Below are 107,758 nucleotides of genomic sequence, written 5' to 3'. Positions count from 1 at the left end.
AGATTGCATTGGCTTCCAATCAAGAGTCGTATTAAGCTCAAGGCCTTAAGTATCACATATAAGGCATTGCACTGTACCGTGCCTCAGTTTCTGGGGCGCTTACTGCATTGCTTTCCTCCAAATAGAAGCCTCCGGTCATAAGGGGAGAAACTGATACTCTCTCAGAGATTTTGTAAGGCTAAATAGGGTGGCAGAAGCTTCACAGTGGGGGCTACAAAGCTCGGAAATAACCTCCCCATTTCCATCAGAAGTCTCCCTTCTTTGACATCTTTCAGGAAAGCCATTAAGAAATTATTATTCAAAGAATAGTGCTCCAGCTCGCTTCAGGACTGTTAGCGCAAAGACACTGTTTGGTATTCGTGCACTGTATACATTTTTATAACACTGAGTCTATAAGGAGCTCAGAGGAGCACTGAGGCTGCAAGAAGTTTAAAGAAGCACTAAGGTTGCAAGAAGCTCAGAGGAGCACTGGGGATGCAGGGAGCTCAGAGGAGCACTGAGGCTACAGGGAGCTCAGAGCAGCTATAAAGAGCTCAGGCGAGCATGGAGGCTGAAGAGAGCTCAGAGCGGAAACAGAGCCTGCAGTTAGCTAAGGGGAGCACTGAGGATGCAGAGGGCCTACCCAAATACTGAGGCCTCAGGGAGCTATGGGGAGCAGTGAGGATGCAAGGAGATTAGGGGAGCACTGAGGCTGCAGAGAGCTCAGAGAATCACTGAGGCTGCAGGGTGTTCAGAGCAGCACTGAGGCTGCAGGGCACTCACAGGAGCTCTGAGGCTGCAGGGTGCTCAGAAGAGCACGGAGGCTACAGAGGGCTCAGAGATTAACTGAGGTTGCAAGGAGCTCAGAGGCATTCTGTGGCTGCAGAATGCTCAGAGGAGCAGTGAGGCTGCAAGGGGCTCAGAGGAGCACCGGGGCTGAAAGAAACTCTGAGGGGTAATGAGGCTGCATAGAGCGCAGACGAACACTGAGCCTGTTTGCAGTTGCAGTTTGCTGTCTGCCTAGCGGAGCCAGAGGAGCGCAGCTGGCATGAGGATGTGTCCAGAGTTGTGATCGGAGCAGAGTTGCAAACTGAGCCGATCGGATTGAGTGAGGTCAGCGGAGTGAGCGAGGCAAGGTGGAATTGAGCTGGTATGGCAGAGGCTTGCTCTCCCGCTCCCCCATTTCCTCACGCCACAGCCAAGGCAGGCATCATCTGTGCTGGTTGAGGGAGCGGAGAGGAGGCGCAAGAGGAACTGGAGTCGGAGCCAGGTTGCCGGTAATCTGTAAATATTTTACCCCAATTCCTTCTGGACAAAGAATACTGGGGAAAGGAGAGTCTTATAACAATGCAGTTAAGCAGGCGAACCAACAAGCTAAAGATGGTTAGAGCCAGGAAACAAAAATACAATGCACATAGAAACCGGCTGACAGGATCTACTCCTCCCCTCGGAATAACAGAGTAGATCCTTGTATGCCCCCGGAAAGGAGGCAAGACGCATTAGGGCAAGGAAATGATTAGTTACTTACCTGTAATCCTAGTTCTCATCCAGGGGTATACTCATCAGTCATAATATATGAATAATCCCCGCCTATGTGCGGGATCCCGGAGCATATAGAAAATACATATCAATATATATGTATATACATGTGAAAACATATATTTGCAGCCTAAAACATTTCCCAACTGGCAAAATTGCTGCAAAATTACATAAAATTAGCATGCACACAGTAGTACTCTCCCAACCCCTAAGGAAGAAAGAGAGAGCAGTAAACATTTGCATACAACAATGCATTATTGCCAAAGGAAAAACCAGTAATTGCAGGCATTTGCCAGTAGGCTGCAGTAGAGTATAAAGCAACAAAGAAAATGGACACCTTGCCTTTAAGGCATTAGAGTAGGGGTACCGTGCTTTTAAGACCTGAAGGCGACCCCCTGCTCCCATGGTGCACCACAGGTGGCAGTTGGGTCAGTTCTTTTTGGAGGTGCATAACACCTGAGTAGATCCACAATAAACATCTCATAACTTTATGAACATGCTCGTCCGGGGAGTTGGACGGGAGCTTATGACTTTGATGAATATACCCCTGGATGAGAACTAGGATTACAGGTAAGTAACTAATCCTTCTCATCCAGGGGATACTCATCAATAGTCATAATCTATGAATAGATTAGCAAACTCATACCCAAAGTCTTGCGGACGAGCAAGAAATAATACCTCAAAGACTGAGTAAAGTACACATTGCACATACATCTTATGCAAATAAGTTCCTTAAAGAGGCCTGCCCTACTCGGGCAACGGCCTGAGTATCTGAGTCCAGGCAATAATGGCGGGTAAAGGTATGCACAGACCGCCAAGTTGCCGCTTTACAAATTTCAGAAATAGGAACATCACGGAAGAAAGCTTTCCCTCTATTAGAGTGTGCATGTGGATTACCCTGTAAGGTATTGTTAGCAAGTTGGTAAGCTAAAGCTATACAGGAGACAATCCAGCGAGAAAGGGACCGTTTTGAGGCTGACAGGCAAGTATTAGTGCTGCCATAATTAACAAAAAGCCGATCAGACTTTAAGTGGAAGGGTTTTAGCCAAGTAGAACTTCAGGACCCTCCGGAGATCTAGAGAGTGTAATGACCCCTCCGGGGGAGTAGAAGGTTGAGGAAAAAAAGTAGGTAAGGTAATAGACTGGTTGATATGAAAGTCTGAGACTACCTTAGGCAGAAAACCCAGGTGCGTTCGTAGGACTACACTGTTGGCATGAAAAACTGTGTAAGGTTCCTCACAACACAAGGCCTGGATTTCGCTGACCCTAGGGAAGACGTAATCGCCACTAAAAAAGCAGCTTTCCAGGTCAAGTGCTGCAAAGAGGCCTTATGTATAGGCTTGAAAGGAGCACTCATCAGTTAGTTCAGGACGATATTAAGCTCTCGGGGAGGGGAGGGGGACCTCACCGGTGGGAAGCCTTTCTTAAGCCCTTTTAAGAAATCTTTAACTACAGGCATAAGGAAGAAAGATGTTTGAGAAGGTGACTTCCTATATGCTGTGATGGCAGCTAAATTAACCCTGATGGAGGGGTATTTTAGGCCTGACCTCGCTAAATGCAACAGATAAGGTAGAATCACCTGCTCTTGGCCATGTACCGGGTCGAGAGAGTGTTCATGACACCATAGGAAAAACCTCTTCCACTTGAAAGCATATGACTTCCTAGTGGAGGGTCGTTTTTTAGGTCGAGCTATTTATAGCTCTGACATATTGTAGGGAAAACAACACTCTTGAACAAGCGGATTCCAAGCGGATTCCTCCCAATGCATATGATCTATTGAAGCGTGACGCTTCGCCAGCGTGCGCTTGGCTTCACTCACACCCCATATGCTTGTTTCCTCCCACTCGCTCACTCCCCTGCTCCCCCGCCCCCCACCCCCATCCGACTTGTTTTGCTCTTATGGTTACCTCTTGCCTGTATCACATCACCTCATTATATATTTTACCTTTCTTTCTCCTGCCCCTGTAACTTCTGCCCTTCATTTCTCTATCTTTGCCTTTCCATGTTTTCCATATTTCCCTTCCTACCAACACTTTCCCCTCTAACTTGGGACTCTCATCTGCCTTTCGCCATTTGTTTCTCGCGGTGTCTCTCCCTTTTGCTTCTCTTACCTGTGTTTTTTGTTTGTTTCATTTTATTGTTCAATCACTCTTTTTTCCTTCTCGTTCTTTTTCCGCTTTGTCTCCCCCGTTCTCTTCTCTCTGTTCCACGCGGTCCCCCTCTCTCTTGCCTTCCTCTCCCTTCACCCCCACCCCAGTGCTCTCTCCACGTCTCTCCCAGCTCGCCGCAGCCTCACTGCCAGTCTCACAAGAAGAACGAGGCGGCCCTGGTGATCCAGAGCTGGTGGCGCCGCGCACAGTTCCACCGGCGTGAATGGCGCTGCGTGTGAGTGCTCTCGCAGTACACCCAGTGCCCCGTACATTAACTCTACAACTGTTAGATGAATATTTCTCACTCTACAGCTTGTTTTCCTTTTGACTCAAATTGTGTTATATAATTTCACTGCTGGGGCTGGATTAAGAGTCTTGCGAACAGGGTATTTATTTAATGCGATTTTATATAGCGCAAACATTACCCTAAGGTGTCAGAGCACTCCAGAGGTACTCCATTCCAATTGCAATGGCATACCCTCTGCCCGTCTCATTTAGAGTTGGGCCGGCAGGTAGTTTTCCACTGGCAGAGCCAGATGTTAGCTCTTGTTACACTCTCCTCCGCTTCAGAGGTACTCCATTCCAATTGCGATGGCATACCCTCTGCCTGCCTCATTTAGAGTTGGGCTGGCAGGTAGTTTTCCACTGGCGGGCCAGATGTTAGCTCTTGTTACACTCTCCCCCTGAACCTCTTTCCACAATGTATCGCCTTCCTTCAGGCCATCATGCCTCAAAGCACAGCGCTCTTCCAAGCGCCTCGCTGCCCCTCCCCACCTCCTCGTCAGCTACCCGGCCCCCCCAACCTTTCCTATCCCTCCTCTCCGCCCCATTCCGTCATAATTTCTCACTCGCCTTTTGTTCTCGCCCCACCCAAGATCCCCTCTCCGCACTGCTGCATCTGTAAATTCAAATCCCCCACCTTCCCTGCAAGGTTCTTCTCCTCTTTCACTTCTGCCCGCTTTTAATTATTTATTTAGTTGCGCACGTTTAATATTTAGCATGGCGCCTGCTTTTAATTATTTATTTAGTTGCACGCATTGCTTGTTTAGTGGAGCCAGCTTTTTACAAAAATGTGTTTGTGTTTGAGCGGCATCCAAGAGGACCTTGCCGCACTGCTACATTTGTAAATTTAAACCACCCTTTCCTGCCAGGTTCTCCTCCCCTCGTGCTTCCCGTTACTGCACCTAGTCCCCACAGCTGTTAGCACTCCTACAATAAGGCCACACAAGGCAAAACCTTCTTCAAACAAGCATTTGCAATGCAATAGGTCTCACATTTACGCAAGTTTAAGCTATTGTCATTGTAAATGCCAATGCCATTTATTTATGTTTTACAAACAAAAACATAAATAAAAGGCATTGTCATTTACAATGCAATAGCTCAAACCCGCATAATTGCGAGACCTACTGCATTGCATCACTCAACGCCACAGCACCACTCAATGCCACAGAATCACTCAGCACCACTGAATGCCACAGCACCCCTCAATGCCACAGCACCCCTCAATGCCACAGCACCACTCAGCCCACAGCATCCCTCAATGCCACAGCATCCCTCAACGCCACAGCATCCCTCAACGCCACAGCATCCCTCAACGCCACAGCATCCCTCAACGCCACAGCATCACTCAACGCCACAGCATCACTCAACGCCACAGCATCACTCAACGCCACAGAATCATTCAGCACCCCTCAACGCGACAGCACCCCTCAAAGCCACACCACCACCCAAAGCGACAGCACTACTCAACGCCACAGCACCACTCAATGCCACAGCACCACTCAATGCCACAGCACCACTCAACGCACAGCAGCCCTCAACGCACAGCAGCCCTCAACGCCACAGCACCACTCAACGCCACAGCACCACTCAATGCCACAGCACCACTCAATGCCACAGCACCACTCAGCGCACAGCAGCCCTCAACGCCGCAGCATCACTCAATGTCACATCATTACTCAACGTCACAGCATTACTCAACGCCACAGCATTACTCAACGCCACAGCATCACTCAACGCCACAGCATCACTCAGCACAACTGAATGCCACAGCATCACTCAGCACCACTGAACGCCACAGCATCACTCAGCACCACTGAAGGCCACAGCATCACTCAGCACCACTGAAGGCCACAGCATCACTCAGCACCACTGAACGCCACAGCATTACTCTGTGCAACCATTCAACAACAACTGGTTCTAATATGTTCTCTCGATGTTTCAAGCTTTAATACAAATGTCACAAAAAGATGTTAATATTTCACTTCTGTTCTTGGATTATCATCACAATAAAATACACTGAACATAATCTTCCCAAAAGTTATTTACAAAAGTTTAAGCTATTGCCATTATAAATTACAATAACTTATTTAAGTAATAACTATTTAAAAAAATAAAAGCCATTGTTATTTGTAAAATTAATACATCTAAGTCATGTAAATACAACACATATTGCATTACAAATGCTATAGGTGTCACGTTTGCGAAAGTTAAAACTATTGGCATTGTAAATGACAAAGCTATTAATTTCGCTATTTTCAAAACCAACACATAAATAAAAAATGTGTCATTTACAATACCAATAGCTCAAACTTTCCTAATGCGAGACCTATTGCATTGCAAATGCTTGTCTTCTTTAAGAATGTTTATGCAGTCTGCTGGGAGGTCTAGGTGTCCATACTGGATGACCTCAGGAGCCATGCAGTCAATCGAAAGGAGGGGAGGTTGGGGTGAAATACCTTCCCCTGGTCCTTGGATAACAAGTCTGGACGGCAAGGAAGTCGCCGGTGCGGGACTTCAGACAGCTGTAGAAGATCGGGGTACCACCACTGGCGTGGCCACTCTGGCGCTATCAGGATCACCCTGGTGTTGGTCCTGTAGAATTTCTGGATCACCGCCGGGATCAGAGGCAGGGGAGGAAAGGCGTAGAGTAATGTCTGCGACCAGCTGATCAAAAGTCCGTTTCCCAGTGATCCCTGTTGGGGGAACCTGGACGCGAAAACGGGGCATTTTGCATTGGCCGCGTCTGCGAACAGGTCTATGTCCCGGTACCCCCCAGCGCAGAAAAACTTCCTCGTTGAGCACCTAATTGTGTGCTTCTACGAAGACTCTGCTTAGGTAGTCTGCTTGGACGTTTTGAAGTCCTGGTAGATGAACTGCCATGATGGAAAGGCCCCTTGCCAGGAGCCAGTGCCAGATGGCTTGTGCTTCCAGAGACAAGACTCTTGACCTCATGCCTCCCTGCTTATTCATATAGAACATAGTTGTCGTGTTGTCCGTCTGAATCTGGAGATAGTTGGTGCGCAGAGAAGGGTAAAGAGACTTGAGAGCCAGATGAACTGCTCGAAGCTCCAGGAAGTTGATATGGCAGCCTTGCTCTGCTTCGGAACAGAGGCCTTGAACTTGGAGCTGGTCCATGTGAGCACCCCAGCCTTGAAGGGAGGCATCCGTGACAAGTGACTGAGATGCAGGAGGACGATGGAATGGAACCCCCTGGAAGAGATTGGTCCGTTTCAACCACCATCTTATCGAGTCCCTGGCTTCTTGAGGAAGCAAGGTACGGTCTTCCCAGTAACCCGATCTATGAGACCATTGGTCCTCGAGGGCTTGCTGCAGAGGCCTCATGTGAAGGCGAGCATTGGGCACAATGTTGATGCACGAGGCCATCGACCCCAGGAGAGAAGACACTTGTCTGGCTGTGGGGGCGTGAGAGTGCAGTAGAAACCGACCCTTCAGGAGCATAGATGACAACCTCTCCTCCGAAGGACACACGCTTGCCTGTACAGAGTACAGCGAAGCGCCCAGGTAGTGAATCCCTTGGGGGGGGTTGAGTAATGACTTCTTTAGATTGACCTGAAGACCCAACGAGTCCATCATTTTGAGGCAGAACGACAGATGGTTCTGAAGCAGAGTCGGAGTGGAGCTTTTCAACAGCCAATCGTCTAGATATGGATAGACAAAGATCTTTCTTTTGCGAAGAAAAGCAGCCACTACCGCCATGCACTTGGAGAATGTCCGAGGTGCAGATTTCAGGCCAAACAGAAGCACTCAATACTGGTAGTGATAGCGTCCGATATGAAACCTTAGACATTTTCGGTGCTTGACTGACACTGGTATGTGGAAGTAAGCGTCCTGCAGGTCGATGGCACACATCCAGTCTCCCTGATGGAGATGCTGGAAAATCTGGTGAAGGGAGAGCATGCAGAACTTTTCTTTTTGGATGAATTTGTTCAGCAGCCGTACATCCAGAATGGGCCTGTATTCTTTGACTGTTCCTCTTTTTTTAACCAAAAAATACCGGGAGTAGACTCCTTGATTTCTTTGCATGGGAGAACCTCCTCTATGGCCATCTTTTTGAGGAGGACGGAGACTTCGTCTTGCAGCAGTTGACTGTGCCTGCCTGAAGGAGGACTTGCGGAGGGGGGAATTTGAACCTCAGCAAATAACCATGCTGCACAATATTCAGCACCCATCTGTCCTTTGTTATGGATCTCCACTCTGCCAGATGATGAGAAACACTCCCTCCCACAGGAGTGGCAAACAGTCGTGGAGGAAGCAACGGCTCAGGGCTTGGGAGGCTGCTTGGAGGCAGACTGTTTGTTATTGTTGCCTCTGCCAGGACGTCACTAGCGGAACTGCGTTTTCTGCTGAGACTGGGATGTCCACTGAGGGGTTTGAACCCTCTGTTAAAAAAACCTCTTGTCTCCTTGGCGAAAGCGCTTCTTGAATTCCTTGCGCTTTTCTAAACCCACAGCCTTGACAGTGTCCATTTCCGCTTTCATTTTGGACATTTCGTCGTCCCCATATGTCCCGAAAAGACAAGTACCATTGAAGGGGAGGTTCAATATCTTTTTCTGGGCATCCGGCTTGAGTCCTGTCAGGCAGAGCCAGACCGAACGACGGGAGCAAATTCCATGTAGGTAGCCATGGGCCGCAAGGTCAGAGGCATCTACTGCAGCGCTGATGACCTGATTGGCTACGAGCCCTCCTTCCTGTATAATTTCAACAAAGTCTTGTCGATCTTCCTTAGGGAGCTTTTCTGTAAAGAGAATCAGGGAGTCCCAGAGGGACCTGTCGTACCTTCCAAGTAAGGCAGAGGCACTAGCTACCTTCATATATGAAGAGGAAGTGTTCCATACCTTTCTGCCAAACGAGTCCATGAGTTTGCAGTCTTTTTCAGGTACCGAGGAGGAGGTAGTGCCCGAATGAGACTTCATGGCAGCCGCCACAATTATAGAGTCCACAGGAGGATCAGATCTGAGGAACAAGGGATCCTCCGCCGGGGCCTTGTACTTCTTGGCTATCCGAGATGGAACAGATCCCACCACCGCCGGTGTGAGGAAAGTAGCCTTAGCCGGTTCTAGGAGGCCGGGAACCAGGGTCAGCAGAGGTCTGGGGGCTGTGCGATGATGAAGGGTATCAAAAATCACAGAAGTGGGTACCATTGGAGTATGCAGCATAATATTAGGCTTTTTTGCTCCCCTGCCCAGAACATCCGGGAAAGTCGCAATGTCATCAACTGGAGAGACTCGTGAAGGAGGCGTCGAGGAGAAGGTCGGAGAGTAATCTCGGAAAGACGACCTAGTGGAAAATGACCACGATGGAGATCTTGTGCGCCGCCTCTTATGGGGCCTGTCACAATGCCTGCTGTGACTGTCCCTAGACCTAGAGCGATGCCTTGACGGAGATCTCGGTCTAGGAGAAGGTCTTGGCCCGATAGGTGTTCTTGGCCGCACTGGAGAATGTGATCTGACCGGAGATCTTGGTTGGGTGAAACCCGGGGCCTCCGAGGAGACGGGGAGTATGTGTGGGAGTAATCAGAGCCCAGACTACTATGACCGCCAGAGATAGCCCCTTGAGGACGATGAGGTACCAAGCTGCGTCATCTGTCAGCAGATCTGGGGGAAGGTTCCGGGGAGATCTCCACGATATTCAATCCGGGAGATGATGATTTGTCTCCTGAAGACCTGGAACCAGGGGACTCCACCACGACCATCACCTGATCCCTCGACGGTGAAAGTTTTGACGTCGAAGACATCTGTGTGACCAATGGCATCGAGCGGGGTCTTGATGCTCTCCACGTCGATCGCCCACGCCGTGAGGTGCTCGACTGCGAACCTCGATGTCGAGCAGGTGACTTCAACGTCGATCTTCCTCGACGTCGGTCAGATGGAGAGTCTCCATGACATCGTATCGACGACGACCATCGACGTCGTGTCGACGATGATCTTCTTCGATGTAGTGTCGAGGGCGACCTTTCCTGGCATCGCCTCGACGTCGACCTCCTTGATGTCGAATGGTGGGATCTTGAAGACCCTCTCGACGGCGGCCCTCCAGCCGGCGATGACCTGGAAGCCGTCTTAGCTCTTGACGCTGACACCCTCGGGGGCGCGGAGAGTGTCTCGACATCGACTGAAGCCTCGATGTCGACGGAGACTTAGAGATGGTAGCAGCCACAGACTTTGAGCCCGAAGCCGACTTACTTGATTGCGGCGGAGATCTTCGACGTCGCGATGGTGATCTGGGCCTCTTCGACGGCGACCTCGACGGAGATCTTCGACCTTCCTTTCCTCTTTCTGGGGGCAGGAGAAGCGGAACAACGCCATTTTTGGCCATGCTTGCTTGCAGAAGAAGACCTGGGGACTGCAGGAGCACCCACCTGGTGACTTTTGTCTTTCTCCAGCATGGCATGAAGTCTAATTCTCTCCCTGTCACGAAGAGTCCGTCTAGAGAATTTATGACAGTGGTGGCACTGGTCAGGGTTGTGTGTAGATGGCAGGCACAAAATACACACTGCGTGTGGGTCAGCCAAAGCCATCTTCTTGTCACAAGGACATTTCCGGAACAAAGCAGGCATTCTGACAGGAAATTCTTGTGGGTTACCACAAAAAAAACAAGCCTTAATAAGCCAGAAGATGTTGAATTTTCTGAGAAACAGCTCTCAAAATCACAATTTCAGTTAAAAACTGAAGAGCTCAAGCTTCAGGATCCTCACAGAAGGAGCCGGAAAAAAGAACTGACCCAACTGACACCTCTGGTGCACCATGGGAGCAGGGGGTCGCCTTCAGGTCTTAAAGGCACAGTAGCCCTACTCTAATGCCTCAAAGGCAAGGTGTCAGTTTTCTTTGTTGCTTTATACACCACTGCAGTCTACTGGCAAATGCCTGCAATTACAGGTTTTTCCTATGGCAATAGAGCATTGTTGTATGCAAATGTTTACTGCACTCTCTTTCTTCCTTAGGGGTTGGGAGAGTACTACTGTGTGTATACTAATTTTATGTAATTTTGCGGCAATTTTGCCAGTTGGGAAATGTTTTAGGCTTCAAATATATGTTTTCACATATATATTTATATGTATTTTCTATATGCTCCGGGATCCCGCACATAGGCGGAGATTATTCATAGATTATGACTTTGATGAGTATCCCCTGGATGAGAACTCAGATGTTTTTTAAATATCCTCAGCACTGGAATCCCAGGAAATAAGGCAGGACGGACTAGGGCAAGGAAACCTGGACGTTTTAGAAATATCTTCAGCATTGGGGTCCCCAAATAAGCGCAGACAACAGAGGCATGGGGAGAGTAAGGTGACTTCGCAGGCAGGAGGCAGAAGCAATCAACGCGACTTGTCCCAGTTACTGTGGGTCAGCGATTAAACTCCTTACTTTTAATCAAAGCTCACCCCTGCTGGGAATGGGGCTGAGAGAGAATAGCCAGTTGGGGGAACAGAACTGTCACATCTAACTGCTGAAACAAAGAGCACAACTCAAAATGGCTTTCACAATCAAAACTCTGTTATACTCTATAAATTCTACACTAACAACAGCAATCAACATACTCACTTGGCAAACACAAAAATTAGAAAAACAAATGGACACAATGCAAGCAACTGCAATAGCCATGATCAATATAGACGGCAAAATAAATACTTTAGCATGAAACTTGGAATTGTTGAAGCTGCAGCCATCTGCTAGATGTTCTTGTCTCTTAATTGTTGAGAAAGCTTAGCTCTCTTCCAGAAGTTTTAACATCAATAATTATAGAACGAAAGCAAAGACAATTAAAGACCATAGAACACCTAAATCAAAGCATAGCTGAAAGTGCATCAAATTACGCAAAATACAATGGAATTAACTCTACAACTGGGGCCGCGATCCCCTCCACCCTGTCAGACCGTTCTATAACGAACAGTACTGAACTCATCCCACAGTACTCATTTCCAGAAGTTAAGACCCCTGCGCAGAACAAGATTGAAGCCAGCAAAACAACTTCAGGGCCGGATACACCTCCAACATCTTCGCAGCTGGCATCAGCGATGTGCCAAAATCCACCTAAACATGAGGAAATTGCAATGGACAAGCCTCTGCCTAGTAACACTAATCAGGCAGATAACCTGGAAAAAGTCATGGAATCTTGCAAAATATTATGTAAAAGAGAAAAAGTGCTTGAAGACACAAGCAAAAAACATCAAATATTGTGGCCGTGCAAAGGCATTACAGCTGGGCCTGGCCGCATTAGACGGCATCCGGAGTCAAAAAACAAATTTAAAGAAGGCGCAAGTACAAAGTTACCAGGAAGCTCAGAAATGTTATCCAATTTTTCAAAAGGATAGACCTAGTGACAGGCCAGTGAACGGCCAGTGAAACGTGGATTCCAAGAGTCACAGACAGAAGTAGGCTAAAGACTCTTTATTAAACCTCACAAACAACCAATTTAACCATCCATTTCATGAAACCATCCTGCTTCCTCTCCCCACAAATTCTTGATTTAGCTTGGTAGTCATAATACCTGAATCATTGCGGTTAACCTCCAGTTTCACTATTCCCTACCGCTTTGCAGTAGGTTGTTAGGCTCACAATATTCCTACTGCCTTTCACAGAGCTGTGGTTTTGCCTTAAGCCCCTCTCCCCTAATAACCCTAGGATTATTATCAGATTTCAGTTTGTGGCCAAATCAGCAGGCCTCGCTTCCCATCTGTAGAAATTACTCAAAGTTCAAAACTTTATTCGGTTATTAGTACAGAATAACCATAAAAGTCCAAATAAAATCACAATTATAAAAGATTCTTCCAATGCACCTAGATCAGTTCATCACAATTCAGGTTACAATTGATTTCCGTGATTTAAAAACACTTTTTAGGAATGAGGAAATAAATACAATGGTTAAAATATTATCGAACTTCTGTACAGCTAAAAAAGCAGGGCGACAGCGATTAACACCCATGGTCTTCAGGAATGGAACAACCCACATTCGCCTAGGCATAGTATAAAATTTACAAAAGAAAAATATATGTATATCTGATTGATCTGACAAATCATCGCAGGGGCATTTAATCAGGTTTTTTGACCAATCGTTCATAACTGGGAAACTGAGCAACATAAACAACAAATTCATTCTAAATCGGGTTAACAAAAACCTTTCATGGTCACTCATTTGCAAGTCAAGATATGGCTGTATTTTCCTTGAGATCACGATTTGTTTATGGGCCACTACCGTTATTTTCATCATTTCAATCGCGGTTCTGTGATCGTGCAGGTAGGTCATACATTTTTCTTTTAAAAGCTTTCTTGAAATGTTACAGAGAGAAGATGGTTCTAAGAAATAGTACCCCATACCCAGTACCGAAAGACATTCCCTCACATAGTGCAGCCATCTTATTCTGCCACTCTTTTCTAGCCCAACCGCATTATTCATGATCAAACGATTCATCCCGCACTCATTAGTTACCAAATCCTATGCCATAATAGAACTGGGGTAGTCTTTATAATATCTTCCAGGTAAGGTTCCCCAAGTACTGCATGACAGACATACGTGTAGACACTTTGCGGGACGGCTAGAAGGTATTTCATAAAACAGTTTTCGACCACCTGTAGAGAAGTAACATTCGTATGGCCCCACAAACCTGCGCCATATGTCACAATTGCTAGACAAGTAGCTTTATATACAATTAACATTTCCTTGATTGGTTTCCTCCCCATTTTATGGCTAACATTTTTTAGAGCCGTGATCGATTTGCAATACAGTAATTTCCTAGTGTTAATAGTGGTGTTCCATAGGCGAGTACAATCAAATAAACCTCCTAGGTAAGAAAATGTCGAAGTAAAATCAACTGGGGTAAAGTCTATAAAGATTACCTTTCTCTTTTTGTGTGCACCAAAACCACAGTTCATGGTGAAAGTCTTTGAACAATTTATTTTTAGATCTAATCTGGTCATAAAATCTGAAAAAGATGTAACCAATTTTTGCATTGCCTGCGGTGTTCTAGCCATCAAGATGGCGCCATCGGCGTACAACAAGGTTGGGATTGGTCTTTCCCCAACCATTGGCATATCCCTACACTCATTCAATAATGTGTTCTCCACATCATTTATATAGAGTGTAAAAAGAAAGTGAGCCAAGACGCAGCCTTGGCGTACACCCCTTCCAATTTCAAAAGATTCTGTGCATTCACCATTTTTCCCAAATCTGACTTTGGCGGATGCTCCTGAATAGAGTTCCATTAGGAAGTTAATAATAGAAGGATCTATCTCCATTTTACCCATAACCAGCCAGAGTTTACTGTGTGATACACAGTCAAAAGCAGAAGTTAAATCTATAAAGGTTAAAAACATATGACCCTCCTTTGTTTTTGTATACTTTGCTATTAAAATGTGCAAATTCAAATATTGTTCGATTGTACCTAGTCCTTTTCTAAAGCCGTACTGTAAATCGCTGATTGTTTTATTTTCCTCCGCCCACAATTGAAGTCTGTTTAAAATTACCCATCCAAAAACCTTGACGGTCGAGTCCAAGAGTGATATTGGGCGATAACATTGGCAACTGGCTCTATCGCCTTTTTTAAATATTGGCACTATCAGGGATTCACACCAGGAAGGAAGAAGGCCCTTTTGAAGTATGGCATTAAATAGTTGTGCAAGAATCGGGGCCCATAAATCTGTTGTTTTTATATAAGTCAACCGGAACCCCATCAGGGCCTGGTGCTTTCCCCCCCAAATTTGCATCAATACTTTCTAGTACCTCTGTAACAGAGATATCAAGAGCCAAACTACTCTTTGAAAGGGTACAATCTACCACTAGATCTTTCTCAGCTACAGGTTCCTTCCCTGCAATTTCAGAGTACATCTCCGAAAAATGTTTAACCCACTCCTTCTCCGGTATTGCTACTTCTATTACATCACTGATGTTATCATTCAAAAAAGGGGTATTGACGATTTTCCAAAAAGATGCAGAATCTTTACTTAATGATGCTGCACATAAGGAGTCTCGCGCATCTTTCTTTACTGCATCTTTTTTCCTTTGAAGGGTATAGTTTTTTCTACAGTCCCTAATTAAGGCAACATTCTTAACTGGGGCATGTAAAACTTGTTTTAATTTTGAATAGGCCTTTGCACATGCTGAATCAAACCACCCCTTTTGTGCCTTGTTACCAGCTTTTGCCTCAACCCATAATAAATTCTTAATCTGCGTGGTAATCATTAAGAAGTTCTTAATTATATCAGAGTCAACAGCATTTGCATCAAGACAGACACAGAATTGAGGCTCCATACTTTTAATCAATTTTTGTAAAAACTCTTCTGGGACAATTTTCGTCCACTTTAAAGAGTAACCATTTTTCCGAACCATGGAAATATCGCCTACTAAATCTTTAGGCATAGCCCTTCCACATAATTCCTTTGGTCTACCTCGTAGAGTTAAACCAAGGGGAAAATGGTCACTTAATGAGTCATTAAGGGTGGTAAATTCCTGTATCATGCCCCCATGTCTAACAGTCATAATTATATAGTCAATTATTATGTTTGCCCCTCTACCATTAAAGGTGGGGAGAAATGGGATCTCAGGGCTGGCCAATCTATTTGCAAAGCCCATATCACACCAAATATAACTTCATTCAAATAATCCCCGGACTTGGTGTGTTCAAAATGGCTTAGACTTGTATCTTTATCCAGTTTTACTCCACACGTCCCTCTCTCCCCCTTCGAACACAAGGAGCAATTAAAGTCTCCTGCCCATATAACACAGACCTCTCTTGGGTTCCCTTCCATGATAGATTTAATATTACATCCTAAGGATTTAAAAATACTGTCCACGTCCTCTCCTGGGACATTATTATAAAAGTTTACCAAAGCTAAAACAAACCCTTTATCAATTGTAATTATGATAATATGATAATACTTGTTATTGAAAGCCATTTCTACTTTGCCACATAATAACATGTTGGACACATAGGTGCATAAGCCCCCTTTAGCCCTGCCATGGGGTATACTGATTGCTGGGGAGAAGTAAGTTCTGTAGCCGTTAACATGATGTGGTTCCGTTGCCCAGGTTTCTTGTAGGCTGACCACTTCGTAGTTATTCAACAACTTTACCCAATTTTCGTTCTCCAATTTGGACCTTAACCCAGCAATATTCCAGCTCATGAACGACCATGTGCTCTTATTAATTTGACCGACCAAGATGTCAGCTGCACAACTAGGCTCGAAGGTAGCCCCTAGGGATGACTTATCAAGTGGGTTACTATGCTTCGCAGGGATCTGCTCTATGCTTTTACACTCCACTATCAGAAATCCAGGAACCCACTTTGAAGGGTTCAGAGACCTAGTTGGTGTGTATGGTTACTGTCAATTATGTCAGTGTGTACCAAGAATGAGAAAGAAAAATTTCTTTCTAGATTCCCCTCACTCACCGGGGTTTCCCCACGGTCACATGCTTCATCATTGGGGCCATCCCAGTTCTCTACGAAAATGGGCGTGCTGCTACCGGCGGACTACGCAGGAGCACTTTTTTGTGAAATGACTATGTGTGGTGTAAAGTGTGGTGATGGTGGAGTGGGTGTGTGATTAAAAATACCGTGCTAGTGGGCCTCAACAATTTATTCTGCTCCTAGTTTGGTATATTAAAATGGGGTAACACTGTATTCTAACCTTAAATTTGGGCTAGATCAGTGTTATGGTCGACATGTTTCAAGCTCCCCAAGCTTTTCATCAGGACCATACAGGGTCCAGCCCTGTATTTTCCACTCCTATATTTCAATAAATAGGTTTTATAAAAATAGTTGCTGTACTATGCGCTGTTAATGATTAAACATGCGTTTTTTTATACATACGATTTGTATCCTACTCGTATTTATATGTAAGTGCTAAGTTACACTTCATGGTCTCAGGCGAGGGCAGGATCGCCTCGTGGAAACATTGTTCCTATCGGCAAACCCGCTGGGTACTACCTGTTCAATCCTCACCCGACCGCATACGCAGGGCAGGATCGCCTCGTGGAAACATTGTTCCTATCGGCAAACCCGCTCGGTACTACCTGTTCAATCCTCACCCGATGCACACAAAAAAGTGCTCCTGCGTAGTCCGCTAGTCGCAGCACGCCCCTTTTCGTAGAGAACTGGGATGGCCCCAATGATGAAGCATGTCACCGTGGGGAAACCCCGGTGAGTGAGGGGACTCTAGAAAGAAATTTTTCTTTCTCATTCTTGGTACACACTGACATAATTGACAGTAACCATACACACCAACTAGGTCTCTGAACCCTTCAAAGTGGGTTCCTGGATTTCTGGTACTGACTGGAGGCCGACCTAGTTTGGTTTAACCTCCTTCTCCCCCCTATTTCTTGTTTACACTCCACTATACATGCCTTACCATTTACATTGATATTATCCATGCCATTGTCCTCAGGGACTGTCCGTCCACAATGAGTATGAATAGCAGGTCTAATATCTAAAGTGAGTCAATCGATATCCTCTAAACCCTGCAGGAGTTGAAATCGATTTGATGTTGGTATATCAAAATTGAAGTCGTCTCTGAACCTAGTCCTGAACTCCCCTTGCTGCCATGTGTTAAAAGTATTCGTCCTGGGTTTCATAGATGGGTAAAAGTTAGTCAAATCCATAGTTTGGATCCCCTGTACCCTTGCTGTTTATTCCAACCACAAATAAATCTTACTGCACGTCTGTCTCTAAAGTTAACAACTATGCAGTCCCCGGGGAGATCTTTTTGTCTATGTCCAATCCAACTTACTCTACGGACATGTATAATTCCTGCTTGTATATACCCCGGTAAAGGTCTATAAGTATTTAACCAAAATATTACCTTATTCTTGAGTTCCAGGTAAGTTTCCCCTCTATCGTTTTTTAACTCTGGCACTCCTGTCAACACAACAGTATAGGGGGTAGATTGTGGAGGAAGGCCAACACTTAGATAAGTAGCCTTCTCATTACCACAGTTAGATTTATTTGGGTCTCTATCAACAGGAACCCTAGTCCCTTGCCTCCTTATTGGACTCTTACCAGTCTCCCTGTCTGTCCCCTTTTGTCCAGAACTTTTGTGAGCCTGTGCTCGAGTCCCTAAGGGCAGACTATCCTGAACCAAGCGTCTATCACCATTTGACTCTAGTGACCAATTTGTCTGGTTGCTTTTGGACATTACCTGCACTAATTTCAGCTAAGTTAGCGCTTGGTATAACTACAGCCCCAACGTGAGTGTCCAGTTGTTTCAATAAATCTGAGTTTGCTAGTCCCAGCCTTTCTAGGTTCCCTACTTTATCTGCTAGAACCCTAGAGAAAGTCTACTTTCCCGCAAGGTGAATTCAATGGGCAGAGTTTGCTGTGACATAGTGGCACAATTAGTGTCTTTCCCTGGAAACTTAGCATACGAGTCCATAAGAATTAAATCCTGAGAATACGCTGTAGTTATAGATGTATTCACGTGTGTGGTTATCTGTTGAGTGGGTTGCGTAGGTAGACACATACTTGGAGGGAGGGAGAGACGCCTCTCCGCGCTCTCAATTGCTGTAACCACTACCCCTATGGTTTTATGAAGCATTCTGTCTATTGCAGTCAAAGTAGGAAGTGGGGTAGTGATTTGTGCTTTTTGCCTTGATGTTGAGCGAGTAGGCATAGGAGTGTTTTTGCCCATGTTACAATTATTGCCTACAGGCACACAGTACGGATCCTTAACAACGAATAACTACAAATAACTAGTTCCAAATTAACTGACCTCCAGCTGAAAAGCCAATAGGGGTGGCCCAGCCCGGCCTCCTCGGCCCCGGACGGCCACAGACTGCCCGCCCTTTGCCCGAGCTTAGCCCGGCGCACGCCCACGCGCGGTCCCGCGACGCGGGGGCTGACCTGTAATTTATGCGCCTCCTGGCGCAGGTATTTGCGGCTTCCGGCCGCTGAGGCCCCTGGATATTGTAGTCCTCCTTTGGTCCCCCCCCCCCCCACTGCGGCCGCGCTCGTCTGTTGGAGAGCTGCGGCGGTGGGAGGAGACCGTGAGCGGGATTGCGGGTGGCCGTTCGGGCACTGGAGCAGCTGGATTTCTTGGCCCCAAGGTTAGTGAGCGTCTATGGCAAACTGCAAGTGTGGCAACAAACAAAGGATTAGTCCCCCGCTCCGCCGGGGCTGACCTGTAATTTATGCACCTCCTGGCACAGTTATTTGTGGCTTCCGGCCGCTGAGGCCCCTGGATATTGTAGTCCTCCTTTGGTCTCCCCCCCACTGCGGCCGCGCTCGTCTGTTGGAGAGCTGCGGCGGCAGGAGGAGACCGTGAGCGGGATTGCGGGCGGCCGTGCGGGCACTGGAACAGCTGGATTTCTTGGCCCCAAGGTCAGTGAGCGTCTATGGCAAGGTGCAAGTGTGGCAACAAAGGATTAGTCCCCCGCTCCGCCGGGGCTGACCTGTAATTTATGCACCTCCTGGCACAGTTATTTGTGGCTTCCGGCCGCTGAGGCCCCTGGATATTGTAGTCCTCCTTTGGTCTCCCCCCCACTGCGGCCGCGCTCGTCTGTTGGAGAGCTGCGGCGGCGGGAGGAGACCGTGAGCGGGATTGCGGGCGGCCGTGCGGGCACTGGAACAGCTGGATTTCTTGGCCCCAAGGTCAGTGAGCGTCTATGGCAAGGTGCAAGTGTGGCAACAAACAAAGGATTAGTCTATACCTCCATAGTGGTGGCTTTCTATTTCAACCCGCAACTGCCCTTTGCACGTTCTACTTTTCCCCCACGATTACGAATCCCCTTGAGGTTTTCCTCCATAACTTGACAGTTGTTCTACTACCATCACTTCCTTCCTCCTCCATGTGCCCCCATTATCCAGATTGTTGTTTTTGCCACTTCAGAAGCCACTAGGTTGTACCACTCCATTTCTCACCAGTAGGCCCGGTTGCTGCTCCTCGGGGAAGGTCTGCTACACATGCACCTCTGGTTCTACGCTTAGAACTGACTCAGAGAGGCACGCAGCTTGTATGGTTGCTACTGGTGTTGCTTAGCTGGCTCTGGTCTGTCCAGGTCATCGGAGCCCTCAAATGAGTGATTCAGAATTGGTGACAGGCACTCGTGTGTTTAAATGTGCACTGGACTACCCACCCGACTAGACATGTACCTCTCCCCCCCACATACAAGACCTGAGGGTAGGGGAGTGTTCTACAAATTGTCTCAAGTAGAGTTAACATCAACAATTATCTAGCAAAAATGATTTAGGGTCTGGGGCAGGGAGGAGTAGCAGATCCCTGTGCTCTCCCTGTCAAAGAAAACATTCTGCCTCACGCGCGATTGACCACCACAAAGTTTACTGCGTGATGGTTTGCCGCCAGCCTGTTTGGGTGGGCGGTGCAGACAGCAGGAAAAACTAGATAGCTCCAACCTAGCCATTCGACTTTGGAAACAATAGAAGGTGCCAGAGATTCTCATCTGCTGGACCCGGCGTTTACTGTTTGTTTATTTTTTAGTGATACTGGACCCACGTGGCTTGGAAAACTCGGGACTGGGAACTCCGCAATTTGTTTTTAAAAGAAAATCGACGCTGTGCAAATGAATAATTACAAAGTATCACTTAGCCATTGTGACCATAGCAAACAAATACAGGCCTGGCTGAGCTCAGAAAATCCTTGAGAAGGCTTTAGTGATAGAGCCCCATCAAATGAATAGTTCCCTTGCTGTGATAAGTTGACATATGTAGGTTTTATTTAATCAAATTAGCCAGAAAAGCAAGCACATCATCCATCGTCCTGTATGTCCTGCAATCCACTTCTAACTGCTGCCACCTGCAGCCTTGGTTCGGAACACAGGAGCACACTAGAAGATGCACTCAAACAACATTCTTCTAACAGGTAAGAACAACTGATAATGTACAATACAGAAATAATATATATAACACATCATAATAACAGGGAAAGTAATTACAATCAGTAAATATCACATACATTAAGTTTACTGAATACAACACAGACAGAAGAGCATAGCAAGCTGAAGTGCGAGGAAGCTGTAATATACGTGACTAATGTATTTTAGTGCCTTGATGTGGATTAAAGTTGATGTGGATACAAGCCCTAAAATGCTTTAGTCTAACCCCGTATGCGTGGTACTTGGCAAGGCGGCCAATACTACTTGTTACAGTGAGCGTAAAGGTTATCTTAACGAGACAGATGAGTATGTTTTGGATCTCCCTTAAGGAGAGGGTTGGAATGACAGCTTGGAGCGAAATTTCACTATAAACAAAGAGAATAAATGTGACATTAGAAACTCTTTAGTTGAGTTGATATTTAATCTTCTTGATAGTCGTCATCCACGAAGCACAGAGCGGTGGCCTTTGGCACATGTTAGTGAGTTCATAGCCTTTTTGATGAGAAAGCCCATGGAGAGAGAAGCTAGGAATGTTTTGACGGTGAAGTGTCTGAGGCTAGTGGTAGAAAAAAAGGTCTGCGTAACTCCAGGCCTACAGCCAGATTTAATTATGTTTTTCTTTACACCGGGTAGCTATCCAAGGAAAAGATTATAAAGCACTAAAGCAGTGCAAGGACCGTGTTCCTGAAGTGGTAGAACCTTTAGCTAGGATTTTCCAGGAGTTTCCAGGGGATAGTAGCGGCTGCTGGGGGGATATCCCAGCCCACCATGTCACGCTGCCTCCACACTTTTGTTGACGCCATGCTCACCCAGCTACACCGTCACATCAAATTCCCCGCCAGCCAACAGGAATTGGACATGACCAAGCTACAATTCTACAATGTAGCCCATTTTCCACATGTGCTCGGATGCATAGACTGTACCCACGTCGCCATCTGCCCACCAGCTGGCATGGAGTATATGTTCCGCAATAGAAAGTCTTACCACTCCCTCAACATCCAGATGGTCTGCAATGCTAAGACATACATCACTGACATTGTCGCACAGTACCCAGGGAGTACCCATGACTCCTTCATTTTCCGGCACAGCGGCCTCCACACACGACTGGTCAGGGGAGAGTTTGGGGAAGGACACCTACTTGGTAAGTACACTTTGTTGGAAATGTCACATTGCTAAGATGTAACAGCGCAGCACAGGCAATCACCATCTGCTCCTCTCATTCAGGTGACAGTGGCTACGCCCTCCGTGAATACCTCCTTACCCCATACCTCAACCCTGCTACACCCCAGCAACGGCGCTACAATATTGCACACATACGGACAAGGAATTGCATAGAAAGGACATTTGGCCTGCTCAAGAGCAGGTTCCGCATACTGCACAAGACAGGTGGGGCCATGTATTACAGTCCTGAAAAGTGCTGCCGCATTGTGGCTGTCTGCGCAATACTACATAACATTGCAACCAAGCGCCGGATACCTGTTGACATCTCTGGCAGTGAATCTGAGGGGGACAACCGGCCACCTGCACATGCGCGCCATGCACATGGGGAGAACCCAGCAGAAGGGCACAGACGTCGCAACCACATCACAGTGAACAGTTTCTAGTACAACCACTTCCATCACCCCACAAATCAACAATGCATGCAAAATGTAATGATGACACAACGTTAATGTGTGTAGCAAAATAAATGTATTTGTTCAATTCACAAAAATAAAAATAAGGTTCCAGTCCAAATAACTACAACAAACAGTATTACGCCATACTGCTGTGCATCACTACATGGCAGGCTTAACCTCAGCCTGTGCCATTGATTTACTGCAGTTCTCAGGAGCGCCTAGTGCACGTTCCCCCATAGCGCCTCTGAGGGGCATCCTCCTCCGGGGCTTCACGCAATGGGGTGGGCCTGGTGCTGCGGGTGTGTGGTGGGACCTGTGAGGCAGATTGAGAGCTGACGCTGGACGCCCCCTCACTCGCATCATCACCCCCCACAACAGATGGAATAGCTGGAGGGTGAAGAGCAATGACGGCCGTGGTGAGGGTCTCCAGCACCCTAGTCATGTCCTCGCTGCACTGTATTATTTGGTGCTGCTGGGTCAGGGAGCGCCGCGCCAACAGAGAAGTAGCATTTGCTGCTACATAACTTGCCCTGCTGTAAGTGGCCAGCCGGGTCATTAGTTGGCGGTGGCGCCGGCGTGCTCCACTGCGCTGTCTCGACATGGCAGCGGTGTTGGCCTCCATGGCTGCAGCCATGCGGGCCATTCCCTCACCCACACCGGCCATGACTGCAGTCATGTTGTCCAATCGTTCTCCCACACCTGCCATGGCTGCCCTCATGCCGTCCATGTGGCCTGCAACAGTGGCCACATTGCGCCCTATCATATGCAGCTGCAGCTGTATAGCTCCTTGCTGCTGTGCCTGGCGCTGGTGAATCCGAAGCATGCGTCTCTCGACGATGAGCCGCGCCAGTCCCTGATCATTGGCCCGCCTGCTAGCTGGAGTGGAATGCTGGCGTGACCTGCCACGCCTGCCCTGCTGGCCCGAGTGTGTGGCTGGCCGCAGCGTGGAAAGTGGCGCAGCCCCGGATGTAGAGGCGACAGCTGCTGGGGGTATGACCGCAGGTGTTGCAGGTGCGCCAGATGCAGGGGGTGTGACTGCTGGTGTGGCTGGTGTAGAAGATGCAGGGGGCACAGTGGTGACTGCCCTGGCTGCGGCTCTAGGAGGAGCAGCGGTAGCAGGTGGCACGATGGTGGCTGGCCTGGCAGCGGCTGTGGGTGCTGCACCAGTCGCAGGGGGGACACTGCAGGTGGTTCTTGCTGCTGGTGTTGATGCAGCGGCAGGGGCAGGTGCCTGGGTTGGTGGTGGCACGTCCTCCTGGACCCCCTCATCGATTTCCAGCCTTTCGCTGTCGCTGCTATCGCCACCTGTGGGGGTAAGTGGTGGATCATTAGTTGCATGTATCTGGCAGACGTGCAGTTGCTACATGCATGCTGGGTGACATTCCCTGAATGGCAGTGGCTTTGTGTGCTTTGGGACCTGTCTGGCTGCATTGTGGTACTACAACATTGTGGCCAGACTACATCTCCCACAATGCTTCAGGAGATTCCTTGATGTGCAACTATGGCATGCCTATGGGACATTGGGGGAGCCTATTTGGTCATGGACATCCATAGGGGGCAGGGTCGCAGTCGCATGCCACTTACCTTGGGTGTCTTGGGTGGTGCGGGATGAGTCCAGTCTTGTAAATCCAACGCAGGCCTCCTTCTCCAGGGTGTCCTCCACCTGGTCCTCCATGGCAGTATTGGGTGGTACAGTTGGTCCTCCTCCTCCAGTGCCCGAGGACTCCCCAAGGCGCGCCGCCACCTTCTCCTTGGCACGGCCTCGGAGGTCGTACCAGCGCTTCTTTAATTCCTCGAGGGACCTGTCCGCCACTCCCACGGAGTTCACAGTCGAGGCTATCCCCTACCATATCCGGCGCTTCTCCTGTTCAGGGACCCTCCTAGAATCTGTGCCAAAAAGTCTGTCATGATTTGCCACCACCCCCTCTATGAGGTGTTCAAGCTCCTGCTCCGAGAATTTCAATTTTCTTTTGCGCCCAGACGAGCTGCTGGTGCCAGGTGCAGGTTCCTCAGCCATTGTACCAGGGTTGTGGTTCTGTGGTATTTTTCCTGATTAGCTGCAGCTCTCCAAAATGCTCCCTCTCTCTCAGCCTCACTGTGGAGAATGGTGGTGGGAACTGGCAGCTTCCTGGTTGTGAGGTCATCACTGGGCTCGAAATGCGACTTCCCGTTTTCCCGATCTGGCGAGTTTGCGATCTCGCAAATAGCAATATCGCAAATAGCGATATCGCTATTTGCGAGCTCGCAGTCCAGGCGCGGGTAGCCGGAAATAGCGATTATTCTGCGATTATCGGTCATCGCTAACGGAATTTGCGATCGCGTGCGAATCGCTTTTTTTTATCGCAATTCTTCATGAATTCGGATTTGCGATTTCTGAATAGCGATTCGCTTTTTTTCGCTATTACAGAATCGCAAATGCCGATTTTCATGAATATGGCGGTATATTTGGTGTGTCCCCGGAGTATGATGTAGAATTAGATGAGAGTCAACTTGGTTGCTGTGCAAGATTAGACAGTTTACACATTGGGGGTACATGGATAAACAGAGATTGTACCATATAAATTATTTGGACTTGAAAGCAGGTCTGTTTGCTCTTTGATGTTTTTTAGAACATGTAGACAAATTTGAGATTCTTCTACGGATAAATAATTTGTGTAATGAACATCTAAAATATGGTCTATGAGAGAAGCAGACTGAAGAAGCCGATTGAATTGGCAGTGGAGTTTTAGAATTTTTGTCTAAAGCACCATTCTTTGTGACAACAGAGTTTTTACCAGCTACAGGTAATGTGATAGCTGTGGAATTTCCACGAATTCCAGGATTGCAGTGATTGGAAATGTAATCAATTGCTATTTAGGAGAATACAGAGTTTGGGGTCCTCTGAGGGTAGATCTATTTGCGTTAAGGTTGACCACCCAGCTTTTAATATATTTCAGCTGGAGACCAGATCAGAGTACGGAAGCAGTGGATGCTTTTCTGTAGGACTGCAAATTTCTGAAAGGTATGCTTTTCCACCCATTTCAGGTATTCCGAGGTTATAGTTGAAGGCATGGAAGCACGGGTGTCAATTAGTATTGGTGACTCCTTTTGGGGTAGGTCAACTGTAGCAAAAGAAGGTACTCGGAATGAGTCCACAACAAAAATCAGCAAGTAACTCTCTTTAATGAGCAGCGGAAACAAGTGTACAAATAGCTTACCAGGCGATCAGCAACTGATGCCGATCTCATACTTCAATCCCTTTTCTCGACCTCCCACACGCTATCTCACGGTCCCACCATCTTCAACTGAGACATGAAGTCAATGTGTGATGACTGTGGAGTAACTTATAAGTCTCCACATCCTACAACCCTCAGAATAATGGGCTTCAACAAGACCCTTATATGCATGATTATGGGCCTACCAGGGTCCATGAGGTGGAAGTTGGATGTCCTCTTGCCATACCTTCTTTTCGCTAGGAGGAGCGATAGAAAAGAGCAGGGCTCAGTCCCTTTAAAATTCTGTTTGGCCACCCTGCTAGGATACCTCTCAATCTGGTGAAGGAGGGGGGGAACAAGCTCCCATTTAGTCCCACAGTGTAGTTAGCTACATGTAGGCTCTTAGAAACCAGTTGTAGGCTTCTGGAAAGAGACCTCTGAGAATCCAAAGCCAAGCAGGAGGTGATGAAGCTCTGGCATGACCCGAAGGCCATTCTGGTGGTGTTTTAGCCTGGAAGAAATGTGTTTGTTATGGAGGCAGTTGAGCTCAGGGCCCTCCAAGACCACAATCAGGGCCTTATGAGGTTTAGTAGACACCTACATGGTGGACCTCAAGACCCACAAGAATCCTTTAAGTGTTCTCCATGTTAATTGTCTCAAAGCACACTATGAGAAGCCTGAAGTCACCATACTCCTTTTGACAGATGATGGGGTGGAAGAGGAGAAGGACCGCTCTCTCCCTAACTTCCCATCTTCCAAGGAGTAGGATGGGTGGTGGAAGGTGTCAACCTCTTCCCTATCCTGACCCCAGAACAGTAGAGTGACTGTCACCAGTTGCAAGGACAATTTGCCTGCCTGTTCTCCCCTACGCTTACACATTGGTTTACTCAAGATATACATACTGGGGATAGCGGCCTGTAAAGAAAAAAAATTACAGACTGTCTAACAAGGTGAGGGCTAGCATCAAGAAAGAAGTTCCCAAGATGCTTGAATTGGGGGTGATTGAACTCTTCAATAGTAGCCGGGCCAGCCCAGTGGTGCAGGTACCTAAAGCTACCCTACCAGGCACAGCCAGCGAGAACGCAGGTTCTATGTGGATTATAAGGGTCTCATTTCAGTTACCAACACTGATGCTCATGCCATCTTTGAGCTGATGAGCTCATGAATAGGTTGAGTGCTACTCAGTACTTGAGTACTTGATCCGACTTGCCATAACCTAGGGGGCTAAAGCGAGGTCTGCATTCTCCACTCCAGAGAGCCACTTCTGATTCAGAGTGAAGACCTTTGGGTTACAGAATGCCCCTGCCACCTTTCAAAGGTTGGTCAACTTGGTCCTGGCTGGGACATGTCTTTTTTAGCTCCAGTTGTGAAAATCAACTGCTCCACCTACAGGAGGTGCTTCAGGCACTGCAACAGGCTAGCCTGACTATCAAGGTCAGCAAGTGCTAGATAGGGCAGGGATCTGTGGTGTATCTGGGGCACCTGGTGGACGGGGGCAAGATGCAGCCCATCCAAGACAAGACAGAGTCTGCCCTGACCTGGGACCCACCTAAAACTCAGACTGAGGTGCAGGCTTCCTGGGTCTCACTGGATAATCTGGGAAGTTTATTACAGGCTTTGGCACCACTGTTGCCCATTAACTGAGCTGACTGCTAGGGAGAAGCCCAAAAAGGTGATCTGGACTGAGGCCTGCCACGAAGCTGTTTTTTGTGTGTACAGCACCTGTACTCAATACTCCTGATTTCTCCAAAGAATTCATTGTGCAGACAGATGCTTCAGAACAAGGCTTCCTTTTCCATGATTCCCGCAGCGGTGTCTCTGGCTGAACTACGGAAATGCAAATCCAGGTCGCCCGGAGACTCCTGCCCAGCTCAGGTTACTAGCCAACTGGCCTAACCCGGTCCGTAATCACATCTGGAATACCTCACTTAGGTCTGGCATCTTTCCTTCTGCTTGGAAACATGCCTACCTATTACCTTTCCTGAAGAAGGCCAACGCCGACTCGGAAGTACCCAGCAACGTCAGGCCTATCTCCCTACTATCGGCTCTGGCCAAAATACTAGAGAACCTCGCCCATCTTTAACTAGCTAACTTTGTGGAAGCCACAAGCTGCTTCATGATTCGTAATCTGGCTTTCACACAGATCACAGCACGGAAATTACACTACTCAAAGTTGCAGGTTCCATCTGCCTATATGTGAATGGAGGCTCATCGGCTCTGCTAGTGCTCCTCGAACTTTCAGCAGTGTTCGATACTGTGTCACACTCGCTCTTGCTAGAAAGACTAAAACCAAATCAAATATAAACTTTATTCGGTTTCACAAAGATAAAATCACACAAAAGTTGCAAAAAATCCAAAATACAATAAAAATACCGTAATTCCATAAAACAGCAATCCAAACAAGCACTAGCGTTGCCAATAGGTCTCGCAGTAGTAAAGTTGGAGCTATTACAATTGCAAATAACAATGCCTTTTATTTTTGTTTTCATTTTAAAAACATAAAGGGCTTTGTCATTTACAAAACCAATAGCTCCAACTTTCCTACTGCGAGACCTATTGGCAACGCCAGTGCTTGTTTTTAGGAGCCCCTGCGGGATATTTGGCATGGCAGAACAGACTGTTGAATGACAGGGTCGTATGACAGAACAGGGGGACCTCCTGGGGGATCTGCAAGCAGGCGGGAAAGGGGGGCCATTAGTGAAGGTGTGCTCGCGGAGAGCGCAAAGCATGGAATTGGAGAGCCTCATAGGCATAGAATGCAGTGCAGGAACTCCAGCAAGCCTTGGAATTCAAGGCGTGTCGTGATTTGCAGACGATGGAACCAACAGTACAGCGTAGAGGCCAACCGGCTGTGTAAAGGGTACAGGCTGGAGCCTAGGTTCGGGGTGGTTGTACATATACAGGCCAGGGGTGGACAGGTGTCTTGGAAGGAAGAATGAAGGTACACAGCTAAGCACCATGTTCGGCGGGAGAGGGGTGCCGAGAACGCACAACCGGAGCCCTCACTTGGCCAGGCGGAATGCAGGGGTCTCGGGCTGCGCAAGGTCCGATTTTTAACATGTTATTCCTGCTCTGGAGCGTGGGGGTTGGTTGTCTGAGTGGGATTGCTTTACAGCCGCTCATAGTGAAACCGAGAGTTCGGTTTCGAACCTGTTTAAACATTGCAGTATTTTGTTAAAAATGGCCGTTGGGTGTCTGTGTGCCACCTGCAAAGACCCCGAGCTCTGACTTCGTGCAAAGAATGGTTAGTGCAGATCTTTTAAAGGGAATACACTCTGCTGCTACATATGTCACTACAGTCGCATTTCTGTTTTTCTTATTTTTTTTTTTTTAGAGCTGCTGTCGTTTGTTCTCTTCGCTGCCAAAACCTTTACACGGACGCTCTTTTTCCTGTGTGGATTCGTATACCAGAGAGCGAAGTTTACAGCTTTTAGAAGCTTATATTGATGCTTACATTGAGTATTGGAGACTTACGAATTCAAACAGGATAAATATGCAGGGAGTTGACAGAATTCTTACAATTAGCTTTTGCCAGTAGTGGCAAAAAAATTGCTCAAGTAAATAATTAAAACCTTAAATAAACCACCTTGAATATTTGTGTCCATTTTATGTAGATAGAGATATTGTGCTCAGTGGAGTCTGGTTTGGAGGAGATAGTGGTTTTGTATGAGTAATGAATTGTTTGTTGGTGTTATGTCGTAGATTATTTGTGTATCGCGTGTTCCCCGTTGCAACTTCAAAACGCTGCAATGGGAGCTGGAGAAAGGAAGAACGCATAGAATGGTGGAAGAAAGATGTCATGGACCGCATGCTGCTCTAACGGTGCTTCAAAAAGCTGGTGAGGGAGCGGTAAGCGTCGATTAAGAGAATGGGAGAGAAGTAAGGTGGTGTGTGTTAGTTCATGTTTAGCTTTGTATAGCCCTAAAGGTACTCTTGGGCAGCTTCAGTGTACCAACGAGCACTCACACTTACCCACAGACATAGGCCTAATAATAAATGCAATCCCCACTGGGTCGATTCTCCCTTTACTCAAACCTTCAAATGAAGAAAGAGGGCTATCTAAGGCTATTTTTCAGTCATACTTGGCAAGCACAGCAGAATAGTTAACGATAGGAGAAGCCATCCAATATCTGTCACGAATATCAAGATTCCTGAAGGTCAACGCGTGCTCACACACATGCCAGAACATACAAACAGGCATCTATGTGTGTTTTACAGATTGCCTGTTGTTAGGAAGCAAGCAGTTCTGGTTTTGTCTGGAAAGCAGGACATGCTTTTCATAAATAACAAATTGTAGCTAAAACCTATTTTTAATACGTATATCATGGCAGACAAATGTTATGCTTCATAATGAATGCAACTGCCAAGAAGACAATCAGTGTTGGGGGTCAGCTTGTGTGCCTTTTGATCTGAATCAGAGGAGTTGCCGAGATGTTTCCCGTTTGCTTTCATTCCCTTCTACTTTCCCACAGGCAGCAGCCGCACGGGGTTCAGTTTTACAGCTTGATTGCTTGGGCCATACACGGTAAGATGTTTACAGTCAGTGAGTCGGTGCCCTTTCATCTCGTCCAAAGGCCTCAACAGACCGTTTTTAGTCAGAACGGCTAAGTCATTGGCAGGAGGTTGTGTTTCCTGTACGACAGAATTGTGTTACATGCACCGAATTGGATGGTTTGTGCCAATAAATATAGTTGTTTGGTACTTTCGGCCGTCTGTGCTGCGTGAGAATGCAGCCTGGTTTTGCAGTCTTTGTCATTGGCAGGGCATGCTCTGGAAATGAGGTGTATTTCGCAAGCGCGCACAAAGATGTGAATCCTCACAAATGTTGGACCTTGGTAACAATGAAGGCCTATGCCTCAAGACTGAAATACTTTAGCAAAGCTTATCTATGTTGTGGAGAAACCATGGGTGTGTACTAGACAATGGGTGAGTACTACAACCGTGGTACTCGATTAATACTGTGGGATGTCTGAAAGTCACGAAGTTGATCGGAATATGTCAAATAAGAGAGGTCGCGAGGGACTGCGGCACTTCAATGAGTAGTAAGTGTGCGACGCAACGCCATTTTAAGTTTCTTCATTGCGAGGGTTCAGCTGTTTATCGGGTCCTCGCTTTCTGTAGTATAATAATCAACCTGGCATCGCCTTTCTTGCATGAAAAGTGGAATCAACAAGAGAAGTGACTGTGTCACAATGCTATTTTGACTCTATGTTGAAAACTTCATGAAGATCCTCGTTTGTTGCGATAAAATGGAAGTAGGCTTGAACAAATGGCGGCGTTTCCGAACACCATGGCTGGAGCGCTCTTGAAGGCTTTGGGGTATGCAGCATTATCGCTAGTTTATTTTTTTAATACTGCCCCCTGTTTCAATAATGTACTGAGAGAGCGGGTTAAGTGCGCTGTATGCTATGCAAGGGTAGTCTGCCAACGCACTGCTACCTATGAATGCATTTTATTAATGTTGCCATTCATGGCTGCCCAAGTGTAACCTGTTTGGATTAAGTGAGGCACATACAATCAAAGAACGGCGATCCGAATCCGAGACTGCTGACGCCGTGCAGAGTCCCCGGGAGATTCCAAGATGTTCTGGAGCTGACGGGGAGAGGTGCATGCTGTGCTGAAACAACACAAATAATTAGGGGAGGAGAAGCCGCACAGCACACACTGGGGGAAGCACTTTGATGTGCTGTGCGGCCGTGAAAAAATGCAATTAGGAGGGAGGGAGGCTGATGCGCGTGCTTGTTTGGTCACGTGATCTCAAAGAAAACCGCACGAACGAAACCCTTGGTTTCACGAGCGTTTTGAGCACTTGAATTCTCGCTCCGCTCAATGCGCTTGCGCGCATTGAAAGGTCGCGAGACCTAATAAAATATGAACAAATACCATTGCAAAACCTCCCAAACTAATCTCTAGCAATAAAGTGCACAATGCAAAAAATCAAGCAATTTCCCCCTTGGAATAATTCTGCCCTACATGGGTAATCTAATCCTCATAGACGTTTATCTCCTTGATGGATCCTCAATCAAATAGCTTATTATCCAGACAAGCCCTAGTTATCATAGCAGATTTTAAATAACCAACTATGAAGACTATACAGTCCACCTTCAATAATTGGAGATACAGGTGAGCTGGGCGAGCCCGATTAAAATTCATCCTTTTTAAAATAGGGACTAAAAAGTACCTTTGGGGTACCTCACAAAATTTACAAAAAAACATTAAATGTAACAGATCCTGTAGAGACTGTCCGTCGCAGCCACAGGGTGCTAACTGTCAAGTACCCCACAAGACTCACCTGGGCTTGTGAGGCAATCCCGCAGAGACGACAGTAACCACCGCCCCTGATCCCAACAAACCCTCACGAGGAATAACGCCCGACAAGGATGAGATGGATCCAGGGATGGGGGCCAAAAGGAACCAAGGAAGTGGCTTTGGTGGTAGGGACGTTGGGACGGGTCTTGGCACAGCTGAGGGAACAAGAAACAGATTAGGGCAAGGTACTACGCGCGTGCCGGACAACACCCCACAGGACACATGCAGACAGGAGCCCCTGTTTCTGACACTCACCACTAAGTATTGTTCGGGTTGTCTTAAAGAAGAGGCCCGTGCAGTGTCGTCCAGGAGCCTCACGTCCGTGGCTAGGAAAACGAAGAATGAGGCACTTCTGCGCCAGGACCACCAAGGAACCAATAGTACTAAAGAAAAGCACTTCTGCGCTGACAAGAAGGCAAGAACAAGAACTCCAGGGTAAGCGCTATAGCGGGGCCCAAATGAACAATGCTCCTACGCTTTCTGCGTGTAGGAGCCAAGCAGTAGCGCTCCTGCGCCACCACCAAGGCAAACGTCTGCCCAAAAGAAAAATAGTTAAGCGCTCCTGCGCCTCAGGCAAAATAACCGAGGAACCAGAAGGCAAAGTGCACCTGTACTTCGAACTACAAACAGGCAGTAACGCTCCTGCGCCACTGCCAGCAAAACGAACCAAGGCTGGAAAGTAGCAGCGTGCCTTTGCAGCTGCTTCGTGAGAGTGTAATCAGCTGCGCTCCTGCGCGGCTGACATCAAAGGTACAGACGGAAGCAGTCACGTAACGCGTGAGGAATGGCAGCGTTACCGTGACCTGAAGAAACCCTCGGCGTCTGCTGGGCTTCAGCGCGTCTGTCAGGTAGGATTAGAAGCACCGATCCGGCAGCTTCACGCACCTTTAAATGTGCTGGCCCGGAAGTGCTCATTTCGGTGAAGGACTGGAACGGGACACCACTTCCGGCCGGAAGTGAGTGCCCCGATGTCTGCATGTATCCTGCGGCACCCGGGACCACGGAAAGCCGCCACACGACAGTACCCCCCCCTCAAAACAGAACCCCCACCCGGAGGTCAGAGAAAGGAAGCAGGGCGCGGGCTCAGAGGGTGGCTAAGATGGAAGGCTCGGACCAGAACAGGGGCATGACGAACATGGGACCGAGGTTCCCAGGACCGTTCCTCAGGACCGTAACCCTTCCAGTCAACCAGATAGAACAACCGCCCCCTGGTACGACGGGAACCCAGAATGGCCCTGACCTCATACTCTACATGGTCCTCCACTACCACCGGAGAAGGAGGAGAGGTGATGGTGCAGTCAGGATGGACCGCACGTAGAAGGGATACATGGAAGACCGGGTGCATCTTCATGTGAGCCGGGAGCGACAGTCTCATGGCCACTGGGTTGATCACCTTCTCAATTTCAAAAGGACCCACGAACCGAGGCAGCAACTTCTTGGGACCATGCACGTTGAGATGTCGAATGGAGAGCCACACCTTGTCACCGGTGCGATACTCGGGTTCCCGCTGTCTGTGAGCGTCAGCGTGTGACTTGTAGGTGTCCTTTGCTTTGGCTAGCTCGAACCTGGCCTGTTGCCAGAGTTGACACAGAGTCTTGTGATAAGCCCGAACCGTGGGCAATGTACTCTCTGCTGGACCGTCCCATGCCGAGGTGCGGGGATGTTTCCCTTGTAGGCAGAAAAAGGGGGACATCCCTATGGCAGAGTGGTTGCTGTTGTTGTAGGCGTACTCTGCCATCCATAGCACATCGGACCATTCCCTCTCGACAGTGAGCAACAAACAGCGCAGGTATTGTTCCATGGTGTGGTTGGTTCTTTCCGCCTGCCCGTCTGTCTGTAGATGGTAAGCAGAAGATAGACGAACTTCCATCTCCATGAGTTTGCACACTGCCTTCCAAAAACGGGAGACGAACTGCGATCCCCGATCCGTTATCACCACCTCAGGAACGCCATGGAGGCGAACCACGTTGTTCACGAATACCAATGCCAGTTCCGCCGCAGTGGGGATCTTGAGCAGTGGCACGAAATGAGCCATCTTGGTGAGGTGGTCCACCACGGTCAGTACCGTGGTATGGCCGGTTTTGGTTAGTGGTAGCTCCACCACGAAATCCATAGAAATGGTGTGCCAAGGATAGGGCAGCACAGGGATGGGACGGAGATGGCCCACTGGGGGCTCTGATCTGTTCTTGCCTAGCAGGCATATGGTACAACGGGAGACATGGTTTCTTGTGTCGGTTTCTATTGATGGTCACCAAAACTGTCGTATCAGATCAAGCGTTTTGTGGTAGCCCGGATGGCCAGCGATGACATGGTCATGACACAACCGGATCGCTCGTTGTTGACAGGGTTCCCTAGGTAGGTACAACTTGTTCCCTTTGACCAGGAATCCGTTTTCTCAAACCACGCCTTTGTGTCCCTGCACTAGAGCTGCTGGATCTATTCCATCCGTATCCTTCCGTAACTGGGTCATGAAGTCCGTGGAGGCCACTACTCCCTGGAAGTGGTCCTCCGAAATAACAGGAATCGGTTCCGTGTCTTCAGTGGCATCCTCGGACTCGTCCAATCTCGAGAGAGCATCTGCCTTGACATTGTCCTTTCCGGGTCGGTAGGTGATGGTAAAGTTATATTCATTAAAGAACAGGGTCCATCGTAGCTGTCGGGCGGTCAGGGCGCGTGCTGAGCGTAGAAACTGCAGGTTCCTGTGGTCCGTGTAGATGGTAACCATATGTTTTGCGTCCTTCAGGTAATGACGCCATTCCTCGAATGCCGTCTTGATGGCCAGGAGCTCCCTGACTGACACCGTGTAGTTCTTTTCTGCTGGCTGTAATTTCTTAGAATAAAAGGCCACCGGATGTAGCTGTCCGGTGTTGGCATCCCTTTGTGACAACACGCCTCCCAAGGCCCAAGGCTTCTTTCGAGGCGTCTGCCTCTACCACGAAAGGCTGTTCGGCGTCTGGATGTATCAGCACCGCTGCTGTAGTGAACCGCCTCTTCAGTTCTTGGAACGCGTCGTCTGGTTTCTGGTGCCAACAAAAACGCTGTCCTTTGCGCAACAAGCGCGAGATAGGCGCCACCATCCCGGAGAATCCAGTGATAAAACGGCGGTAGTAGTTGGCAAACCCCAAGAACCGTTGCACCCCTTTCACGGAGTCCGGCGTGGGCCAAAGAAGAATGGCCTCCACTTTCTTGTTATCCATCTGGATACCGGCGGGGGTGATTACATGACCCAGGAATTCCACGGAGGTGACGTGGAATGCGCTTTTCTCCAGTTTCGCGTATAGTCTGTGTTTTCCTAGTTGTCGTAGGACTGAACGTACGTGTTGTACGTGCTCGGTAACGGTCTGGGAGAAGATCAAGATATCGTCTATGTATACGATACAGAAGATGTCGAGGAACTCCCTCAATACCTAATCGATGAAGTACTGGAACGGGGCGGGGGCGTTGCAGAGTCCAAAAGGCATGACCTGGTACTCGAAGAGGCCGAACTTGTTCCGGAAGGCGGTCTTCCATTCGTCGCCCTTCCGGACCCTGACCAGATGGTAGGCACCCCGCAAATCCAGTTTTGTATATAATGAGGCGTTCTTGACTTGGTCCAGTAAGTTGGAGATTAGCGGAAGCGGGTATCGGTTTTTTACCGTAATGGTGTTCATCGCCCTAAAGTCGATGCAGGTCCTCAGGTCCCCTTCCTTCTTCGAAACGAAGAAAAGGGGAGATGACACCGGGGACCTGGAATGGCGGATGAACCCGTTTTCCAAGTACTCATCTAGATAGGAACGTAGATGGGCGTTCTCCTTTTCGGTAAGGGAATAGATCCGGCTACAGGGCAATGTAGAGCCGGGTATCAGATCTATCCGACAATCGAAGGAACGATGCGGTGGTAAGGTATTGGCTCCTTTTTTATCGAACACTTCTGCCAGATCCTGATAGTCCCCCGGTACGTCGGCCTGAGACACCATCCCCATGCCTGGTCCTGGTAACGACCGTGCTTGTATGGAACGGACACCATGCATGTTGTCCTCTTCGTAGCAGGTGCTACAGCAGTGTTCAGAATCCAAAGTGATCACCCGAGTTACCCAGTCAATTCGGGGATTGTGGTTTACTAGCCATGGCAGTCCCAGGATGACCTTGAACTGGGGTGCGTCTATGACGTCAAAGCTGATGGCTTCAGCATGCTTGTTCGTGAAGCACATAGTCAAGGCTTCTGTCTGATGCCTGATGAGGCCGGAGGTCAGATCCGTACCATCAACGGCTTTTACTGTTTCTGGTTGTTTTTTAGACACCATGCTCATTCCCAGGGTTTGTGAATAGGCGGTGTCGATGAAGTTGCCAGTGGCTCCGGAATCAAGCATCGCAACGATAGTCCAAGTGGAGCCTTTTTGGTTCCTCAAGGTTACTTCCATGCCTACGTGATGGTTGCCATCGGAGACTGCAGGGATCGCGGTCGTGCATGAAGAAAAACCCAGAGGACGGACCCCCATGTCTACTGGGTTGTCTCGTTTCCCGCCTTGTTTCCTTTGTCGATGGGCAAGGCGTAAAGCCGTTTGTTCCGTGTGCCGCTGGGTTTCACCGGGCACTCCCTGACGACGTGACCGCTCTTACCACAATAGAGGCACTGGTTCTGTTTCCTCCTTTTCTCTCTCTTGGCTGGTTAGGGCCCCTCTGACGCCGCCTATCTGCATCGGTTCATGGGTGTCGCTAGGCGAGGAGGCATCCTCCTTGCCTTTGTCCGAGGCCTTTTCTGTGATAGGGAGGAAACGGTTGTCGCTGTGTTTCCCTTTTTCGGTTTTCCTCTCTTGCAACCGGAAGTTCATCTTGACCACCATGTCAATGAACGGTCCTATCATGTCTGGTGAGTCGGGGTGTTGGGCGATAAGGTCCTTCAAGTCGTCTTGCAACCCTCGGTAAAACACCGACACCTTTTTGTCCACAGGCAATTGTGCCTCGATAACCAGGCGACTGAAGGTCGTGCTATAGTGAAGTAGGTCACTATTTAATTGCTTTAACCCAAGCAATTGGCTGTCGGGGGCTTGTACAAACGTGTGGCGTGCGAACATCCGTCGCATGGTCTCTTTAAACGTGGGCAAGTGGTTTAGCATGGGATCATCGTTTTCAACCAGCGAGATGGACCATTGCGCTGCGTCCCCACCCATGTAGGACAGTATGAATGCCACCTTTGATGCATCGTCAGGGAAAGCAGCAGTTCTGGCTATGAAATGCAAATGGCATTGGTGGATAAAGACACCATACTTGGTGCTGTCGCCATAGAAGCGTTTGGGTGGGGCCAGTTGCACCGGGTGGGGCGTGATGACCTGGATAGCCGTATCCTGCCCGGTGGCAGAGGAGGATCCTCCAAAGGAGAACGTAGGCGGTCTAAGCAACCCTTCTGTTCGGGTTCTGGGACTAGGAGTGGTTCCCCATGGGTTGGTGAAGCCTGCCGCCACTTGGCCCTGTAGGGCCGTCATATCTTGACGTAAGCTGAGGTTCTCTGCCTGCATGGCAGCCAGCAAGGCTGCTATGTCCTGCAGGGTTACCTCCGGTTCTCCCATGTCGTCTGGGCAGGTTGTATGAACGTGGGCTTCTAATTCTGTCAAGTACCCCACAAGACTCACCTGGGCTTGTGAGGCAATCCTGCAGAGACGACAGTAACCACCGCCCCTGATCCCAACAAACCCTCACGGGGAATAACGCCCGACAAGGATGAGATGGATCCAGGGATGGGGGCCAAAAGGAACCAAGGAAGTGGCTTTGGTGGTAGGGACGTTGGTACGGGTCTTGGCACAGCTGAGGGAACAAGAAACAGATTAGGGCAAGGTACTACGTGCGTGCCGGACAACACCCCACAGGACACATGCAGACAGGAGCCCCTGTTTCTGACACTCACCACTAAGTATTGTTCGGGTTGTCTTAAAGAAGAGGCCCGTGCAGTGTCGTCCAGGAGCCTCACGTCCGTAGCTAGGAAAACGAAGAATGAGGCACTTCTGCGCCAGGACCACCAAGGAACCAATAGTACTAAAGAAAAGCGCTTCTGCGCTGACAAGCAGGCAAGAACAAGAACTCCAGGGTAAGCGCTATAGCGTGGCCCAAATGAACAATGCTCCTACGCTTTCTGCGTGTAGGAGCCAAGCAGTAGCGCTCCTGCGCCACCACCAAGGCAAACGTCTGCCCAAAAGAAAAATAGTTAAGCGCTCCTGCGCCTCAGGCAAAACAACAGAGGAACCAGAAGGCAAAGTGCACCTGCACTTCGAACTACAAACAGGCAGTAACGCTCCTGCGCCACTGCCAGCAAAACGAACCAAAGCTGGAAAGTAGCAGCGTGCCTTTGCAGCTGTTTAGTGAGAGTGTAATCAGCTGCGCTCCTGCGCGGCTGACATCAAAGGTACAGACGGAAGCAGTCACGTAACGCGTGAGGAATGGCAGCGTTACCGTGACCTGAAGAAACCCTCGGCGTCTGCTGGGCTTCAGCGCGTCTGTCAGGTAGGATTAGAAGCACCGATCCGGCGGCTTCACGCACCTTTAAATGTGCTGGCCCGGAAGTGCTCATTTCGGTGAAGGACTGGAACGGGACACCACTTCCGGCCGGAAGCGGGTATCCCAATGTCTGTGGTGGAGAACTAGACCGGGGCACCACTTCCGGCCGGAAGTGAGTGCCCCGATGTCTGCATGTATCCTGCGGCGCCCGGGACCACGGAAAGCCACCACACGACACTAACAATTGTCCTCTACTGCACCCTCTAGGACTTGCAAGCAGGAGGTGAAAAAGATCCAGGCGAAACTTGGTCAATAAAAACCGTTCATAAGTAGATAAAGACCTCAGGAGATAAGGCTCAGCAGAAGGAGTTGTTTAAGCATTAAAAATGTGTGGACACTCAGTTTACGCAATTCCCGCTTATTTCTTTCCAGCTTCCTTAAACTACTGAAGGATTCCCTAATTGTGTCCACGTCCTTTTTTTTACAAACGTTTCGGGGTTGGAATATAGATCAGCGTGGCCTAACTCTTCAAAGCTATTTTTAATATATGTAAGCCACGGTATTTGAAATGCGTTATCAAGGGGCATACATTCTTTTAAAATCAGTTAGTTCTTTATTCATCCAACATTTTAACCAAAACACAAGAATGTCGCTTAAATAGGGCATCCCCAGTTCCTAGTGGACCACCAAATTAGACAGGCCACGTGGGACACACAACAGGCGCTTCAGGAAAGTGTTCTCTACTACTTGTAATAGTAGATTATGCCCCCAGATTTCGCTTCCATAACTAGCTATATCTACACTTTTTGCTTGATAGATTTTTAACATGGCTGTAATTGGTCTCTTACCCAGCTTAGAAGAGAAGTTAAAAATGGCCGTGTTCACCCGGGCCAGGTCCCTTTTCTCCTATGGATTAGTGCCCCCATTTTGAAGACTAAAACAGATAGGCGTCCAAGGGACGGCATTGGAGTGGATTACATCCCATCTTTACGGCAGAGGCCAACAAGTCTTTCTTCGCCCGTACACCTCCTCTGAGAAACCTCTCAGATGTGAAGTTCCTCAAGGCACTGCCTTGAGCCCTCTACTTTTTAATATTTACCAGACTCCACTGGCAGCTCTCATTGCTTGGAGGGTGATCAAGTTGATAACCTATGCGGATATGACACAGCTGGGGTTTTCCTATAAAGATGACTATGTTGCAGCTTTTGAGTCTTTCAGAGACTGTCTTAAAGACGTAGCATTCTGGATGAACGCAAACTTCTTAAAACTCAATGCAGATAAAACGGAGGTCTGTTTTTTTAACCAAGCCTCCCCTCCACCCGTGGGCCTATGGTGGCCTGGAGAACTTGGCGCCCCCTCCTCAACCTAAGAGCTCAGTCAAAAACCTAGGAGTCAGGTGGGACAAAGACCTTACCCTTTTGGCCCAAGTCCGACAAGTCTCTACTGCCTGTTTTGGAAAGATGAGAATCAGAAATTTCCTGGACTTCCTGCTGGAAGAAAGCCGAAGGACCACGGTTCATGCCCTTGTGACCTCTCACCTAGACTACGCTAATGGTCTCTACCGGGGCTTTCCCAGGTATTTGATTAGAAGCTTGCAAATGGTGCAGAACGCGGCAGCGAGGCTTGTTCGCAAGGTCCCACTGCACCATCACATCTCCCCACACCTCAAACAACTCCACTGGCTCCCAGTCACCAGGAGGATTGAATACAAGGCCCTAACAATTGCATTTCGTGCTATCCAAGGCAGGGGCCCCAGCTACCTGAGGAAGAGACTTCGCCCATACCACCAAGCACGGTCCTTAAGATCCAATCACAGTCGCTACCTCACTGTCCTCCCATTCTCCAAAGCTAGGCAGGGGTTAGGTTGTTCACGGTGAGGACTACCAAACTGTGGAATGACATGCCTCCCCATTTACGCATGGCAAACTCAGTGCAACAAAGGGAGGACTAGGTGCTAGAAGGGTAGATGGGGCACAGCTGTTCCCAGGAAAACTTACATTTCAAAGGGATTTTTCTAGTACACTCACAAAAAACTTGACAACAGCTTTTGTCACCCTAGACCTCTTCAACTCTGGGCAGGAAAATGGGAGAAAATTCCAGAATCAGATGCAGAAAGACCTACTAGCCTCTACCACTTCAAATGCTGGAACCAGGACCCTGCCTGAAGTGAGACCTGACCCCTAAGTGGTCTCAAACCAGTCCTGGATCCTTTGAAATGGTGCTAAAGGTGCTCTACCAGCCTAACCGTAAATAGTGGGACTTACAAAATTGTCCACCAAAAAGTGGCCTGAGACCAGCAACTACCTGCTTGCTTAACTGTTCGAGGTACATCACCTGTTGGCCCGATTTTGCGGTAGCTCCAGCTACGTTTTTTCTGCAGCTGCAAATCCTGTTCAGCTGCTCCTCTCAGAAGGGGTATCTGGCCTTATGAAGCCCTCGTCAGCTACACCCTGAAGCTTCGTCAATCTAGAGATTAACGACTTCTGAAAAATGGACAAAGTCAAAACATAGAAATCTTCACCGCAGCTTTGTAAAGCTGCTCCCTGGCGACGATGTGGAGCATGGCACCTTGTAGTACACCACCTGCCTTACCCCGCTAAACTTTGCTGTCTCAGCAATTTTTTCTTCAAATATCTTCTAGATACGAAGGTAAGCCAGGACCTCGCTCAATCCACTACATGTAGCCGAAAGGTACTTCATCGCCCTGGTATTGTGCGTCTAGATACAAGTCATGGACGCATAGTACTTTTTGGTGCTATTTTCCACCTTAAAATTTAAAAATGTATAACTCTGGTTCTACAGCTTCATTTACTTTAAATGTTATTGTATGTATTGTATGGTTTTTTTTCCTGCATTGTATTTCCACTTGATTACTGTTTGTGTGCTCCATAAATACCTAAGACTGTGTATCTAAGTTAAGCCTCTCAGCCTTTGGGCCACCCTACCAGAGGGTCAAGCACAGCTAAGTCTGTATCCTTTTGTGGTTCACCTGACGAGGATTGTGGTAGTTGCTTGAGAAGGTTTAACACCCCACTCAACCAAAAAAATAAAAAATCTTACATGTAGAATTTAGATATCCCAGAGTACACACTTCTGCCCACTCCCAACATGGCTAGATCTTTCGGTGTGTGTAGGGCTCTAGCCCATCCAATAGGGGTGGCTACCTGGGGGTGACACTCCCCTTGAAAAAATAGTTTGACAACGGCTTCTCCCTCTGTGCCCGAGAATAAAGCTGGTCTGTCTAAACAAAAGTGCACTCCTTCCTAATTTGACTACCAACTGCCCTTCAAAGGTGGAAGAAACAGAGAAAAGAGTGGCACTCCAGAACACAACACACTCAACCCTCTCAGGAATCGCAGTAACAAGACACACCCTTTCACTCTCTCACTCGTACTTGTCAACAATAAGATAAACAAGAGACATGAAGGAAGTTTATAGTATTTATTTAAGCTGCCGTGCTCTAAGATGCAGTATCTGTGCCACAATTAGACAGCAAATGCATACCAAAAGTATAATTAGCATGGTTAACAAACCAGATATATTCAAAACGCCAGTCATGTTATAAGACAGTTTAGCCTACACCCCCCGTCTACTGAAGCTAAATGATTATATATTATAGATCACTGGGATTAGTGGCGGACCCTATACTTTAGAATACATAGGTGGATGTTCTAAATCTCAGCGGGTGCAGCACTCTTGCTTCAGGAGCTTCACTCAGTATATTTGTTTCAGAACCCCTGTCATCAGTTATATGACAGAATATGTGTGCTCACAAATGGCAGCTGCATTCTCTTGTTATGTCTAAGTGCTAGTGACTGACCAGAGAGAACAACAAGGGACATTGTTGTTTGACCTTGTCTAGTGTGTTCAGACTAAATCCCAGGAAAATAATCAAATTCGGAAACACATACAGGTTCTGTGTGAAAATACAATGTGGCACAAAGGCAAGCATGTTATGTAGTAACATGTGCAAGAGAATAGCAGCCTACAACGTACACAGTTAGGCTAACATAGGGAAAGCGACAATGGGCCAAGCAAGAAACACACAACAGTGGCTTCACCTTGCAAGCTCACCTTCTGAGCTCACACCCCTTCCGTCATCCTGCCAGAAGATCAAACCTATCCCCCTGGGCAGGTCCTTAGTTCCCCTTCCTGAGAGTTGTTCTCACCTCTCTCCAGGAAGGCAGCAGGCTGTCTCGAGGACAGCAGTTGTGTGCAACCAAAGACGGTTATTGGAAGGTTTTGGGCAACAAAGTGACAACTTTCTAAAAATGTAAGTTCAGTATTTGTAAAGCGCACAGCTACCCGGAGGTATCACGGCGCTGGGGGCCGTTGGGAAGATTAAGCGAGCTATTGCCCAGAGTCACATGGTGCTGGCCAGACCCGTACCGCCGGAGCTGGGGATCGAACCGTGAGCTCCAGCGTACAGTTCAGTCGCCCTGGCCGCGGCGCCACACCAGTATAGTTACATTAAACTTAACTCGCGCAAATTAGATATATTGCAATGATTCTTTCGATAGCTTTAAGTTTTAACTTTATTAGTCCCATTTGGAAGTTAGCGATACAGAGTTGTCAGTGTGTAACTCCATACTATCCAATGGGGCTACTAGTCTTAATACAATGAAAACGACAATGCAGGGTTTTTGCTGTCAGGATATGTAAAACATAACTGATATCCTTTTCTTTAATATAATACACCCTTCCTTTAGAGGCTCGTTAGACCTACCTTAGGTGTGACTTACAAATATTAAAAAGGAAGGTTTTGTCTTTGCCACAGGTTGAAATGGCACAGTAGAGTTAGCAGTTTTAAAGCTGCTCTGCCAGCCTGCATTGGCATGTGTGGGAGAGATGTTACACCCTGTCACACTCGTGGTGGCACAATAAGTGTTGCAGTCCATGAGAAACACTTAACGTATAGACCTCGGGTAAATTGGGTGTCATACATTAGGGACCAATGTATTAGTAAACTTATGCCTATTGTAGATAAGCCAATTAAACACTTTTAAGGGCCAGAGTGCATGCACCGAGGCCTGGAATGCAGGGTCCACAGGCACTACAGAGTCATTACACAGCACTAAATCCAGCAGTAGTAGAACAAAAAGTATACGGGAAGCCCGCAAAAAGACTCTCCCTCATACTTAACTACATAATTAAACATTGCTTTTGTTCTTTTACTACAAATAACCAAAGAGTATAGCATTTCACCTACTCATGAAATAAAAAAGTCTTTAAATAAAATAAAAAAATGATATTAAACAGCATATTAGATGTTATGGATCTTCATATGCCATGATGTTTTCTCATGAGAATTAGTCACGTCAGTCACATTGCACTGAGGCTATAACATGGAATTTTGTCACATGAAGAAATGTTTGAATCTTGCTTTGTTGCTGCAAATAACATGTTATTGCTCATTTATTTTCACAGGTGTGTGTCTACATGTGTGCATATGAATTCCTGATACAAGTAGTATTTTAAAAAAAAGGACAAACAGTTGTCATGGCGAGGGAAAAACAGAAAGCTAGTGAATGGGGTAAAACGGACTTTTAAAAAAGCTCTTGATCCGACACCATGGCGAAGATGATCTTTACCTTTATACGTTCAACAAATCCACACAAAATTATATTTACCAGTCATGTATCCTTGTTCAGGGCAAGATGGCAAAGTTTATAATCTGAAGAAATTGTCAAATGATAGAATACGTAAGGTGAAAGAGAAGACTCTTCTTGAATTGGTCTTCTGGATTAGCTTTTGTATTCATTCTATCTCCCAAATGCGGATGTATTTCAAGTCCCCTTGCTTCACTAGTTTTCCACATTCTAGGCAATGAGTTTTCTACAATGAACGGATTCCCTGATTATTTCACAATATCTGCATTCTTGTGACTTTTTTTCATGTGAATTGCCTTTATCGAGGGGATCCGAGTGAAGCTTTCCTATATTCAGAACAATAAAAAGGTTTCATTCACATCAGTATGGATTCTCTGACAGTGATTTCTTATCAGTGAAGCTTTCCTCATTTTCATTGCATGCATATGGTTTCTCACCAGTGAGGGTTATTTGAGGTCTTAAGATTAAACTATGTCTTAATATAGCTTTCTTCTGAGCGAAGTATCTCCAACATGCAGTACACAAATGCGGTTTCTCACCAGTGTAGATTACCTGCTGCCTCAACAGCTTTCCATTCTCAGTAAAGCTTTTTCCGCATTCTGCACACTGATAGGGTTTTTCACCAGTGTGGATTCTCTGATGTTTCAACAAAGTGCTTTTCACAGTAAAGCTTTTACTGCATTCTGTACACTGATAGGATTTTTCACCAGTATGGATTCTCTGATGAGTGACCAGCGTACAATTCTGAGTAAAGCTTTTCCCGCATTCAGTACACTGATAGGGTTTCTCACCAGTGTGGATTCTCTGATGGGTGAACAACGCACCATTCTGAGTAAAGCTTTTCCCGCATTCTGTACACTGATAGGGTTTCTCACCAGTGTGGATTCTCTGATGCATCAACAATGTGCTCTTCTCAGTAAAGCGTTTCCTGCATTCTGTACACTGATAGGGTTTCACACTAGTGTGGAATCTTTGATGGTTCAACAATTTGCTTTTCACAGTAAAGCTTTTCTCGCATTCTGTGCAATGATAGGGTTTCTCACCTGTATGGATTCTCTGATGGCTCAACAGCGTACTCTTCTCAGTAAAGCTTTTCCCGCATTCAGTACACAGATAGGGTTTCTCACCAGTATGGATTCTCTGATGCTTCAACAGCGCACCATTCTGAGCAAAGCTTTTCCAGCATTCTGTACACTCATAGGGTTTTTCACCAGTATGGATTCTCTGATGGTTCAACAGGGTACTCATGACACTAAAGCTTTTTCCACATTCTGTGCACTGATAGGGTTTCTCACCGGTGTGGATTCTCTGATGCTTCAACAAATTGCTTTTCTCAGTAAAGCTTTTCACACATTCTGTACACTGATAGGGTTTCTCACCAATATGGATTCTCTGATGCCTCAACAGCGTACCGTTCTGATTAAAGCTTTTCCCGCATGCTGTACATGGATAGGGTTTCTCACCAGTGTGGATTCTTTGATGCATTACCAATTTGCTTTTAAAAGTAAAGTTTTTCCCGCATTCTATGCAATGATATGGTTTCTCACCAGTATGGATTCTCTGATGATCCAACAGTGTGACTTTCTGGGAGAGCATTTTTCCAAATTCTGTGCAGTGGAAGGTTTTCTCTCCAGTATGGACTCTCTGGTGTTTCAACAAACTGGATGTCTTAATGAAGCTTTTCCCACATTCCGTACACTGATAGGGTTTCTTGGCAGAATAGCTTGACTGCTGCATCATCAGTGTGCTGTTCTCACTGAAGCATTTCCTACATTCTGTACAGTGATACGGCTTCTAACCAGTATGGGCACTTTGATGTTTACAAAAAAAATAGAGCTTATTTCAGCACTCTGATGTACTGTATACTATTCCAAGTGAAGATTTCCTCACATTCGGTACACCCACCAGTATACATTATCTTATGCTTCACCAGTGAATCTTTTTCCACTTTCTGTGCAGTCAAATGGTTTCTAACGGGTATGGACTATATGGCAACAGTAATTTCTTCTCAGCGAAGTGTTTCTCACATTCATAACACTGTAAAGGTTTGCCATGAGCACATATTATCTGTTGCTTCACCAGTGTGCCATTCTCAGTGTAGCTAATCCCACATTCTGTACAATTATAGCGCTCATCGCCTGTATGGGCTCTGGTCTCACAACAGCTTCTTTGGTTCAATGGAGCTTTTCCAACATTCCGTACACTGGTAAGACCTATCCTCAGATGACTTATTTGATGCCTGTGCAGCTAAGAACCCTCAGTGTCGGTTTATCCACATTCCATATCCAGCTAGATTTTCTCCCTTGTAAGCATTCTCCGATATTTCAACAGAAATGTTCTGGGGGTCATGCTTTTTTCCACACTCCTTACACTGGTATGACCCATCCTCAAAATAGTCAGATTAACTGATCTAATTTCACATTAGAATTACAATTGTGGGAGTGCTGAGTGATTCAAAGGTTTTCAAACTCAGTATACTCAAAAAGAGGATTTCTGTTGTGCATCTTTTAAAACTGTCTATAAAGATGAGCTCTGCATGAACTCTTTCATACACTTGACATTTGTTTCTCCCTTGAATGTAGATCGTAGGGTGTGCATCCAGGCCGAACCTCCAGATGTGGGTTTTCTCAGACTCTACACACTGATACGGCTGATCATGTGTTGATGCTGTCAAGGGCTTTCCTGGTGCTGGGGTGCTGCAGGTCTCTTAATCAGGTTCTTTGATTCTGTGAATGAGAAACAAATCTCTGTGATGGTGGGAATGAAATCAGGTACCTGCTTTCATCAAAGGGTCTATAAAAACAGAGAAACTGGATGAGGAAAGCGTGATTTTGAAAATGAAAGGCAGAGAAGGATGGAGGTGTGAGAAGAAAACCAATGGGCCTGCACTCTAGATATGTAGGTTTAATGTAACAGTTAGAGCATAAATGTAAAGTACACTTTTCTTATTGCAAGGGGTGAACTAGTCGATCCAGTTGGTGCCTCCACAACCCGCAGCAGACCTTGGACCTCTGAGCCAGCGACCTCATCCCTTCACTATTTGGAAGTGGATCTTATGGCCATTGAGCCTCAATCTTCACAGGCAATTCAATACGTCCTGCTATCCGAGTGGACTGTCGTGCAACACACCTCTGTCTTGAAAAAGACCCGCCGCGACCTTAGACACAGGCGCAGAAGGGTCGAAACGGCGACATCCCACAACAGGCCATTGACCTCTAGGATTTCAAAAACTTAAAGAAACATTGATAATCTCTAGACAACCATCAGTAATGGCCTTGGAAAGAATAAACGTTTCTCTTGATGTATCCCTTTTTTTTGTTTCCTATTTGTCTCATCTGGTTCCCCGTTGTGATGCTTCCTCCCCGGTTGGTTGTGTCGTCTTCTTCTAAGTGTCGCCACCTCCCACCCACTTCCTTTTGTCCTCTTCAAAGGATTACTACCTTCGGAGTCCAGTCAACGGAAGTAGAAAGTATTAGCTTCCCGGCATAGCACATCCAACTATACGTCTTTGGTTCCTCTTGGCCAAAAAGAATATAGATTTTACTCTTGTTTCCCTCCCAGTATACTACCCCCAGCCCTGACGAAGGTGTGGCCTCATTGGCCTGTCACCGAAACGCGCGTCGGCTTGTGTTTCCAGGAATACGGCACTTTGTCCTATTTACATCAGGACCCGTATTAATGTCATCTGCCTGGAATAACATCCTGATCTATGCAACATACTGACCATCTATGTGTTGCACACACCAGGACTAGAAGAATGAATGGAAGAATGAAAGTTGAATGTTAGAATATTAGGTAGAGTAAAAATTTAAATAAGTGAGTATGAGAGTATGTGTGAAGTATGGTTGTTACTGGGTAGGTCTTAATATAGTATAAATTTCCCCTTCTTTTTCTCTCCCCCCATCAGTGTATGTCTTTTTTATGCTCTAAAAGTATCACGTGAATCTAAAATACAATTTACCTTTGTATATTTTTGTTACCTTAACTCTAAAAATATATTTAAAAGAAATAAAAATATATATATTTCTAATATGTTCTCTTGAGCTTACTTGGATTGATCTTGTGTTTGTTGTGTGCAGTGTCAGCTCCTAGGCCAATCACCCCTTATATATTGTTTGGATCCTCTAGCTAGGGCCATTAGATCCCTAGGCAGGGTGCTTTCTTGTGTTCTATTCACAGTTGCCTCCACCAAACTGTTCAGACTGTTCAGTTTTGAAAAAGTGTGTGCCCCATAACATGACACTTAACTGGTTGCTAGCCCAGCTACAGCACCAGTACTCCCAAGAGTAAACACTAACTTCTAGGACTAGTAGAGTATATGAACCGTCCCTCCACTGACTCAGACTCCACATACTAGATCCATAAAACCGCCTTAGAATCTTATTGACTTTGTGAAGTAAACTTCCATAATGCAAGTTATATTGGATCACTTCTATGACAAAATTAGCAGTATTTCAAATCTAAGGAGCGGTTTCAGTACATTGCAGACTTACAATGTCCTAAGGCAAGTTAGTTTTCTCACATAAAGAAGCGATGTGAGGGCGTGCCATGCCATTTCAAAAACCCATATAGAGGTTTTGCAGTAGAATCTTTCTCTACTTCTACTCATTGACTCTAACTGGGTAAGGAAGCACGTACATACAAATTAAACAGCTTACGGCTCAACGCTGAGCCATGTGGCACTTCTTGTTGAATGGTATGGGTCCAAGAGGAAAAAGGGGGAAACCAGTCAAGGGCCGACCCCATGATCCCCACTTCCAGCCATTGCAACAGAATCTGGAGGTCTAATAGAATCAGTGCCGACATACGTCCCTCATCCAATGCAGTCCTCAGATGTTCAGTCACTGCCAGGAAGGCTGATTCTGTGCTGTGGCCAGGTCGAAAGCCATTCTGGGAGATGTCCTGGATGTTGTTATCTTCCAAGTAGCCTGTCAGAAGGGAGTTGAGTTGGGACTCAGTAATCTTAGATGTCCATGGCAGGAGAAATATGGGACGAAAATTCGCCAGTTTGGTTGTATCCAGAGAAGGCTTTTTAACAGGGGGTCACCCCTGCTTGTATCCATGTTCTCTGGACGACTGCTCTGGATAGGGAAAGATTAATCACCTGACACAGTGGAGCCAGAAGCAAGGGTAAGGAGTTCATAACATTTTCTGGATTAAGGGGGTCAGCAAGGGAACCTGATTTCACCTTGCTGCATAGCACACGCAGCTCGTCCTGCGAGATAAAAGGACAGGTTGCAAGAGTGTAGATGGTGCAGAGGCTGAGCGCTGAGCCCAGGACTGGGGAAGCTGGCGAGAAAGAGTTGTAAATATTCTCCACCTTTTCCACAAAAAAGGAGGCAAGAGCCTCACATTGCTCATCTGATGTAATGCGAGGTGCAGGGGGTAACCCTCCCTGTTTGAGATCTTTAAGTATACCAAAGATACATTTAGCGGGGATTTTACTGCCCTTGATCTCGGCTGCATAGTAGGCTGCCCGCTCTGACTGGATGGCCCTGTGGTAAGCTTTGGTGGCTGCCTGATAGTGCCCCTTGGCAATATATCATAATAACGTCTCCACACCCGTTCCAACCTTTTGCAGATTTTACGCAAGCTGGCTAACTTGTCGGTGTACCATGGACTGGACTTGGTGTTACGTCACTTAGACCACCTGGCTGGAATAAGTATGTCCAGTGGTTGACGGATTAAATCCGACAGTACTTAGTCAGCCAAGTCTGGATCATCCTGTATATTAAGGACATTAGTAGACAGAAGGGCGTGAAATTGTTCGATCTTTAGTTTATGCCAAGGGCGCCTATAGGACAAGTGCTGAGCCACCTTTGGAGAGGGCTCTACCCTAGTGAGAAGCATAGATATCATGTAGTGGTCTGACCAGCACATTGGGGCTGGGGTATTAACTTTGAGGGATCAGAGATTAGAGAAAACTGGATCCAACAAATGGCTTGCACAATGAGTGGGACATTGGACCAGTTGAAACAGCTGACATGCCTCGAAGTCAGCCAGAAAACTATTATCTCTGGATCCAAAGGACTATCCAGATGCAAGTTCAGGTCCCCGAGAACAGTGAAATTAGCAGATCTCATTACCAACGAACTGACCAGTTCCATGAGTACAGTTCTAAACTCTTTAGAGTTTGCACTTTGTATTTCATTTTGTTTATAAATGCTAAACTATGTTACACCACTCTAAGATGGCGATTGAGATTTGGCGCTGTTGTCCTATGACTATGTCCATTAACGATGTTTGAACATAAAAAACGCCCGTTTCGGCGGCGCCATCGACAAAGGCGAATGCCAAAACGCGTCTGGACACCGTGAGCTAAATAAAATCTTAAAAGCTCGCTACCGTGAGTGCTGGTCTTTTGCGGTGCATACTACGAAAACTTGGAGCAGATATATATATATATATATATATACATACACATTGAGGCCAGATTGAGAATGAAACACTGTGGTAAAGAGGGTGCGTGAAAGGGACAAGAAAGACGAACTGAGTTAGTATGAGAGGAGAGCAATACAATACAAAGAATGATACCCACAGGAAGGGCAAAGGGGCGACAGAGAAAGAGAAACAAGAGAGAGAGAGCAAGAAATTGTATGTATTTATGTGCTTTAGGGAGAGATAGAGGTGCTGCTGCACTGGTGTTGATTGATGCGGATTTGGTGCTGTGCTGGTATTGTGGTTCTCAGTTGCTGCTGAGTGATGCTCAGGTGGTGCTGCTGCTTAAGTGGAGCGGAGTGACGCTTTTTGGTGCTAAAGTGGTGCTGCGCTGAAGTGATGCTGAGTTGGTGCTGAGGTGGTGCTGCGCTGATGCTGCAGTGGTGGTGCTATAGTGGTGCTGTTGCCGAGTAATGGTGAGGTGGTGCTTAAGTGGTGCTGCACTGATGCAGAGATGATGCTGCAGCGGTACTGAGTTGGTGCAATGGTGGTGTTTAGAGGGTGCTAGAGTGGTGATGCTCTGGTGCCGAGTACTGTTGAGGTGGTGCTCATGTGGTGCTGCACTGGTGCTGAGTGATGCTGAGGTGGTGCTCCCAACCCCTGTACATCCGTACAGGCAATTGACAAAGTTTATTTGGTAAGAGCTCATAAACTTCTCCCTTTTGACAGGAATGTGCCTATGAGTCTCAGTGAAGCACCTCAGCTCAGATGGCCACACCAGCACAGACTTCCTGGGCCCAAAAAAAATTATGCAGCACACCTTATGCCTGACCTGTAACAAGCATTGCATTGTGCGCCAGACAATGGCAAGGATGTTAAACGGGCACAGAACACTCAAATTATCTGAATGCACAGCCAACAGATAATAGCTGGTTAACCCGGGGCCATTCTATCCAGCTCAACAAAGGCAGCATTTGGCACCCATAATCTTCCTTGAGTTAAATTAAGGCTCTAGACTCCACAGATTGAACAGGCTGGTAGGGGTGAAAAACTAGTATGGCTATTTAGTAAGGCTAAATGTTACTGGTATCAAGGGGAATGGAGTGAAGTGTTCTAAAGCTAAGTAGAGTGTAGTGTTCTGGAGTGGTGCGGCGTAGAGCGGAGTGGCGTTGCGTAGAGAGGCGCTGCGTAGAGAGGCTCTGCATAGAGTGGCGCTGCACAGAGTAGAGTGCAGTTGTGTGGAGTAGCGTTGCATCGCTTAGAATGAAGTGGCGTTACGTAGAGTGGAGATGTGTAGAGTTGCATGGCGTAGATTGGCATGGAGTGGTGTGCAGTTGTGTGGAGTGGCGTGGAGTGCAGTTGTATGGAGTGGCGTGGCATTGAGTGGAGTGCAGTTATATGGAGGGGCGTTGTGTAGAGTGGAGTGCTGTTGAGTGGAGTAGCATTGTATAAAGCAGAGTGGTATTACGTGGAGTGGCATCAAGTGTAGTGGGGTTGCCTGGCATAGATTGGAGTGCAGTTGTGTGGAGTAGCATGGCGTTGAGGAAGGCGGAGTTGCTCTGCGTAGAGCGGAGTGGCGTTGCATATAGTGTGTGCATTGGTGGCTGTTTCCACACAATATTAACGATAATATTGCACCAAAAACTCTAAGCTGAATGTCTAAGATTCCATATAATATCTACGGGATATATGTGCTCCAAAGGGTTCTATGCAAAGAAATTAGTACATATGGAAAAGAATGCCAAATGCCCAAGACCACACCGTTTTATAGAGGTGAGAAACCATGACCAGAAGCCATGAAGGTAGAAATGAGACTTTGCAGTCCAGGTATTTGTCAACCTCAGCTTTCAATAGTACCAGTGGCCAGCTCCTAAGAAAACAGTTTTGCCCCTACAATTTTTTAATAAGAAATTAGGGACCGGATGATTTTACAAATCAAAATATTACCAAGTGACGAAAATTGGATAACAGTGTTTAAATGTCACCACATCATCGTTGCCCCAACACACCAGAGAAATGTAAACTCAACAGACCATTTATCAAAATGCAGAGCTACAAATTTGCTTCAAACCAGTTACCACTTGTGGCACCAATTACTTGCAAACAGTAGTTAGGAAAGTGAAAGAGGCAGGACCATGAAAGTCACTGAAATATTTAGCACAGCCAGATCTTAAGCTAACAGTTCCTATCAGCAGGTTGTTATGAATCACAACAAACACTACTGCATACAGCAAGATGCTGTGCAGGACATCACGCGTATTTTTTGTATGAAATTAACCATATTACGTAGATTGCATTTCAATTTGTATTTCAGATTGTATCTCGAGTAAACTTTTACCGTAATGGTGTACCTTTTATCATAAAGTCACATAAGGTACTGGTGGGTTACTGGTATAAGGAGAAGATATCTCTGGGGTACACATTTTCTACTCAAAACAGTTTACATCAGGCAAAAATGAAACCAAGTTTTGCTCTATTATGCAAAAAAGTGCACATTTCATTCAAAACATAGTTGCCTAAGATTATGCTTTCACAAAAAGCCTAATCAAGACCTGAGTGGCTCAAACCTATGGCTTATTCAAATGAAAAAAGGCTTTGCTTACGTTGTGTGCCCCCATGTTTGTGCAGGTGCTGCTGAGGCAGGAGGACTTGGGCAGGGACAAACATCCTGTCAGCACAAACTCTCCATAGAGCAGCACTGCGAGAGGTGAGTATGTGTGAGACAAGACGCCATGCAGTTCAGGCGGAAAAAAAAAATAATCAAAGATGCCACCTTGGGTCAATCGGAGAATGTTGCTCATTGCTGTGAGGTCACAGGGGATGGGTGGTGCCTTGCCGGAAAAACACCAGGCCAGGCACCGCCCTGACCTATGTGGGAGCAGTCAGTGCTGCCAGATTAGTTTTTGTTGTCTTTGAAGTTCAAACAGGCCGCGCTGCGACAGACAGCGTGATCCACACAGAGGCTGGGTTGGGCGGGGATGCTCAGCTTGTTGAGACCCGAGTGGCTGCTTCAAGTTTGTCACATTTACAAAGGCAGTGGTAGCGTACCGCTACCACTGCTTGCCAATACAATATTATTATTATATATTTATTGCTCAACACTATAATTTTATTGAGAAGAGACTGGCCAATTAAAGAGATCACTAACTTACCGGAGATCAAGAAAGGCTCCTCGGATAATGCTACATCCAGTATCAAAACAAACAAGTATTTGCAATGCAATAGGTCTCACATTTAAGCAAGTTTGAGCTATTGGCTTTTGAAATGAATGCTTCCCATTTTATTGGCAGCGAATGCACTTCGCTTTGTATTAGTTATGTGCCTGAGTTTCAAAAATGGAAAATATCCAACGTTGAAATCTAGCATTAAAAATTGCTAGCTTAACTGATCCTACTCGGACCACCTAGCTACAATTCCTGTTTTCCATCTTCCCTTCCGTTTCTCTTTGGGAAACAATCTATGTATATAGATGTAATCTAATGAAAACATCTAACCTACCAGCATGTGGGAAAGCACCCTCTGTTTCACTCCTTAGCTTCTAGGCCTCTCCTCCCCCCTGTGCAAAGCATTTTTTTGGCTATTTGGGGTAGTTTGCGCATAGGCCCCTGTAACATTTTGACCACATAAGGCATCCACGCCAAATTTGCGTCCTTTTCTTCCAACATCACTGGGATTCTAAAGGTACCCAGGGTTTATGGATTCCCCTGAAGGGGGCCCAGAAATTATCCAAAATACAGCGATTTTTTGTTTTAATGGGAAAAAAGGGTTTTAGATGAAAGCGTCTGGTTTTTTCCCTGCAAATGGTATCAACGAAGGGGGTGTGGTGCTGAAATCACCATCTTCCCAGCTTTCAGGGACAAGAAGACTTTTGTCAGAAAACCAAAACATTTTACACAGTTTTGGCATTTTTCTTATTTTTCTGCTTTCAACCTCCTTCCAGTTAATGGTAAAAATGAGTATAAAAGTAATGATGGATCCTGGAAAGCTATACATTTCTGAAAAGTAGACACCATTTTGAATTCAGCAAGGGGTCATGTGTGTAGATCCTTCAAGGTTTTTGTATAGAAACTAACAGTTGAAAATATATAAAATTGGAAATGAGTTAAAAAAACAGCGATTTGTGCCAACGTTTTCACCTGTAACTTCTACTAACTATGACAGATGTTTGAAAGCAATATACCGTTACATCCGCTGGAGTCTTCTGGTTGTGGGGATATATAGGACTTGAGGTTCACCAAGAACCCGAGGAACCCAGAGCCAATAACTGAGCACCGTCTTGCATTGGTTTTTTATTGTGTACCGGGGACAAAGCAATTCATTTGGAAAAATATAAACAGGAAAAAAAAAAAAAAAAAAACAAACATCGGTATGAAAGACACTATTCATTTCTAAAATCGATACAAAATATAGAGTTTAGAAACAGTAGCTAATTGCACATCTCCGAAATTGTGGGTACCCATACCAGCATGTGAATTATAGGTCATTTTTCAAAGTGACCTCTTTTTTACACATTGACTTACATTTGGAAGGCAGAAATGCATTAAAAGTCAATCAGTAATAAAGGTTGCTCCACAATTTTTTGTTCCCCTAAGTCTCCAGATAAAAATGATACCTCACTTGTGTGTAGGTGTAGTGGCCGCGACAGGAAATGGCCCAAAACGCAACGTGGACAACACAACATTTTCACAGTGGAAACAGACCCTTTGTTTGCAAAGTGCCTAGCTGTAGATTTTGAACCCTAGCTCTGCCAGCACCTATGGAAACCTAGCAAACCTATACATTTTTTTATGTAATGTAATGTTGTAATGTAATGTAATGTTTTACTTGTAAAGCGCACTGTTGCCAGCCGGCGTCCTGGCGCTGTATACCGCTGGGGAACCCGTCCTGGCTTTCCCTGTGGGATGGTCCCTACTGGGAATCCCCAAGGTGGAGCCAGGCATCCCCGGCGTTAATGGGGCCGTTGTGGAGATTTAAACAAGCTAATGCCCAGAGTTGCCGAGTGGGACCCCTGGTTAGAGTAGGCACCGAGGCGAGAATTATTGAGTCCGCTGACCCTGATCCACGACCCTGCCGCGTCGGGAATTGAACCCTGGTCCCGGGCCTACTACTGCTTCCGGGTCTGCCGCCTCTAACCAGTGAGCCACACCACTCCACAAAATTCCACCCACCCCGCACTCCCCAAAGTCTTCCAAGAAAGATGGTACCCCACTTGTGTGGGTAGGCCTAGTGCCAGCAAGAGGAGACGGCCCATAAAGCAATGTGGAGACACATTTTCACAATGAAAACTGACCCTTTTTTTGCAAAGTGACAAGCTGTAGATTTTGAACCCTAGCTCTGCTGGCACATAGGGGACCTAGTAAACCTATACATTTTTTAAAACTAGACAACCAGGGGAATCCAGGATGGGGTGACTTGTCTGGCTCTCACCAGGTCCGTTACCCAGAATCCCTTGAAAACCTCAAACTTTGTAAAAAAAAAAAAAAAATACATTTTCCTCACTTTTCTGTGGTGGAAAGTTCTGGAATCAGCGTAGATCCACAAATGTCCTACCACCCAGCTTTCCCCCAGGTCTCCCAATAAAAATGGTACCTCACTCGCGTGGGTGGGTCAAGTGCCCGCGACAGGCAAGGGCCCAAAACGTATTGAGGAGACAACAAAATTACCTATCACAAAAAACCTAATTTTGCAAGGGGGGTCACCTGGGTTTTTTGACCTGGGCTCGGCGGCCATCTTGGGAAATTACCAAAACCACACATGTCTGAAAACTAGACACTCTTGGGAGTCCAGAGAGGTATGGCTTGTGTGGATCCCCCAATGTTTTCCTACCCATAATCCGCAGCAAACCTCAAATTTGTCCTACCCCACAGTGTTCTCCTTAGTCTCCCGAGTAAAATGATTATGGGTGTACAAGTGGTTTAAAACCCTCATTGAAATTTGTACTACTGGGACCACAGTATACAGCAATGGATTTATTTGTCAAAAGAACCATAAATGATTAACATAGGCTGGAAGATCAAGTAGGACGGAGAAATTTGAATCTCAGGTTTAAGGAGAATCCGTCTAAGGAAGAACACTAACCAATTTGAAAGAAGATATTAACATAGTCATACGAGAAGCCGCAAGGGCGGAAACATTGTGGTAATGAGAAGATCTGATTGTTGTCATGAGATTAAGAGACAGCCTAGGGATGTTACGAGTTATAAGAAATCGAGCTCTAACACCAGTTAGTTTAAGTATCATAATAATACGAGTCCCACTTTTCCTTTCATCTATATTTTACCAAAGATTCATAAGTCCATGCCAAACCCGCCAGGAAGACCAATTGTCTCAAGTATAGGGAGTTTGACGGAACACCTCTCAGACTTTGTGGACATATTCCTAAAGCCTCTAGTGGTGAATCTACCCTCATATGTAAGGGATACAATGGATGTTCTCAACAAACTGCAAGATGCTGTTTGGGAACAAGGAATGAGTTTTGCAACATTAGATGTAGTGGGACTATACACCTGCATAGAGAATGAAAAGGGGAAACGGGTCCTGAATCATTTCTTGGGGACTCGGAGAGCCAGTTTACAAGAACATTCAGAAATGATCTCGCAAATGAGTGACCTCATACTAAAGAATAATTTTCTTTTTATTGGAGGGAAAATGATTCCATCAGATAAGGGGGACGGCCCTGGGTTCCAGGTTTGCTTCCTCTTAATGGGGTTGTTTGAGAAGGAGCATGCCTGGAGCAAGAGAGCCACAAAATGGACAGACTTAATAATGTTTTGGGGCCGCTTCAAAGATGATATTTTATTAATCTGGAGACAAGAACTAACTGAGTATTTTGAATTTTTGAATTGCAACAAGTATAATGTTGAATTTACTATGTGTCATCACAGTCATCAGATTGAATTCCTTGATGTACAATTGTTTATATCAGACAAAAGAATACACAGTAAACTTTTCCGTAAGAAAAACGGCCACTAATTCTATTTTAAGAGCAGACACTGCACATTCTCCATCAAGCGCCAAGACGCCTCGGCATAAGAGCGCTCTAAAAATAGTTCAGTCAGTCAGTCAATTATTAAAAGGAATATCGTACCGTGAGATGGTGTGAACCAGAAGGATTTGTAGTCTAGATGAAGATTTCAGGAAAGGACTAGATGAATTACAGCTAAAACTTTCGGGCAGGGGATATTTTGTAGAGTGTCTAGAGAAGACGAGAAAAAGTGTGGGTACCATAAGAAGGGAGTCCACATTATTACAAAAGGAAAGGGTGCAAGCCACTAATCGTCTAGCTTTCATTTCAACATATAACACATTACATAACAACATTTTCAAAATCTTGAATAAAAATTGGAACTTAGGGGGGCGTGGCTAGCAGCCGATGATGGCGGCAGCAACCTAGAGAGGCTCCCGTAGCAAGGCGGCTTCCCGCATCAATCCGCATGCCTATCCGCTCACTGCTCAGTCCGAAGAGGGTGTCCTGGGTGCGGTGACCGAACGGCGCCGGCACAGAAAATTTGGGAGCGCTTGGACCCCGGTATCGGGGCGAAACCTCATCTACGTCCCTCGTGGAAGACGGGCCTGGTGACACGAGGCGAGCATCGGTGTCGAGTGAATCCTGAGGCCGGGCGGAAGTTCATCCTCCCCGGCGCAACCATCCGGAAGTGGCCGACGACGCCATCGCCATACACTCTTGGCTAGCGATCCTCCCCGCCGCCTGCTCTATCCCTCACGCTGTGTACCCGGTGACGCTAGGCAGCTGTGCCCCTTGGCTGCGCTCGACACAAGCCGGAGGACCTGTGCAGCACCAGTCGCCATTTTGCTTGACCCAGCCGAGGCCGCCACAGCTCCGCGGCGGCCGGCGGCACTCGAACAGCGCCAGCGACCTCTGGCCCCCACCCGTTCTGGGCCCCCCTGCATTCCCTTCCCCCCCGCGGACAGCTACGGATCTCCGGCCCGCTTCATTATAGACTTTGTCACACTGGACAGTAATGGCGGGGAAGGGACAGCGGCAGACCGCTGCTCAGGCGAAGCTTGGAAAATATGCCTACGACAACCAGTCGTCCACCCAGCCTGAACAGCGCAAATCACTGGGGAAGGGCGCTGACAACGACGGCGCTAAAAAGACCACGCTGGACGACGTGTTACGAGCGCTGGAGCAGGTACAGGCCACGGTGGGCTCGACCGCGGCGGAGGTTACCCTTATCAGAGCCGACCTCCAGAAAATGAGCGAAAGAGTGAAGCAGGTGGAGGTGGTGACTAAATCTTTAATAGAAGACGTCTCCGACCTACAAGTGGCAATGGAGAGGCTGCAGGCGGACAATAAACTCCTGAAAAGTTGGATGACCAGGAGGGGCGTTCCAGACGCAACAACGTCCGTATCTTGGGGGTTCCGGAGTCTGAAACGAAGGGGGCCATGGACCTATACGTTGAAGACCTTATAAAGACCAAACTGGCCCCGAAGGGACTGTCCAACTTCTTTACAGTGGAACGGGCCCACCGGGTCCCGGGAGGGACGCCTACCCCGGGGGCCGCCCCGCGCCCCATCTTGGCGAGACTCTTCAACTTTAGAGACCGCGATGCAGTCCTCCAAGCAGCCAGGGTGGCACCGCCCATCCAAATCCAGAATTCACGGATTTCGTTCTTTCCTGACTACACGGCGGAGGTCACCCGTAAGAGGAGAACATTCCTCGAAGTTAAGAAGTCGCTTCGCGACCAAGAACTGCCGTACTCCATGTTGTTTCCGGCCCGGCTGAGAGTGGTGGCGGACAAGAAGGTCTGGTTTTTCGACTCAGCAGAAAATGCCAGGGAGTGGCTGGATGGCTGGCGCACTGTGGACCGTACCTCCAACCGTCGACGCAACAGGTCGGGAGAAGAGAGCCGGCGGGGCTCACGCTCTCCACCCAGGAACAGCGCGAATGGATCACCGTCACAGGACCACTTGGGAGCTGCGGGAGGCAAATGATGTGACCACGAGGGACTAACGAGTTACTCCTGAACTCTACTCCCATTTTGATTCTTCACTGAGTCGTTTATGGACGCTGGCCCGGATGACCCGAGGGCTGCAAAGGGACCGCCTGCTTTGGGGGACACTCTCCCCCGACGTGCAAGTACTCTGTTTCTGACATTGGGTAAGCGCTCTGCTAAGTTGGGGTGGCGGGCAGTTTTGAGTCCGTTTGGCAGGGAAGCAGGGTGGGGGGTGTTGGGGGGGGGAGTTTTGTTTGGTTTTACGGGAAATTCATGATATCGATCACAGAATGTAGAATGTACTCTGCTGTTTACTGGAACAATGCTGGGGGGGGTGGGCCCTGTACTGATGGTTTTTGTCTCTAAGTTTCGATGGTGGTGGATGCGCAGCCTAACGTGATGCAGGCGGGAGAGACGCGACTGGGCGGCTCCTCCCTCAGGCTTCTGGCCTGGAATGTGCGCGGTCTGGGTGATAGAGTGAAGCGCGGCCTTGTTCTGTCCGAGGTCAAGCGCCATAAACCTGACCTCATACTCCTTCAAGAGACCCATCTAATGGGTACTGCCACCAAGGCCCTGGACAGGCGAGGGTATATAATGTTGGCCCATTCCGAATTCTCCACTGGGTCCCGGGGCACGGGTATCCTGCTCAGAAAATCCTCTACTTTTATCACCCTTAGCACAAAAACTGATTCGCAGGGCTGTTTTGCGGCGGTGGTTGGTCAGTGGGAAGGGCGCCCCCTGACTGTAGTATCAGTGTACATCCCGCCGTCCTTGCACTCAGTGATGCTGCCTGCCATGGGCGATTTCTTGCTGTCCCTCCCTGAGGGAGACACCCTGCTAGGCGGGGACTTTAATGCCCCTGCTGACCCACAACTAGACAGGTTCCCAGCAACCGCCCTCCCCGGGGGTCCCTCCAGATTTCAGAGGTTCCTTGAGGCACTGGGGCTGATAGACATATGGCGACACGTCCACCCAACACTGCGACAGTACACCTTCCACTCCACCGTCCATAATAGTCTGTCCCGCATTGACCACTTTCTGGCGTTGGGGGATGGGTTACAGCGCGTCGGAGAGGTGCTCATACACCCTAGGGGCATCTCGGATCACTCCCCACTAACTCTCACCATTACTTCACAAACACGCTCACGCCACCGCGTCTTTCCGATGCACGCCTCATATCTTAAGGTACCTAAGGTCAGGAAGGCACTGCAGACTGCCACGACACATTACTCCGTGGAGAATGAGCCCACCACAGCCTCGGCTGAGGTGCTATGGGAGGCCTATAAGACCGTCCTGAGGGGGCAAGCCATAAGCTCCATAACATCGTATAGACGAGAACAGGCGGCTGAACACTCGGCGCTCGAGCTACGACTGCGCGAAACAACCGCTGCCCATGAAACAGACCCCACTGACGACACATTGCATGCGCTCATGCTGTCCCAGCGCCTATATGCAGACCACGCTCGGCACGTTGCACAAGGTCACATCACTGACACACAAAACCGAGTATATGATATGGGGGACAAGGCAGGGAAAATGTTGGCTTGGCTCGACAAGAGAGGGGGAAGCGCCAAGGGGATCCAACAGGTTAAGGACGAAAAGGGGACCATTCAAACGGACCCAGCTCGGATAGTGGAGGCATTGGCTGCCCACTTTGAGAAGGTTTACACCCCAGAGCGGGACGTCACTGCGATTGCGGCCCAAAGCGCACTGTATGATCTGCCCATCCCGGCACTGTTGCCGGAGGCGGCAGCTGAGCTTGAGGCGCCCTTCACTGCTGACGAACTGCGGATCGCCATTGGGGCCCTACATACGGGCAAAGCGCTTGGACCGAACGGCATCCCGATTGAGTGGTTCCAAGACCGCACTGCTGTTCTTAGCCCATACTTGCTCCGAATGTATGAGGAGTGCCGTGCTACGGGGGTACTCCCGTTAGACCAACGAACGGCCACGATTGTGGCTATTCCTAAGCCTGATAAGCCCCCGGAGGAATGCTCCTCATACCGCCCTATATCCTTACTTAACGCAGAAAGCAAAATTCTGGCGAAACTGCTGGCAAATCGTCTCATGCCCCACCTATCTGACCTTATTCACCCGGACCAGTCGGGGTTCATGCCCAACAGGAACACCTCACTCAATCTACGACGGGTGCATGGGGTGTTGGCCAAAACGGATGAGATCGGCGAACCCGCGGCCATCTTGGCCCTCGATGCAAAGATGGCCTTTGACATGGTAGAGTGGGCGTATCTCTTTGAGGTTCTCCAGTACATGGGTTTTGGCCCTGTCTTCATCTCATGGGTCAAACTGCTGTACACCATGCCGGTAGCACATGTGGTGGCGAATGGCCACATTTCGCGCTCCTTCCCGCTCAAGCGCGGCACCCGACAGGGTTGCCCTCTTTCCCCCCTGCTATTTGCGCTGTCGCTAGAGCCCTTGGCGATCCGCATTAGGACCACCCCCTTGCTTAAAGGGATTCAATGGAGGGAGGGCTGGGAGGACCGCATTTCGCTCTACGCGGATGATATGCTGGTCTACCTGACGGATCCTGAACACGGCATTCCGGCTCTCTTGCACATTTGCAATGCCCACGGAGAGGTGTCTGGTTACACCATCAATTGGACTAAATCCGAATTATATGCCCTGACGGGCAGCCAACCTACGGTTGGTTCCACCTGCCCTCTGCGACTGGCCGGCTCGTCATTTAAGTATCTTGGTATTCACGTCACGGGTGACCCGGCGGAATACGAAAGATTGAATCTAGCGCCACCGTTGGACCGCCTCAGGCGAGATGCGAGCTTCTGGGCAGGGTTACCGCTAACGATGCTGGGGAAAGCAGCCCTCTTCAAGATGAAATCCCTGCCCCGCTTTCTATATATTCTGGACAATACCCTTTTGCTGTGCCCCCTAGGTACTTCAAGAGGGTGGCGGCGGTGGTCTCCGGTCTGCTATGGAGTAACCGCCCGGCACGGATAGCTCACGCCAAGCTCTGTAAGGGCTGGTACGAGGGTGGCATCGCACTTCCTAACCTCCAACTTTACTATTGGGCGGCCCAGCTTAGGCCGATCAATCAATGGTTGCACGCATCGCAATCGGACCCTGCCTTCCAGGCGGATCGGGCCCAGCTGGGGGCTGGTACCCTGCTGGCCCCGCTTTACGATAAACGTAAACTCAGGTCGCTGAAGGGGCCCACTAAGATCACGGTGGCCACCTGGCATGCAGCCACCACTGCGCTGGGATGGAAAGATACTATCACCAAGCTCACCCCACTCTGGGACTCACGTGCTCTGGGCAACCTTCGGACCAGCAAGGGGTTCTCCCGCTGGGACGATATTGGCATTTCAACAGTGGGGGACATGTGGGACCGTGGGGCTGTCATCACGTTTGACCGCCTGAAGGAACTCTACGAAATGGGGCCACATGAAACCTACCGATATGTCCAAATTCGTCATGCTCTGCTGGCGGTTATTCCGGTGGGGTCCACCCTCCCCGAGTCGTCCCCGCTAGAAGATCGCTTCTTGACCGACTATATGGTGGAAAAGGCCACCTCCCTCACCTAACGGAAACTCCTCAATAATTCCCCAGACCCTCTTAAGGGAAAATGGGAGCAGGACGTGGGGGAGATGGATGAACATGAATGGAATGAGGCACTGGCATCCCCTAAAGAAGCGGGCATATCCTCTAGAATGAGACTCATCCAACTCAAAGTTCTGCACAGAACATATTACACCAGAACATTGCTTCACCACATACAGCGAGCCCCTGACCCCTTCTGCTTGCGGGGCTGCGGGGAGGAGGGCACACTACTCCACACACTCTGGGACTGCTCCCTTATACAAACCTATTGGCGTCAGGTCATGCGCACCATATCACAAGTGCTGGAGGTCTCCGTGCTCCCAGAGCCTCGTCGCTGTCTTCTTAATGTGTGGGAGCCAACTGACTTGTCCCGGCATGGCCGCCTCTGGGTAACGCTTGGAATGATGGTGGCCAAGAGGGATATCGCGCAGCGCTGGGGGGTGGCGGATCTACCGAAGGCCTCGCAATGGTGTGTTAATATTGACAGGGCCATGGTCACAGAACGGGCAGTGTATTTGGCCAGGGGGTGCCCGGCCAAGTGGAACAAAGTTTGGTCCCCATGGAACGTTTACCGAGGTGAGATTTGTGAGCCACTTCCTGAAGGGGACACACTGGAGTCAGACGAGGAAGAATGAATGTGCAGAAAGGGCTTAGTGGTGGGGGGGGCAACACCGGGTGGGGGCGGAGTAACGGAAAGGGACGGCTAATAAGGTACCTACCAAGGTGTGCTAAGTGCTGTTGGCTTGGACTCAGAAGTACGCTTCCACCTAACTGGCATTAAATTTCCTGTATTGATGGCAATGTGATTTCCCGAAGTTTTGAATGTTCTTTTTTAGGTACAAAACAGAAAATGAAAACCTCTTAATTCGGCATGGACCATTCGCAATTTTTCTTCACAATTTCCTTTTGAAGCACCACCCTCATGTCCTCACGACTGCAGGTGCAATTGTACTGTAATAATGAACGTTTATTTGCTTAACGCTTCCTTGGCGGCCGGCCCGGTTGGGTTGTAGGCGACAAGCTGTGTACTAACTGTGAAGGCTCAATAAAGGTTTTCAAAAAAAAAAAAAAAAAATTGGAACTTACTCAAAGGAGTACCAGGTCTGATGGAGAATATTTCAGACAAACCGGTAGTAACTTACAGGAGATGTCCTACTATTAGGAACTTAATCACAAGAAACTATCTAGAACCCATACCCACTAAGGGGTGGAATTGGCTTCCTGCACAACCTAAGGGGTTCTACACATGTGGATCATGCAGGATTTGTGAGCTGGGAATGAACTGTATCAAAGAGTTTAAGTACAACACCAGGAAGTGGTATGTTATTAATGAGTTCATAAATTGTGACAGTTGTGAGATGATATATGTGTTACAATGTGAATGTTGCAAAATCTACATAGGTAGCACTAAAAGAACACTTAAGCTCAGGATACAGGAACATATCAGGGCAATCGCAAATGAAGATGTTAGATCACAAATTTTTCAACACATTAGAGACAAACACCCCATGAAATAGGGAATCAAATTTCACTGAATACAAAAAACTATTACGAATGTGAGAGGGGGTGATTGGGAATTGAGATTAAGGCAACAGGAAGCAAGATGGAAAAGTAAATGTAGATCAGTAACACAAGGATTTAACAGCGACAACGAATTACACTACTTTTTAGACAGGTAACTGGTATTTATCTTGAGACATTTATGATTTGGGTAGTTAGCTAGATTTGCGACTAGTTCTGGTGGTCAGTACAATAGAGACTGAAGTTCAGTATAGAGTTAAGTGTTGTAACTTACGGTGGAGAGTAATGTAGGTGGATACTTAGGATTGCTCACCCTCGCCCATGGGATTGCAGGAATAGAGCAGGTCGAATTAGGCTTGTGAAGAGATGTAGCTCCACGATAACCAGCGTATGGAGTTAAGGACTTAACTTGGATAGATCTATTCTTAGTGAATGCAATAATTGATTGAGTACTACAGTTGGTACAACGACACTCCTTTCCAAGAGTGGGAAATGTTTTGAGTGCTGGGTCCTAGTGGATTGGGACCTAGGAGAGTTGAGCATTGCGGTTACGGGACCTTGGTTTGTAAAAATAATTCGAACTATCCACCAGTGTAAATGGTTGTGCCCTCATCGCCTTCAGTGAGGAAATAGAATATTACATTATAAAAAATGGCATATATAGGGCAGTCCACATATTTTCACATTTAATCAACAATCTTTACTATCTATCCACAAAGGACCCCAGCCAACTCATCTGAAAATATATAGAAAGAGTCGTCCTGATGAAGGTGGTAGTCATGTACATCCACCGAAACGTACGTTGACCAGAATATGGGAAATCCGTCAAAGATAACACCAAGGTGGAATACACTGTGATTCATTACGTCCGCTTGATTGTCATCGGTACAATTGAACAGAGGCTGTCTTTCCCACTTATTTCTTTTGTGTGTGTGATTGTTTCGTTTGTGAGAATGTGGTTTGTTTGGTGAGATTGGCTGATTTGAAGTAGCATTTGTTTCCATTGGGGGAATAGGTACGAATCAACAGAATGTACACATATGTCTTTTCATGTATTTTATTTGTAAATGATACATCTTGCACATGTTAAAAATGAAATGTTTACTATTCATTTGTTTGTATTTTTTGCACATTGAGATCTCGAAATAGAAATGTCGAAAAATTCTTAAAAAATTGAAAATGATGAACATGCACAAAACAGAAAAAAATTATCAATAAAATGTATTACCTTTTGTACAACTTTGTATGGAAAGACTGATCATTGTGGAATAGCCCTTTTGTTGAGCCCTTTGCAGGCCACTAGGAAATTGACATAGGTCTGACAAGAGTACTCACATATGTGATTGTAAATGACAATGCCTTTTATTTATGTTTTGGTGTGCAAAACATAAATAGAAAGCATGGTCATTTACAATGCCAATACCTTAAACTGTGAGTATTATTTCGTTGAATGATTTGCCCCTATTGCACTCGCAATGTCACAGTACGCCGCCCGCTTTTATTTTATTTACAAATGGCGATCCGCTTTCACTATAGCGGTCGCATTTATTTGTTTATTTTAGCAGCGCGGTCCATTTTAAGTATAGCGGTTGCGCTTACTTCTTTATTTTTTTGTTTACTATCGCCCATGCGGCGCTTTCACATTTCACATTCACGGAGGCTGCGCCACTTTCTTTAGACAAACTGCATCTAAAGAAAGGAGTGTGGCCGACAATAAAGAGAAACATGGGGCACTTTTTTTTAAAAAATCTTTATTTATCAGTTTCCAAAAAAAAACAACAAAAAAAGGAAGCATACATGTTGCAATATATATCTGAGTCAAGTGTCATCACGAAGGTCACACATACAAAATCGTAGCAGTACGAGCATAGTCATAGGACACTCCTAAAACAGAAGATAAGGAGCGCGGTGGAACAATAGTACAATATACCCCAGGTCACTGTATAATCAGTGGGGAGGAAGCAGAAACACCGTACATCAAGCAACAACAAAAAAAAAAAACAAGAGCTGAATAAGCCTAATTTCTCCCCGCCCCTCAACCAATCCCCTCAGGAGCCATTGAAGGAGCGGATGGAGGCTGAGTACCATCCGCTGTGCTAGCTACATATGTGCGATATGGACCCCAGAAGTCAATAGGTCTGGATGCAGAGGGGACCATGGCCGAGTATTCAGTACTATTGGTGTTGCATTGCGCCAAGCTATGGAGCCAGGAGCTGTGCAACGGGGGGCGTCTGTCACACCACCGCAGTGCCACTTCCCGTTTAGCCAATAAGAAGCTGAGCGCAGCCAATTTGCGTACATTTTTTGGGAATTCGGCCATATATCCCAGAAGGGCAATCTCAGGGATCGGAACCAAGTTTAAGTGCAGCATGGCGCTGAGTGTGGCGTGGACCTGGGACCAATAACTATGGAGCGCGGGACAGGACCAAGAAAGGTGCGCAAAATCAGCAAATGGGCCGCCGCACTTGGGGCAAGCATGGGGGCGTGAGGAGCCTATTCTGTGCAGCCTCGCTGGGGTGAAGTACAGTCTGCGTAGGAATTTGAAGTGCAGAAGTTTGTGTTTACTGTTAAGAGAAATGTCTTTGGTCGCCCTGCAGCACCAATGCCATTGGTCATCCGTAATGGTGTTAGCCAAATCTGCCTCCCAGGCGGCACGCACCAAACGATCCCTGGAGGGGAGAAGTTCGCAGCACATTTGATATAGCTTAGACACCAGATGAGTGCCCGAAGTGTGTTGAATAATGAATGTGAGGGGGAGTCATCTCCTCCGGGGGGAGCGGGAAGGAAGAGAAAGATGCTCGCAGGAGGGAGCGCAGCCTGGTCAGCACGAAGGAGTCCATGAAGGTCCGCTCCAGGAAGCGGAGGTCTTCGGTAAGCGTGAACGCATGGCCATCAGGGAACAGATACCCAATGGTAGTAATATGAAATTTGGAGAGCGTGTGTTGCACCACTGTTTCCCCAGTAATTGGTACCCAGGTGGAGTTGGGCAACGGGAGGCACGGGGAATACAGTTGAGGAAGGCCAACAAGGCGGCCCAGTCTACCCCACGCCCAGCAGGTCGACGAAACCGTTTGAATGTCTCGAGGGTCTCTAGGCAAGCCCGACGGCAGGGTGGTGGACAGCGATCCCGGCAAGACCAAATCGGCCTCCGGCCGCAAATAAGGAATCCGGGCGTCTGGATGGAACCACAGGTGCGCGTAGGAGCACTGTGCCACCAGAAAATAAAGATAAAAATCAGGGACGTCAAGGCCCCCTCGATCACAGGGGAGCGTCAGTACTTGCCAGGACACTCGCGGCGACTTATTCCCCCACACTAGCTTCAACAACAGTGAGCGTAGTTGTGTGAAAAACGTTTTCGTGAGGGGTACCGGTATATTGTTGAATAAGTATAAGAACCGCAGCAGCACTATCATTTTTATAATGGCGATACGCCCAACCATGGATAATGGCAGTCGTATCCATCTGTCAATCTGTCCCTCTAGGGCTGTGAGTGCCGTACCGTAGTTCAGCCTAATAATGGATTCCGTGTCTAAATGCACATGGATGCCCAGGTATTTTACAGAGTCTCGGCACCATGTGAGGGGGAAGGGACACGAGCACTCAATCGTGTTGGGCGTGAGCGGAAATACTACGGATTTATGTCAGTTAATGCGAAGGCCAGAGTACTTGCCAAATCTGGTGATTTCTAGTAGCAATGGTTCAAGATTGGTCTGGGGCTGTCGGACATAGAGGATGGTGTCATCTGCATAGAGCGAAATCAAGAGCGGGCCCGTCCTAAATTGGAGGCCACGATGTAAATGCTTCTCTTGGAAGTGCCGGACCAACGGGTCCATCGCCAATATGTATAAGAGCGGCGACAGGGGACAGCCTTGTCGCGTACCTCGGGCCAAGCGGAACTGCGCAGTGATCGTCCCGCCACTGGGAGAGTGTATAATAACTCCACTGTGTTAACCAAACATTCAGGTATCCCCATGCGGCGCATCACCGACATAAGGAAAGGCCATTCTAAAGAGTCAAATGCCTTCTCAGCGTCTAGCAGTATCGCCGCCGCCGGGACGTCGGGATCGACACGATGCAAGATGGAGAAAAGTGTGCGAAGGTTAAGAGAAGTGGAGCGATGCGGGACAAAGCCTGATTGGGCAGGGGAGATTATGGATTCCATTGAAAGCGAAAGTCGAATGGCGAGTACTTTCGCCAGAATTTTGTAGTCTAGGTTCAGTAAAGATAGTGGGCGATAGGAAGCGCAGAGAGTGGCGTCCTTACCCGGTTTGGGGAGGAGCACAATGACTGCCTCTCTGAGTGTAGGGGGAAGACAACCCGTTTCCAATGCTTCAGCATACATTTCCACAAGGCGGGGAACCAATAAATCCTTATAGGCTTTATAAAAGTTGGCCGAGAATCCGTCCAGACCCGGGGCCGAGGACCCCGTCATGGAGTCTATGGCTTCCACCACGTTGTCTGATGTAATGGGATCCGCCAAAAAGTCAATCATCCACTTGTCCAAATATACCATTGCAATCTCGTTGAGGTAACCACCACGGTCAGCGGCATCGTCAGTTAATGTAGATGTATACAGTGTAGTGTAGTTGGATAAAAATGTGTCACATATCTCGGGGGTAGTGTGTAGTGTGTCCCCCGCCGGGCTCACGAGTGTCGTGATGTAGGAAGAGGCACGTGGTGGGCGAAGTAGTTGTGCTAGTACCTTGCCGGGTCGGTCCCCCTCCCCATATTGCCTAGCAGCGTGCGCTCTAGTTAGGAATCTGAGCTCCCTATCCGCTTCCTCCCTAAACTCCATCAGCAATTGTAGGCGCCTACGGTCCCCCTCTGGTGTGCGTAGGCAAAGTTGTTCTGCCTCCAGTGTCTTTATGTCACGCTCAAGCCGTGAAAGGGTCGCGCGTATAGTACGCAGCACCCCAGTGTGCGTAGCAATGCAAACTCCCCTGATGGTTGCCTTAAAGCCCTCCCATAGGACAGCCCAGGTGTCGACGGTGCCTGTGTTGAGTTCAAAGTATTCCTCAATGGCATCCCTGATAGTCTCAGCGAAAATTGGGTCCGACAAAGCCTTCCCGGGGAAGCGCCATTGCTTCTCGTAACCCCCCCGCCCGAGGGACCTGCAATCTAAGCACTATAGGCGAGTGGTCTGATAGTGTGCGGGGAAGTGTAAGGAGTTCGTCCACCCACCCAACCACTTCCAGGGAGATAAGCCAATAGTCAAGTCTCGTCCACGTGTCATGGAACCCAGAGTAGTGAGTATAAGCAGGGGTGGAGGCGTGCAATTGTGCTTCAATGTCTACGAGAAAAAAGTGTGTACATATGTCTCGCAAAACAGGGCGTGAGTGAGGCCTGGTGTCTGGGGTGGCTGCAGTACTATCCCTCAAAAAATTAAATAGAAGGTTAAAATCACCACCAAGCAACAGCAAATCCGGGTCTGATTGCAATAGGCGTAGCTGAAAGTCACTGAAAAAGGCAGGGGTGTCAGTGTTAGGACCATAAATACCGGCAAGCGTGACCTTGTGGCCCAGTAGGGTCCCTGAGATGATAACATATCTGCCTTCCCCGTCCAGGACGGAGTGAGTGAGCACAAAAGGTACCCGCTTGTGTATACAGATAGCCACTCCCCTGGAATACCTAGTGTAGTGTGAAAAAAACAATGAGTACCCCAACTCCTGGCCACTTGTGAAGCAGACTCAGAGGTTAAATGAGTCTCCTGTAGGAAGACTATATCGATCCTATGCCTGGCAATATAATTAAACACTTGTTTGCATTTCCCGGCGTTATTCAATCCCCTCACATTCCAGGACATCAATGATAGTTCCGAGGGGCCCACTTGCAGTCCTAACCTAGCCATGAGTGACAAGTGAGTGTAGGTGACCTATGACATAAGCAGCTCAATACAACATTCGGAATTATGAAGACTTCGTGACCTAGCCATGAGTGACAAGTGAGTGTAGGTGACCTATGACATAAGCAGCTCAATACAACATTCGGAATTATGAAGACTTCGTGACACTTCCAAGAAATACATAACCAAACAATCCCCATAGCCCACCCCCCACCCAACCTCTTAGTAACCCCAAAGAGGAACACCCAACCCATCGTGGCGGCAGGATAGTATCTCACAAACAGGACAAATGGAATGGAACCCCATCCCACCACGTCGAAATCAACAAATTCCCCAAGTAGAATGGCAGTCGCCATAGGGGGTGGTAACGCCCCGTCCTACGGGCAAGACCATGGTCGTAGATTCCAGTTATCAATCCAATGAGGCCTGAATCAGAGTGACAAATATCCAAGCTGCGGAGGCAGATGCGTGTGCTAGCGTGCAAGTGTCAGCCGTGGCCTGAGGTGGAGAATAGATCGACGCTGTTCTGAGAGTCACCCTGCAACGGCGACTGAGCCCTGGATTCGCCCGCATGCTGGCCACCTCTGGTTTTGTACGAATGACAGAACTCCTGCACCTCCGTCGGATTGTCAAATATGCGGCGGGCCCTGCCAGCCACCTCCACCCTGAGACGCGCAGGGTAAAGAATGCCATATTTAAGGCCTAGATTACGCAGAGTATCTTTAACCCCAGTGTACTTTCGCCGTGCTTCTTGCACCAGGGCGGTGGAGTCCGGGTAGAATGAAAGTGAGTCTCCCTGCCATCTTATCTCTCCCTTCTCTCAAGCTGCACGGAGGGCTGCGTCACGGTCCCTGAAGTTCATGATCCTTGCGATGATGGGTCGTGGTGGCAATCCCGGTTGTGGTCGGGGTCCCAAAGACCGGTGGGCCCGCTCCACCACAAAGCCTGAAGTGAATTGGTCCCTGCCAAACAGTTCAATGAGAAGGTTCTCCACAAAGATGTCCATTCGGCCGGTCTGGGTTGACTCCGCCACGCCCAATATGCGAACGTTGTTTCGTCGTCCGCGTGCCTCTAAGTCCTCATTCTTAATGGCGACCTCTTTCAGTATCTTCTCGACGTGTTCAAGGCGCTTCAGCGTTTTGGCGCCCGCATCCTCAATGTCGGAGACGCGAGATTCAGCCACATCCAGTCTGCGGTCATGTACCTGAACCTTAGAGCCCAGATCGGCCAGCTTTTGCTCCAAAGCGTCAAATCTACCATCGAGACTTGAACCCAGCCCTCATCTCAGCCATCATGGTAGCGACCAAGGCAGCGGCGTTTTCCTGAGGAGGAGGAGGCATGGCGTCAGAGGAGGAGCCGGTTGCGGCGTCTGAAGTGTGTGTGGAGGTCTTGTCAAAACTAAGTTTCCGCTGATTGGGGTCTCTTTTCCCCATTGTGGTCAAAGTCTTGTCTGGTGTGGGCAGAAAAAACAAGGATCTGGGAGCAGGGCGACTGTCAGTGTCGCGGGCGAGCAGGCCAACAGGAATGCGCAAAATGGCGCGAGCAGGTCGCCTCCTAGGATATGGCAATTAGGTACAGCTGAGTCTGGGGGCACCGAGCGCAGCTCGCGTGCAAGGAGTGAGTTGTGCCGTTGCTGCGTGACTGCCAGCTATCAATGTGCCTTTTCTGGGTGCCAGGATATGTCTAGTGGCGGCAGCGTGATCCACAGTCAAAATGGACGGCCAGGGCTGCAGGTACTGGGCCTCGCTATCAGCCGTCCCCTCGCACCGGTGGGAATCAGGGGGAGGGGACACCAAGGGAAGGCGGGGCCGCTCGGCCGTACAGCAGCACCAGCCCTCGGGGCGCCCACCGCCACCCACCCGCCCCTCCGCGGCACCCGGGACAGAACGCCCCCCGCGCCCGGCCCGGGGCAGCCATCACCCAAGGCCCCGGCTCCGCCTCGCCGCTCAGGCCGCCGCGAGTCACCGAGTCCCGGAGACGGCGCAACAACCCCCCGGACCGGGCCCCAGAGGACAGCCCCAATCCCCCAGCGCCACAAGAAGCCGCGAGCAGACCAGCGGCGCGCCCCAAGCGCAGCACCTACCAGCAGGCCGGGCGCAGTGAGAGCGGACGTCGATGGGGTGGCGGCCTCGCTCCTCCACCTGAAACACCCTTCCGGTGCCCCCACAGACCCAAAACCGGTGTCGGATGGCGGCGGGTCGCCGCAGTTGCAGGATGGAGCTGAGCTACGGGGCTAAATCCGCCTCAGAGCCTCAGGATGGTGAAGGTTGGTCGCCCGGATGGCGGAGCTTCACTCGAAAGCGGCCATCATGGGGCACTTTAACAAAAAAAAGCATCCGTTTGTCAAGTTGATTTTATTGTTAAAAGCGCCCCATGCTGCGCTTTCACTTTAATAGGGGCTGTGCACCTTTCAGACAAAAGCGGGCGGCATACTGCGACATTGCGGGTGGAATAGGGGCAAATCATTACACAAAATAATAGTCACAGCTAATATAAAGCAGACTGTGTAACAAGACAAGTAAAAGGCCCAGTCATTATGGGCGGTAACAAATGCAGACAAGGAAGGACCAAGGAGGGACTAACAAGCCTAATAACGAATCAGAAGCCAGTGTTTACGAAGGACAATGGCACAAGCCAATCAAAAATATGGGGCAGAGAGTGAATGGGGCTCCAAACCTTACTCCAATACTGCATGCCTCGCAGCAGTGCATGCGCTGCCCAGGCTCGACCTAATAAAGAGCATGGCCAGTATGTAACCCTTGAAGCATGGAAACAAAGAAAAGAGTGCACCGCCCCACTTTTTTTCGCAACAAAGAAAGGCCACTGGCAGTAAGCAACCTTTGGAGCATGGCAACAAAGAATGGACACAGAGTAAGCAATCCTTGGCGCATGAAAAGAAAAGAAAGACACAAATAGTGGTCCTACGATGGAATTGAACAGCAAGACAACACAAAACCCAACTTTATATAAAAATATGCAAATCCTTCTAAAGACATCGGGTGCCATGCACAAACGACGGTAAAAGCACTTCCCATAAAAGGCGCAATGGTAAAATATGAAGCACAGCTTCTTTAATACAGCAGTATTTGGATAGACACAGTGGATGAATGTTGCATCTGTTCAGGGAGAGCACAGCTTCAGACCCAGCGCACGGCAGGGCTGAAGCACTATTATAAACAGAAGCGAACTCATCCACTTTCGGTCTTGGCAAGTCTCTCTGCAGCCCCAGGAATGCCAGGGAAACAAAAAACGACCCAGGAGAGGGGGCAAGCTTCAACAGGCTAAACCCCCCTTAAAATGAAGCTGAAATCAACCCAATATCCTACTTAAAAAAGTCTAACTGCCATTAAACATCGAAAAATGCTAACAACAACACACAAAGGAACGGGAGGCAAGGTCTGGGGACAGCACCAACACAACTGTAGAATTAAGAGAAAGAGGGAGGGAGGAATGCTATATTAAAATGTAAGCAGTGATTACCAAAGCTGAACACAGGCAGAGAGTAACAGAGCAGGAAACCAAGAATAAAATAGTCCCTCAAAGAACAGATAAACAAGCATTTACAATACAATAGGTCTCGCAGCATTAAAGTTTGAGTTACTGGCATTGTAAATGACAATGCTTTGCATACATTTTTTTTTTTATTTGCAATTGGTATATAAACATTGTTTGTGAATGGTTAGCTGTGAGGTGAGGTTAGAGGTGGTTGGAAATGAAACACAACGCCTGTCACTACTTCCTGGATGGGGAGGAGGGAGTATAGAAGCCCATTTGGTAGTGAGATGGAGTGTCATAAAGCTAGGGAGAATATTTTCTCTTTCCAAAGGCCATGACAATTGATTGTGCTAATGTTTGTTTTTAACTAGCCTGTGTGACTACAAAAGTTATCCAAACGTATGCAAATGCGCCAACCCCACTACACTGAGGCATGTTTCCTGTACATTACACGCAAAAAAAAGCCCAGGCCGATTCCTCGCCCTGCTTATTTCTTATTCATTTTATTTTGTTCATTCTTACATAGTGAAAACTCGATCCGAAGGTATTTATTGGAGCGCTTTACGAGAGCACTAGATGCATTGCACAAGGACACATTCCTTTTTTGGTATGCACGGGGAGATTGAGTGGTTTGCCTAGAATCACAGGATGTTGAGCGGACGCCAGCCTCGAACCTGGTTTCCCAACTCCAAAGTCAGCAGTTCCGGCTGTTATGCCACATCGTTGAGAGAGATCGAGAGTGAGCCCTGCTGAAAGGGACAAGGCGCTGCACGTACAAAGTGTCATTATGTAGCTAGCTAGTGCATTCACTGCCTGCAACCCGCTGTGACAGCAGACCCCGGTTACGGCCAACCTCCCTGATTCAGTCAGGACTCGCCAGTACCGCTCGCTGCCCAGACGGAAGAATCATCCAGTAACCTTGAACGATCGAGTTTTTAACCAGGATTTGGACTATGCCATCCTAGGAAAGCTAGAATCACTGTTCTCATCGACAACCCCGTCCTGATGAGGATCCCGAACAACTGGGATCGAAACGCCGTCGACTAGACAGCTTGAATTTCACGACGCATTTCACGTCTTGTGCTCCCATTATAATAACTTTGTTTCAAGTAATGATTACTTGTCTCTACCGGGGCCATTATTTGATGTTGTAAATCCTGTTCAATGCGTCGCCACTGCTGTTGTTTTTAAACACTTGCACACTCACTTGTCACTGATTGTATATAGCACCTGCACCAAGTGTCACCGGGTTGTCCTACGATCCACTCTGTACAGTGCTGCTTTAACTGTATTGACCCTCAACTACCTATGAAAATAAGACCACCTTCTATGAAAAAACTCTTGACTCCTTGGTTTTTCCTTTCTTTGTAATGCTTATTGCATACGTCTTCAAAACTGTCTCTGCATAATACCTGTTGGGAACTGTTCTTATTCACATATTACACCCATCCCAACGTGGTTTATGGGTTTTCTCCTGTTGTTTTCATACATTATGTAGATTGTAGGCACACACTTCTGAGGGACTGGGTGAGCTACGCCACAGTGCCACCCAGCGCTCTTCCAACCCCTGCGCGGGCATCACCGATGCCACCTCACAGCCGGCCTCAGGGCCCCCACCGCTGCCCTTTGATGTTCCCCACTGAGCTGGAAATGTAAAGCATCTGCAGCACACTTTGATGGTGTGTAATTATAGCACCAATGTGTACCCTGTGGGTCAGAGGTCAGCGCGCTCGCACGCTGGCCTGCTTTGTGCTGGAGGGAGCGCGGATTGTAAACGGGTAGAAAAGCCCTGCAGGGCCGGGCTGTAAAACAAGCAACAGAGGATGTGTGACTGGTAAACCTCACCGCGTGCTCCAAGGGTGAGGGCGGGCATCGTCCAGGCATGAAGCTGCAGTCACTGTTAAACCCCACGCCGTGGCTGTGCGTATAGCCCACTGTCCCTTTGCCAACTCCCCATGTCACAGTTTGGTATGATGCAGCCATATTATCACAGCAGGGTAGTGTGTCTCAGAAAAAAAACAGAATCTATCTACACACACACCTTACACGGAGTTCCGTTGACTATTAAACGGAAACTTTGGAACTGGAAAACCAAATTCTTGTCTTGGAATCTACTCAGCAGCCTTTATTCAACGAAAAGCACTTAATCTACCCGTGCCTTGAAATAAAAAACAAAAAACAAAAAAGAAGGACATTGTTAATATAACTGGTGCTCTTTTAAAGCGTCCCAATTCCTTTGTGTCGAACTGCAAAAGAGCAAAATGGCGCGTGATACTCATTTTTCGATGCTAAAGATGAAACGCTCAGGCATGTGACATCTGAGTTACAGTTAAATGTCTTTAGGAGGAAGTGGCTCTGCCCACAAAAGCTGTATGTTGTTTATACAGCACACACATGGCCTGCTGTTGTACGTGTCATAGATTTCTGGAAAAGGACTTCTGTCTGTAAGATTTGGGGAGGATGGGCCAGGAATGGTGGGGGTCGGTGCCGGGCTGATGAGCCTTAGATTTCATGATAATCGTACTAAGCAAGCACCAACCATCTTGTGATTCTGGGCAAATCACTTAATCTCCCCGTGCCTAACAAAAACAATGTTTGTGTGGCAGAAAATGCCCCGGAATCCCGCCGCGGCTGCACCGGAAGTCAGGCAAGGTCGCCTGTGACGGGGGCGGGGCCGCGTCCGGACCGGAAGAGGAGGCAGGCGGAGTAAATGCGTCTCGTGGCCCGGGGCTCCTGTGAGCGGTGGAGAGCCCCGGGGCCGCCAGCAGGAAGTTGCGCAAGTGTTGCGGGGCTCCCTTGACCAAGAGGGAGCCCTGGGAAAGGAGCTGGCAAGAGCTGCAGCGTCAACTCTGCGGACGGGGCACGAGGCACATGCCCGGTGCCTGCCCCTGCCGCATGCTGAGAGCGGAGTCCCCCGAGATTGGCCCAGTAAGTTCAAAAGGGCTGGGGAGGGGGGGGGTGTCTCGGTGCACTCGTGTGTGTGTGCTCATGTGTGTATATATGCGTGCGACGGCGGGAGGGGGGCTCGGTGCACTCGTGTCTGTGTGCGCACGTGTGTGTATGTGTGGGGGGGGGGGTGCTCATGTGTGTGCGCATGCGTTAGCAGGGGGAGGTGTGGCTGTGTGGTACAGCTTTCCAGGAGAGGAGACAGGAGCTGGGCACAGCGAGCGCGTTCGCGTGCGCGTGGCCTGCTCAATTCAGAGCGCGCGGCCAGCTCCTGTCCCCTCTCCTGGAAAGCAGAGTCGATCACAATAGGTCTCTGGCGAGACCGCGATTTCGCGCGGTTTAACGCCACGAGACCTAAAAAACCATAGGGTAATGAGACAGTACTTAGTCCCTGCTGCATGGGAGGAACTGAAAAGAAACAAGAGGGACAAAGAGGTAGGACTGACCACTAGCAAGCAAGGATTTTTAAAAGTCAGTTAAACAAACAAATCAAAAGCAGGGGGATGGCTTTGAGCCCACAAGAGAAGTTATAACAGGTTTTGAAGGCTCGACCTAAAAACTGTGCTACATTATACCACACAATTTGCCTTTTCTTGCAGCATAATTTAGACAATACTGCTGCAATATTTGGTGCTGTCCTGCTGCATATTTCCAGTGGCCCTGATTACAAGTGCCTTCTCAGTGACTGGCAGGCTGGGCTAGGGAGGAGGGCCATCGGGCTGCAAGCAGTGCCGATTGTAGGCTGAGGCGCCTCAGTAGTGTTTGGCTTTAGATAGTAGGGTTCCCGAGCAGCAGTCCGTGTCACTGCAGCCCAATTCCAGGCCACAGCATTGAATAGGAACTCTTACTTCACTGGCATCCGATTCTCTCGAGCCTCTCCTTGACCACTCTTACACATTCGATCCCCGGTGTGCCATGACACTGCCCCATGTACCCTCTTTGTAAACCTCTTTCTTGTACACTGCCTGTTGCTACATTCCTACTTTATAAACGTCACACATTCAATTGGATTGCAGTAGGAAATGCTCTTTAAGAAAAACACTGTTTTATGGCCTGCATGAAAATGTAATGCAGATTTACAATAAACAAGACTGTGATCAACTCTAGTGGTCCAGACAATGCCTTTGTCTGTAACATCCCCTCCCCGCCCATGCATTCTTGCCTCCTTTAATACTCTTACCCATGATTTATAGTGACATACACTTCTTGTGGCAACAGTCTGATGATTATGCCAATAAGTGATGTCATTTTGGTTCAATTCAAGTCACTCATTTCTGAATACAAAGACAATAGAGGGCTGCATGAAATCTGGTATATTTTTGTTGCCTATAATAGGCAAGTCTTGACCACTGAAATGGCTTTTACCAGTCTCAGAATAATTTGCTATTGATGTTTGGTAACAGAAGTTCAACATTGTAAGTCTTTCAGCACGTCCCTGCCACAACCTCAGCAGAGCACTTATTCTTAAGTTGAAGAAAGAAAAAAAGAGTCGATGGGGGTGGACATTTAGAGAGTAAGTACTTCTAATTAGGCTTCAGGAGTGACAGCGAAGGCTGATCTCATAGATAGGAGATTCATCTTTAGGTCTGAAAAGTGTTGAGATGTACAGAGTTCCTGCACCTATACCCCCGGACACATTCAGGAAGATGACTCTGGTAACAAGGTTTGTGTGTTCGTCAGGATAGGCTCTAGTGAGTGGTGGCTGGCAAGCTTGTGCCACTCGAGTGGGTGTTTCAATTGAATAAGTCTGGAGAGCGTGCATCTGAGGCAGAGCGTTCCTTTGGGAGTCTCAGGGAGGCCCTAAAGACTGCAACGATCCTTATGTAAGATTTTACTGACAAGGCTGTATGCTAGCAGTTACAGAGACACAAATTTAACAAGTAAAAATATAATAGACTTAGATGATTGAAATCAAGACAGCCATGAGGCCTTCCTGTTGGCAGCACACCAGTCCACTGCATGGTAGGTTGTCTCCACAATTAGAGATGGGGATCATATATATCAGTGTTTCCTGAACTGTGGGTCAATACCCTATGGTCGCTCATGAGGTGGTGGGTTGTGAAAGTCCAAGCAATAAATAAAGATAACTTTAAATTAAGTATTTATTTTGTCACGTTCATTGCGCTTCAAAATCAGAGGGGCAAATGGCAGTCTATGTCATCTGATAAATTGCTGATTATTTATTTAACATGGGTATTGGTGTTTACAAACTCCTCTCACTTTGCAGTTAGAGAAAACAAGCATTGGCATAGCCAATAGGTCTCGCTTTTGGGACCTTATAAGTATTTAGTTGTGCAGCACAATATCCTTGGTGCAACAACATCAACTGTTGCATGGCTAAACACTTATAAGGTCCCAAAGGTGAGACCAATTGGCTATGCCAATGCTTGTTCAAGTATGAAGATGAGTCGAAAAAACTTCCAAGTGAGCATGAATTGAGAGTATGCACAGGGTTCAGCTTCCTACACACACAGAATAGAGGCATTCCAGGCAATCTTGACTCATGCTCAGAAAAGATACAGCCCGATCGGAAGTATTTCAGGTTTTCTCACACACAGAACAGGCACAGTACAGACAGCAACAGTGCAGTCATCCTTCATGCTCAACCACAGCACTTAACTGCAAAGACTGCAGCTGTACAATTGGGCCTCACGTGACCGAGGTACAGCACAGCCAGGAGCTGTGCATTTTAATTCTTACGCAGAACAGGTACACAGTACAGAAGCATGCCAAGTTGTTTACATGCATAGGGAAACATTGGCAACCATGCAATATGATTCCTGTATGCAGAAATGCACATTATGGGCAGTACCAGAGTAAACATCTTGGCACATACATTCACAGCAGGAATCACACAAACACCAGCAGTGCAAGCTTTCCCCACATACAGAATAGGGATAGCACATGAAGCAACAAGTCATGTTTCCTTCCATATGCAAGGCATTTATTGTATGGGCATGAGCACTGCAACCTCCGGTCACACAAAATACGAAGATTTGGCTAACTGGCCGACAGAGAAAGCCACCACTCTCTAAGACTCTGATTCCATTGTGTACAGTACTCGAATTCTTATTTCAAGATCCATATTTAACGCATTCATACAGAGTGTCCATAGTTGCAAGGCAACTACACTATGGTTTGAGGGGTTTTGACTGCAAGAGAACTTCAAACTTCCCATCTGATTGAGGATTACCCCTTCAGACACATTTATTGGATCATGCAGCATGCACCATACTGTTTGCATTGCTCTAAGAAGGTTTCCTGCCGACTAACCGCTGTGTCCCTTCTCCCCCATTTTGTCCTTTGTCACAATAGTATTGCTCTCTTTTTCCCTTTTAACTCAATTTTTTAAAAAGCATTGGCATAGCCAATAGGTCTCGCCTTTGGGACCTTTATAAGTGTTTAGCCATGCAACACTTGATGTTGTTGCACCAAGGATATTGTGCTGAATAACTAAACACTTATAAGGTCCCAAAGGCGAGACCTATTGGCTATGACAATGCTTGTTCTGCTTGATTTCGGCCAGCAAATGTGGTGTACATAAATGTGTGTGTGTGTCTATTTTTAAGGAAATAAGAAATGCATCTATATAATGTGTTTCACTTTCAAAACAGCGTTTGCTACTACAGCCTTGCTATTTCACAACGCTGTAAATAGGTGCTACAGTTACCCCTTTTAATGATACTCTGAATGTTACCCTCACAGGGATAAAAGGCTCACACTGTGGAATTACACTTAGTGTAAGCGCTTAACTCACTGTTTTATTTGGATGGCTAATATTTCCCTCATTTCCAGCCTTGGCGCTTCAAACAATAAATGTTTTATTTGCTCCTAAGCAAGATATGCCTGTGTATGTCACCATGGCACATACAACACTTACAGTGAACTGCAATTTCAGACCTCACTGCGGATTTTACGTGATTAACTTGGCAAGACCTGTCCTTCCTGCTGTGCCTATAAAATATCACCAGGTTGGCACTGGCATTCCTCTCTAAGCACAAGAAATCTTGTTGTCATCTACCTAAAGGGTCCATTTGTAGCACGTGGTATTTAGAACATTTACTTATGAGCTGTCAGACAGCTAAGGGGGTAAACATTCAAATTCTAGTGGTCGAAATCAATAGTCACTATTTATTAGCAAAAAATTACAATAAACAGCACTAGAAACTAGGTCTAAGCCGGCTATATATTTCCCATCGTGGCAGTCGCCCACATTTAATTCTTGTGTTTGATTTGATTTGATTTGATTTGTGCATTTGTAAAGCGCGCGATTGCCCATAGGCGTCTTGGCGCTGTGATTCGACTCTGACTCTTAAGATGTTAATTTAGGGATATGCAGAGAACAGCCACGTTTTAACTTGCTTTCTGAATGATTTAAGTGATGGACTTGTTTTTATATCTAGCGGTAGTTGGTTCCAGCTTCTTGCTGTATGTACCAAGAAGCTCCTTCCGCCCCAGTTTGCTTTCTTGAATCTTGGTACCGCGATTATTTTCTTTTGGCCAGATCTAAGGGTTCTATTTGGCTCATATAGTTTTAGATGAGTTTTTAAAAATTGGGATCCAGTTCCATTGGTTGCTTTATATGCTAAGCACAGTGTTTTGAATTGTATTCTTTTTTCGATTGGTAGCCAGTGTAGGTCTCTAAGTTTGTGACTGATTCTTTCAAATTTTGGTATCCCTAATATCAGCCTGGCAGCTGCATTCTGCAGACGTTGAAGTTTGATTAGAGTTTTCTTCCTGGCTCCAGCATATAGGCCGTTCCCATAGTCTAATCTGGACAAGGCTAATGCTGTCACCACTGTCTTTCGTGAGTCAAGTGGTAGATAGGGTAGAATTTTCTTGATCATTTTTAGAATGTACCACAGTGATGATGCCAGTTTATTCGCTTGGGCGTCAAAGGAGAGATTGGTGTCTAGAGTGATTCCCAGATTTTTTACCTTCTCCGTTGGTTCAGGACATCCTCCTAGTTCTTTAGGCCACCATGAGTGGGACCAAATTGTTTTGTCCCCTCCTAGAATCATGACCTCACTTTTGTCTCCATTTAGTTTTAGACAATTTATTCTCATCCATTGGCTGATTTTTTTCATGCAGATTTGAAATTTTTCTGCTGTGTGTGACATCACTTCCGCATATTGACATCCTTAGAATGGTACTTGAGCAGGGAATGATACAGTGATCTGGCTGGAATTGAGGGACGGTAAATCCGTTTTGTGGGAATATTGTGAAGCACTTTCTTGACCAGCTGCTATGTTCTGATTTTTGTATAGCTCCAAAGGGGGTAGGGCCGATGTTGCAGCCATACACCTGACGGGATGCTGTGAGTGCGAACTATATGCTGTAAGAAAGTAACATGTCGATCTACAGATGAAAGTACATTCATTTTGCAGATCGCATTATGTGCCACATATCATGACATATGAGGCACATACCTTTCACGTTATGCCCGAAAAAATGTGTGGAAAAGGTTCGAGAACTGACACAGACCCATTTTCATGCATTATTGATTAGCAAAACCAAGTGTACTAATACCTCAACTTTCCAGCAGCGCACCAGTGCAACAAGTACGGACTCTTAGTCACTGTTTTTTTTGTTTTATATAGCGCAGAATCGACCCGAAGGTATCTGAGCGCTTCACATTAGCACCCGTTGTTTTACAGACGGACACATTTATTTTGTTAGGCAGGGGGATATTAAGTGATTTGCGCAGGTGACATGTGAAGGACAAAGGCCACTCGCACGTCTGGGAGGGGTTTGGTTTGTGCAACCCCTCCCTTCTTGATGCCTATCCACCCTCTTAATAACACGGCTTCTGTGCCACACCTGCCCTTTTGTGATTCATTCTTCTTAAAATCCTTGGTGCCTTCCATCCCACCCCAGGAACCATACCAGCCCCTTACAGTGACCTCAGTCGTGCCCTCCCCTTCCCGCTGCACCCCAGACCCGCCCATTCATTCTCTGGTTCTTGTTCCTATCGTGTCCTCGCGCCCGGGATCCTTCCCCCATTACCTGTATCATGTTGAAAATGATGTCTGGTTACCTGGCTAACAATCTGAGCTGTGCTCTGCGAGTGAGCCCAGCTCTCACTAACGCAGCTCCCGGTGTCTGCTCTAGAACAAAGACACGGCTCAGGCGGCAGGGGTTGAGGCATCCAAATTTACAGACCATTTCTGAGATGTAATGAATCCGAGATACAGGCAATTGCTGGAAATGACGGCGCCCACTTTACCTAAGACTCGCAGTGCCAAAAACAAGCAATCTATTCTGTCACAATAAGCAGAGTCAGGACAGGAAGGATGAAATTCTCTGAAAGGGCGAAGCTGGTGACGGACAGGCTCCTAGGGTTGGCACAGCGACCCACTACACGTTCGTAATCTAGCACACTTTTTTAAAACTGAATACACAAGCAGTGTCGGACTGAGGCTAGCTGCTGCCATGACACTGTTGAGCCGGGCGTGCTGTATGCACCTCGACCAGTCAAACACACTGACACCCCTGACACATGGTTCCGTCCCCCAACTCAAATCTACCAGTTACCTCACTGGAAGTACACTACAGACGCGCCCCTGTTTCTGAAGAGAGCTAGAATATTCGATCTAGTTGCCAAGTTTCTCACATCTATGGGTGATGTGCTGCCTCATGTCAAGTTTTTGCTTTTAATTCTGGGACTTATCGTTAAGTTTTATAATGGAATACACACAACCACAAAACCCAAAATTCAAAGAAAACAAGGCATTGGATCGCGTGGCAATAGCCTACTTCCTACGTGTGACGTCACGGCACAGCCTGCTTCACTGCCACGCATTGCTATCTGGTATTCACGAACAAACGAAACTTTCTCGTTGACAGCCACACATACAATGTGCTACTCTTTAGGAGACCGTCACACATTACTCGGCTCTCTGATCCACTGATATCGGGCTGCCTGTCTGGATAATACTATGCACCTCAGAGCATGATTACAGGCTGCGAAACTGACCTTCGTCTCTAATATAGCCCTCAGCCTACTCTTTAAACCTCTTCGAGGAGGGATCCTCGGTGGGTACTCAGCAGTTGGGAGGCGAGGAGATTCACTGTCTTTAATCACCTCCTTCCAACAGAAATCAAAATTGTATCTAGCGACAACAATTCTGGCGTTCATCACATGCACATCCGGGCTCACCTCTGGCCGAGTGCTGGAGTGCCACTGCCAAGGAAATTATCTTCCGGTTTAGCGGCGTTTATGTTCCGGTGCAACAGTGTCTAGCTCTCATTAGAGGAATGAAACCCGCTCTGCCCTGCTACAGCGCAGCCCAGGGAGGTGCAACAGAAACCCGAACCGCCCCTTGTTCTCCGCACTGACAGGGGGGACAGCGAGGGAGCAGCCGTGAAATGGATTCAAATAAAAGAAGTCGACTCAGAGCTTTCAGGAACCAGCACTGCCTCTCCCCTAACTCACGCAGGAATGACTTCAAAAATGCGCAAAAAAAAAAAGGGGGTGGAAACAGCCACTGAATCCCTCCCCTCCAGGACTCCGTGACCGGCCTCATGGTTGCCAAGGCAATATTTTAAAAAATATTGTTGTGCTACCGTAAGGCAGGTCATGGAGTCCTCGAGAGGCGGGATCCAGAGCAGACAAATCTGCTAAACAGGAGCTTTTTCCAATGGCAGGCCTCCGTTTCCAGAGGCCTGCCAATGGAAAAAAGGCGCGTGGATTCACGCCATACTGAAATCCCCTGCTCACAATATCTCTTTGCCTGCAGCAGGGCATGCCCAGCAATGCAGGCTTCGACCTAAAAAGGAATGTGAATTATATGGAAATCTTGCTGGGCTACAGAGACAGGGAAAGGAAGGGTGCAGGATTTTGTAACACAACAAAATGTCATCCCTTGTAAATTAATTGTACACATTCAGCAGTAGGAAAGTAAAAATGAAGCAATTTTTTTGCACTTCTGAAGCGTGAGGCAAACAAAGATTTTAATAACATCAATACAAATCAAGACACTTTACTTAGTGATGCACACATGATATTCACTGAAACAAGATGCCCGCATATTTAACATTGGTGTATAATATATTTTTTCAGTAAAATTGTTGGTCTGTGCAAATTTAGTGGTCATTTCAACGGAAAACGTGCTGTTTGTAAACCACAGTACACTACCACACTATGTTTTAGTTACATTGAAAAAATCGTCCACCTCGTGCTTATAAAAGCTCAGTGGATCGCAAAGGTTTACCAAATCTAAAAAGTGGGTCTTGGTTCTTAGAAGTCTGGGGAAGCAGTGATCTCTATGCAAGTCAGTCTTTCTTAAATCCCAAAAGGGCAGGCCAGCCCTTACTTGCACAACACAAACCACCTAAAACCTCTCTCTGGACTGGTTGGTCCTCGTCAGTGTGGCGAGTAGGTACAAAGGTGTGTATACACCTCTCAGGTAAGGAGAAAAATGTAACACACCAATGCTACACAGACATGCCACAATAGCACAAGGCTCTTCAGAGCAGGCTCAGAGATTAGGGATAAAGTGCATTAGTCTTGGAGCAAAGAAGATTGTGCAAGATGACAGATAAAGATGATACTGTGTAGGATGAGAGAAAAACACCATGTAGAGATGGCTCAAGCCACGTGACCCTGGAGCACTCAGGACCATGTTCTGCGTCTCTCAAGGAGGTTGATGACAGTTGATTGACCTCTAGGGGAGGGCAACCTGGGATTTGGGTCAACAAGCCAACTCTTATTTAAAAACCGTCCATCTCCTGCACACGTCCTGCTTCCTCATCCCACAAATTCCTGATCCCAAGACCCATTGTATTTTAGAATGCTATGACATGGAATGGAACCTAGAATCAACTCTCCACATATCTTCCCCCTTTTAATAACAATAAAGTACAACCATGTATATATACATACATTTCAGTTATAATATTAATTGATAATAAATATGCAATTGTAACACACATGCAAATAAAAACAAAGTAGCAATAAAATAAAGCTAACATATGTTGACTTGCAACAGAACCTATGAAAATAAATACATGATATAACTTGTGATTTATATTATGGTAATACACACCTTCCCTGAATTACATAATATTGATAGCTAAAACTATTTCAAAACATAATCCTGGAACTTAATAATACGCCTAATCCCATGACTAAACTGGCTTCCCACCATTTTACCTTCTCACATCTGTTCCTCAGAGCTTTACCCAGTCTCCTCTGCTTCGACAGTTTGCTTCAGGCATTACTCTACTGACATTCCCGACCCCTCGTCCTGACACTGATCATTGACTACTCCAGGAAAACACAAGAAAATCACATCCTTCTTTTTCCTATCCTCTTGCAATGTGACCCAAATTCCACACCCTACCGTCACTTAAGCGTACTGAATACGCCACAACCTACCGTCACTTAAACATACTGAATATGCTACACCCAACGATCACTTAAGCTTTCTGCATATGCCACACCCTACCATCACTTAAGCTTTCTGAATATGCCACACCCTACTGTCACTTACATGTACTGAATTCCTCAAACACACTACCACCTTCAATGGTTCAGAGAAAGAACTTTGACCATTCGGAACTCTGCCTGCCTTCTCAACAGAGACCATTCCCCTTCAGACAAAGCCACATCAGTACAAGCATGCTTGTCATTGTAATAATCCTTATAAACGTGTTACGCTTTCATTATGCCAGTCCTCCCTTCCTCTGCAGACCATTCCACCTTTCTAGACTCACTCATCCAACCCATGTTGTCCTTAGTATACAGTTTCCCACTTCTCATTAAATGAAAAGGACTATATCCAGTGACAGAAGAAGGGGACATATAAGCTCAAATAATTTGTTTTACTTCAACTAACCAGTCGTTACTCTCCATTTCTGCAAATTGATTTGTGACCTTGCCAACTCTGCTGAACCTCTCAACGGTACTATTACTTGCTGAAGACACACTGATGTAACCCATTCCTTTGTAAGTACTCCTTAGCCATGTCATACTTAAACTGCACACCATGGTCACTCAGCAGCGGTTTCTCCTATAGGGCGGAGGAGCATCCCCCCGCCTGCTGGGTGTGTAACAGTAAATGAACAACAAATGCATTATTAAAATAGTATCACTCTCATTACCATTTCTAGGACATTCTTGCTACCTGTGAGTTTTGGGGTGGAGCCAGGGTGATTCCTGCTTATTGACAGAGCAGGATGACAAGAAAAGTGCGGAGTTTGCAAGTCGCATTGGCCGGCAGTCTTGCGATTGGCCAGTCCAACATGCACTCTTCTGCCCACAACAATCCAACAACTGAATAACAGCCAGGGTATTGCAGCCACAGGCCACCAAAAACAAAAGCAACACTAGGTTGGACTGCTCCATGCAATCCTGCCGCTTCTCTCATGCTGAAAACAGGAATGGGTAGTGTGCATGATTGGTCACTCTAACGTGAAACCTAACCAGACAGAAGACTCAGAGCGCACAGGCTTTTGCGGTGGACCTCTCTTTGTGGAGATGTTCAACTAATTTTACCCGCACCATGGAAATCTGTGGTTGTGGTGAGAGCCCCGTCCCTCACCTTCCCCTGGGACGGGACTAAGTGTTCTTGGTTCACAAGAATGGAGTAGATGCAGTAACCGGACAACTCAGAGGGGGGTTCACTCTATTTCAAATAAATGACCAGTCACCTCACACAGTGATTCTCCCTGCGATGCCGATGGGTCACCAATCAATCAATCATTGCATTTCTAAAGCGCGCTACATACCAGTTAGGGTCTCAAGGCGCTAAGGGGGGGGGGGGGGGGGGTTGCCGCTACTGATCAAAGAGCCAGGTCTTGAGGAGTCTTCTGAAGGCCAGTAGGTCCTGAGTCTGTCGTAGGGTGGTTGGGAGGGTGTTCCAGGTCTTGGCGGCGAGGTAGGAGAAGGATCTTCTGCCGGCTGTGGTTTTCCAGATGCGAGGGACTGTAGCAAGGGCGAGGTTGGCTGAGCGGAGGCTTCGGGAGGGGGTATGGAAGCTTATTCGGTTGTTGAGGTATGTAGGTCCGGTGTTGTGGAGTGCTTTGTGTGCGTGGATGAGGAGCTTGAAGGTGATCCTCTTGTTTACGGGGAGCCAGTGCAGGCCTCTCAGGTGGGGTGTGATGTGGCTGTGTGGGGGACTTTGAGGATCAGTCGAGCTGAGGCGTTCTGGACTCGTTGTAGTCGTCTCAGGAGCTTGTTAGTAGTTCCTGAGTAGAGGGCGTTCCCATAATCGAGTCGGCTGGTGACGAGGGCCTGGGTGACGGTCTTTCTCATGTCGATAGGGATCCATTTGAAGATTCTACGGAGCATTCGGAGGGTGTTGAAGCAGGACGTGGATACGGCGTTGACTTGCCTGGTCATGGAGAGGGTGGAGTCGAGGATGACCCCCAGGTTGCGTGCGTGGTCCATGGGTTCCGGGGCTGTGCCTAGTGAAGTGGGCCACCAGGAGTCGTCCCAGGCCGATGGGGCGGATCCGAGGATTAGGACCTCTGTCTTGTCTGAGTTCAGCTTCAGTCTGCTGTCCTTCATCCAGTCGGCTACGGCCCTCATTCCTTTGTGGAGGTTAGCTTTGGCGGTGTGGGGGTCTTCGGTGAGGGATATGATCAGCTGGGTGTCGTCGGCGTAGGGGATGATGTTCAGATTATGTTGCCGTGCGACGTGGGCGAGAGGAGCCATGTAGATATTGAACAGCGTTGGGCTGAGGGAGGATCCCTGTGGAACGCCGCAGATGATCTCGGTGGTTTTTGAGCGGAAGGGTGGGAGGCGGACGCTCTGGGTTCTTCCGGAGAGGAAGGATGTGGTCCAGGCCAGGGCCTTCTCTTGAATGCCGGCGTCCTGGAGGCGTGTTGATAGGGTGCGGTGGCAGACTGTGTCAAAGGCTGCGGATAGGTCCAAGAGGATGAGGGCGGCTGTCTCTTCTTTGCCCATCAGGGTCCTGATGTCGTCAGTGGCAGCGATGATGGCGGTCTCGGTGCTGTGGTTGCTGCGAAAGCCGGATTGGGAGCGGTCCAGGATATTGTTGTCTTCAAGGTAGCGGGTTAGCTGTTTGTTGACCATCTTCTCTGTTACTTTTGCCGGGAACGGGAGCAGGGAGATGGGCCAGAGGTTCTTGAGGTCCTTGAGGTCCGGTTTCTTCAGAAGGGCGTTGATCTCAGCATGCTTCCAAATTTCCGGGTAGGTGGCTGTATCGAAGGAGCAGTTGATGGTTTTCCGGAGGTGGGGCGCGATGGTAGCTCTAGCCTTGTTGAAAGCGTGGTGAGGGCAGGATTCCGATGGGGATCCAGAGTGGATGGAGTTCATGGTTTTGATGGTGTATTCGTCGCCGATGCTGGAACAGGTGGGCAGGCGGTTGGTGCGGGTGGTAATCGCACGGGTGGTGTACTCGGTGGTGGGTGCGGGGGGGGTCGGAGTTGAAGCTTTCGTGGATGTCGGTGATCTTGCGGTGAAAGAAGGTGGCCAGGGAGTCGCACAGGTCTTGCGATGGTGGGATGTCGTTGGTGTTGGAGCTGGGGTTGGAGAGTTCTTTCACAATGCTGAAAAGCTCTTTGGTGTTGTGTGCGTTGTTGTCGAGTCGGTCCTTGAAGGCGGTCCTCTTGGCTGACCTGATGAGTTGGTGGTGTCTGCTCTTGAGGGCTGTGTGGCTGTCTGGTGTTCCATCGTGGAGCCATTTCTTCTCCAGCTTCCGGCAGGTGTGCTTGGAGGTCCGGAGGTCTTTGGTGAACCATGCGGCTTTCTTGTTGGTGTGGTTGGTTGTGGAGGTCTTGAGAGGGGCGAGGGTGTTGGTGCAGTTGCTGATCCACTGTGTGAGGTTGGTTGCGGCCGTGTCTGGGTCGGTGGGTGGTCTCCGGGCGAGGGTGGTCGTCAGTTGGTCCTCAGTGACCTTGCCCCAGCAGCGGCACGGCAGCTGTTGGGGGCGGTGGTGTGTGGTGGATTTCCTGAAGGTGAAGTGGACGCATCTGTGGTCGGTCCAGTGGGGTTCGGTGGTGTGGTTGAAGGAGATGTGGGGGCTTGCGGAGAAGATGGGGTCCAGTGTGTGTCCGACGGCGTGGGTGGGAATCGTCACGTGTTGTTTGAGTCCGTGGTTGGTAAGGTTGTCGATCAGGGCGGGGGTGTTGGCGTTGTTGTTGTTCTCGAGGTGGAATTTCAGGTCCCCGAGGAGAATGTAGTCCCTGGAGGCGAGGGCGTGGGTGCTGATGAGGTCGGTGATGGTGTCGCTTAACTGTGGTCGGGGTCCGGGAGGTCTGTAGATGAGTGTTCCTCTGAGGGTGGTGTTGCGGTCGGTGTGAATCTGGAAGTGCATATGCTCGGCGGTGGCGTGGGTGTTGTCGGTGTTAGTTGAGATTCTGATATAGTCTTTGTGGACGATCGCGATTCCCCCTCCTACTCTGTTGTCTCGGTCTTTGCTGGAGATCTTGTAGCCCTGTGGGATGGCTATGGCGATGTCTGGTGCTGAGGTGGCATTCAGCCAGGTCTCTGTCAGGAAGGCGACGTCGCGGCGGTGGAGTCTAGGAGGTCCCAGAGTTCGATGGCGTGCTTGCGAGCGGAGTGGGTGTTAAGGAGAATGCAGCGGAGGTGGTTGGGTTCTTTGGCTGGTGTTTTGGTGGGCTGGATGCTGGTGTAGCTGCAGTTGCGGCAGGTGAAGGGTCCTTGGGTGCGTTTCAGGGTGGCCCGGTAGCAGGGGTGGGCTCGTCCGGTGTTGAGTGCGCGGAGGGTGTTGGAGGCGTAGTGTAGTCTGGTGTAGCGAGGGCGCGGGGTCCAGGGGTTCTGGCGCTGGGCGCGGTCGGGCGCAGACGGGCTTGCCTTTAGCGCGCCTGGGGTGCGCCCGCTGCGCGCATCCGCTGCGCATCCGTGCGGCGACCTCCATAAATGGCGAAGTGGGAGGGAGGAGCAGCTGGGAGGCGGGAGCGGGGTGGCCAATGGGCGGTCGAGGGATGGGTACAGAAGAGAAAAAGGGGGCGGGCCGCAGGGGAGCAGCGGCGGGGAGCGGGAGGGGGGAAGGTGGCGGGAAACAGTCACGGGGAACACGGAATCGGCAAAATCCTAGTAAACAGAAACACAAAAACACAAAAGATACTGGCAAAAAATACTGCTCACTGAACAAGAATCAACAGATACTGGCAGACAGGCACTCAGCTGGCGAGAGTGCGGGAGACACCAGTCACCACACCTTCATTGATAAAGATTTTCGGAGCTGAGGAATGTTGTGATTTAGGTGACATCAGTAGCACTATGTGCACGATGAGCTACGTAACCACGGATACAATTCCAATCCTGATCTCTTTTATTTGTTCCAGTCCAAATAGCTCCTTATAAATGTCAGGGAAAGGATTTTGCGCTTGAAAGAAGGCCAGCTCGCGCACACATTTTGGAAGACCCACATGTGCAGATATTTGCATGGTTCACTTATGCTCGAACACAGACATGTACACACTAACTTTTTAATTAATGAGAAAAAATGATTTTACCTTTCATAAGTGCTTTAATGTGCGTTCATTGCAGAGTTGTGCTATCTGTGCAGGGCCTGCGTTAATGTGTTTTCGGCTGGTCTCTCTGCGTTCCAAGAAAAAAACCAGAGCGAGAACATGAGCTTCAGACAAAAAAAAAATAGAACAATAAACAAGCATTTGCAATGCAATCAGTCTCGCCTTTGGGACCTTATATGTATTAAGCTATACAGCACATTAGCCTGGATGCTGAAACACCTACTGTTCTTTAACCCCTTGCGTGCGGCGGGAATTCCCCGCCAATGCTGACTCCGCCTTGCGCGGGCGGAGTCATGACGGAACGGTTCCGTCATCAGCACAGCTCACCCGTAGCTGATGACGGAACCGCTCCGTCATCAGCATGCAAGGGGTTAACATGGAGGGAAAGTAAGCACCAAACTGCATGACAATCCAAGTATAGGAACACACAAAGAAAAATATTGATTTCCAGCTGAAATGATAAAATCCAAAGCTCTGTTTGTAATATAAAATAAGGGCCTTCGGTGGTCATTTGGAAGAAAATATTCTTGTCTACGAGTGCTCGTGGAAGACAATTTCTATGGACTGGAATGTAGAGAATGCTAAAGTGATTGTGGTATTTTCCTGACCATTGCAGGTCGTTTTCTATCAAGAAAAGTTACATTTTGACAGCTGCCATAAAAAATAAGAAAGTCCTTCAAGAGGAAACAATTCTGGTATTTTACTGACCTCAACTGGTCGTTTTCTATCAAGAAAAGTTACATTTTGACAGCTGCCATAAAAAATAAGAAAGTCCTTCAAGAGGAAACAATTCTGGTATTTTACTGACCTCAACTGGTCGTTTTCTATCAAGACAGTTAGAGAGGCATTTGAACAGAAACAAAAGTCCTTAAGCGGCAGCAGACAAGTCCTAGGGCTGATCTCCATAGTCCACAAATTAGACACACATATAAGTATTTACTAAAGTATATACAAGAGGTCTTGAATGCTTGAACTAAAAAGTAAAATTGTACGTTGAAGAGAAAATGATCTTAAACATTAAATAAGTCTGTGGCTACAGTGTCACCCTGGACGTCAGAAAAGCAACGCTGAAGAAAAAATTGAATATGAAAAATAACAGTGTTTCAGTATCGCCCTAATAGGTCCATGCATACAGTATCAAAGTGTCTCAATCACAGCACGATCAGCGGATGGATACTAATAAAGACATTAATCAGTACTTGTTCCATGCTTCATGGAAGAGAAACACAAGAAGTCAGAATGTGAAACTGGCATGCGCCGATCAATGAGAAGTGAGGAAATGAGAGTGACAATGAAGTCAAACAACAGTAAGTAATGGGCGAGCTCTAAGACCCCCTCTATGTTTAAGTTAAAAAAAAGCTCTCTCAAGGGACAGAAAACACCTAAAAAGGGAACAAGGAAATCAGGAAAAGGCCAATTACTGAGAGACATTTTCCCTGGAATTAGGGTAGGTAGTGCTCATTTACCACTGAAGTCCCACGGCTTTGGATACTATTTTTCACCAACTGAATATCCAAGTAAACACCTGTTTTAACTGAACTCTCAAACAATAATAGGTTTATGCAGTCAATGTTTACTCTAGCAGGCTGTAGTAGGTTTAATACACATTTACGGTTTGGCATAGTAACCACACTTGAACGCAATCCCCTATCAGAGCCGAACCTCTTGAAACAATGGTTATTTATTTTACAGGCAGATAAAGTGGATCAGTTAAAATACTGAACACCACAAAACAGAGCAATCTAGTATCTTCTGAGCCAGATATATTTTATGTTAAAAGTATTTACATCGCGCTCGGCTACTCAGGAGTGTCCCGTCACGGTACCTTGCTAGAGAGAGGGAGTCAGACAGAGGAGTTTATACAAAGAGCAGTGTTATCAGCCGTTCCCTGAATGGTTTAGCATTTTGGATACAGCGACGTTCCAAAGGAAGTGCGTTCCAAGCCACGGCAGCCTTATAGGCTTAAAGAGCTGCCGCCCATTCTCACCCGACGGAAACGTGGAATCACTGCCATGAACTGTGACATAGAATGCAGGTTTCTTGAGGGCATGCAGAATTTAAAACGCTTCCTGAGATAGCCAGGGCCGGACCGATTCAGGGCTGCATGCGCCAACGTTAAGGGCTTTAACCAGTTAACCGCTGTGGTAATTCCGCCGCGGTGCGGGCGTTTCCTTGTGCGGGCGGGGCTGCGTCGGCCAATGGACATGCACAGCACTTTGAAGGTAGTGCTCGCGAAGGCCATTGGCCGAAGGCAGAGGGGAAGGGGTTAAATCTCACTCTTTCCACAACTGGCAGCCAATGGAGATCACTCAGACGTTGTTGTATGCTTGATCTTGGAGGGATATTCAGTAAAGCCCTGGCTGTGGCATTCTGGATAGACTGGAGTTTTTTCAACTGGTACCCAGGAACGCCAACATAAAGTGCGTCCACGTAAACAATAAGCGACAGTATTAGGGCGCGGGTGACCATCTCTTTCGGTAGGCTGTGGTAGAAGTGACAGAAACTTCCTAAGTGATCTTAGTGTACCAAAACATTGTACCGCTATTTTTTTTTATCTGAGTGGTAAACCTAAGATCCTCATTAAAACAAATCCCCAGATTTTTTACAGGTTGGCCATCTGAATTGGGTAGAGGACATTCGGCTGGCCTGAGGGATTCTGTGAACTGGGAGGGAAAGGTACCGTACAAGAGGATTTCAGACCTGTCCTGTTGCACTTAAGCTCCGCAGCATGAAGCCATTTAAAAACGTCTGACAGGCAAGCTCTGGCCTGAAGAGGAGAAGAGTCATCTTTTCTGCAAGTGAAGAGGAGCTGGGTATCATCAGCATAGGGCAGTGGTTCACAAACTTTTTTGACCTGTGGCTCCCTTGACCTAATTGGCAGTTGGCTGTGGCTTCCCACCATTTTTTTTACCGGTGGGCGGGTGGGGGGGATGTAAGCCCGACCTCGGGAGTACTTCCTGTTGTCTTCCTTAAAGTAATTGGGACGCAATGAAGGTGTTATAATCATATTTGTAACAAAATAAGAAGATAACAGTTGTTTAATAAAAACTCGTTAAGTGAGAAAAGAGAAACAATACAAGATTAATAGCCAAATATGTTTCCATGCAACTTTTTTTCACCACATCAGTCCCAGAGGGGAGTTGGACACACCATTGCACAATATGGCAGCTTTTGTCCACTCATACCCACAACTCCAGATCTATGATCGATTCTAAAACATGTGTTGCCTGCGAATAAGAGTTCTGCTGAGAGGGCCAGACCGCAGATCCATGAATATTGAGGGACTGGCTGCTTGAGAAATTTAACCTATCTATCACATAGTCTTAAGGTGTCAAACATGCCAGACTTACAACTCGTGTCTTGGTCTCCACATGCCTTATGGCCAGGGCTCCAGGTTGTCGACATATTGGTCTGTTTTACAACTTAAAATCATGAAAATACTCCCTAAAAATGTGCAGTAATGATACCTCCAACAAAAGAATTGGGAAGTTATAATTGAGAGGAGTATGTTCTCTGCATCTAACAGTAGAGCTCCTGGAGCAGGCCTAGGCAACATCCCACTTAAGCAGCCATATTGGGGGTCGGAATAAATACAATTTCACTTGAATAGCATGAAGGAGCTTGCAGTGAAGCTACGAAGACGGAGGCAACCTTTCCGCACCCAACAATCAGCACTTATTTTTTAAGAAACTGACACCTGAATAAATGTACATTTGAAAGATTTTCTCTGAGGACTGATAGAAATCGACCCTGTTACCTTGGCAACATTCAATATTTCCACCTTTGGAAACTAGGCCCTTTTTTATTTAAATTAAATACTGGTTATCAATATTTGTTTTTAATTGCTGTTTTTCCAGTATTAGGTATCTGGTTCGACAAGCATCAGAATGTATTATTTGAAGTGTGAACATATTTGCATATGAAAGTATTATTGTGGCACGTAAATTAAAAACAAAGAACAATTGGATTGGATTTACTTGTTGGCTCTCAAGTGGTGCAGACTCTGGGCCTTGGGCCAAATTCTGCAGTGTCATCCGTTTCTTTCCTTGCCCATGGTCTTTGCTCAGCTGTACTCTTCACTATCACCCCATCCCTTACAATACTCTCACTCGCACAAGCATCTCTCTACTATAATGCTCAGTCACTCTCATTCCCTTGTCAAGTGAGAATGATTTTTCTGTCCGTTTCGGATAATATTAGGCGTGAAATGTTAATTATATCAGAGAAATTAAAACAATTCCCGAATTTAATGTTACATGCAGCATTGCTAGAAAATCTCCATACATGATTTATTTTCTGATTTTCCAAAGGCAAGAGACTAGTTCAGGTGGAAAATGACTTACTCAAACCAGCCCCCTGACAGTATCTTGCATTACGTGTTTACGCTGGGAATGCCTGCGCATGAAAAAAAAGTCAGCAAGATACCAGCAAACTATATTTTTCATAAAAGGTCAAACATGTCACATAAACGCAATTTATCACACCTCCGGATCATAACATCTGTTAGTGCAGGTGTGTCCAACACAGGCCCTGGAAGACTGGATCTAGACATATCTTCAGAATATGTGCATGAGCTAGATATACAAATAATTAATTAATATAGCAATTTGCAAGGTCCTGGCTCTACTTGGTCGCCAGGGGCTATTAAAACATTCAAAAATATTGAGCAAAGTTTAAGAACTGTTGCGCGGCCTCATGGGAAGTCCAAATCTGAAAACAGTTCTTTTAAATGTCAGCACTTCCCTGGGTGAAGTGTTGCAACAGATACTTTAAATAATGTGCACCATGTGAAACGCCCTCTCCATGTTTTGTTGCTGTCATCTGTTTGTTGCGCTGTTAGACCTACCGTCTGTATCAACAAAGTAATAAACTGCACAGAGGTATAATGACAAGGATGAAGTTCATTAAAAATCCGGGCTGGCCAGTTGCTATGCTTTCACACTGCACGCAGATTTTAGCAGCAGTTGCCTGACCAACACAACTCTCGACCAGCCCGTTACATGCACTCCCCCAGCACTGCGTTTCCATCACCTATTACACATATCCACTCACTCCCTGCCCATTATTCGCTAACCTGCTGCAGGTAATTCTTGGAATTAGGCGGACTTCACTTACCTATTTCGTTGTGCAGAGGGTCCCACGAGGCACGGCAGAGCACGGCAGGCAGCAAACATGCGCCTCAAATGCTCAGAACTGTGTATGGCAGTAATGGCGGAGACTACGCCTCTGAAAGCACGTACGCGTGTATGTACGCACGTCGCTCTTGGGCCAAATCATGTTGCAGGATAATGAAGGTGGCATTGCTAACCCCCCCGTATGCTGCTGCTGAAATTTCCCTCCTGGCACCTCATTACGGCGCACTGGGGTGCCGCGGCACACAGTTTGAGAACCGCTGGCATAGGGGATGATCTTTTCACCCATCTCCTCTGCCAAATAAATCAGAGGGGTCATATATATATTAAAAAGGAGAGGGCTCAGAGTGGAGCCTTGAGGGACTCCGGTGGACAAAGCTTGTGACGTAGAGGAGAACGGGGGCATCCATACTTGCTGAGAGCGTTGTCCAAAAATGAACCAACCCAGCTCAACGCGGAACCTGTCACCCCAATGTCAGACAGGCGGGCCAGAAGCAGCAAGTGAGGGACGGTATCAAATGCAGCAGAGAGGTCTAATGAAATCAGAGCAGCTCTGCCAGCGTGCAAACACTCTCTGATGGCCTCAGTCATTTCAACCAAGGCAGACTCAGAACCTCTAACTGGCCCTAAATCCTGATTTGACTTCCACAAAGGAGGTAAGTTGTTTATTTCCCTCCTTCTCACAGACTTTGGCCACGGCTGGGAGTAGCGAGATTGGCCCGTAGCTGGTAGAGATCAGAGGATCAAGAGAAGGCTTTTTTAGCAAAGGCAAGAGTTTGGCTTGCTTCCTCAAGTAGAGTGTTAATCTCTAAGTTGAATGTCTCAACTACTGATGCCAACAGCCTGGCCAGACAGGGATCAGACGGGGAACCAGATTTAAGTGATTTTAAAATTTCCAAAGAATCTTGCAAAAAAATGGGGCGAAAGCAGAGAGAGCCGAAGATCCGTGCGATTCCTCTAACACACCTGAAGGGGCAGAGCACTTGACTGATGAAGTCGAAGGAGTCTAAAGTTTTCCTGAATTGACAGAATATTGTCGATAAAAAATTCGATAGTTTCCCACACCAGGTAGCCAAATTGGGGAGAGTGGTACTTTCAGCAGTAGGTGCCAGGAAACTCTGTACTATGGAGAAGATTTCTTTAGCATTGTTTTTTGAAAAAGCAATTCTCTCAGCATAGTGCCGGCTCTTGGCCTGCAATATGGCAGCATAATACAGTTTTAGAGCTTTCCTCAACAAACGTTTTGCCAGGGGGCAATAGGTTTGACACCAGCTCCGCTCTAGTTTTTAACATGCGCGTTTCTGTATTGTGAGCTTCTCAGAAAACCAAGGTTTCGAAGGGGAGTCTCTGTCTCGCCTGGGGGGGAAGAGATGGGGAAGTAAGCTTGACCGCCTGAGCAATCCAGATATTAAAGTGTTCCCACGCTTCCTCCAGATCTTGGGCTAAGTCTGGCTTGGACCCTGCCAAAGCTAATCTGAAGGCGTCTGGGTTGATTTTGGGCGCCGGTGAGTACAGGGTGGGCTTTTTAAGGGGAAGAGGATCCTTAAGAAACCAGGAGAAAGGAATAACAGCATGATCAGTCCAGGTTACTTGAAAAGGAGGCTTAACAGAAATTGAAAAGTTAGAACAAATAGAGTCCAGGATGTGACCTCCGCAATGCGTGAGGGAAGTAACCCATTGGGATAACTGGGCCAGGTGAAGTGAATCAGCGAACACCCGCGTATCCCCTTCCTCAGTGCAGTCCAGATGGATGTTCAAATCACCAAGAAGTAACCCCTTCCTCAGTGCAGTCCAGACGGATGTTCAAATCACCAAGAAGTAAAAAGTGGGAGAAATGAAGTGAGCGAGGGATAATCATATCATACAGTGCTTTAAGAAAGGTGCCTGCGGGACTCAGAGGTCTATAGATCAAAATACCAACCAGTGTAAATTGGGGGGAGAAGATCAGGGAAAAATTCAAAGCCTCCTGATCTCCAATGCTCACAATGTCACCCCGTTGAAGGGACCACTTATCCCTATACACTACCACAACCCCACTTCCTCTGCCTGTTATGCGGTTGACCTGGGATACTTTGAAACCTCTGGGTATGGCTAGTTCTATAACAGGGTTGGAGATCTCATGGAGCCACTTCTCCGTAATAAAAAGCAGATCCAGAGACTCTTCCACGACAAGGTCCCAAACATCCTGAGAGCGGCAGGCCAAAGAGCGAGCCTTAATTGGGGCTGCCTGAATAGAGGGGCCCGCCTGACTGTCCCCACTCGGGAGCTCTAGGGCGAGAGTGTCTGTGGTAGCGGTGCACAATGTAAAATTACAAAACTCACAAATAGTGTCTGGATTCTCCAGAACCTCCCAATGGAAGCACAGGCAATGAGGAGTGCAGCGCAGGCACAGCTCAGCCCTACTATACCTTTGAAGTGCAGCAGAAGGCTGAGGACTGAAACGAACAGATTGGCTGGTGCTGGCCGCTTCCAGGGCGCTGACGGGGACAGACTGGCTTGCCTAAAGCGCGCCAGCTGCGCGCACGCGCATCTTTATAGCCCCGCCTCCTTTAGCAACTAGAGAACGCAATGTCAAATTGGCGTCTCTAGCCTTTAACCCTGGAAATCAGCCCCAGAAAGTAGCACAAAGGGAGGCGAGGAGATTCCGTCCTAAAGTGCAATGCAAGAAAGGTAAAAAACAAATTAAATTTCAGACAACAATTTCAATTTTAAAACAGCAGTTAAAACAAATGCGTTTCATAGTTTAAAAAAAGCGCAATGTTAAAATGGCCAGAAAAGCGGCAAAACGCTCCGCCATTCTACCAGCCCACTAAGGTACTGGTGATCGCGCAGTGCGCATCTTTATAGCCCCGTCTCCTATAGCAACTAGAGCACGCACTGCCAAAATGGCTTCTCTAGCCTTTAACCCCGGAAATCAACCCCGGAAAGTAGAGTGATGGGAGGAGAGGAGTATCCATCCCAAAGTGCAGTGCAAGAAAGGTAAAAAACAAACAAATTGAATTTCAGACAACAAATTCAATTTTAAAACAGGAGATAAAAAAACAAATGCGTTTCATAGTTTAAAAAAAGCGCAATGTTAAAATTCCCAGAAAAGCGCCAAAACGCTCCGAGACTCTACCAGCCCCAGTTTTAAGGCACATAATTGATAAGGCACTATGAAAGAACAAGGAAGTCCGTCAAACAATGGCAGCCACAAAGGTTCCACAGAATGTGAAAAAGATGCGAAACAGGACACAAAACGGAATGTTACACATGTACTAAATGTTTTATGATATATTTGCCCACTGTCCTAGTTTATCAACAGTCCTGTGATCAATGGAGGAGAACTAGTGAGTCTGTGCCAAGGCAGTCGGGCAGAAACAATAAATCCATGCTTCAAGGCAGTGGTCCCAGTTAAAAGTTTGTCATAATTATACTGTTATTTATTGCATGCAATAAATAACAATACCATGGGGTTTGTGATTTACCAGAAGCAATAAATAACAGTGATTATAGTTTGGACCGGGAAATGGGGCATAACAAGAAGATTCTAGTGCTTGGTTTGACTTCGCAAAATGTACTGAATGAAAAAAATGTACAAACTTATAATTCCAACACTGTTGCAAACAGTGGTTTTGTCAGAACATTAAAACTGGGCCCTAGAGGATTTCAACTAAACATTCAGAAAAGAAACATGGAGGTGACGTACCACCCTTAGATGCAATACGTGTATACTTCAAGAAGACACCAAACTCTCAGCACATGCAACCACATGCATGTACCAACAGTTATATGATAATGTAAGGCTTTTACGCAAATGGATTGGTAGACTGAAGCCCAGGTGTACATGTAGGAAGATGTGTGGCCCCACACTACATAAATAGTGGGTAGATGAAGTGATTTACCCTCAAACAAGTTGGTTTGTGGGCGGCTCATAGGGCATGTCAAACCTGGAACTACCCTTTTCTGCCCACTTCTCACCCCTGTGGTTGTATTTTATTTGTGAAAAGGCGGCAAAATCACAGCTGTGCTAGAAATCAAAACCAGATATAATATAAACCATAACATAATCTGAGAGACTATCACCAAAGTTCCTATATAATAAAAATAATGCCATAACTAGGCATATCACTGCGTGTCACCAAAAGAAATACATGGATCATTTGATATGACAAGTAGACTTCTGAAGCACCCCCTCCCTTTGACAAGTAGATATTTTATAAAATTCCACTGAATTGATGTGCTGCGCATATGCCAGGTGTGACTCAAGCAAGAGTATATCAGGCTTCAATCACTGGGAAGTCGGTAACATGAATACCTATAACGTGCGAAATATTAACACGTTATTTTACAGAGCTTACTAAATTGCAAACATTCGGAAGAGCTATAAAAAAAACAAGAAATCAGTAGAATCACAAAAAAGCGAAAGTCATTGGATAAAGAAACAAATATGTATGAGTGCTTTCATAAACTGGCTTATCTCCAGAATTCGGCCTCGTCTTCAGATTTGGGTACCAGGCTTCGCTTGTAAAATAGAATCAAAGGGATCAACCTAGAGTTGAGCGGAGCGTGAGATGAATAGCGAAGACTTCCTGTGGCATTGTAGGGGAAAACAGATCAGAGTATCTGGTGTATATTGAACTCATAAGGTGGACTACACCAGGGCTAAAAAAAATATTTTTTTAAAAGGAGTGCACCTAATTTTTAGAAGGATTAAACTAACTTGACAATGGGGGTCCTAGCTTAATATAATTTAAAAAATAACCAATTGGTCTTTAAAATAACTTGGAGCTCGACTAACCTGATAAATAAGATTATAGTAGGAGAATATGTGCCTGATTGCAAACACATCACTTACTGAATTCAAAAACACGAGCCAGCCTGAATGGGCCAGGTAAAGTTACCAGGGCACTTACGTGCGTTTCAGCTGTCAGCATATGATGTGACAGTCAGGAATCGGTGGCTAGGGAAGGAAGGCACACAGCGCACATCTAACCCCCAGTGGGTTCAAAGGGGAATGGTCCATGTGGAGTGTAAGGGAGGGCCGATATACAAAGACAAATGTATACCTTGGGGACTGGGGCTTTACATCTTTCTAAGTCATGCCCGCCAATCCCGTGTCAGGAGGGGGTGGGGTGAAGGCACAAATGATCAAGCTTAGTGCCTCGGTGATCCCTGCTGTAGCATCCCTTCAGTGTCCTTACGCATAAATGCATTCTCTTGGGAACAGGTAAGACAGAACTGTAGAATCATGGCATCTGTGTACTCAAAGGCGCTCTGTCCGCTCTTCCCTGTGACCGCTGACGGCTGGACTCTCCGAGAGAGTGAATGGATACTCCAGGCATACCCCTCCATCCCAAGTGTGAATGAATACTCCAGGCACACCCCTCCATCCCAAGAGTGAGTTAATACTCCAGGCACACCACTCCATCCCAAGTGTGAATGAATACTCCCGGCACACCCCTCCATCCCAAGAGTGAGTGAATATTCCAGACCCACCCCTCCATCCCAAGAGTGATTGAATACTCCAGGCACACCCCTCCATTCCAGAAGTGAATGAATACTCCAGGCACACCCCTCCATTCCAAGAGTGAATGGATACTCCCGGCACACCCCTCCATTCCAAGGGTGATTGAATACTCTGGGCACACCCCTCCATCCCAAGAGTGAGTGAATACTCCAGGAACACCCCTCCATCCCAAGAGTGAGTGAATACTCCAGGAACACCCCTCCAGCCCAAGAGTGAGTGATTGAATACTCCAGGCACACCCCTCCATCCCAAGAGTGAGTGATTGAATACTCCAGGCACACCCCTCCATCCCAAGAGTGAGTGATTGAATACTCTGGGCACACCCCTTCATTCCAAGAGTGATTGAATACTCCTGGCACACCCCTCCATCACAAGAGTGAGTGAATGAATACTCCAGGCACACCCCTCTATTCCAAGAGTGAATAAATACTCCATACTCCTGGCACACCCCTCCATCCCAAGACTGATTGAATACTCTGGGCACACCCCTCCATTCCAAGAGTGAATGAATACTCCAGGCACATCCCTCCATCCCAAGAGTGATTGAATACTCCAGGCACACCCCTCCATCCCAAGAGTGATTGAATACTCTGGGTACACCCCTCCATCCCAAGAGTGAATGAATACTCCAGGCACACCCCTCCATCCCAAGAGTGATTGAATACTCCCGGCACACCCCTCCATCCCAAGAGCGATAGAATACTCCAGGCACACCACTCCATCCCAAGAGTGATTGAATACTCCCGGCACACCTCTCCATCCCAAGAGCGATAGAATACTCCAGGCACACCCCTCCATCCCAAGAGCGATAGAATACTCCAGGCACAGCCCTCCATCCCAAGAGCGATAGAATACTCCAGGCACACCGCTCCATTCCAAGAGTGATTAAATACTCCAGGCACACCCCTCCATCCCAAGAGTGATTGAATACTCCCGGCACACCCCTCCATCCCAAGAGCGATAGAATACTCCAGGCACACCCCTCCATTCCAGGAGTGAATGAATACTCCAGGCACACCCCTCCATTCCAAGAGCGATAGAATACTCTGGGCACACCCCTCCATTCCAAGAGTGAATGAATACTCCAGGCACACCACTCCATTCCAAGAGCGATAGAATACTCCGGGCACACCCCTCCATTCCAAGAGTGAATGAATACTCCAGGCACACCCCTCCATTCCAAGAGCAATAGAATACTCCGGGCACACCCCTCCATTCCAAGAGTTAATGAATACTCCAGGGTCACCCCTCCATTCCAAGAGTGAATGAATACTCCAGGCACACCCCTCCATTCCAAGAGCGATAGAATACTCCAGGCACACCCCTCCATTCCATGAGGGATTGAATACTCTAGACACACCCCTTCATTCCAAGAGTAATTGAATACTCCCGGCACACCCCTCCATTCCAAGAGTGATTGAATACTTCAGGTACACCCCTCCATTCAAAGAGTGATTGAATACTCCAGGAACACCCCTCCATCCCAAGAGTGATTGAATACTCCAGCCACACCCCTCCATTCCAAGAGGGATTGAATACTCCAGACACACCCCTCTATCCCAAGAGTGAATGAATACTCCAGGCACACCCCTCTATCCCAAGAGTGAATGAATACTCCAGGCACCCCTCCATTCCAAGCGTGATTGAATACTCCAGGCACACCCCTCCATCCCAAGAGTGATTGAATACTCCAGACACACCCCTTCATTCCAAGAGTGATTGAATACTCCCGGCACACCCCTCCATTCCAAGAGTGATTGAATACTCCCGGCACACCCCTCCATCCCAATGCTTGTTTTCTCCCGGGTCTCCGCTCCTCACCTGTCCTCCAATCCGGGACTCCTCCGGTATCTTCAGGGCCCAGCCCCGCCCTGCGGTCTCAACAGTCCTTGGTTAATATTGTTTTCAATTGTTCCAAAAGACTACAGCAGGAAGTGAAACAGAACCGGGAATGCATCACTTGCCCGGGTTCCTCTCCCTTGCTACCCATTGGAGCAGGCGGCTCACAGGATCGGCCAATCGTCACCAGCATAGGGAACAGCTGCCAATGATACGGGAATGACGTCCCCGCCCGGAAGAGCGGCTCGATGCACTTCCGGTGCAGAAAGAAACGAAAGCTACTGTAACAAAGGAGCTTCTGAAGTCCGACTTCAAAATTCATTCTTTAAACCGTCACCGGGACGTGCATGGCCACATTTGGGAAACACAGAATGGAAATGAATGTAAGCGATAATTTCTGCTCTGTGCTCCCCTTCCATATCCAGCAGCACCGCCTCCCTGGGCCCCTGCCTCGGCCTCCCACGGCCCCTGCCTCGGCCTCCCACGGCCCCTGCTTTGGCCTCCCTCGGGCCCCTGCCCCGCCTCCCTCGGGCCCCTGCCTCCGCCTCCCTCGGGCCCCTCCTGCCCCGCCTCCCTCGGGCCCCTGCCTCCGCCTCCCTCGGGCCCCTCCTGCCTCCGCCTCCCTCGGCCTCCCTCGGGCCCCTCCTGCCTCCGCCTCCCTCGGGCCCCTCCTGCCTCCGCCTCCCTCGGGCCCCTGCCTCGGCCTCCCAAGGGCCCCTGCCTCCGCCTCCCTCGGGCCCCTCCTGCCTCGGCCTCCCTCGGGCCCCTGCCTCGGCCTCCAGTGTCCCCCTCACTGCACATGGACGGGGGCAGGAACAGAAGCATCAGGGAGCTCCGAAGACTGAGCAGGCGGAAATCAATAATTCCAATATACACCTTTAACTGCAAATAACCTGTAGTTTAAGGATCGACATTTTAACTTAATTTGGGCAGACAAATGATAAGTATAATTAGAAGAGGCGCTTTTTTTAAATTAACGTTTCATCTTTGAAATAAGTTCATGAAGTGCAAAGCGAGAGAAAATACTTTTATGTGATCTAGTCATCCAAAGGAGGAAAACAACGTGTTATAATTTGCAGACTTCATTATGGATCAACTAGTTTTTCCGCCGGGGTCGTTTATACCAGTATGGCCTCTATTTTTACGTCATACCTGTCAAGTTTTCAGGTTGCTTATGTGTGACATGTCCATTGTTTGTGTACTGACACCACCTCGATAATTATACTCATGATTTCAGTGCTCCACTACACTCGCCCATGCCACTGTAAGCGAGACCACTGGAATTATGCGATTCTGCAGCCCAAGCTTTTTTCCGCATAATTAAGGATGTACTTCATTTGCCCCATAATCCATCGTCTGCTGCATAATCTGCTAATTTTATTTAAAAAATAATTTCTAGCTCAAACGATCAAAAGCTACAAAACACCTGGTGATAAGTGGTGATTTGAATGGACGCACGTTGGAGGACCAGTCTTGAAGGTTAACTGGTCACCTTTCAGTTGCCTATTTATGTATTTGGTTGTTAAAATGTTACTAATGAAGTGAAATATTTGCCCAGCAAGTATTACCATGTGGAAAAAAGCACAAAATAGTGAAGTAATACTGTCAAAAACTGTGCTGCATTATGCTGCACATGTTACCTTTTCCTTGCCGCATAATTTAGTCAACACTGCTGCATAAGTTGGTGCATCCCTAACACATAGTTCCAGTTGCTCTGATTGTAAGTGCATCCTCAGTGACTGCCAGGCTGAATCAGAGCATCTATATAAACACTTGTGGGTACTGGAGAAATCCAGGGGGTTGGAGAGGTAGGAATTATCGGAGTATGTCCTCCCTAAGTATAATTCAAATCACAAAAAACATACTCCAATTGACCGCGAAGTGGTCAGTTGTGTAAGCAAGTACACTGTACCCGCGGCAAAGAATGGGGGAAAGAGACTCTCTAGTGTAAGGTTGTATCTAACCCAACCATGAATGTAGGGAAAAACACTATTTTGTTTATATTACCCTCATACACCCTAGTGGTGTCATGCTTCATCATCGGGTCACCCTGACCCCTAAAAGTCAAGGTGGGCTCAACCACAGTGTTGGGAGCTCTTTGGATACACAGGAAGAGAGGGGGTTCTAAAGATAAAATACCTCAGGCAGATCCCGGTTTCCCTTTATTCTTGGGTCTAACTGGGTAAATAAAAATCATTAAAAATGGGGTCTTATTGGAATATTATGGGACCCACGTCTGGGCATACCCGTCCGACTCGGGTTGACAAATGCAAAAAGAACAATTGATGGACAGAATGCAGAACAGTGTCATACATTCAGCCCAGCACAGAGATCGTTTTTTATGCTCACCATGCCATACCAGTTTGAACCCAGCCATATGCAAATCAGTATTGACCCTGCGAACATTATGGTCCTAAGACCCTAGTGTTGGAGAGTAGGGTCTGCAATCCTATGATCACCCAGATTTTTTTGTTTGTGTTTCACTGGTTTACGACTTTCTCTGGCTGTGGGCCTGCCAATCAGACCCACAGCCTAGCTGGTCTCTCACTAAATTGACATGTGTACCTTAGGTGCATTATCCAATGGGTACTGGGCCGCCTTATCAGACCCTGTAACTCAGGGCATAGGTGTACCCAGGGCCTACCAGGGGCTGAAGCATGTATTATGCCACCCCTGGATGGCCATCTAAATCTGGCACAACTGGCTGCACGACAGCTGGGGCAAGGTGGTGTAATCACCCTTTGCTTTAGATATAGTATACCTATATCTAACCCTAAAAATGGACACACAGATTCCTATCAGTCACTCCTATGGCAGGCCTTGACAATCCTGAAGGCAGAGTGCTTGGAATCGTGTGAGATGGTGCTCTGGCATGAGCTGAGCCCGTTTGCAGCTTGCGGAACCAAGTCCTAATAGCTGTTCCATGATAACACATACCATATACTCTTAAGTGCATTATAATCCTCGCGGTTAAATGCTATCTTTGGTATTGCTTTATCAAAACATGTCGAGTAAGGTGTCATACGAATTGGAATACTAACCCCTCGCCAATTCTGGGGACGGGGTTAGCATTCCACCCTTCTAGAGGGACACGACATGTATGTAACTGTGAACCCCGGTTAAAGTTAACTGAAGCCTCAGCTCCACAAAATGGATGCTGCCACCACAGACACGAGTCTGACCTCCTACTGCTGGGAGTCCTTCCAGCGAGGAGAGCTTGGACAAAGGGTTTCCTGTCAGGGGCGGTGCTAGCACCATCCCAGACAGGGTTTTGTGTATCCTGGGTAGGCAGGGCTTTACAGGAAGGTGATGCAAGTGGCACCCCGGTGCTCACTACGCATCTGCCGGCTAGAACCAGTTCCAGGGGCACACCAGCCCCTGGCCTGGGGAAAGTCCGGCATGGGAGAGGGGTGTAACCACCCCCCTTCCTGGTCCCACCCCTAGGGCAGGACCTAGTCTCGTACCCACCCCTTTCTTTAGGATAAAGGCAGGAGCGGGGACCCTTCCAAATTAGATCATCTTTGAATCAAGAAACTACTTTCTACGAAAGGAACTCTCAACTTCTTCTCAAGATTTCTCCCTTGTGGCTAAGGAGTAGTCACCCTGCATCCGCAGGCACCATCTAAGAACTCTGCGGTTTGCTGCACGTCCTTCCTCAGGAATCCGACCGACCAGGACGACGAGACCCGGCTTCCCTGGCACCTCTGACCTCTACCTACCTCTACAGCTAAGCTGAGAACCGTAGGTGCGACGAGACCTCGAGGGACCGGCCATCATCAGAACTGCACGACTTCTATCCAGCACGACCGCCGAGGGATCCTCTGGTGAGTGCTTTGGGGTCCGAGAAGCCCCGACCCTGAACAGCTCCAGCACCGAAGTCCAGCATCTCCACGATCTGCGTGGGGCCCTTCTGCTGCTCACCGCGTTGTTTGGCTACTAGCCCGCTGGCTTGTGGCCTTCTTAACGACGCCCGACGACATCACCGCTGCTGGTCTGGTTGCTCCAGACTGGCCTTTGCTCCCTTCCAAAAGAGGAGCACCCCGGACCCTCCTGGTCCACTCAAGACGCCATTTTAGGTCCACCGCGTGGGCTTGAATTTGCCAAGACTTGTTGCCCCAAT

General features: G+C 47.6%; 1 protein-coding gene across 2 annotated transcripts; it reads right to left on the bottom strand.

Moving 5' to 3' along the window:
• Positions 1-41,797: 41,797 nt before the first annotated feature.
• On the bottom strand, positions 41,798-103,778 carry LOC147725015 (uncharacterized). 2 transcript variants are annotated; one of them, XM_086966481.1, is made up of 4 exons: positions 103,621-103,670; positions 91,141-91,225; positions 57,445-57,552; positions 41,798-46,705 (listed from the first exon to the last, which is right to left on the bottom strand). In XM_086966481.1, the coding sequence occupies exon 4, from the start codon at positions 45,717-45,719 to the stop codon at positions 44,340-44,342; it is 1,380 nt and encodes a 459-aa protein (XP_086822607.1). In that variant the 5' UTR covers positions 45,720-46,705; positions 57,445-57,552; positions 91,141-91,225; positions 103,621-103,670; the 3' UTR covers positions 41,798-44,339. The 2 variants fall into 2 exon arrangements, with proteins under 2 accessions (XP_086822607.1, XP_086822609.1); XM_086966483.1 differs by lacking the exon at positions 57,445-57,552 and having other exon boundaries at positions 103,621-103,778.
• Positions 103,779-107,758: the final 3,980 nt, after the last annotated feature.

The sequence above is a fragment of the Lissotriton vulgaris genome, chromosome 4_1 (genome assembly GCF_964263255.1).
Source record: "Lissotriton vulgaris chromosome 4_1, aLisVul1.2, whole genome shotgun sequence".
NCBI lineage: Eukaryota > Metazoa > Chordata > Amphibia > Caudata > Salamandridae > Lissotriton > Lissotriton vulgaris.
This window is presented reverse-complemented; position numbering and strand designations above follow the sequence as displayed.

Coding starts and splice junctions, on each gene's coding strand:
- LOC147725015 (XM_086966483.1), bottom strand. CDS start 45,719: ATGATGCAGCAGTCAAGCTATTCTGCCAAGAAACCCTATCAGTGTACG.